We start from the raw sequence: 144179 nt of genomic DNA on the forward strand, positions 1-144179 counted from the left end.
AGGGCACCCTTGGCTTCTTCGACAAGCTGCTCGAGGGACCGTGCCCGAACCACGAGTTCCCCGCGAAGCACGCCTACAAGGACTGCAACCTCATGACGAGGTACTTTGTAGGCAACCCAGTGAAGGCGACCGGAGACCGAAGCTCGAAGAGGAGAAGAAGGACGGCGAAGAGAAGGAAGACGGCTTCCCCAAGGTGGACGACTGCTTGATGATCTTTGGCGGACCGGCGGCTTACGACTGCAAGTGCTGCCAAAAGCTGGAGCATCGCGAGGTCTACGCGGCCGAGCCTGCTACACCGGCCTTCCTCGACTGGTCGGGATCCGCCATCACTTTTGACTGGTCCGACCACCTGGGACACGTCCTGCAGCCAGGACGCTACCCGCTTGTCGTCAACCCCGTCGTCGGCACGACGCGTCTCACCAAGGTGCTCATGGACGGAGGTAGCGGCCTCAACATGCTCTACGCTGAAACTCTCGACGCCATGGGGGCTAAACTTATCTGCCCACGCAGGCATTCCAGACCATCCCCATCACGTGGCCCTTTGCGGTCTGGGGGCTGGACCTCATCGGGCCCTTCAAGAAAGCGCCCGGGGGCTTCACCCACCTGCTTGTCGCCGTCGACAAGTTCTCCAAGTGGATCAAGGCACGACCAGTCATGCAAATCAAGTCCGAACAGGTGGTGTAGTTCTTCACCGACATCATCCATCGCTTCGGAATCTCCAACTCGATCATCGCGGACAACGGTACACAGTTCACTGGGAAGAAATTCCTCCAGTTCTGCGACGACCATCACATCCGAGTGGACTGGTCGGCCGTGGCACATCCTCGCACGAACGGGCAGGTTGAACGAGCCAATGGCATGATATTCTAGGGTCTCAAGCCGCGGATCTTCGACCGCCTCAAAAAGTTCGGCGGCCGATGGGTCGCGGAGCTCCCCGCAGTCCTGTGGAGTTTGAGGACGACCCCCAGTCGGGCGACTGGCTTCACCCCGTTCTTCATGGTCTACGGGTCCGAGGCAATCCTCCCCACCGTCCTGGAGTATGGATCGCTGAGGGTCAAGGCGTATGACGAATAAGGGAACCAGGCATCGCTCGAAGACGCACAAGATCAGGTTGATGAAGCACGCGATGTGGCCCTGCTGTACTCAGCCAAGTACAAGCAGGCCTTACGAAGCTACCATAGCCGCAAGGTGCAAGGCCGAGCCTTCAACGTTGGCGACCTGGTGCTCTGCCTCGTCTAGGACAACAGGGGTCGGCACAAGCTGACCCCTCCGTGGGAAGGTCCCTTCATCGTCGCACAAGTACTACAGCCAGGCACGTACAAGCTGGCGACCCCTGATAGACAGATCTTTAGCAAGGCTTGGAACATAGAACAGCTAAGATGCTTCTACCCTTAGTTTTTTTGTTTCCAAGTTCTGTACATAAACTCCTCTGTAAATTGTCAATTTAACGGAAAAGGAATTTTGAGTCGATTTCATTCAAGTTTCGTATCGAACTCAGGGATATCCGACCCTGGCTCTACCTCAGGGCCGCATATCCCTCGGGGGCTGCTAGGGGCTCCGGCACAAGTCACTTGACATCTTCTCAAAACACTTCTTCTTTCCGAGCCAACCCTCACCCTAAACTTTTGGGCATGAAAAGGAGAGAGTGCACGAACGGTGTTCAGGCAAGACTGATCGGACTGCGAAAGAGCCTACGCCCCAGCGGCTACAGTACCTTCGCCCATCAATGCTTACTAACATGCCCGACCCGCGCTCAAAACTTTCCAAATCCAAAAAACAAGGAAGAGGATCGAAACTTCTTTCGACAATTTATAGAAAAGGCCTCTATGGTCATCACAAAGACAAGTTCAAAATCAAATTAACGTATTTACATCTGGGACGCCTAAGCCCAATACAGCTAACTCGTCCTGGGGTCTTCGGGTGGGTCGGCTTCATCCTCCAGAAGCTTCGCCAAGGCCTCCGCTAGGTCGAGCACCAACGCGTCGATCTCGTCCAGCTCGGCCTCGGAGTAGCCGGCGGCGTGCTCATCCCAGCGAAGTTGATGCCGAAATAGTGGGAACCGAAGACACCGAAGGCCCACCTCACGCTGACATGGAGTGCCTCCAGGGCGATCTCGCGGGCCCACCGATACGTCCCAAGGACACGAGTCACCAGCGAACTCGTCCCCTCCCCCTGGACCACGCCGATGCTGTCACAGACGACCCGGACTGCGCCCCGCAGGTTGCTGTGCTCGGCGTGCTTCGCATCGAGGACCTCCCTCAGCTAGGCGATCTTGTTTGTGAAGTCCACAGAAGTCCAAGTCAGAGACCATCATGAAGCAGCAGAAAACCAAGGAACGAAAAGAGCCTTACCCTCGGACCGAGCCTTCAGCTCACGCTCCCGGTCGAGCCCCTGGGCCACGGCGGTCTGAAGCCCCTGCACCTGGGCATGGAGCTAGCTGACCTCCGCTCCAAGCTCGGCCGCCACCTTCTCGGCCTCATTCTTCTGGGCCGCCTCGAAGTCCCGCTCCTGCCAGGCCTTCTGCCACTCGCGTCGGATGCACTCGACAGTTTTCTGAAGGGCTTCATGCTCCCCCTTCAGACGTGCGAGCTCCTCGGCATCAAGGCGGGCCTTGTCAGCAGCGGCCTGGAACTCCTCGCGGTCGAGGCGAGCCTTCTCGACGACGGTCTGGAACTTGGCCTCCGCCCACCGTGCGTCCTCCCGCACTGCCTGCTTGCATTTTTGGAGGTCGTTGATGACTTGCTGGGCGGCGGCAACCTGCGCGGTCAGCTCCTCGGTCCGCTGCTTCTCCATAGAGAAGTGCTCCCAGAGCTCCCACTCATTCCGAAGGCAATCGGACTTCCCCCGGCTGCACTCCTGGAGGGCCTAAAGAATGATATATACTCAGTAACAGAGTGACGGGAGCAAAGTAACCGCCAGGGAGAACATCATACCTGGTCACCGGTAACGACGACGCTGTCCAGCTCCCCCATCGCCGAGGACAGGGCAGTGCGGACGTTCGTAAGTCCGCCCTACACCGCCCGCCACTTGCCCCACTCCTCGGCGTCATCCAGTGTGAAGAGGGGCCTATGCGGGTCGTCGCGGCACATCAAGCGCAGGGTAGCCCCACTCCACGCCTTGGGAATGGGACTGACCGAGGCAAGGGTAGAGGCTGCTCCGGCCGCCCCCGACGCCGCCGTCCCCGACGCCGCTACCGGGGCAGGCGCCGTCGCCCCGGATGCCGCCGGCCTCGACGACGGTCCTGGCACGCGCGCCGCCATCCTTGTTGAGGTCGCCGCGGACATCGTCGACGCCAACGCACGTCCCGATCCGTCCACCGCCGCCACTGTCTCCGTCACGGCTGCGCGAGCAGGCGTCCCCGCCCCCGTCGTGGCTTCCGAAGCAGGCACCTCTGCCTCCGCTGCTGCCGTTGCCTTCGCCGTGGCTCTCTGGGCGGATGTCCCCGCCTCCGCCGTCGCCGCTGCCTCCGTCGTGGCTGCGGGGGCGGACCCTCTCTCCTCCATCACCACCGCCATCCCCGTCACGGCCGCTGGGGCAACCGCCCCCGTCTCCGCCACCGCCACTAGAGCCGAACGCTCCTCCTCCGCCTCATCATCAAGGTCTATCACCACCCCGGTCGGAGGGCCCCCAGGGGTGATGCCCTGCCCCACGAGGTCGGCCAAGGAGGCAGAGGGCGGAGCAGGGGTCAGACCTTGCCCCGTGTCCGGCTGTGACAGCACTCCACCGGGTGCCGCCGCAAAAGCCACCTCCGTGGTTGGCTCCGCGGTCTCCCCGGTGACACCGCCGCCCGCTGCCGGCGGGGTCGCGGTCCATCCTGCGGAGGAGGACGACACCCATAGCGCCTTCTTCGATGCCAGCGGTGGAACGAGGCCTCGAGGGGCGGCGCTGCGAAACAACAAACAACATCAGCAAAAATGACTCGATGCTAGGAAAGGAATGAGACGTGTGAGGAATTTCTACTTACACTCCCCCAGCGCAAGGACGGCGCGTGCGTTTCGCCTCCGAGCCTGACGCCGACCCCGGGGCATCTGGCAACAGCTGCTTGCTGCTACTCCTCTGCTTCTGGGCCGCAGGCAGAGGGATAGGGCTCGGCTCTGTCGACTCCTGAGGCGCGCTTCGCGCCGACCCCTAGGGCGTGGCCCCAGAGCTTTGCGGGGCCGAGTCTCGGGAAGGCGGCGCGCTCGTTTCCTCCCCCGTGGCCGTTTGGGAGCACGCCTCCCAGATAACGAGCGCGCCCGACCAAGGGGATAGAATGAACTCCTCCTCTTCCCCCTCCTCGTCGTCCTCCTTCTCTTCCTCGTCATCGTCGTCTGACACGACCTGGCCCCGCTGCCGCCGTTGGAACTCCCTGGCAGCCTTCTTTTTCTTCTTCGCCGTCTGCTTGTCCTTGCGCTGCTTCTACTTCTCGGCAAGGAGACGGTTCTACTACCGCCGCTCGGCGTCCTCTGGCACCAGCGGACGCGAGTCGACAACGCTAGTCATGTTGCCCTACAGACACGAAAGCTCCACGTCAAAACAACGAACCAAGAAATGCAGGAAAAAGAAACAGGCGCGCGAAGTCCTCACCAGATCGACGAAATTCTCGTCCGAGCGCATCGTAGGGTGGCCGGGCATCGAGTAATCGGCGTCCTTGTCGTCCACCGCATCCCGGACTCGCTGCCGGATCTCGGAGGCGGCGAGCACACCGGTCGAAAGGATGGTGCCCTCGATCGGCGCGCTGGGGGTCATCTCGGTGAGCGAGCGGACCCGGAGCATCAACGGCACCACCCTCCGAGCATGGTACGCCTCGATAACTCTAGCCTCGGTCAACCCCTTTTCCTTCAGGTACTCGATGGCCTGAAGCAAACCGGCGATCCGCTTCTTCTCCTTCTCCACCGGGCCGTACGACCACACCTCCGGCGCCACTTCAATGACGCGGCCGGTGAACTCCGGCAAGGGGGAGTTGGAGTAGTTCTTCATGTACAACCACTGCTGATGCCACCCCTTGTGGGACGCCGCGGTCTTCATCACCATGTACTCCTTGGCACGAGTATGGCGGAGGTGGATTCCGGCGCACCCTATCGGCACCGGGGTTGCCCGCTGCTGGCTTCCTCTCTTCTCGGCCTTCTGGTGCAGGCTGATCGCAAAGAAATACTTCCATAGTGAGAAGTTGGGCTCAATGCCCAGGAACCCCTCGCACAGCATGATGAACACCGCGATATGCTAGATCCCGTTAGGATTGAGGTGCTGCAGGTTGAGCCCATAGTAGTGCAGCAGCCCGCGGAAGAAAAGGCTCAGCGGGGTCACGAACCCCCTCTCGTGGAAGTGGGCGAACGACATGACGTAGCCGGCGGGCGGATTCGGCGCCTCCTCCATCTCCAGGAACTGCCATTCGCCCCTCTCGGTCCTCTCACAGAGGAGGCCCTTCCTCGTGAGGCCGTCGGCGCGCGAGGTGCCAAAGCTTGTGCGCGCCCAGGATCCCATCGCCAAGGGGAGAAAAGCTCGACAGCGGAAGGAGAGGAAGGTTGTGGCGCTGGGCGGAGAAAGACAAATGGCGCGCAAGAAAGCTAAGGGCGCGTGAAGAGGCAAAAAGACTTGGGGGAAGATTGCGGGCAGAACAGGCGAGGCGGACTCCCCGTCTTATGGGAAGGCACGTGGGAAGCAGAACAGACGCCCCCGTTGCAATAAATGCGGCGCCAGGTACGCCCCGTCACACCCGCCCCTTTTTCGGAAATCGTGCGCATGACCTGCTGCAGGAAACATCCTCTCCTCCCTCGATTCGTGGGTCGACATCTTCCGCCATTTCGTCTCCCAGAGAGTACGCGCACAACATCCTCCACGTCCGACCCAAGGCACAACCTCCTCCACGTCCGGCCCAAGGCCCACCAAAAGGTAAAAAAAAGGATACGGGGCTGAAAACGCCCATACGGCCCATTACGGTCTAGGGTTCGAAGGCTGGCCCACTACAGGTTCGACAGCCGCCCCAGGACACCCCCGAGCGAGGGGTGAGAGGAGACGGGTCCGCTAGCGGCCATCACCCGAGCACGCGACAGCCTATTGTGTCCCAATCTCACATTCGAGTCCGGGACGGCACCAGAGTTCATGGTTTTTCCTCGAGGAAAGGCAATGAGCCCCCGGATCCGACCGAACGGATTCGGCAACTATATGAACTGGCCGGCCGGAACTTGGGGTATGCCACCGGCTTGGCCCGAGCCGGACCCCCCCGAATGGGGACCGGGCCCCCGCTCGAATCAACCCATCAGCAGCTCAACGAGCACCACGGTTCGTCCGGTGAGTATAACATGGCACGGCTCACCCCCTTCGTCTCAGCAAACGGACGCTTGAGGGGTAACATACAAAAGTTGATCTAGCCTCCCGACCGGTCCCCTGCAACGCGCGGGGGCTCGGGGGCTAGCCTCGCAACCAATGACCACGCGGATGGTCAGGACTTGAGGTTTTCAGACGGGAGGTGCCCTGGGGAACAACAAGAAATCCTCCCACGCCGAGTCGCCCACGGGATGCATCACCTGATCAACATCCTCGGCCAAGCTGAACAAACAACACTTCCCATCCCTGATTAACTGCAGCTTGCACGATGAACAAGGATCCCCTATGAACGACGATAGCAGCCTCTGGAGGAGCGTCCCCACTCCACCACAGGCTCGAGGGCTACTGTTGAGGGAAAATATTAACGACCTTCTAAAGCCCGTGAAAACAACAATCATAAAGGCTCAGGCCCACCTAAGGTAATAAAGACTGCCGTCAGCCCAACACGGGAGGGGAGAGCCCCGCTCCACCTCGCCCGACCCAATGCCTCGGGGTCGGACATTCCCGACCCCTTGATAACCAAACTCCGCCTCGCCCGACCCACGGTCCTAGGGTCGGAAGCGCCCGACCCCTCGCTGCAAGACTCTGCCTCGCCCGACCAAGGGCGCAGGGGGTCAGCCTCATCTGGGCCCACAAGACAAGTATCTGCCTCGGGCGCAGACTAGAAGGGAGCGCGGATCTCGTGGGCCCTCCTATCGAGCTCGCCATAAATGCGCCACGGCCCTGGCGCGCAGAAAGGAACCCATGCCCCCAACGCGACCTGTCACAAGTACCCACGCATGACCGCACAGCACGGGCTACAGTGGTTGCGGCTCTCCCCGATTCGCTGCAGGGTACTCATGGCCTGTGCCGCCTGGCACAGGAGGAAGCCCCGCCCGTTCTCGCGCCCCGCGCATCCGGCAACAGGGATGCGATGTCCGTGTCCCACGTGCCATCAGCAAGATAACAGGACCAGCCGCCTTCCCCGACAGGCACAGATGCCACGACCAAACATCATCATCATGCCTGGCGGTAACGGCCACCAGGGAGATCGTCGACAGGATCCGAAGGTAGCCGCCCTCTTCCGGCGGATACGCTGACAGGAGCTGAAGGCCAGAGCGGGGGGCGGCGGCCCTGGAACTTGGTCCTTTCCCCTGTATTGTATTTTACCTGAATTAGCTTATCTCTTTTACTTCTCCTCACATCTGGCTCATCTGTAACCCCGAGCTCCCCTTGTGCTATAAAAGGAGGACCGGGGACGCTCTGAAGCCATCAGAACACACATACACACACACACTCTCCTTTAGAGCATCAGTGCACACCCAAGAGACTTAGGACCAGCTCCCTCTCTCACCCTCCTATAACCCCTACTACAGACCTCGCGTGGGCAACACGAGCAGGACCTCATACTGGACGTAGGGCTTTCCCTTGCCCAAACTAGTCTAAACCCCGTGTCTCCCATGCCACCATCCGAAGCCTTATGCGCATAAAAGAAATTCACTAGTCTTAGTCTTGATTCGCTAATCTTGACAACGACAGGATACAAGAAAAATGGAAAGCTGCGCGTGTGCATTGACTTCAGAAATCTTAATCAGGCTACACCGATGGACGGGTATCCAATGCCAACAGCCGATATTTTGATAGACGCCGCCGCAGGACACAAAGTCATCAGTTTCATGGACGGTAGTGCTGGGTACAGTTAGATATTAATGGCCGAAGAAGACATTTTAAAGACGGCTTTCAGGTGTCCAGGCCACCTCGGTTTGTTCGAGTGGGTAGTGATGACCTTCGGTTTGAAAAACACCGGAGCTACATATCAACGGGCTATGAATTATATTTTCCACAAGCTTATTGGTGTCCTAGTGTAGATTTACATCGACGATGTCGTGGTCAAGTCAAGAGGACATCAGGAGCATCTGGCTGATTTGCGAGAAGTATTGGAGTGCACAAGAAAGCATGGATTGAAAATGAACCCAAACAAATGTGCCTTTGGTGTTTCGGCTGGACAATTTCTAGGATTCATGGTCCAGAGAGCGGGATAGAAGTCAACTGGAAGATTATAGCCACCATCAATAAAGTTGTAGCCCCGCAGAACAAAACCGAGCTACAGTCCCTAATCGGCAAAGTTAACTTTATTACAAGGTTCATATCCAACTTGTCCGGACGTATTCAAGCCTTCACCCCTTTGTTGAAATTGAAACCCAACCAGGAATTCATGTGGGGAAAAGAACAACAAAAAGTGTTGGAAGATATCAAGCAGTACCTGATCTCACCACCGGTGTTGGTTCCGCCACAGGCTGACAAGCCGTTCAGACTATACTTGTCGGCTGAAGAACAAGGTATCGGATCGGTGCTGGTACAAGAATTCGAGGGAAGAGAAAGGGTAATCTATTACGTCAACAGAATACTCCTGGACGCTGAAACTAGATATTCCCCAGTAGAACAGTTGTGCCTTTGTCTGTATTTCTCATGTACCAAACTCAGGCACTACCTGTTATCGGCGGAGTGCATAGTCATGTGCAAAGACGACGTGATAAAGTACATGCTGTCATTGCCGATTTTGAAAGGAAGGATTGGAAAATGGATTCTAGCTCTATCAGAGTTTGACCTGAGGTACGAATCGGCCAAAGCTGTCAAGGGCCAAGTAATGGCCGATTTCGTAACCCAGCATTGTGGAACAGGAATAGCTGTCGTCCTCATGTGGGGCCGGATCAGGAATCGGCATCGTCCTCGTATCGCCTCGGGGGGCAAGCTATGATTTCTCTCTGCCGATAGAGGCATCCGCCACCAATAATCAGGCGGAATTCCGGGCCATCCTAAAAGGTATCCAATTATTGAGAGAGATCAAAGCTGATGCAGTGGAGATCTTTGGAGATTCCATGCTCATTGTCGATCAATTAACGGGGAAATCTGAATGCAAAGATGATGTCTTAAGGATTTACTACGAAGATTGCCTCCGGTTGTTAAAACAATTCAAGTCTGCGGTTATTGAGCATATTCCCAGAAGTTACAATGAAGAAGCCAACAGGCTTGCCCAACATGCTTCCGGGTATTGGCCAATTCAAGGTGCCATGACTCTGGAGCTTGCAGTCGACGATTGGCGAAAGGGGATCACCGATTACTTAAAAGATCTTTCCAAGAAAGTGGATCGACGAATACGTTTTCAGGCCACGAAATATGTGTTACTTGAGGATGATTTGTTTTACCGGACGATTGATGGGGTTCTGCTCAAGTGCCTTGGAACGGAAGAGGTGAAGGTTCTAATGGGAGAAATTCACGAAGGCATATGCGGGGCTCATCAATCAGCTCACAAAATGAAGTGGATGATCAGGAACAATGGTTATTATTGGCCGACAATACTCGAGGATTGCTTTAAATATTATAAAGAGTGTCAGGATTGCCAGAAGTTTGGCAACGCGCAGCGTGCACCAGCCTCGGCTATGAACCCAATAACTAAGCCATGGCCGTTTAGGGGTTGGGGAATAGACCTCATCGGACAGATTTATCCTCCATCAAGCAAGGGACATAAGTTCATATTAGTAGCCACTGATTACTTTACCAAGTGGGTGGAGGCAGTTCCCCTGAAAATCGTGACATCGGCCGCTATGATCAATTTTGTGAGATCCACATTGTTTATCGGTTCGGTATCCCTCAAACCATCACAACCGATCAAGGGACAATGTTCACTTCGGGAGAGTTTGAAGAGTTCACCACCGATATGGGAATTAAATTGTTGAATTCTTCTCTGTATTATGCTCAAGCTAACGGTCAGGCTGAGTCATCCAATAAGGGGATAATCAAGTTGATCAAGAGGAAGATAGAGGAGCAGCCCAAGAGGTGGCACGCATCCTTGACTAAATCTTTATGGGTCTACAGGATGGCCTGCCATGGAGCTACTAAAATATCTCCTTATCAATTGGTGTACGGTCACAAGGCAGTATTGCCTTGGGAATTAAGGATGGGGTCTAACGCACGTCACTTCAAGATCAGTTGATAGCCGATGATTATTCCCTCCTCATGAAGGGGGAGCTCGACGATTTGGTGGGTCAGCGATTGAGAGCCTTGATCAGCATCGAAGAAAATAAGAAAAGGATGGCCAGGTGGTACAACAAGAAGGTCAAGGTCAAGCAATTCTCCCAAGGAGACTTGGTATGGAAGCTGGTGCTGCCGATAGGGTCTAAAGATCCCAAATTCGGTAAATGGTCGCCTACTTAGGAAGGGTCGTATAGGATCAGCTGATGCGCTCCGGGAAATGCGTACATATTAGAGACTATCGAAGGAGAGGAATTCACAAGAGCTTTAAATGGAAGGTATCTGAAGAGATATTATCCTAGCATATGGGTGGACGCGTAGCAAACGATATGGCATGTCGAGACGTTGTGGCCGACTCCTATTGACTCGTGTTCATATAGCCGATGCAAGGAGACATCGCCTTGAGGACGGAACCTTTGACCAGTCTGGCCGATTTATTATTCGGTACAGCAATAGGATACATGGCCGATACGGTACAAGTCGCCCTTAGACCAAAAGTACCAATACATTCATTAACCATGCTTCAGCTGAGCTTTGCTCTTATTAATCTCTCTTTCGATCCGGCCTAGTTCTATTAAGAGACGGGTGCTCTTTTCCTCCAAATCCTCCATGGCGGCTTCAATGGCAACTTGACGAGAAAGTTGGTGGCTTCTTTCAAGAGGCGGTTGGGATGTTCCTCCCATGGCATCCTCAAGAACGATCTGACGAGGTAGCTGGTGGCTTTTCTCGGTCAGTGGTCGCCTGGTAAAGTTAGCTTCAATATGATCCAAGATCTTCTGGAGATAGGCAGGGATGGGATCTTTGAGTTCTTCACGATGGGCCTCAATTAGATCTTTGTCCGCTTGTGTCAACAGCTCCTCAGAGTGCATAATCTCAATAGCCCGTTCCAGGCCAGGGCTAAGGCGTCTCGGCTGGGAAGATAACAAACAATCACCCGTCATCAGATTGATGAGCATCGGGCAGAGGAACGAAGGGGGATTTCATACCTGATTGACGGAGGAAGAGGAAGACATCTCGACGCCTGGCTTAAGAGTATGGAAATAAGACAACTTAAGGATGGAAGGCTGGGCAAAGTACGAATGCCCCTAGAAGCAGTACGGGGGTCTCATACTTATAGAGGAAAGAGATGAAGGGTAACGGTTGGTAAAACGCGTCCCGTCGGAGTAAAAGGACTATTAAATGAAAAGCTGAACAAAAGATCGTCCAAGTTTGAATTCGCACGACGACGGCAAAAGAGCATTAAATGTTTGTACAAAAGCATTCAGTATTTTCTATGATTCACCCGAGGAGAGCATTAATGGCCGCGATCGCTCGCTCCCGGATCTGATCGGCCGAATCTAAGGTTCTTTGGTCATCGTTGGCTAATCCAGGGACTTCTGGCATGTTGCGATGAAGTCTGATGGGTTCATGGGCAAGGTTTTGCCTTTGCTGCTTCAGATTGGCGATAACAGATGGGAGATCATGGAGTTTCTTCTCTTCGACGGCTATAGCTTTGGTCACCTGCTCCATTTCCTTGGCGAGCTCTGCCCTTCACCGTTTGAGGCGGTCTATGGTGCCAACGATGTCCGGGCGAGAGTTTTCGAGAACGCTGATTTGCTGGTGTACTTTTTGAGCTCGGTGTTTGTAGGAATCCTCCTCTTCATGTGCTTTTGCTAGTTTGGCATGATTGGTCATGTGTCGTAAAGCTCTGAACACTGGGATTCGCATTGATTCGATATATGCTGCGGGTGCTAGGGCTTCTTTTGCTTCTTCTAGAACTCGGCCTCTGATTTCACTGAAGAGCTGCCGAATCGGCGAGGCATCTTCCACTAGTCGGCCAATATCATCCTGGAGAAGGATCCGTATGCTCTGGAGCTTGGTGCGAACTTCATCAGGAATTGAACTCAGAGCAACCTGGCGCGAGGCGACCTCCTCGTCATCAGAGATTGCGACCGCAAAAGAAAAGACGTTGTTATTAGGAGTATCCTGCTCCTGATAAAATAAAGAGATGGATTAGCCGACGGCAGCAGAAAATCGGCCAATTTGGACTTCAAGTTTCTTACCTCTTTAAAACGGATTTATTCTATTTGTGTTGGTGGGAGTGCTACCCTCATTTTGGAAATCAGCACATTTGGTTCATCAGAAGAAGAGGATTCGACAATTATCGGCGCCGTACTCGGACCAGCCTTCTGGAAGAATACAAGAGATGGATCTCCGTAAGTATGAAGCAATGGTTACATCTGATGATAAATAATAGCGGCTCTACCTCTGCGAGTCGTTCGACCGGTGATTGTTGGAAGGGTACGATTGACAAACTCAAAGTGGCCTGCATCAGAAATCGGTCAGGTTTCGATTAAGGATTTAAATATTTGAGTAAATAAAATACTCTCTACCTCAGTCGAAGGGACTGTTGGCGTTTCGATCTCTGATTGGAGTGTGGCCAATTGCTGCGGAGGTTGCTCTGGGATGTTTTGTGCAGCCTAACTCTCGTTGTCAAGATTTGCGGATCGAGACTTAGACTAGTAAATTTCTTTTATGCACGTAAGGCTTCGGATGGTGGCGCTGGAGACAAGGGGTTAGACTGGTTCGGGCAAGGGAAGCCCTATGTCCAGTATCGAGGCTGCTCGTGTTGCCCATGCGGTGTTCCGTAGTAGGGGTTACAGATCGGCGAGAGAGGGACTGATCCCAGGTCTCTTGAAGGTGCTCGTGCCCTAAGGGAATGTGAGAGTGTACTCTTGTTTGGCAGCAGAAGAGGCCCACCCCTGTCTCTGGCCCCCGATGCCCCTTTTATATCGTAAGGGGACTGCCAGGGTTACAGGTGAGACCGAGTGATGAGAGCAGTAAAGAGTTTAAACATAGTATGGTAAAAATATAACACGAAGGGAGGAATCAAGTTCCTAGGTGCCCGACGTCCTCGCCAGCCTTCGGCATCTACCAGCACGTATGCTGGAGGAGGAGGGCGGCCGTGCGCCAACTGTCGTCACGCCCTGCAGATAGCCTCTTTGGTGTCCGTAGCCGCCGGGTCATGATGAGGGCGTTTCGTCGCCACTCTGGTGTCCGTTGGGAGGGACGGCGGCTGATGATGGCTCACGAAGAGCGGGCGTCACATCCCTGCTGCCGGGCGCACGGGGCCTGAGAACGGGCGAGTCTTCCCTCTGCTCCGGACAGCGCAGGCCATGAGTACCCTGCGGCGAATTGAAGGAAGCCACCGGTACTGTAGCTTGTACAGTGTGGTCGTGCATGGGTACTTTGCGGCGGGTTGCGTGAGGAGCGCGGTCATCCTTCCTCCTGCCAGACCTGCGGCGCATTTATGATGAGGTCGAAAGGGGGACCCATGGGATCGTTACCCTGATCATCCGGTCCGCGCCCGAGGGGGATATCCGTCTTGTGGACCCCAGTGAGTCTGAGCCCTGTGCCTAGGTTCGGGCGAGGCGGAACCTTGTGGCGAGGGGTCGGGCGCTCCCGACCCCGGGGTCGCGGTCGGACGAGGCAGAGCCTTGCGGCGAGTGGTCCGACGCTCTTGACCCCAAGACCGCGGTCGGGCGAGGCAGAGTCCCACTATGAGTTCGGCTTGACGGCGATTTCGTTATCCCGGATGGGACTGGGCCTTCATGATTGTTTCTTTAAGCGGTATTTAGGAGATCGTTAATATTTCCCCCCAACAGTAGCCCCCGAGCCTGTGGTGCAGCAAGAGTGCTCCTCCGGAGGCTTCTTTCGCCGTTTCACCGGAGATCTTCTGCTCGTCCTGCAAGCTGGCACCGCATTTTATGGCGACAGGGGCGTCGGTTTGATTGGGGGTAGGGCGCGTTGTTTAGCCCAGCTTGGCTGGGGAGCCTGCGAATCGCGACCACACGCGTGGTCATTGGTTGTGACGCTAGCCCCCGCGCGTTGCAGGAGACCGATCGGGAGGCCAGGTCGACTTTTGATCGTTGCCCCTCAAGCGTCCGTTCGCTAGGACGAAGGGGTTGAGCCGTGCCACGTTATCCACGTTGGACGAACCGTGGTGCTTGTTGAGCTGCGAACGGGTAGGTTCGAGTGGAGTCCCAGTCCCCGTTCGGGGGGGTCCGGCTCGGGCCAAGCTGGTGGCGTACTCCAATCTCCAGCCGGCCAGTTCATATAGTTCCCAGGTCCGTTCGGCCAGATCCGAGGGCTCGTTGCCTTTCCTCGTGGAAAAACCATGAACTTTGATGCCGGTCAGGACTCGAATGTGAGGTCGGGACGCCCTTGGCTTTTGTTCTCCTGGGTGTTGGCTGCTAACGGACCCATCCCTTCTCACCCCTCACTCGGGGGATGTCCTGAGGCAGCTGTCGAACCTGTGGCGGGCCAGCCTTCGAACCTCTGGATCGTAATGGGCCGTAGGGACGTTTTTAGCCCTGTATCCCTTTCTTACCTTTCGGTGGGCCTTGGGCCGAATCGGGGCGGACGTTGCGTTTGGGCCAAACGTGGGGGACGTCGGGGGCGTGCCTTCCGGGAGACGAAGTTATGGAGAGCGCCGACCCGCGAATCGAGGAGGACAGGATGTTTTTGCGGCCGATCGTTCGCGCGGTTTCCGAAAAGAAAGTGGGCGTGACGGGGGCGTACCTGGCGCCGCATTTATGGCGACAGGGGTGTCGGTTCTGCTTCCCGCGCCTTTCCTATAAAAACGGAAGCCCCGCCTCGCTGGTTCCGCCCGCCTTCTGCTTTCAAGCCTTTTCACCCTCCGGACTCGCCCTTAGCTCATCTGCGCCCGTTTCGTCTTCCTCCGCTCCTAGCTACGCCCTTTCTCCCCACCCCTGTCAGGTTTCCTCCTTCTCCGGCGATAGGATCTTGGGGGATCTCTCACTTCAACTCCTGATGTGCCGAAGGCCTGGTGAGGAAAGGCCTCCTCTGCGAGAGGACGGAGGCGGGCGAGTGGGAGCTGCCGGGGTCGGAGCAGGTGCCGTCGCCTCCCCCGGGCTATGTCGTCTCCTTCGCTCATTTCCATGAACGGGGGTTCGCAACTCCATCGAGCCGCTTCTTCCGGGGGCTCCGCCACTACTATGGGCTCGAGCTTCAGCACCTCAACCCCAACGGGATCCAGCACATCGCGGCATTCATCGCACTGTGTGAGGGGTTCCTGGGCATTGAGCCCAACTTCTCGCTGTGGAAGTACTTCTTCGCGGTGAGCCTGTACCAGAAGACGGAGAAGAGGGGGAGGCAGCAGCGGTCGCCCCCGGTGCCAATTGGGTGCACCGGAATCCACCTCCGCCATACTTGCTCCAAGGAGTATATGGCGATGAAGACCTCGGCGTCCCACAAGGGGTGGCATAAACAGTGGTTCTATGTGAAGAACTACTTGAACTCCCCCCTGCCGGAGTTCACCGGCCGTACCATCGACGTGGCGCCAGAGGTGTGGGCGTACGGTCCGGTGGAGAAGGAGAAGAAGCGGATCCTCGACCTGCTGCAAGCTATCGAGCAGCTGAAGAGGAGGGGGCTTAGCGGCGCCAGGGTCATTGGGGTGTACCATGCCCGGCGAGTGGCGCCGCGAATGCTCCGGGTCCGTTCGCTTGCCGCCATGACTCCAGACGCGCCGACCGAGGGCACTGCCCTGGTGGTGGGCGCGCTTGCCGCCTCCGAGATCCGGCAACGGATTCGGGAGGCGTTGGAGGACAAGGATGCCGAGTACCCGGTGCCTGGGCACCCACCGATGTGCCCGGACGCGGGCTTCGTCGACCTGGTAAGGGATTGGGGTGCCGACCTTCTTTTTTCACGTCTCGTAGTTGTCGTCGTGATGCGGGGCCATTTTGCGTTCACAGGGCACGCTGACCCGGGTCGTGGACTCACACCCGCCGGTGCCGGAGGACGCCGATCGGCGGACACAAAACCGTCTCCTTGCCGAAGCGCAGAAGCGCCGTAAGGACAAGGAGACGGCGAAAAGAAAGAAGAAGGCCGCCAAGGAGTTCCAACAGCGGCGGAGAGGGTGAGTCATGTCAGATGACGACGATGACGACGATGATGATGATGAGGATGAAGATGGGGAAGATGATGAAGAGGAGGAAGAGCTGATTTCCTACCTTCGATTGGGCGCGCTCGTAATTCGGGAGGTGCGCCCGCAAACGGCCGCGAGGGATGAGGCGGAGGGGACGTTCGCCCGAACCTTGGTTCCGCAAGGCCCTGGGGCTGCGCCCCAGGGGTCGGCACGGAGCGCCCCCTAGGAGATGACGCGGGACGCCCCCCAGGGGTCGGCGCGGGGTGCCTCCCAGGAGCCGGCGCGGGACGCCCCCCAGGGGTTGGCGCGGGGCGCCTCCCAGGAGCCGACACGGGGCACCTCCCTGGAGCCGATGCGGAGCGCCCCCTGGGGGTCTTCGAAGCCTACCCCCGCCGTTGCCCAGGAGCCGGCGCAGGGCGCCCTCCAGGAGTCCGCTCGGGGCACTCCCCGGAGGTCCGCGGAGACTGCCCCCGCCGTCGCGCCCGAGACTGAAGGGCAGCGAAGCGGCGACAAGCGGCCGCTGCCGGATGCCCCGGAGTCGGCGTCGGGCTCCGAGGCGAAGCGCGCGCGCCGTCCTTGTTCTGCAGGAACGTAAGTTGGACTTCCTCGTGCGTCTTGTTCCTTTCCCCTTCTTGCGTTTGTTTTCGCTGACGTTTGTTTGTTGATTCGCAGTGCCACCTCCCGTGGTCTTGTCCTGCAACTAGCGCCCAAGAAGGCATTGCGGGTGTCGTCCTCCTTCGTGGGGCAGACCGCGGTCCTGCCCGCGGCGATCGGCGGGGTCCCTGGTGAGGTCGCGGATCCCTCCGCGGAGGCGGCCCCTGTGACGGCGGCCGGCGGAGCAACGGCGGCGTCAGTCGCAGGAGGGGGAGTGGACCCCGTTCCGCCTTCTGCTTCCCCGGTCGTCCCTACGGCGTAGAGCATCGTTCCACAAGGTCCTCAGGCCGGGGAGGTGATTGACCTTGACGCCGACGAGACGGAGGGGACGACGGCGACGGGAGGCGGGACGGATGTCCCCGCAGCCGCGGCGGGATCGGCAGCGGCGGCGACAGAGGAGGGAGCGTCTGCGTCCACGGTCGCAGCTGAGGAGGCAGCGGTGACACAGATGGGGACCTCCGCCCCGGAGGTCCCAGTGCAGGTGACACCGGCGGTGGAGGCGGAGGAGCCCGCTCGAGGGACTCCGGCAGGAACGGGGGAGCCTCCCTCGGCGGTTGCGGCGGAGGGCGAGGTGACCGCGGGGGTACTTGTCCTACGGCCCGCGTCGGAGGCGGCGGGACCGTCGGGTGAGTCCGCGGCGACCCCGACAGCGATGGGCGTGCAGGCGCCGAGGCCATCGGCGGCCTCGCCGGCTGCCGGGTCGACTCCCTCTTCAGCGTTGGCCACTCCCGTTCCTAGGGCGTGGAGGGGGTCTGTCTTACGCTGGGCATCCCGTGAGGACCCGCCGAGGCACCTCTTCACCCTGGATGACGCCGCGAAGTGGCACAAGTGGCAGGCGGTGCAGGGTGGCCTCGCCAACGCCCGCGCGGCTCTGTCCTCGGCGATGGGGGCTTTAGACAACGTCGTCCTCCCTGATAGCCAGGTACGTTGCCCCTCCTGTTGGCGATTATCATTTTCCCGTTGCCTTGCCCCTGATGGCATGTTGCTTTGCAGGCTCTCCAAGAGTGCAGTCGGGGGAAATCTGATTTCCTCCGGCTAGAGCGAGGGCTCTAGGAGCGCTTCAACATGGAGAGGGAGCGAATCAGGGAGCTGTCCATGCAGGTCGCTACCATCCAGGGGGTCATCGGTGACCTGCAAAGGCGTGAGGAAGCAGCGCAGGAGGAGGCACGGCGGTCGGAAGCCAAACTCCAAGCCGTCGTTGACAAGGCCCGCCTTAACCGCGAGGAGTTCTAGGCTGCCGCCGAAAAGGCCCGCCGCGACGCCGAGGAGCTCGCACGGCTGAAGAGGGAGCATGAAGCCCTCCAGAAGACCGTCGAGCGCATCCGGCGCGAGCGGCTGAAGGCTTGGCAGGACCGGGACGCCGAGAAGGTCCGGAAGGAGAAGGCCGAGAAGGTGGCGGCTGACCTTGGCACGGAGGTCGGTCAACTCCGATCACAAGTGCAGGGACTCCAGGCCGCCGTGTCTCAGGGAGCCGACCGGGAGCGTGAGCTGAAGGCTTGGTCCGACGGTGAGACTTCTTTCCGTTTCTGCGTCTCCGTGGTGTTGCGGTGGTTTCTGACTTGGTGGGTTTTCCGGGTGGTTCTTGCAGACGAAATCGCCAAGCTGAGGGACCTGCTCGATACGGAGCGTGGCGAGCACGGCGCCCTGCGGGATGCGGTCGGCGTCATCTGCGACGGCCTCGGCGTGGTTCCGGAGGAGGGGTCGAGCTCTCTGCCGGCTCGTGTCCTCGGGATGCGCCGCCGGAGCCGCGAGATCGCCGTGGATGTGCTTCACACCGGCGTGCGGCGAGCCTTCGGGGTCTTCGGCTCCCATTATTCCGGCATCAACTTTGCCGGGATGAGTGGAGGGTACGCCGCCGATTACTCCGAGGCCGAGCTGGACGAGATTGACGTGGCGGTGTTCACCCCGGTGGAGGCCCTTGCAGAGCTCTTAGAGGATGAGGCCGTCCCTATTGGAGGTATGCCCTAGAGGTAATCATAGAGATGATGATATTCCATTTGTATCCATGATTTGTATGTTGTGTTCATTGAATATCCATTAAAGGCTACTTGAATTGATTTGCAATTACGTGAATTGTATGTGAAACTCTTTACTTGTATGGTTATTCTAAAGTTGTCCCTAGTCGAAGTTCATGTGAGGACACACATGAATATTAGACTAGCACATGTATTAGTTGATGACTATGTTTCACAAGTCATGGACATGGAGATGTTGAACTAATAATGTGGACACATGTGGAGACATGTGCTAGGACTGACCCAACACGAGAAGTAGTTCTCTCTTTAAGCAACATATACGCTTTGTCCTTAGACCTGAGATTGTCGCATGTATTCTAGATGTGGATCGACCTACTTAGGGGCTATCAAACGCTACGCCGTAAATGGGTAGTTATAAAGGTAGCTTTCGGATTTGTCAAGAAGCATGCTATGAGACATGGTCAATCAAGATGGGATTTGCCCCTCTCTGATTGAGAGTGATATCTCTAGGCCCCTCGAGTGATCAGATCCGAAAATGCATGGCCATGCTACGTACAGTTAAGAGTTAACCTACAAAGGGATTCCGAATCACAGGATCAAGAAAGAGCGCTCGGCTTGAAGCTAGACCAAATATCGTGAGGCAAAGGGAATAGCATGTATATTATGTTGTGATGGTTCGTCTGATATGATCTTCGTGTGCGTATAGGAGTTGGCACGTCTTGCTAGGGGCCGCTACCGACTATTGGGCCGAGTAGGAGTACTCGGGCCATGTCTACACGTATCCGAACCCATAGGGTCACACACTTAAGGGGCTGGAAGCCCAATTCGGATCTGATCCGAGTTGGATTAGGTTTAGAAGTACTAATGGGCCTCGGATCCAGAGGCCCATCAGGAACCTCTATAAATAGAGGGGTGGGGGCGCCCTAGGGTTTACACCTTTTTGGCGAAACACACCTGCCGCGCCTCCCACGCCCTCGCCTGTTGCAACTCGTGCATCTAGCAGTCCGGCTTGCGACGCTTCCTCCCTGCACGTGTGGATACCTTGGAGGTGTTGCGCCTGCAGCACTTGGACGAGCCGCCGACGAGCCACGACGAGCCGTGGTACCGGAGGCGATCTTGCTGCACGTGGACGAGCTGTTGAGGAGCTGCTGGACGTGATCGACTACGTACGACTACGTTGATCGACTACGTACGACTACGTGATCGTCTTCACTGCATCGACGCATATCTACAACTTCCGCACCAGTAGTGCGTCGAGTGGTAATCCCGTGATCCTTATACGGCAGTTCTTCCTGGTTATACGCGGTAGAATTTTTGAATTGCGCTAGTGTAGCCTACCTCGTATCTCAGCAGTGGTATCAGAGCCGTAGCTGCTTAGTTTTGGATTCGGGATGTGTGCATATGGAGATATGCGAGTTTTCCATTTTGATCTATGTCCTGGTTTCGTGCCCTTGCTGCAATGGTAGTGTAGCGACATACTCCTACCGGTCGGTTTCCGCCATCGGAGTTAAGTGATACACGTAAATCCAGTTGCAGTGAGCGAAGATCAATATGATTGGTCGAATCGAGATCCAGAGTCATACGCCAGGCGCATTAGATGTGCAATAGTAGATGAGATCTACTACCGGGGTCGGGATTTTTGCCGTATGCGTTTGCTTCGGTAAATCAGCCGTAACTTTTCGGTACGATCTCGGATCGGGGCGAATTTTATATGAAAATTGATCTACAGAAAAAGTTACACATGAAATTCAACCGCTTTGCCGTTTTTGGCGAAATTAGATTTCCCAAATTCGGCTTGGAAGATGGAGTTTCGAGCCTCCCAAGTTTGGAACATTAGGGCGCCTAACTCTGTTTTGCAGGATGTATGTGTTGGGATACGAGGTAGGCTACGCTAGCGCAAATCAAAATTTTCTACCGCGTATAACCAGGAAGAACTGCCGTATAAGGATCACGGGATTACCACTCGACGCACTACTGGTGCGGAAGATGTAGATATGCGTCGGTGCAGTAAAGACGATCACGCAGTCGTACGTAGTCGATCAACGTAGTCGTACGTAGTCGATCACGTCCAGCAGCTCCTCAGCAGCTCGTCCACGTGCACAGCAAGATCGCCTCCGGTGCCGCGGCTCGTCGTCGGCTCGTCGGCGGCTCGTCGGCGGCTCGTCCAAGTGCTGCAGGCGCAACACCTCCAAGGTATCCACATGTGCAGGGAGGAAGCGTCGCAAGCCGGATTGCTAGATCCGCGAGTTGCAACAGGCGAGGGTGTGGGAGGCGCGGCAAGTGTGTTCAGCCAAAAGGTGTAAACTCTAGGGCGCCCCCACCCCTCTATTTATAGAGGTTCCTAATGGGCCTCTGGATCCGAGGCCCATTAGTACTCCTAAACCTAATCCAACTCGGATCATATCCGAATTGGGCTTCCAGCCCCTTAAGTGTGTGACCCTATGGGTTCGGATACGTATAGACATGGCCCGAGTACTCCTACTCGGCCCAATAGTCGGTAGCGGCCTCTAGCAAGACGTGCCAACTCCTATACGCACACGAAGATCATATCAGACGAACCATCACAACATAATATACATGCTATTCCCTTTGCCTCACGATATTTGGTCTAGCTTCAAGCCGACCGCTCTTTCTCGATCCTGTGATTCGGAATCCCTTTGTAGGTTAACTCTTAACCGTACGTAGCATGGCCATGCATTTTCGGATCCGATCACTCGAGGGGCCCAGAGATATCACTCTCAATCAGAGAGGGGCAAATCCCATCTTGATTGACCATGTCTCATAGCATGCTTCTTGACAAACCCGAAAGCTACCTTTATAACTACCCTGTTACGGCGTAGCGTTTGATAGCCCCTAAGTAGGTCGATCCACATCTAGAATACATGCGACAATCTCAGGTCTAAGGACAAAGCGTATATGTTGTTTAAAGAGAGAACTACTTCTCGTGTTGGGTCAGTCCTAACACATGTCTCCACATGTGTCCACATTATTAGTTCAACATCTCCATGTCCATGACTTGTGAAACATAGTCATCAACTAATACATGTGCTAGTCTAATATTCATGTGTGTCCTCACATGAACTCCGACTAGGGACAACTTTAGAATAACCATACAAGTAAAGAGTTTCACATACAATTCACATAATTGCAAATCAATTCAAGTAGCCTGTAATGGATATTCAATGAACACAATATACAAATCATGGATACAAATGGAATATCATCATCTCTATGATTGCCTCTAGGGCATACCTCCAACAGTATGTATGTATCTTGTGATCAGTATGGCCCCCTTGTGTATGTGATGCATTTGTGTAACTCATTCGTGACCTGCGTGTCGCGCGTACGGCAACACGGCAGGAGCCATATGTGTTGTCACTTAATTGTATTTAATGGTCTGCGTACCAATCTGTGATGATCCAAGCAACTATGTAATCTTCATTACTAGATTCTTTACTAGCTATTAGGCGTAATAGCATGCTCTAGTTCTTGGAGGACTCATCACCAGGAGGATGGCGCACATGGAACATGGAGATGGAGATCACCATGGTGAACAGGTTCTATGGAGATGGAGATCACCATATGAAAACGGGCCATACTGTGTCACATCTGTGTGAATGCTATTCTGTTTATGTTTTACTTTCTGCATGCTGTGATGTTAGAAGTAGAACGATCCCTCACAAAGTTTAAGTTAGTATGCCCTCCCAACTAAAACTTGCACCGTCCCATGTCTTGTACAATTAGTGGTGGGTCTATGAAATTAGGGTGCCACTAGTTTTCCTTGACTAGACGTGTTTGTGTCGGACACTTACACGCATAAGGGTTGGTTTGCTTAACAAGGTTATCTTAACGGTTAAGGACCTTGGGGCATAAAGGTTGGGCACCGAGACATAGAGATGTCACCCAACAACAGGAGTCATATGTGATATGATTAGCAAAAGTTGCTTACCGATCTACCTCGTTTGCTAGCGGTGATGCTAAAGCTCACTAGTGGACTTGTTAGTTGTGGATCCTGAATCACTAAGTTTCAATAGAGGGATACTGATTTTAGTGGGAGTAGATTCTGTTAAAATAGTTTAATGTAATCTGCTCTATCATGGATACGTTTGTCTTAGTGTATTTTGCATTACTTTTGTTGTAGATTAAATGGCACCTAGCAACACCACCACATCGTTTGCTTTGTGTTCGGTCCTTGAGAAGGACAAGTTGAATGGAACAAACTACTTGGATTGGATCCGTAACCTGAGAATTATTCTCAGGGCCGATAAAAAGGAAGATGTTCTAGACACCCCACTACCACCAGTACCTGCTGATGATGCATCTGCTGTTGTCAAGGCTGCTTACAAGAAGGCATTTGATGCTAATCTTGAGGTAAGCTGCCTTATGCTTGCTTGCATGGAACCCGAGCTGCAGATGCAGTTCGAAACAAATCATGAGGCACACGATATGATCGTGGCGCTCAAGGACATGTTCCAGACACAGGCTAGGACCAAAAGGTTCAATGTGTCCAAAGCCTTTCTGGAGTGCAAGTTAGCAGAAGGCGCAGCAGTAGGACCACATGTAATCAAGATGGTTGGTTACACTCAGTGATTGGAGAAGCTGGGCTTCCCAATGGGCAAAGAGTTGGCCACTAACTTCATTCTTTCATCTCTTCCGCCTAGCTATGGGAACTTCATCTCGAACTACCATATGCATGGGACGGAGAAGGGTTTGAATGAACTGTGTGGTATGCTCAAGACAGCAGAGGTAGACATCAAGAAAAGCGCTAGTACCAGCCATGTGATGGCTATACAGAACAAGCCTAGCTTTAAGAAGAAGGGCAATTCTTGGAAGAAGAAGGGCAAGGCTGGAACGTCCAAGCCAAACCCAGCGCCCAAGGTTAAAGCGGGACCTGGACCTGATCCAGACAAAGAGTGCTTTTACTGTCATGAACTTGGTCACTGGAAGAGAAACTGCAAGCAGTACCTAGCTTCGTTGAAGAATGGCGGAAGTAAGAGTACTTCTACCTCAGGTACGCTTGTTGTTAATGTTATAGACAACATATTTCTCGCTGATACAATTATTAATTCTTGGGTATTTGTGTTGGGATACGAGGTAGGCTACACTAGCGCAATTCAAAAAATCTACCGCGTATAACCAGGAAGAACTGCCGTATAAGGATCACGGGATTACCACTCGACGCACTACTGGTGCGGAAGATGTAGATATGCGTCGATGCAGTGAAGACGATCACGTAGTCGTACGTAGTCGATCAACATAGTCGTACGTAGTCGATCACGTCCAGCAGCTCCTCAGCAGCTCGTCCACGTGCAGCAAGATCGCCTCCGGTACCGCGGCTCGTCGTTGGCTCGTCGTGGCTCGTCGGCGGCTCGTCGGCGGCTCGTCCAAGTGCTGCAGGCGCAACACCTCCAAGGTATCCACACGTGCAGGGAGGAAGCGTCGCAAGCCAGACTGCTAGATCCGCGAGTTGCAACAGGCGAGGGCGTGGGAGGCGCGGCAGGTGTGTTTCGCCAAAAGGTGTAAACCCTAGGGCGCCCCCACCCCTCTATTTATAGAGGTTCCTGACGGGCCTCTGGATCCGAGGCCCATTAGTACTTCTAAACCTAATCCAACTCGGATCTGATCCGAATTGGGCTTCCAGGCCCTTAAGTGTGTGACCCTATGGGTTCGGATACGTATAGACATGGCTTGAGTACTCCTACTCGGCCCAATAGTCGGTAGCAGCCTCTAGCAAGACGTGCCAACTCCTATACGCACACGAAGATCATATCAGACGAACCATCACAACATAATATACATGCTATTCCCTTTGCCTCATGATATTTGGTCTAGCTTCAAGCCGACCGCTCTTTCTCGATCCTGTGATTCGGAATCCCTTTGTAGGTTAACTCTTAACCGTACGTAGCATGGCCATGCATTTTCGGATCCGATCACTCGAGGGGCCCAGAGATATCACTCTCAATCAGAGAGGGGCAAATCCCATCTTGATTGACCATGTCTCATAGCATGCTTCTTGACAAACCCGAAAGCTACCTTTATAACTACCCTGTTACGGCGTAGCGTTTGATAGCCCCTAAGTAGGTCGATCCACATCTAGAACACATGCGACAATCTCAGGTCTAAGGACAAAGCGTATATGTTGTTTAAAGAGAGAACTACTTCTCGTGTTGGGTCAGTCCTAGCACATGTCTCCACATGTGTCCACATTATTAGTTCAACATCTCCATGTCCATGACTTGTGAAACATAGTCATCAACTAATACATGTGCTAGTCTAATATTCATGTGTGTCCTCACATGAACTCCGACTAGGGACAACTTTAGAATAACCATACAAGTAAAGAGTTTCACATACAATTCACATAATTGCAAATCAATTCAAGTAGCCTTCAATGGATATTCAATGAACACAACATACAAATCATGGATACAAATGGAATATCATCATCTCTATGATTGCCTCTAGGGCATACCTCCAACAGTCTCCCACTTGCACTAGAGTCAATCTAGAAGGTACCTAATACCCATAGCTCTTACATGCGCATCATGCTTAGCCTGCGGGTGTGGTTTTGTCAACGGATCAGAAATGTTCAGATCTGTGTGTATTTTGCATATCTTGATCTCACCCCGGTTAACGAAGTCTCGAATGAGATGAAATCACCGCATTACGTGTTTGTTCTTCTGGTGGTTCCTTGGCTCCTTTGCTTGCGCAATTGCCCCATTGTTATCACAGTAGAGATTCAAGGGGCTGGATGCATTAGGGAACACACCAAGCTCAATGAGGAAATTCCTTATCCAAACACCTTCCTTCGCGGCTTCCGAAGCCGCGATGTACTCGGCTTCTGTCGTAGAATCGGCCACCGTCTCCTGCTTGGAACTCTTCCAACTAACAGCACCACCATTTAGCGTGAACACAAATCCTGATTGTGACTTTGAATCATCTCTGTCGGTTTGGAAACTAGCATCGGTGTAACCTGTTACAACGAGCTCCTCCTGACCTCCATAGACGAGGAACATATCTTTAGTCCTTCTCAAGTACTTAAGAATGTTTTTCACCGCTGTCCAGTGACTCTCACCTAGATCAGATTGGTGTCTGCTTGTCATACTTAGCGCATATGAAACATCTGGGCGAGTACTTATCATTGCATACATGATAGATCCAATAGCCGAGGCATATGGCACTCTACTCATGGGATCCCGCTCATCAGCAGCCGAAGGACACTGAGTCTTGCTGTGATGTATGCCATGTGACATAGGCAAGAACCCTTTCTTTGCCTCTTCCATGCTGAACCGCTTCAACACTTTGTCGATGTAAGTATCTTGGCTTAAACCTATAAGCCTTCTCGATCTATCTCTATAGATCTTAATGCCCAGAATATATGCCGCTTCCCCTAAGTCCTTCATCGAAAAACTATTTTTCAGTGAAGTCTTTACAGACTCAAGCATAGGAATGTTATTTCCAATCAGTAATATGTCATCCACATATAAGATTAGAAATACTACAGAGCTCCCACTAACCTTCTTGTAAACACAAGACTCTTCTTCGTTCTTGGTGAAGTCAAACCCTTTGACCACTTCATCAAAACGAATGTTCCAACTCCTAGATGCTTGCTTCAATCCATAAATGGATCTCTGAAGCTTGCATACCTTTCCAGCATTTTTCGGATCGACAAAACCCTCGGGTTGTATCAGATACACGTCCTCAGCTAGGTTTCCATTCAGGAAAGCTGTCTTGACATCCATCTGCCATATCTCATAATCGAAATATGCAGCTATAGCTAGAATAATCCGAATGGACTTAAGCATCACTACGGGCGAGAAGGTCTCGTCGTAGTCAACTCCTTGAACTTGTCGAAAACCTTTTGCGACAAGTCATGCTTTATAGATGTGAACATTTCCATCCACGTCCTTTTTCTTCTTATAGATCCACTTGCACTCTATGGCTTTAACACCATCAGGCGGGTCAACCAAGTTCCAAACTTGATTGTCTCCCATGGACTCTATTTCGGATTGCATGGCACTCTGCCATTTTTTGGAGTCTGGGTCCATCATTGCTTCTGCATATGTCGCAGGCTCATCATTGTCCAACAATAATATTTCCCGCATTTCGCGAAGCCTTGCTGACCTTCGTGGTTGTGGTGGTGCTTCTCTTGCCATGGGTATCTCAACTTGTTCTGCTATGTTAGCATCACTCATTGAGTCTTGCCCGATCGGCTCATCTTGAACTTCTTCAAGATGCACTGTCTTTCCATTCTTTTCTCCTTTGAGAAACTCTTTCTCTAGGAAAACCCCGTTCCGAGTGACAAACACTTTGCCTTCTGATTGGTTGTAGAAATAATATCCCAAAGTTTCGTTTGCATATCCCATGAAAATGCACTTATCCGACTTGGGTGTGATCTTGTCCGACTGAAGTCGCTTGACAAACACTTCACATCCCCAAATATTTAGAAAAGACAAACTAGGAACCTTTCCAGTCCATATCTCATATGGTGTCTTAACTACGGATTTAGATGGTACCCTATTAAGTGTGAAAGCTGCTGTTTCTAGAGCGTATCCCCAAAATGACAACGGTAGGTCCGACTGGCTCATCATTGATCGAACCATGTCTAACAAAGTTCGATTACGTCGCTCGGACACACCGTTTCTCTGAGGTGTTCCAGGCGGTGTAAGTTGTGGAACAATTCCGCAACTCTTTAGATGATTGCTAAACTCGTGGCTCAAATACTCGCCTCCACGATCAGATCGTAAGGCCTTAATTTTCTTGTCACGCTGATTTTCAACTTCATTCTGAAATTCCTTGAACTTTTCAAAGGTTTCAGACTTGTGCCTCATCAAGTAGACATAGCCATATCTACTAAAATCATCAGTGAAAGTTATGAAGTATTGGAATCCTCCTCTAGCCGTCGTGCTCATTGGTCCGCATACATCACTATGTACAAGTTCCAACAAGTCTACTGCTCTCTCAGGAAATCCTGTGAAAGGCGTCTTGGTCATCTTGCCTAGCAAGCAAGCCTCGCATGTCTCGTATGATTCAAAATCAAACGAAGTTAGAAGTCCATCAGAATGGAGCTTCTTCATGCGTTTTTCACTTATATTACCCAAACGACAATGCCACAAGTAGGTAGGACTCAAATCATTAGGCCGAGGCCTTTTAGCACTTACATTATAGACAGGTGAACCATCAAGATTTAAAACAAATAATCCATTCACAATGGGTGCAAAAGCTATAAACATATTATTCTTAGAGATCACACAACCATTGTTTTCACTCGCAAATGAATAACCATCCTTCATCAAACATGAAGGAGACAAAATGTTTCGACTTAAACTAGGAACAAAATAACAATTATTCAACTCCATAATAAATCCTGACGGGAGGTGGAGTTGCATCGTCCCGACGGTCAACGCAGCAACTCTTGCATTATTGCCCACGCGGAAATCAACTTCTCCTCTTTCCACGCTTCTACTTCTTATCATTCCCTGCATCGAATTGCAAATATGAGCAACCGATCCGGTATCAAATACCCAAGAATTAATAACTGTATCAGCGAGAAATATGTTGTCTATAACATTAACAACAAGCATACCTGAGGTAGAAGTACTCTTACTTGCGCCATTCTTCAACGAAGCTAGTGTTGGCGCTAGAAATCGGTCAACCGAATCCCAGCGACCGACACACGACCCGGGAGAATCTGCTTAACTCCTGTTCGGGTGAATGCCCTGTTGCAGTTCGCGCGGCGTGCCAGCCAATCTGACCTGTTGATTGGCAAGGAAGAATATGTGTCGGGTTCAGAAATCACGATCGGCTAAGTTTCCGATCTCGAGAGAGCTTATCAGCGAATCGGCCGATTTGCTATAATAAAGGAATCGGCTATAGGGCAGCCGATCACTGTAGCCTTGTTGACAAAGAATTACTAGAGTAATCGATACAAAGCTTATGATAACAACACTAGGAATAGACCTAATCGGCAGTAGATGAATTTAACAACAGAAAGTAAAGAAAGCCGACACTACCGATTCCTAGCTGGATAACTGGTGATAAAGACTAGAAAAACAGGTAAAACCTATGAATCTAGCAAATATCGATAACTAGTGAATAAATCTGAACGAAACAACAGTGATACGCCCGAAGTTAAAGCTTAGATATTACTCGATAAACGGAACTTACAGAATCGGCCGGAGATCAAGATGATGCAGCCCTGCCAACCCGCACGAACTCGTGAAAAAGAGAAAAGTAGTAGCGAAGTCGCCTGCTTGAAAGTAAGTACGAGGAAAAAGTAGCTTGTTGTATTGATTGGTTGATGATTACAGATTTACCAAGGTAGCTATTTATAGTCCCGTACAGATATCTTCTTAACCGACTAGAATTCTATCCCTAATTCAAACAGAAAACGAATATCTACAAGCACGATTCGTGCTAGGTTAGTTACTCCACGCTTCGTGGGCTGACTTCCAGCTCATCCTTCTATTCCAAGCCCATACAGGACCAATTAGCCCATCCTCCTAATCGGCCGATTCCTCATCGGCAAAAGATTACTGATTGGGACTCTGGTATATTCGACCCGAAGTGAGACAAGAGTCACCAGCCGATCTCACACTGTAGCACCATTTGGCCAATTCCCAATTGTGCTTCTCCGATTCCTCCTCTTCTTAGCACCGATTCTACTAGTGACGAAATCTGGCGTCAACACATGCCCCCCAGTTTCGGAGTAAAACATAGTCTTTTACTTCGAAATTCTTTATAACTTCCCTTCCGAAACGGCCGCAGTGAAAATATCCTTCCGTTTCGCGGTCTTCCAGCTGATCATTGCAATTTTTCGAAACGGGCGCCCACGACAGCCACTACTCCCGAAAAACTCGAAGCGCCGGCGCGGTGAAAATTCCATTTTTACCCCCCTTCAGGCATCCTTTAAATAGCGCTTCACCCGCACCTCATCTTCAAGCTCACGTCTCTTTTCCCAGCGCGCGCGCCTTCTTCCTCCTTCAGCATCTTTCCCTTGCCGCCGAAGCTTCCTAGCTCCACTTCCTGCTACTTTTTCCTCTTCCCCTCCAATGGCGGCTCCATCCGGCAGCTCTCCCGCGCGCGATGTCCCGGAAGTAGCACCTCCGGCGGTTGTAGCGATAGCGGTTGCTCCTTCCTCAGAAGAAGGAGCTTCATCGGAGATCCCAATGGCGATCCCCATCGCGGCCCCATCGTCCGCATCTGCACCGACGACGACGCCGATCACCCAGAACTTCATCCCAGAGGTAAATACCGAATCATTCTTCTATCAGCAACATATTTACCTTAGATCTATTTCTTACTTTTCTACACTCCCTTTTCCTTTTTTAGGTAGTTAGGCATCGAATTACCATTCACCTTACGGGAAATCCTGGCCTTGTTTGTCTCGGACCCATGGGAAACCCAGACCCAATGAAACCGACCGGATACCCTTCAAACTGTCTGATATGAATTTAGATCACTGGCTGGGCACTTTTAGATCCTGGCCGAATGAAACCCCAGGTTGGAGGGAGTGGTACCGACGGGTGGCCGCATCAAAGAGCGTCTCATGGGAAGAGCTCAAAATCGGCCAGTGCATCAACCTTTCCTTATCCCAGATGGAGAAAAATGAGCCGTTAGTAATAGCGGCTTCTTATTTTTTGTCTGATGCACTTAATGCCTTCTTATTTGGGCACGGTCCTATGACCCCAACACTGGCCGATGTGGTCCTGTTGACCGGCCTCGACATATCCTCCCCGAACACACCCTATCACCTTTTAACCACAACGTCACATCGGCTGGACACAAGGGGAATCGGCGGGTGGAAGGGTTTCATCAGAAGTAATAAGAGGACCGGGACTTGTTGAGAATAGGGAGCACACAGCTTTCCTGATGATGTGGCTAGAAAAGCACTTCTTTTGCGGAAGAGCCGTCGGCCCGACAACCAATACCCAGGCCTTAGCTGAAGCACTGTCCAGGGGAAACCATGTCCCTCTTGGGAAACATCTGCTAGGGGTCGCGTACCACATGCTATATCAAATCGGCATAAGACTATCCAAGGGAGAGCTGATCGGCAATCAAGGCGGGCCCTGGTGGTTCATCAACTTGTGGCTGAACCTTTATATGAGCAGAATTACTCAGCAGCCGGTGGATCGCATGACGTTCCCCAACATCGAATCGGCAGAAGACCCTACCGAACGTCGCCGATGTATGTCCTTTGGTGAAGCGGCATCGGCTTTTCCAGGTTGCATGTATTCTGCTACAAAGGTAGCCGAGTACTTCCGATGCTTCTATAATGGCTTCAGTGAAGATGCAACCATTTGGTTTCCGTATCAGCAAGACGACCCGGTCTTTGAACTCCCCACTTGCTTCGATTCGGCTTCCGGCCGATTTGATGAAGAGCTCTATGATGAGTTGATCAAGCCAGGGCTCCTACCAGCCAATTTCTTCTCGGGGAAGGATGCCCCTACGTACGAATTCTACAACCCCTCCGCTGCAGCACGTCAATTCGGCATGGGTCAGCTGCTGATTCAAGTGTACTTTGCTGGCCGAATCAAGTTTAGGGATGAGCTCACATCTGGTCTGGATTACAGTCGGTTACGAGACCGAATCCCGGACTCCAGTACAATTGACTTGAACGACTGGCTAGTATCTCCCTTTGCTGTCCAGCCGTTCAAACTCTGGTGGGCCGATTGGAAGCAATTCCTTTTTTGCAACTCGGCATCGGCATACTGCAACCTTCTGGACCCGGCCAACATCGACCCGAACGCCGAGGTACTTCACTTAACCGATTTTTATTCCTTTTAACCTGACTGAGTACTAATGATTTTATTATTTTTTCAGGCCGAGAATCGGACCCCTCCAACACACAGCCGCAGCGGACGGCTAATAGAGAGTCACCCATATACCACTTATCCCCTTATCGGCTATGATGCTCCATCCGTAGACATGATTGCTGGCCGATCGAAACAAGTCCAGAAGAGGACCACCAAGAAGACCAGTCGCCGAGTCCGAGCTCGCATAGAATCGGCGGATCCTCCTGTGCTCGTATCGGCAGAGACCCCGGCCGCACCACCTTCTCAGGTCACCCAAGGTGCCGATACTCAAGCCATCGTGCAAGCTGGGGCGGCCGCCGCGTCGTTGTTTTTGGAGGCCATACAGGTAAACCTGAGTTTTACTGCCTCCGATTGTTATTCTGATATTAACCCTTCTTAACCTTAGACTGCACAGAGTACCCCTATGGAAATGCAACAATCGGCAGCAACTCAACCAGCCATCGGCGCACCCCTGCTCCCATCTATTGAGGTATAGTGCTATTTTACCGATTTCCTTTGGTATTTGTATAATGCTCTTATTCGATCCTCTGACACAGGCCATCGGCACACCAAGCGCTCCTCAACCATCAGTCTTTTCTCATGGAGCTGGTCCAAGCACTGCACCGATCATCGTGGAATCCTCTTCATCTGATGAACCCATGGCGCAGGCCCCTGAGCAAGGCGTGACGGCTTCACAAGTGCAGCATGAAGAAATTCGCTTCAAAGCGGTAAGTTTTGTTTCGGCTCATATTCAGCCGATTTACTTTTACTCCCCATCGATTTATCCTTCCTCTTTATTATCTCCAGGAACAGGACACCCCCGACAACAGCCTCTTTTCTTTTGCGGTGGCCCTTTCCGACGATGAAGAAGTTGCCTCTCGCCAAGTTGCCCTGGGCTCCGTTCCTGATGACGTCCGAGCCAAACTTGCTAGTATCCGATCCCTCCTTCAAGGGGACATCGGCCGACTAGTAGAAGACGCTTCACCGATTCGGCAGCTCTTCAGTGACGTCAGCGGAAGAGTACCAGAAGAGGCGGAGGAAGCCCTGGCACCGGCGGCCTTCATCGAGTCTATGAGGATCCCGGTCTTCAGGGCCCTTCGTCATATGGCCGATCGCGCCAAGCTGGTCAAGACCCGTGAAGAAGAAGACGCGTTCAAGCGTCAAGCCCAAGAGGCCCATCGGCGCATCCATGTTCTGGAAGATTCCCGCCCGGCGATCATCGGTGAGATAGACCGCCTTAAGCGTCGGAGGGCGGAGCTTGCCAAGGAGATGGAGCAAGTGACCAAGGCAATCAGTGCCGAAGAGAAAAAACTTCAAGAGCTACCTACTGTTATTGCCGATTTGACACGGGAGAGGCAGCGCTTTGCTCACGAGGCCCTAAGACTCCACCGCAGCGCATCGGAGGTCCCTGGATCGGCGGATGAAGACCAGCGGGTCCTTGACTCTGCCGATCAGATCCGGCGTCGGGAAATCACGGCTATCGATACCCTTCTGGGTAATCTGTAAAACACTGACCGTTTTGTACGGACATTTACTATCTTCTTTGACCGTCCTTCGCGACGCCCTTTCTATTTACTGCCTTCCTTATTTCCGATGGGACGTAGCCTTACCAAATTTCCACGCATCTCTTTCCCATAAATACCGGCCTAGGCATTTCCTCCCGATAGTATTGTTTTGGCTTTCGGTTTTACTCTTTCTTTCCTCCCATCGGTGCGACTTCCTGTCATGGCTTCGTCGGCGTCTTCTTCTTCTGTTAACCAGGTGAAATCTTGACCTCGACTTCCCTTTCTTTTTAGATCCTAGGAAGAAAACGCCCCTTCTTATTCCTTTTTCGTTTTAGCCTCAACGTCTTAGTCCCGAGCTCGTGCGCGCCATTGAGCTTATTCATTCTGAGGACCCACTGACGCCGGAGGACAAGAAGCTGATTATGGCTCATCGTGAGGAGCTTCGAGATCACGTCACTGCGGAGGCACGTGTAGTCTTGGATCTCATGGAGAGTGATAGTAGCCGACGATCTCCAACTGTCAGGAGCCTTCATTGTGGCGACCTTAAAGACGATGTTGCCACGGCGGCCCGTACGATTTTGGACTTTATGGAGAGTAATGGCAGCCGGCGACCTCCCACCGACAGGAGCCATCCGCTTCCTCGGCCAGTCGTTCTTGAAGACGCAGCGGCAGGAACTTCGCGCCCTCCCATGGATCGGAGCCATTTTCTCCCTCGTCAAGTTGAAGCGGAGATTTCAATGAAGGCAATAGAAGAAGAGTACCTCCGCGTCATGAGCGAGTTGGAGCGGAACGGGAAGGCGCCCAAGAAGAAGAATAATTAGTTTTTTGTATTTTTTGTTCTAAGGGCGACTAATGTTTTGTCGGCCATGTAACCCGTCGTCCGTACCGAATGAATGTAATCGGCCGATCCGGTCGACTATGTGTTTGAACCGATTTGTATTGGCTATGCGTTTGAACCAATTTGTATCGGCTAAGTGTTTGAACCGATTTGTACCGGTTATGTGTGGTCGTGTTATGGTCAGTTTCCTACGCTCCGACCCATATACTGGGGTAGTATCTTTTTAAGTACCTTCCGTTCAGAGCTCTAGTAAATTCCTCTCCTTCTATTGTTTCCAAAATGTAAGCATTTCCTGGGGCGCATCTGCCGATTTTGTACGGCCCTTCCCATGTAGGGGACCATTTTCCGAATTTAGGATCCTTCGACCCAATCGGCATTACTAACTTCCATACTAAGTCCCCAGGGGAGAATTGTTTGGCTTTGACCTTTTTATCGTACCACCTGGCTACCCTCTTTTTATTTTCTTCAATGCTTATCAGGGCCCTCAATCGTTGGCCAGCCAAATCGTCAAGTTCCCTTTTCATAAGTGACGAGTAATCATCGGCCGTTAACTGGTCCTGGAGCGAAATACGCCTCGATCCCGCCCTTGACTCCCATGGCAGTACCGCATCGTGACCGTACACCAATTGGTAGGGAGATAACTTGGTAGCCCCATGACAAGCCATCCGGTACGCCCATAAGGCCTCTGTCAAACATAGATGCCACTTCTTCGGTTGTTCCTCGACTTTTCTTTTGATCAATTTGATTACCCCTTTATTGGAGGATTCCGCCTGACCATTGGCTTGGGCGTAGTATGGAGAAGCATTTAACAATTTGATTCCCATATCGGTCGTAAATTCCTCAAATTCCCCCGATGTGAACATTGTTCCTTGATCGGTTGTTATAGTCTGAGGGATACCGAATCGGTAAACGATGTGGTCCCTTACGAAGTCAGCCATGATAGCCGATGTCACGGTTCTCAACGGGATAGCCTCTACCCATTTGGTAAAGTAATCAGTAGCCACCAGAATAAATTTGTGCCCTTTGCTTGATGGTGGGTAAATTTGGCCAATAAGGTCTATTCCCCATCCCCTGAACGGCCATGGCTTAATGATGGGATTCATGGTCGATGCGGGTGCACGCTGGACATTGCCAAACTTTTGGCACTCCTGACAGCCCTTATAATATTTGAAACAGTCTTCGAGGATCGTTGGCCAGTAGACCCATTATTCCTGATCATCCACTTCATCTTATGCGCCGATTGGTGTGCTCCACATACCCCCTCATGGATTTCTCCCATCAGCGTCTTGGCCTCCTCTGTCCCAAGGCATTTGAGAAGAACTCCGTCGATCGTTCGGTAGAATAGGTCATCTTCGAGCAGCACGTATTTGGTAGCATGAAAACGTACTCGTCGCTCCACCTTTTTAGACGGATCCTTCAGGTAGTCGGCAATTTCTTTACGCCAGTCATCGGCCGTGAGCTCTAGAGCCATAGTGCCTAGAATTGGCCGATACCCAGACGCATGCTGGGCGAGTTTGTTGGCGTCTTCGTTGCGGTCTCTTGGGATGTGCTCGATTACTGCCGATCGGAATTCTTTTAAAAGCTGTAAGCAATCTTCGTAATAAATTCTTAATACGTCATCTTTGCATTCGGACCTTCCGGTCAGTTGATCCACAATAAGCATAGAATCTCCGAAGACTTCGACGGAATCGGCCTTGACTTCTCTCAATAGTTGTAAGCCTTTTAATACAACTCGGTACTCCGCTTGATTGTTAGTAGCGGCGGTTTCTATCGGCAGAGAAAAATCATAGCTTGCCCCCCGAGGCGATATGAGAACGATGCCGATTCCTGATCCGACCCCACATGATGACCCGTCGAAATATAATGTCCAAGGTGCCAGCTCTACGAGGGCAATCTCCGGTCCACAGTGCTGGGCGACGAAATCAGCCATGACTTGACCCTTGACGGCTTTTGCCGATTCATACCGCAGGTCAAACTCTGATAAAGCTAAGATCCATTTGTCGATTCGACCTTTCAATATCGGCAGTGATAGCATGTATTTTACTACGTCGTCTTTGCATACGACTACACATTCTGCCGACAGTAGATAGTGCCTGAGTTTGGTGCATGAGAAGTAAAGACATAGGCACAAACGCTCCACCGGAGGATATCTTGTTTCAGCATCCAGAAGTCTTCTACTGACATAATAAATTACCCGCTCCTTGCCTTCAAACTCCTGGACTAGAGCCGATCCAATAGCTTTTTCATCGGCTGATAAGTATAGTTTAAACGGCTTACCAGTTTGAGGGGGAACCAACACTGGTGGTGAGACCAAGTATTGCTTGATATCTTCCAATGCTTTGCGCTGCTCTTCTCCCCATATAAATTCCTGGTCCGGCTTTAGCTTCAGAAGTGGCGTGAACGCCTGAATCCGTCCAGATAGATTAGATATAAATCTTCTGATGAAATTCACCTTGCCGATTAGAGACTGCAGTTCGGTTTTGTTCTGTGGGGCCACAACTTTGTTGATGGCCGCTATGGTCTTCCGATTGATCTCTATGCCTCGTTCGTGTACCATGAATCCTAAGAACTGTCCGGCGGATACGCCGAAAGCACATTTGTTGGGATTCATCTTAAGACCGTGTTTTTTGGTACACTCTAGCACTTTTCGCAAATCGGCCAGATGTTCTTCGTGACCTTTAGACTTGACCACGACATCATCGATGTAGATTTCTACCAGAAGGCCAATAAGTTTGTGAAATATGTAATTCATAGCTCTCAGATATGTAGCGCCAGCGTTCTTCAAGCCGAAAGTCATCACCACCCACTCGAACAAACCAAGGTGGCCTGGACATCTGAAGGCCGTTTTGGGTATATCCTCTTCGGCCATAAGTATTTGATTGTATCCGGCGTTTCCGTCCATGAAGCTAATGATTTTATGCCCCGCGGCAGCGTCGATTAGTACATCGACCGTTGGCATGGGGTAACCATCCATCGGTGTGGCCTGATTAAGATTCCTGAAATCAACGCAAACGCATAGCTTCCCATTTTTCTTGTATACTGGTACGATGTTAGAAATCCACTCGGCATAACGCGAATAAATTTTGCTTCGATTAGCCGAGTTATTTCAGCTTTTATGTCTGGTAGAATTTTAGGATTGCAGCGCCGTGCGGGTTGTTGGTACGGCCGATACCCTGGTTTTATGGGTAGCCGATGTTCAACAATGGATCGGTCTAAACCGGGCATCTCGTGATACTCCCAAGCAAAACAATCCTTAAATTCCTTTAATAAATTTGTCAATTTACACTTGTACTCTGGATCTAAATTTGCACTAATATAAGTCGGCCTTGGTTTGGTACCATCGCCTAAATCTATCATTTCCAATGAATCGGCCGACATGAACCTGTGCCCTAGCTTCCCATCTTCTCGGGCGAACTGATCCATCTATTCTGAATCTTCGGAGCCGACTGCTCGGATCGGCTGTAGGCCAAAATTGGTGACCTTCAGGAAATCGGTCTCCCATACTCTACCTGATATGCACCTGACGGTTTTGCAGCTCCACTGCTGCGTGTCGGCTGCCGCAATGCTGTATGCGGAGTCGGCTTTGACCACCTCGATGTTATCGCCGACCCATTGTACGAGGCACTGATGCATTGTTGACGGGATGCAGCAGTTTGCGTGTATCCAGTCTCGGCCAAGTAGCATATTGTAGGATCCCTTGCCATTAATAATAAAGAAGGTGGTAGGAAGGGTCTTACTGCCGATGGTGAGGTCGACGCAGAGAGCACCGCGAGCGTTTGATACCTTGCCCTCGAAGTCCTTGAGCATCATGTCTGTCTTGGTCAAGTCGTCGTCCCTTTTCCCAAGTTTCCGGAGTACGGCGTACGGCATGATGTTGACTGCAGCTCCTCCGTCTACCATCAATCTAGTGAGGGGACGGCCATCAACATGCCCCTTAAGGAACAGCGCCTTCATATGTTGTCGTTCGTCATCTTCGGGCTTTTCGAACGTGGCCATCATTGGCTCCAGGGCCAACTGCGCTGTCTGTTCTTCTATCGCCGATATATCCTGTTGATCGGCGGGAGTCATGAATTCCATCGGCAAAATGAAAACCATGCCGATCTCGGCCGCCGATTCGTCACCCGCCGACTCGCCGTTCCCTTTATCGTTTCTTTTGGGGCGCCACACCCGAGGCCTTCCTTCCTTCTTGTCCGTCGCGCTTTCTTCTTCTTGCTGTTCCCATTGGCGGAGACGTTGGATTCTTCGTTTTTGAGACTTGGTCAATCCGTCGGGACACCACCTGGGGTTTATTGGTCTTCCCCCTGACCTGGCGCATTCCCATTCCGGTTTGCGTCCTAACGGGTTTTCATCTGTCACCCGAGCATCGGCCATCTCTTTGAGCCGGCTGTGAACGCTGGCTTTGTTGTCCGACTGGTATGCCGATCAGTCCTGCCCCCCTGCCTATCATGGCGTCTATCTTCCGACCGATCATATCGATCACTTCTGCCCCCCAGCCGATCACGCACGGGAGGGCGCTGGTCATCTTGGTTGCGCCAGTTCCTGCTGATCGGTTCTGGCCTTCCTTCCCTGGAGCGAGATCTGTTGAATGGCCGATTGCCTCGATATGGACCGTTGCATTCTGGGCAAGTATCGGCTGAAGGTAGTCTGAGGTTGTTTTCCCAACAATGAATGAAGAACGGGCATCTCCAGTGCTCCTCGTGCCGACGCATTGCTTCTTCCCGGGACCTTGAGCGTTCATGCTGACGTTGGTACTTCTGGAGCAGGAACTGGGAAGTAATGCGTGGCCCTTCTGATTCGCCATCGTCGTCTTCCATCCGCCGCTTCCCCTTGACATCTTCAGGCGTAGCTTGATTTCTGGGATCGACGGCGCCACTCTTTTTGGCCGATTCGGACGTCAGCACTTTTGTTTGGAGTGAATTCTTCCCCGTATCAACCATGTTGGTAGGAAAGGGGTGTTGGTCAATCTTCATTGGCTTGGCCGATTTTGCCGGCACTTCAAATTTAAGTCTGCCTTGCTCAATGGCCGACTGTATCTGTTGCCTGAAGATCTTGCACTCGTTGGTATCATGGGATGTGGCATTGTGCCACTTGCAATACTTCATCTTTTTTAATTGTTCGGCAGAAGGTATTGTATGGTACGGCGAGAGTTTAATCTGCCCTTCCTGGAGGAGAAGGTCGAAGATTTTATCGGCCTTAGTTGTGTCAAAACCGAACACTTCCGGATCCTTTTTGCCGAATGGGCATGATATCGGCTTCTTCCCCTTGATCCACTCCGCAAGTCCGACTTCAACATCTTCCTCATCCTCTAACTCTTCCAGGAACGCCACTTTCTTTTGGAAATTCCTCCGCGGATCGAAAGGACGTACCTCCTGTCCAGACAATCGGTGAACAATCTGGCTCAGACTCTCGAACTCTTGTGAAGCGTATCTTTCTTTGATGTGGGGCAGAAGGCCTTGAAAAGCTATATCGGCCAACTGCGCATCGGTTAGAGCCAGGGACTAGCACTTGTTTCTGATTTCCCGAAACCTCTGTATATACGAGGATATCGGCTCATCACTCCTTTGCCTGAGGCTGGTCAAATCGGACAGCTTCATCTCATGCACCCCGGCATAGAAGTATTTGTGGAACTGTCTTTCTAAATCGGCCCATGTGATAATTGAGTTTGGCGGCAATGTCGTGAACCATTGAAAGGCCGAACCAGACAGAGATGATGAGAACAACCGTACCCGTAGGGCGTCTTGCGTAGCTGCTTCTCCGCATTGGATGATGAATCTATTCACATGCTCTACGGTCGAAGTATCATCCATCCCCGAAAATTTAGTGAAATCAGGAACTTTATACCGATGGGGGAACGGCAATAGGTCATATGTAGACGGGTATGGTGTTCTGTAGGTATAAGTTTGCACTTTCGGCTTCAAGCCGAATTGTTCTTGCATCACCTCTGCAATACGTGCCGACCAATCTGGCTGTTGCTGGTGAACTGTTGGTTGAGGTACCGGCACGTGCTGGTAAATCGGAGGCTGAATAAACGGAGGCTGATTGAAGGGTGGTATCTGAGTGTAAGCCGGCTGTGTAGCAAAGGCTGGCTGTTTGAATGAGCCACTCGTTTCATCATACAGCATGATCTCTGCTGTCTTGTTGACCTCCGGAGCGATAGGCTGGTATGGCGGCATGGTTGGCCGGATAGCAGCCTGGAAGGATGTCTAGAATGGAGGGTTCAATTGACTGGCCGATTGATTCTGACCGGCCATGACTGAAGGTGCCCCCCAGGGTGATGGGTTAATTGGGCTGACTGGAGGGAATGGCGCAGAGGACAGTTGGATGGAGCCATATCCCATAGGAGCTGATGATGAGGAAGCACCTGATCCCCCGACAGAAAATTGGATCGGCTGCGAAGCCGAATTTGAATAAGTCTGATTTGATGGAATCGGCTGAAAATATGCCGGTCCCCTGTACCCTTGAGGTATCCCGCCAGCAAAGGAGTTAACAACAGCGTTGTGCACCATGTTGGAAAGTACCGGGGACTGATCAATGAAGGCGTGATGAATAGACTGTTGAATCATATCGGACATTTTATCCGAATCCTCAGAAATCGTGATCTGGCGGGGAGCAGGGAATGGAGTCTTCTTGATGGTCTCCCCGCTTCTGGAGCGACTGAAAGACTTCAGGCAAGCTTTCCGAAACTGTGCCGTATACTTGTCCAGCTCTTCCTTCTGGTCGTCCTTCAGATCTGCTTCTGTCACCTCGATGACGTTATCTTCGGAGACTTCAGCAGCTTTTGACATGATGGCGGTTGTATTGGTCCCACCGGGCGTGTCAAAGTGTGTTGGCGCTAGAAATCGGTCAACCAAATCCCAGCGACCGACACACGACCTGGGAGAATCTGCTTAACTCCTGTTCGGGTGAATGCCCTGGTGCCGTTCGCGCGGCGTGCCAGCCAATCTGACCTGTTGATTGGCAAGGAAGAATACGTGTCAGGTTCAGAAATCACGATCGGCTAAGTTTCCGATCTCGAGAGAGCTTATCAGCGAATCGGCCGATTTGCTATAATAAAGGAATCGGCTATAGGGCAGCCGATCACTGTAGCCTTGTTGACAAAGAATTACTAGAGTAATCGATACAAAGCTTATGATAACAACACTAGGAATAGACCTAATCAGCAGTAGATGAATTTAACAACAGAAAGTAAAGAAAGCCGACACTACCGATTCCTAGCTGGATAACTGGTGATAAAGACTAGAAAAACAGGTAAAACCTATGAATCTAGCAAATATCGATAACTAGTGAATAAATCTAAACGAAACAACAGCGATACGCCCGAAGTTAAAGCTTAGATATTACTCGATAAACAGAACTTACAGAATCGGCCGGAGATCAAGATGATGCAGCCCTGCCAACCCGCACGAACTCGTGAAAAAGAGAAAAGTAGTAGCGAAGTCGCCTGCTTGAAAGTAAGTACGAGGAAAAAGTAGCTTGTTGTATTGATTGGTTGATGATTACAGATTTACCAAGGTAGCTATTTATAGCCCCGTACAGATATCTTCTTAACCGACTAGAATTCTATCCCTAATTCAAACAGAAAACGAATATCTACAAGCATGATTCGTGCTAGGTTAGTTACTCCACGCTTTGTGGGCTGACTTCCAGCTCATCCTTCTATTCCAAGCCCATACAGGCCCAATTAGCCCATCCTCCTAATCGGCCGATTCCTCATCGGCAAAAGATTACCGATTGGGACTCTGATATATTCGACCCGAAGCGAGACAGAAGTCACCAGCCGATCTCACACTGTAGCACCATTTGGCCGATTCCCAACTGTGCTTCTCCGATTCCTCCTCTTCTTAGCACCGATTCTACTAGTGACGAAATCTGGCGTCAACAGCTAGGTACTGCTTGCAGTTTCTCTTCCAGTGACCAAGTTCATGACAGTAAAAGCACTCTTTGTCTGGAGCAGGTCTAGGTCCAGCTTTAACCTTGGGCGCTGGGTTTGGCTTGGACGTTCCAGCCTTGCCCTTCTTCTTCCAAGAATTGCCCTTCTTCTTAAAGCTAGGCTTGTTCTGTATAGCCATCACATGGCTGGTACTAGTGCTTTTCTTGATGTCTACCTCTGCTATCTTGAGCATACCACACAGTTCATTCAAACCCTTCTCCGTCCCATGCATATGGTAGTTCGAGATGAAGTTCCCATAGCTAGGTGGAAGAGATGAAAGAATGAAGTCAGTGGCCAACTCTTTGCCCATTGGGAAGCCCAGCTTCTCCAATCGCTGAGTGTAACCAACCATCTTGATTACATGTGGTCCTACTGCTGCACCTTCTGCTAACTTGCACTCCAGAAAGGCTTTGGACACATTGAACCTTTCGGTCCTAGCCTGTGTTTGGAACATGTCCTTGAGCGCCACGATCATATCGTGTGCCTCATGGATTGTTTCGAACTGCATCTGCAGCTCGGGTTCCATGCAAGCAAGCATAAGGCAGCTTACCTCAAGATTAGCATCAAATGCCTTCTTGTAAGCAGCCTTAACGGCAGCAGATGCATCATCAGCAGGTACTGGTGGTAGTGGGGTGTCTAGAACATCTTCCTTTTTATCAGCCCTGAGAACAATTCTCAGGTTACGGATCCAATCCGAGTAGTTTGTTCCATTCAACTTGTCCTTCTCAAGGACCGAACGCAAAGCAAACGATGTGGTGGTGTTGCTAGGTGCTATTTAATCTACAACAAAACTAATGCAAAATACACTAAGACAAACGTATCCATGATAGAGCAAATTACATTAAACTATTTTAACAGAATCTACTCCCACTAAAATCAATATCCCTCTATTGAAACTTAGTGATTCAGGATCCACAACTAACAAGTCCACTAGTGAGCTTTAGCATCACCGCTAGCAAACAAGGTAGATCGGTAAGCAACTTTTGCTAATCATATCACATATGACTCCTGTTGTTGGGTGACATCTCTATGTCTCGGCGCCCAACCTTTATGCCCCAAGGTCCTTAACCGTTAAGATAACCTCGTTAAGCAAACCAACCCTTATGCGTGTAAGTGTCCGACACAAACCCGTCTAGTCAAGGAAAACTAGTGGCACCCTAATTTCATAGACCCACCACTAATTGTACAAGACATGGGACAGTGCAAGTTTTAGTTGGGAGGGCATACTAACTTAAACTTTGTGAGGGATCGTTCTACTTCTAACATCACAGCATGCAGAAAGTAAAACATAAACATAATAGCATTCACACAGTTCTGACACAGTATGGCCCGTTTTCATATGGTGATCTCCATCTCCATAGAACCTGTTCACCATGGTGATCTCCATCTCCATGTTCCATGTGTGCCATCCTCCTGGTGATGAGTCCTCCAAGAACTAGAGCATGCTATTACGCCTAATAGCTAGTAAAGAATCTAGTAATGAAGATTACATAGTTGCTTGGGTCATCACAGATTGGTACGCAGACCATTAAATACAATAAAGTGACAACACATATGGCTCCTGCCGTGTTGCCGTACGCGCGACACTCAGGTCACAAATGAGTTACACACATGCATCACATACACAAGGGGGCCATACTGATCACAAGATACAAACATACATCCTGCAAAACAGAGTTAGGCGTCCTAACGTTCCAAACTTTGGATGCCCGAAACTCCATCTTCCAAGCCGAATTTGGGAAATCTAATTTCGCCGAAAATGGCGAAGCGATTGAATTTCATGTGTAACTTTTTCTGTAGATCAATTTTCATATAAAATTCACCCCGAGCCGAGATCGTACCGAAAAGTTACGGCTGATTTACCGAAGCATACGCAAACGGAAAAAATCCCGACCCCGGCAGTAGATCTCATCTACTATTGCACATCTAATGCGCCTGGCGTATGACCCTGGATCTCGATTCGACCAATCATATTGATCTTCACTCACTGCAACTGGATTTACGTGTATCACTTAACTCCGATGGCGGAAACCGACCGGTAGGAGTATGTCGTTACACTACCATTGCAGCAAGGGCACGAAACCAGGACATAGATCAAACGGAAAACTCGCATATCTCCATATGCACACATCCCGAATCCAAAACTAAGCAGCTACGGCTCTGATACCACTGTTGGGATAAGAGGTAGGCTACACTAGCGCAATTCAAAAAATCTACCGCGTATAACCAGGAAGAACTGCCGTATAAGGATCACGGGATTATCACTCAACGCACTACTGGTGCAGAAGATGTAGATATGCGTCGATGCAGTGAAGACGATCATGTAGTCGTATGTAGTCGATCAACGTAGTCGTACGTAGTCGATCACGTCCAGCAGCTCGTCCACGTGCAGCAAGATCGCCTCCGGTACCGCGGCTCGTCGTTAGCTCGTCGTGGCTCGTCGGCGGCTCGTCGGCGGCTCGTCCAAGTGCTGCAGGCGCAACACCTCCAAGGTATCCACACGTGCAGGGAGGAAGCGTCGCAAGCCGGACTGCTAGATCCGCGAGTTGCAACAGGCGAGGGCGTGGGAGGCGCGGCAGGTGTGTTTCGTCAAAAGCTGTAAACCCTAGGGCGCCCCCACCCCTCTATTTATAGAGGTTCCTGACGGGCCTCTGGATTTGAGGCCCATTAGTACTTCTAAACCTAATCCAACTCGGATCTGATCCGAATTGGGCTTCCAGCCCCTTAAGTGTGTGACCCTATGGGTTCGGATACGTATAGACATGGCTCGAGTACTCCTACTCGGCCCAATAGTTGGTAGCGGCCTCTAGCAAGATGTGCCAACTCCTATACGCACACGAAGATCATATCGGACGAACCATCACAACATAATATACATGCTATTCCCTTTGCCTCACGATATTTGGTCTAGCTTCAAGCCGACCGCTCTTTCTCGATCCTGTGATTCGGAATCCCTTTGTAGGTTAACTCTTAACCGTACGTAGCATGGCCATGCATTTTCGGATCCGATCACTCGAGGGGCCCAGAGATATCACTCTCAATCAGAGAGGGGCAAATCCCATCTTGATTGACCATGTCTCATAGCATGCTTCTTGACAAACCCGAAAGCTACCTTTATAACTACCCTGTTACGGCGTAGCGTTTGATAGCCCCTAAGTAGGTCGATCCACATCTAGAACACATGCGACAATCTCAGGTCTAAGGACAAAGCGTATATGTTGTTTAAAGAAAGAACTACTTCTCGTGTTGGGTCAGTCCTAGCACATGTCTCCACATGTGTCCACATTATTAGTTCAACATCTCCATGTCCATGACTTGTGAAACATAGACATCAACTAATACATGTGCTAGTCTAATATTCATGTGTGTCCTCACATGAACTCCGACTAAGGACAACTTTAGAATAACCATACAAGTAAAGAGTTTCACATACAATTCACGTAATTGCAAATCAATTCAAGTAGCCTTCAATGGATATTCATTGAACACAACATACAAATCATGGATACAAATGGAATATCATCATCTCTATGATTGCCTCTAGGGCATACCTCCAACAGTTTGATACCGGATCGGTTGCTCATATTTGCAATTCGATGCAGGGAATGATAAGAAGTAGAAGCGTGGAAAGAGGAGAAGTTGATTTCCGCGTGGGCAATAATGCAAGAGTTGCTGCGTTGACCGTCGGAACGATGCAACTCCACCTCCCGTCAGGATTTATTATGGAGTTGAATAATTGTTATTTTGTTCCTAGTTTAAGTCGAAACATTTTGTCTCCTTCATGCTTGATGGAGGATGGTTATTCATTTGCGAGTGAAAACAATGGTTGTGTGATCTCTAAGAATAATATGTTTATGGCTTTTGCACCCATTGTGAATGGATTATTTGTTTTAAATCTTGATGGTTCACCTGTCTGTAATGTAAGTGCTAAAAGGCCTCGGCCTAATGATTTGAGTCCTACCTACTTGTGGCATTGTCGTTTGGGTCATATAAGTGAAAACCGCATGAAGAAGCTCCATTCTGATGGACTTCTAACTTCGTTTGATTTTGAATCATACGAGACATGCGAAGCTTGCTTGCTAGGCAAGATGACCAAGACCCCTTTCACAGGATTTCCTGAGAGAGCAGTAGACTTGTTGGAACTCGTATATAGTGATGTATGCGGACCAATGAGCACGACGGCTAGAGGAGGATTCCAATACTTCATAACTTTCACTGATGATTTTAGTAGATATGGCTATGTCTACTTGATGAGGCACAAGTCTGAAACCTTTGAAAAGTTCAAGGAATTTCAGAATGAAGTTGAAAATCAGCGTGGCAAGAAAATTAAGGCCTTGCGATCTGATCGTGGAGGCGAGTATTTGAGCCACGAGTTTAGCAATCATCTAAAGAGTTGCGGAATTGTTCCACAACTTACGCCGCCTGGAACACCTCAGAGAAACGGTGTGTCCGAGCGACGTAATCGAACTTTGTTAGACATGGTTCGATCAATGATGAGCCAGTCGGACCTACCGTTGTCATTTTGGGGATACGCTCTAGAAACAGCAGCTTTCACACTAAATAGGGTACCATCTAAATCCGTAGTTAAGACACCATATGAGATATGGACTGGAAAGGTTCCTAGTTTGTCTTTTCTAAAGATTTGGGGATGTGAAGTGTTTGTCAAGCGACTTCAGTCGGACAAGATCACACCCAAGTCGGATAAGTGCATTTTCGTGGGATATCCAAAGGAAACTTTGGGATATTATTTCTACAACCGATCAGAAGGGAAAGTGTTTGTCGCTCGGAACGGGGTTTTTCTAGAGAAAGAGTTTCTCAAAGGAGAAAAGAGTGGAAAGACAGTGCATCTTGAAGAAGTTCAAGATGAGCCGATCGGGCAAGAATCAATGAGTGATGCTAACGTAGCAGAACAAGTTGAGATACCCATGGCAAGAGAAGCACCGCCACAACCACGAAGGTCGGCAAGGCTCCGCGAAATGCGAGAAATATTATTGTTGGACAATGATGAGCCTGCGACATATGCAGAAGCAATGATGGACCCAGACTCCGAAAAATGGCAGAGTGCCATGCAATCCGAAATAGAGTCCATGGGAGACAATCAAGTTTGGAACTTGGTTGACCCGCCTGATGGTGTTAAAGCCATAGAGTGCAAGTGGATCTATAAAAAGAAAAAGGACATGGATGGAAACGTTCACATCTACAAAGCACGACTTGTCGCAAAAGGTTTTCGACAAGTTCAAGAAGTTGACTACGACGAGACCTTCTCGCCCGTAGTGATGCTTAAGTCCATTCGGATTATTCTACCTATAGCTGCATATTTCGATTATGAGATATGACAGATGCATGTCAAGACAGCTTTCCTGAATGGAAACCTAGCTGAGGACGTGTATATGATACAACCCGAGGGTTTTGTCGATCCGAAAAATGCTGGAAAGGTATGCAAGCTTCAGAGATCCATTTATGGATTGAAGCAAGCATCTAGGAGTTGGAACATTCGTTTTGATGAAGTGGTCAAAGGGTTTGACTTCACCAAGAACGAAGAAGAGTCTTGTGTTTACAAGAAGGTCAGTGGGAGCTCTGTAGTATTTCTAATCTTATATGTGGATGACATATTACTGATTGGAAATAACATTCCTATGCTTGAGTCCGTAAAGACTTCACTGAAAAATAGTTTTTCGATGAAGGACTTAGGGGAAGCAGCATATATTCTGGGTATTAAGATCTATAGAGATAGATCGAGAAGGCTTATAGGTTTAAGCCAAGATACTTACATTGACAAAGTGTTGAAGCGGTTCAGCATGGAAGAGGCAAAGAAAGGGTTCTTGCCTATGTCACATGGCATACATCTCAGCAAGACTCAGTGTCCTTCGACTGCTGATGAGCGGGATCGCATGAGTAGAGTGCCATATGCCTCGGCTATTGGATCTATCATGTATGCAATGATAAGTACTCACCCAGATGTTTCATATGCGCTAAGTATGACAAGCAGACACCAATCTGATCCAGGTGAGAGTCACTGGACAACGGTGAAAAACATTCTTAAGTACTTGAGAAGGACTAAAGATATGTTCCTCGTCTATGGAGGTCAGGAGGAGCTCGTTGTAACAGGTTACACCGATGCTAGTTTCCAAACCGACAGAGATGATTCAAAGTCACAATCAGGATTTGTGTTCACGCTAAATGGTGGTGCTGTTAGTTGGAAGAGTTCCAAGCAGGAGACGGTGGCCGATTCTACGACAGAAGCCGAGTACATCGCGGCTTCGGAAGCCGCGAAGGAAGGTGTTTGGATAAGGAATTTCCTCATTGAGCTTGGTGTGTTCCCGAATGCGTCCAGCCCATTGAATCTCTACTGTGATAACAATGGGGCAATTGCGCAAGCAAAGGAGCCAAGGAACCACCAGAAGAACAAACACGTAATGCGGCGATTTCATCTCATTCGAGACTTCGTTAACCGGGGTGAGATCAAGATATGCAAAATACACACGGATTTGAACATTTCTAATCCGTTGACAAAACCACTCCCGCAGGCTAAGAATGATGTGCATGTAAGAGCTATGGGCATTAGGTACCTTCTAGATTGACTCTAGTGCAAGTGGGAGACTGTTGGAGGTATGCCCTAGAGGCAATCATAGAGATGATGATATTCCATTTGTATCCATGATTTGTATATTGTGTTCATTGAATATCCATTACAGGCTACTTGAATTGATTTGCAATTATGTGAATTGTATGTGAAACTCTTTACTTGTATGGTTATTCTAAAGTTGTCCCTAGTCGGAGTTCATGTGAGGACACACATGAATATTAGACTAGCACATGTATTAGTTGATGACTATGTTTCACAAGTCATGGACATGGAGATGTTGAACTAATAATGTGGACACATGTGGAGACATGTGTTAGGACTGACCCAACACGAGAAGTAGTTCTCTCTTTAAACAACATATACGCTTTGTCCTTAGACCTGAGATTGTCGCATGTATTCTAGATGTGGATCGACCTACTTAGGGGCTATCAAACGCTACGCCGTAACAGGGTAGTTATAAAGGTAGCTTTCGGGTTTGTCAAGAAGCATGCTATGAGACATGGTCAATCAAGATGGGATTTGCCCCTCTCTGATTGAGAGTGATATCTCTGGGCCCCTCGAGTGATCGGATCCGAAAATGCATGGCCATGCTACGTACGGTTAAGAGTTAACCTACAAAGGGATTCCGAATCACAGGATCGAGAAAGAGCGGTCGGCTTGAAGCTAGACCAAATATCGTGAGGCAAAGGGAATAGCATGTATATTATGTTGTGATGGTTCGTCTGATATGATCTTCGTGTGCGTATAGGAGTTGGCACGTCTTGCTAGAGGCCGCTACCGACTATTGGGCCGAGTAGGAGTACTCGGGCCATGTCTATACGTATCCGAACCCATAGGGTCACACACTTAAGGGGCTGGAAGCCCAATTCGGATCTGATCCGAGTTGGATTAGGTTTAGAAGTACTAATGGGCCTCGGATCCAGAGGCCCATCAGGAACCTCTATAAATAGAGGGGTGGGGGCGCCCTAGGGTTGACACCTTTTGGCGAAACACACCTGCCGCGCCTCCCACGCCCTCACCTGTTGCAACTCGCGGATCTAGCAATCCGGCTTGCGACGCTTCCTCCCTGCACGTGTGGATACCTTGGAGGTGTTGCGCCTGCAGCACTTGGACGAGCCGCTGACGAGCCACGACGAGCCAACGATGAGCCGCGGTACCGGAGGCGATCTTGCTGCACGTGGACGAGCTGCTGAGGAGCTGCTGGACGTGATCGACTACGTACGACTACGTTGATCGACTACGTACGACTACGTGATTGTCTTCACTGCATCGATGCATATCTACATCTTCCGCACCAGTAGTGCGTCGAGTGGTAATCCCGTGATCCTTATACGGCAGTTCTTCCTGGTTATACGCGGTAGAATTTTTGAATTGCGCTAGTGTAGCCTACCTCGTATCTCAACAGTCCCTCCCGAAGATTCCCCGTCGAGCTAACTGTACCGGGCTGGCGCCCAAATTGTAAATACATCAGTTTCGGATTTATCTTGTGATGGCCATAGAGGCCTTTTCTATAACTTTGCCGTGCGAAAGTTTCCGATCCCCTTTATTGTCCCTTTGGACTTAAAAGTTTAGAGTGCGTTGTCGGGCGTGTCAGTAAGCTTTGATGAGCGAAGGCACCGTAGCCGATGGGGCGTAGTTTTCTTTGCAGTCCGATCAATCTTTCCTGAACACCGTTCGCGCACTCTTTCCTTTTTGTGTCCAAAAGTTTAGAAAGAGGGGCTCGGCTCGAAAGAAAAAACATTTCTTTTAGATGGTGCCAAGTGGCTTGGGCCGGAGCCCCTGATAGCCCCCGAGGGGTATGCGACCCTGGAGCGAGGCCAGGGTGGGATACCTCTGAGCTCGACGGGAGAAGCCTGAACAGAGACGGCTTGGAATTTCTTTTTTCTGCAAAAAGAAAACTATCAAAATTGCAGACAAATCTGTGCAGAACTTGGAAATAAAAGCTATGGGTAAAAGCGCCTTAGTTGTTCTATGTTCCAGGCGTTGGTGAAGATCTGCCCGTCGGGAGTCGCCAGCTTGTAGGTGCCTGGCCGTAGTACTTGCGCGACGATGAAAGGGCCTTCCCACGGGGGAGTTAGCTTGTGCCGACCCTTGTTGTCCTGGACGAGGCGGAGCACCAAGTCGCCGACGTTGAAGGCTCGGCCTTGTACCTTACGGCTGTGGTAACGCCGTAGGGCCTGCTGGTACTTAGCCGAGTGCAGCAGGGCTACGTCTCGTGCCTCGTCGAGTTGATCTTGTGCGTCTTCGAGTGATGCCTGGTTCCCTTGTTCGTCGTATGCCTTGACCCTCGGCGATCCGTATTCCAGATCGGTGGGCAGAATGGCCTCAGACCCGTAAATCATGAAGAACGGGGTGAAGCCAGTCGCCCGGCTGGGGGTCGTCCTCAGGCTCCAAAGGACTGCGGGGAGCTCGACGACCCATCGTCCGCCAAACTTTTTGAGGCGGTCGAAGATTCGTGGCTTGAGACCCTGGAGTATCATGACGTTGGCTCGCTCGACTTGCCCGTTCGTGCGGGGGTGTGCCACAGCCGACCAGTCCACTCAGATGTGGTGGTCGTCGCAGAACTGGAGGAACTTCTTCCCGGTGAACTACGTGCCGTTGTCGGTGATGATGGAATTGGGGATCCCGAAGCGGTGGATGATGTCAGTGAAGAACTGTACCGCCTGCTCGGACCCGATTTGCGCCACTGGTCTTGCCTCGATCCACTTAGAGAACTTGTCAACAGCGACCAGTAGGTGGGTGAAGCCCCCGGGTGCTTTCTTGATGGGCCTGACGAGATCCAGTCCCCAGACCGCGAACGGCCACGTGATAGGGATGGTTTGTAGCGCCTGCGCGGGCAGGTGAGTTTGGCGTGCAAAGAATTGGCACCCCTCACAGGTGCGGACTACCTGGGTGGCGTCGGCGACCGCCGTCGGCCAGTAGAAACCTTGCCGGAAGGCGTTGCCGACGAGGGTCCTTGGCACAGCATGGTGGCCGCAGGCTCCGGTGTGGATGTCCCGGATTAGTGCCTTTCCCTGCTCGACCAGGATGCAGCGCTGGAGGATGCCGGTGTGGCTTCTCTTGTAGAGCTCCTGATCGATGATGGCAAAGGATTTGGCGCGGCGTGCGATCCTACGGGCTTCCGTCTTGTTCGCCGGGAGCGCGTCATGGGCGAGGTAATCGAGGTACGGGGCTCTCCAGTCGGCTGGGGGTCAGGCCCCGCCGCGGGGTCTGTCGCGATTTCCATGACCATGGGGCCGGAGGGGTCAGCTTCCGGGGTCGGGTCGGGGGAGGCGGAGCCGACCCCGTTGGTGCTGGCGTCAAGGCCTGGGACGGGTGGCGTGTTGCCGACCTTCCTCGGGTCGGGGTCCGACCCCGGGGTGGGGGGTGCTTCGCGACCCTCACCGGCTCTGGATGGCGGATTGAGGGCTTGAACTGGTTGCTGACGAAGACGCCGTCGAGGGCGGGCATTCGGCCAGATGCTACCTTCGCCAGCTCGTCAGCGGCTTCGTTGAAGCGCCTTGCGACGTGGTTGAGCTCCAGCCCGTCGAACTTGTCTTCGAGCTTGCGAACCTCGTTGCAGTAGGCTGCCATCTTGGGATCGTGGAAGCTCCACTCCTTCATGACTTGCTCGACGACTAGCTGGGAGTCGCCCCGAATGTCTAGCCGACGAATGCCTAGCTCGACAGCGATGCGCAGCCCATTGAGGAGGGCCTCGTACTCGACGACATTGTTGGACGCAGGGAAGTGGAGGCGGATCATGTACCTGATGCGCACGCCTAGAGGAGAGATAAAGATGAGACCCGCTCCAGCACGGGCCCTCATCAGCGACCCATCGAAGTACATTGTCCAGTACTCCTGCTTCTCCGGCGCTGAAAGCGTTTGGATCTCTGTCCACTCGGCTATGAAATCGGCGAGTACCTGGGACTTGATGGCGGTTCGGGGGGCGTATGTGATACCTTGGTCCATGAGCTCGAGCACCCACTTCGCGATCCGTCTCGCAGCGTCCTGGTTCCGGATTACCTCGCCTAGTGGGAACGACAAAACAACCGTCACCGGGTGGGAGGTGAAGTAGTGGCGCAGCTTCCTCTTCGTGATGAGGACGGCGTAGATGAGCTTCTGGATCTGCGGGTAACGCGTCTTGGACTCGGACAAGACCTCGCTGATGAAATACACCAGGCGTTGCACCTTGAGAGCGTGTCCCTCCTCTTCTCGTTCCACCACCAGGGTCGCGCTAACCACCTGGGTGGTCGCCGCGATGTAAAGCAGGAGGGGCTCGTCGTCGACCGGCGGGACCAAGATCGGGGCCTTCGTCAGGAGGTCCTTGAGCCGATCAAGTGCCTCCTGGGCCTCGCCGGTCCATTTGAAGCGGTCAGTCTTCTTCAGGAGTCCATAGAGAGGAAGCCCCCGCTCACCAAGGCGTGAGATGAAGCGGCTCAGGGCTGCTAAGCATCCCGTGACGTGCTGGACTCCCTTTATGTTCCGGATTGGCCTCATGTCGCTGATGGCCGCTATCTTCTCTGGATTGGCTTCGATGCCACGCACGGAGATGATGAAGCCTAACAGCATGCCCCTTGGGACTCCGAACACACATTTTTCGGGATTGAGCTTAATACGCTTATCCCTCAGCCTTTCGAAGACTAGTTCAAGGTCGGGGACGAGCTGATCACCCTTCTTGGATTTGACCACGATGTCATCGACGTAAGCCTCAACGGTCCGCCCGATGAGGTCCCCGAAGCACTTTAGCATGCATCGCTGGAAAGTAGCCCTCGCGTTTTTGAGGCCGAATGGCATCTTAACGTAGCAGTAGGGGCCAAAGGGGGTGATGAAAGAGGTGGCGAGCTGGTCGGACTCTTTCATCGCGATCTGATGGTAGCCGAAATACACGTCGAGGAAGCTGAGGGTTTCGTACCCGGCGGTTGAGTCGACTATTTGATCTATGCGTGGCAAAGGAAACGGATCCTTTGGACACGCCTTGTTTAGACCGGTATAATCTACACACATCCTCCATTTCCCGTTCTTTTTCGGTACAAGAACAGGATTAGCTAGCCACTCGGGGTGGTACACTTCCTTGATGAATCCGGCCGTCAAAAGCTTCTAGAGCTCCTCGCCGATGGCCTTGCGCCTTTCCTCGTCGAAGCGGCGCAGTCCTTGCTTCACTGGCTTGGAGCCGGCCTTGATGTTCAAGGAGTGCTCGGCGACTTCTCTCGGAATGCCGAGCATGTCCGAGGGCTTCCATGCGAAGACGTCGCTATTCGCGTGGAGGAAGTCGACGAGCGCGCTTTCCTATTTGGGGGATAAGGTAGCGCTGATCCGCATGACCCTGCCGTCGGAACTGCTGGGATCGAGGGGGACCTCCTTGATGCCTTCGGTGGGCTCAAAGGAGGTGGCCGGCTGCTTGGAGTCGAGCCGACCCTCGGTGGCTTCCGCGAGCTGGACCGCCAGATCGCTCGTGATGGTGATGGCTGCGGCGTACTCGCAGCATTCCACGTCGCACTCATACGCCTTCTGAAAGGACGTGCCGACGGTAATGACCCCGTTGGGCCCCGGCAGCTTGAGCTTGAGGTAGATGTAGTTGGGGATGGCCATGAACTTCACGTAGCATGGCCGTCCCAAGATGGCGTGGTAGGTTCCGCGCAACCCCACCACCTCGAAGGTAAGGACCTCCTTCCTGTAGTTGGAGGGGGTCCCAAAAGTAACAGGCAAGTCGATTTGCCGAGAGGCATTGCCTGTTTCCCCGGCACGACGCCGTGGAACGGCGGCTTGCTGGGATGGAGGCGGGAACGGTCGATCCCCATAGCGTCAAGGGTCTCGGCGTAGAGGATGTTGAGGCCGCTGCCCCCATCCATGAGCACCTTGGTGAGGCGCGTCATGCCGACGATGGGGTCGACGATGAGGGGGTAGCGTCCTGGATGCCGGACGCGTCCAGGGTGGTCGGACCGATCGAAGGTGATGGCCGGTCCCGACCAGTCGAGGAAGGCCGGCGTTGCCAGCTCGGCCGCGTAGACCTCCCGGCGCTCCAGCTTCTGCTGGCGCTTGGAATCGTACGCCGCCGAGTCGCCGAAGATCATGAAGCAGCCGTCCAGCTTGGGAAAGCCATCTTCCTTCTCTTCGTCGCCCTTCTTCTCCTCGTCGGGCTTTCGCTTCCGGTCGCCCTTCACCGGATTGCCCACAAAGTACCTCTTCATGAGGTTGCAGTCTTTGTAGGCATGCTTCGCGGGGAACTCGTGGTTCGGGCACGGTCCCTCAAGCAGCTTGTCGAAGAAGCCAGGAGTGCCCTCGAGGGGCGGCTGCCCTCGCTTGCGCTCGACAGCGGCCACGAGGGGAGCCTCGCACCGCTGTTTGCCCTTCTTCTTCTGCTGGCAGTTGGAGGTGCCTTTGTCAACATCCTCCTCCCACTTTGCCTTGCCTTTGGAGCGGTCGAAGATCGCTCCAATAGCCTCTTCGCCCGAGGCGTAGCTGGTGGCGATGTTGAGGAGCTCCTCCGTGGTTCGCGGGCCTCGGCGCCCCAGCTCGTGGATGAGGGGCCGGCAGGAGGTTCCTGCTAGGAAAGCCCCTATGACGTCGGCGTCCGCGACGTTGGAGAGCTCAGTGCGCTTCCTGGAGAAGCGCCGGATGTAATCCCAGAGGGACTCGTCCGCTCCCTAGCGACAGCTCCGGAGATCCCAGGAGTTGTCGGGGCGCGTGTACGTGCCTTGGAAGTTTCCTATGAAGACCTCCTTCAGGTCGTTCCAGCAGCGGATCCGTCCCGAAGGGATATGTTCCAGCCAAGCTCGCGTTGAGTCAGCCAGGAAAAGGGGTAGGTTACGGATGATGAACAGGTCATCGTCCGCCCCACCGGCTTGACATGCAAGCCGGTAGTCACTGAGCCAAACCCCAGGGTTCGTCTCCCCTGAGTATTTGGCTACATTTGTCGGTTGCCTGAAGCGCGGCGGAAAAGGCGCGTTCAAGATGCGCGCAGAGAAGGCCTAGGGCCCAGCCGGGCCGGGGCTCGAGCTGCGGTCTTCCCCGCTGTCGTAGCGCCCGCCGCGGTGAACGTGGTAGCCACGATCTACCCCGTCCTCCCTGTCCGCGCGGGAGCGCCTCCGCGCGTTCAGGGTGTCGCGGGCGTCGCGGATGGGGCCGACGCGCTGGTGAACGGATCGAGCCCCACCTCCCGCGGGTGGTGGTGTCCGCCGGGCGGACGCGGCCTGATTTGCCCTAGGAGGGGGCTGGTGGACAGACTCCCCCCATCTCTCCGGAGGCGCGTCGGGCGTCGCCCTGCTGGCGTTCTGCCCGCGTCGTCGGGACTCGAAACTTTCCGCCTGCTGGACGGCGGCACATTCGAGCAAGTTGCGCATCTCTTGGCGTGCCCATCGCTCCTCGGGCGTCGCCGGCTCGGGGAGTTGCCGGAGCAAGGCCGCCGCAGCTACGACGTTTTGGCTGGCGCGGGCGAAGAGCTGTGGACGCTCTTCGTCCGTGCAAATGCGTTGCTGGACATCACGCGCCCGTTGTCGTGCTCCGCCCTCGTGGCGGGGACGCTCGACCTCCTGGCGGGAGGCTGCGCGCGCCTCCGACTGCTGAGAGCACTCCGGGGCCCTTGGTAAGGCTCCGGTCGTAGCCGCGGCGCGCGAGGGGGGAGTCCTTTGTCTCCCCTCGGCGCCGTTGTTGTTGGACCCCTCGGAGTGTGCGTCGGCCATGAAGCACTCACGTGAGGGGTGGGGGCTCCCGTTGCTGGAGCCGGAGTCGGAGATCGTCCTCGTCACGCCTGCGAGCTCGTTGCTCGCGGGCGACACGGTCATGGACCGTGTTAGGAGGCGGCCGTAAGTCTCCGCGGCGTTGTGTAGCCCGAAAAGCCGACCTCCTGGGGAGGACCCTCTGGCGTGCGCCCGGCCGCTCGCTGCTGTCCCGGTGGCGGGGCCAAGGATGGCGGGACGAGCGGGCAAGACGAGGATAGGGATCAGCTCGATCCCTTCCCCAGTGGCGAGAAAGTCCAGACTCCCGAAACGGATCAGGGAGCCCGGGGCGAAGCTGATATTGTTTGGCCATCTGAAGCCGAAGATCTACGCGCAAGGGTCCCCTACCTGGCGCGCCAACTGTCGTTGTCAAGATTTGTGGATCGAGACTTAGACTAGTAAATTTCTTTTATGTGCGTAAGGCTTCGGATGGTGGCGCGGGAGACACGGGGTTAGGCTGGTTCGGGCAAGGGAAGCCCTACGTCCAGTATCAAGGCTGCTCGTGTTGCCCACGCGGGGTTCCGTAGTAGGGGTTACAGATCGGCGAGAGAGGGACTGATCCCAGGTCTCTTGAAGGTGCTCGTGCCCTAAGGGAATGTCAGAGTGTACTCTTGTTTGGAGGCAGAAGAGGCCCACCCCTGTCTCTGGCCCCCGATGCCCCTTTTATATCGTAAGGGGACTGTCGGGGTTACAAGTCAGACCGGGTGATGAGAGCAGTAAAGATTTTAAACGTAGTATGGTAAAAATATAACACGAAGGGAGGAATCAAGTTCCTAGGTGCCCGGCGTCCTCGCCGGCCTTCGGCATCTGCCGGCGCGTATGCTGGAGGAGGAGGGCGGCCATGCGCCAACTGTCGTCGCGCCCTGCAGATAGCCTCTTTGGTGTCCGTAGCCGCCGGGTCATGATGAGGGCGTTTCGTCGCCACTCTGGTGTCCGTTAGGAGGGACAGCGGATGCCACCGTCCTGATGATGGCTCGCGGAGAGCGGGCATCACATCCCTGCTGCCGGGCATGCGGGGCCCGAGAACAGGCGAGTCTTCCCTCTGCTCCGGACGGCGCAGGCCATGAGTACCCTGCGGCGAATGGAAGGAAGCCGCCAGTACTGTAGCTTGTACAGTGTGGTCGTGCATGGGTACTTGCAGCGGGTTGCGTGAGGAGCGCGGTCATCCTTCCTCCTGCCAGACGTGCGGCGCATTTATGACGAGGTCGACAAGGGGGACCCACGGGATCGTTACCCTGATCATCCAGTCCGCGCCCGAGGGGGATATCCGTCTTGTGGACCCTAGTGAGTCCGACCCCCGTGCCTAGGGTCGAGCGAGGCGGAACCTTGTGATGAGGGGTCGGGCGCTCCCGACCCCGGGGTCGCGGTCGGACGAGGCGGAGCCTTGCGGCGAGTGGTCGGACGCTCCTGACCCCGGGACCGCGGTCGGGCGAGGTGGAGTCCCACTCATGTTGGGCTTGACGGCGATTTCGTTATCCCGGATGGGACTGGGCCTTCATGATTGTTTCTTTAAGCGGTATTAAGGAGATCGTTAATATTTCCCCCCAACACTAACAGAAAGAAGAAATTAATACTGACAGTATACTTGGAAAAATACGAGGCGTATAAAGTTACCTGAACAGCTTCTAACAATAGTGATGCAGCTGCTGCTCCAGCTTCTATAGCAGCCTGGGGGTCGATTTCTTCGGCAATCGGCGGAGTCGGTGTGACTAAAGACCCCGTCGATGCCACCGCCGATTGGTCGGCCGATTCTATACGGGCATGCACCCGGTGGCTTGTCTTCTTTGAAGAGGATATCTTCAGCTTCTGCTTCAATCGGCCGGTAGTGATGCCTTCGATGGACGGGGCCTGAAAGCCGATGAGTGGAAATGATGTATACGGATGGTGATTTTCTATCGGCCTGCCGCTTCGGCTGCGCGTTGGAGGGAGTTGGCTTCCAGACTACAAGGGGAAAAATAAAAGTCAGTGGTAATCTTGTGGTACAAAAGGAACGACATTAAAAGCGGCTAAAAAGGGGGAAGTACCGCTGCATTTGGATCGATGTTGGCGGGATCTAGGTCGTTGCAGTATGTTGCGGGGGATACACAGAAGAGATGTTGCTTCCATTCTCCCCACCATAATTTGAATTGCTGAACAGCAAAAGGAGCCACTACCCAGTTGGTTAAGTCAATGGTACTGGAGTCTGGTACCAGACTGCATAGCTGATTATAGTCAAGTCCTTTGGTAAGCTCATCCCGAAACTTTGCGCGGCCAGCAAAGTAAATCTGAATCGGCAACTACCCGAGGCCAAATTGCCGTGCTGCTACTGATGGGTTATAAAATTCGTAAGTTGGAGAATCCTTCCGTGCGAAGAAGTTCACTAGTAAGATCCCTGGTTTGATCAGGACATCTGTGAGCTCATTGTCAAAAGAATTGGTCGTCGAGTTGAAGCAGATGGGATGTTCAAAGAGTGGTTCAGCTCTTTGGTACGGATACTAGCTTGTGGTTTCTTCACTGAAGCTGTTATAAAAGCATCTGAAATACTCGGCTATTTTGGTAGGAGTAAATTTGCTGCCAAGAAAAGCTGATGCCGCCTCACCAAAAGAAGTGCACCATCGTAGTACTGTTGGGTTTTCCTCTGACTCAATATTGGGAAATGTTTTGGTCTCCACTTGCTGCTGGAAAACCTTACTCATGTATAAATTGAGCCAGAGGGTGATAAACCACCAGGGACCACTAGGGTTACCAATCGGCTCTCCGGTTGACAGCTTGACGGTGATCTGATTCATCATATGGTCAGCCGATCCTAGCAAGTGTTTTCCTAGAGGGACAGTGGATCCTCTTGCCAGGGCTTCGGCCAAAGCTTGTGTATTAGAAGAAGGGCCGACTGCTTTGCCGCAAAAGAAGTGCTTCTCTAACCACATCGTCAGGAAGGCCGTATATTCTCTGTCGCCGATTGGCCCAATCTTCATGTTTTTATCAATGTATCCTTTCCACCTGTCGATTCCTTTTGTCTCCAGCCGATGGGTCGGCTTGACCAGAAAATCAAAAGGTGAATCGGGAGAAGAGATGTCGAGGCCGGTCAACATCAGGATGTCTGCCAAAGTGGGGGTGATGGGTCCATGTCCAAAAAGAAACGCATTGAGTGCGTCGGACCAGAAGTAAGAGGCCGCCATCACCAGGGTTCATTCTTCTCCATTTGGGACAAAGACAGATTTATACATTGGTCAATTTTCAGTTCGTCCCAAAGAACTCTTTTGGAGTTGGACATTCTTTGGAACCATTCTTTCCAGCCAACAATTTCGTTCGGCCAAAATCTGAATGCGCCCATCCACTAGTTCAAATCCATGGGTGACTGCTTAAAGGGAATCCTATGGGTTTCTAGGTTGATCAAATCGGTGGGATCTGGATTCCCCATAGGACCTAGGCCGATAAGACCAGGTGCATCTAAATGCGGATAGTGATTGCTGCCTGACCGCCTAAGGAAGGTAAAAAAGGGAAATTGAGAATAGATCTAAAAAGCGCATGAGCGGTGAAAGGTAAAAGGGTAAAGCTTCATATATTTACCTCCGGAATAAAGCTCATGGTCGCTGATGGAGCCGTCATCAGAAAGGATGAAGCGGGGTGAAGATGAGAAAAGGACCGCCGGAAGGTTACGACCAGGAGGTGAAAGGGCGTCGGAATGTGATGGAAGATGATTCGCCGAATAAATGAGAATTTCTGAGCTCGTGGAGAAGAAGCGGCGGAGAATGCTTGTATTTAAGGACGGTTCGAGAGAAGGGGTAAGGGTGGGATTTTTACCACGCCGTCTACACGAATTTCGGAGGAGCGGTTGCCTTAGGCGCTCAGTTCGAAAAGATTGCAATTATCTGGAAAAAGGTTGCAAAATAGAAAGGAGTCTTTGCCACGCTTGTCTCGGAGAGAAAGTTAAGATTAAAAAGAATTTCGAAGCAAAAGTAATGTTTTATTTCAAAACTGGGGGGCATGTGTTGACGCCAAATTTCGACACGTGTTTGGAATCGGCGTCAAGGGAGAAAAGGATTGGCCGATGCGGCAAGCTAAAAGCTACGGTTGGGAATCGGCCGATTGAAGGTACAGTATTTTGGCCGATTGACAAAAGGGGTTAGCAAGGATTGGCCGATTGCGAGCTGGAGCGGCTTAGCCAGTGTGGGCCTTAAAGTGGGCCGGAGAAAAGATTAGCTAAAGAAGAAGGTTGGCCCGTGGATATGATAACCAACTCCGATACGAGTTGTGTTTGTAAATATTTTTATCATTTAAAATTAGAGATAGATCCTAGTCGGTTAGGAAATCAGTTGTAATAGGGTATAAATAGTCATCTCTAGAGGTTTGTAAAGACAACACATCAATCAATACAACCAATCTACTTTTTCCTCGTACTTTTACTTTCAAGTCGGCGACTTCGCCAAAATACTTTTCTTTTTACGAGTTCGTACGGGTTGGTAGGGCTGCATCGACACGATCTCCGGCCGATTCTGTAAGTTCCGTTTACCGAGTAATATCTAAGCTTTAACTTCGGGCGCGTCGCTGTTGTTTCATTTAGATTTATTCATCAGTTATCGATAATAACTAGAATCGTAGGTTCTGCCTGTTATTTTAGTTTTTATCACCAATTATCCAGCTTGAGATACGAATTGTCGACTTTTATTGCTTTCCTTCTTTATTATCATACAACCGATTAGATCTATCCCAAGTGTTGTTTCTCTAGCGTTGTTTAGTTTGCTCTAGTAGCTTTCCTTTACGATCGCTACGCGGTATCGGTTGTTTTATAGCTGGTTACTGCTACAGTAAATCGCCAGATTCGCCGATATACTTCTGAAGACAGATCCGAACTCTAGCTGATCGGAATCCCTGGAATGTAACACTTTTATTTCCTTATCAATTAACAGGTTAGATTGACTGGCACGCCGTGCGGACCGCACCAGGGCGATAACCCGAACAGTAGTTAAGCAAATTCTCCCGGGTCGTATGTCCGACGCTGAGGATCATCGGCCGATTTTTAGCGCAAACACATAGACATGGTAGTTTCATTATGCAGTCTATGTACCAATATCTTATATATATTCCTTTGGTACTTCCAACGAGGTGTTATTTTAACGAAGGATAATTTTACTAAAAGGTGTTATTTTAACAAAGGATAATTTTACTAAAAGAATATGGTCCAGGAGCAAAAAAATGTTGCTTCTGTGATAGTAATGAAACAATTAAGCATCTCTTCTTTAAGTGTCAACAAGCTAACATCATTTGGAGAGTTATTAATATAGCTACTGAGTTAACCCTACCAAAGTGTATAAGGTTAATAGGCATAAGCAAGAAAGAACGACATTTGATTTTTTTGGGTGTGGCAGCTCTTATGTGGGCAATTTAGCGTACGCGTAATTATTTGGTTTTTGAGAAAAAACGGTTTACCTCTTTTATGCAGGCTATCTTCAGGGAGCATATTGATTACGATTTTGGTCCCTATTACAACGTGAGGATGCAAGAGAGACTGACCTCTTAGCAAGCAAGGCACTGGATATGGTCGATTTGGATATATTTGCTAAGAATGGATGCAGAAGTAATAATAGATTTTGCTTTTGATTTCTTCCTTCACTTGGGTACTATTTACCATTTTATTCGTGATCAGGTTGTAAGCTGAAGATATTGTAAACTTAGTTGTGTGCGGTCGTATAGGCCGGAACCTCATCCATTTTCTAAAAAAACTCACAAAATTTAAACTTTAAATTTAATTTGTCTAAGGAGAAAAAAGTGAATGTATTTAGAGTCGTATTTTTATTTAGATAGAAATATGGGAAAATGCTATACGAATTTTGTCCAACCATATTCTATCTGATTTCACCAAGATCAAGCAGTCCATGTTAAAAACGCGCTGATGGGTCCCCTTGCAAATCTGTAGCTCCGTCTGTTACTGTCAGTGATACACGCCCCGTGAACTGGATGGAGGCGGATAAGCCCATGCGGCGATGCCCATGTGCATCGCCTTGCGTGGCACCAGCGCTCTCCAGTCCCCCACTCCACCTCCACAGTCCAGTAATCCAGTCTCGGATCGCCAGGCGGGCAGCGCCGCCGTAGGATGAGCTTGGCTTCAGCCGTTCCTTCCGCGTGGGCATCCCCGGCATTGACGAGGGACACCGCGGGCTCCTGTCGTCGGGCCTGCATACGCCACCATCCGCTCGGTGGCGCGCAGGTGCGCTCCGCGTGCGGATTAGCCTGCCGCTACACGCGTGGCGGCGCACGGCGGCTGCCGGTCGCTCTTGCGGCTGGGGGCAGTTCAGGTGAGGTTTCCTGTTAATTGTCTCGTTGTTTTCGCCCCAAGTTTTGCTGCCTAATTTTTCCTGCAATGTGCAGTCTGAACTAGTTGCGAAATTCAGTTTGGTCTCTTATGTTTCAAAATTGCGTTAATGTAGTTTCTTTTGTTGGATAACGGAATGTTTGAGAGAGAGTACAAGCTTATGTTTGAATAAATTGTTGTGGAATTTGGAAGGAATTGACTGAATTGCAGCTCTATTCGTTGTGATTTTGTGTTGTACAACGGCCCTCCAATAATTGGGGCTCTCTTAGGCGTCATCGGATCTCAAGATAATTATATGAAGTTATTAGGAGGCAATCGGCAAAAATGGCTGGTATATGGACTGACAGTTTGCTTAGAAAATAAAGGTTCAGTGGGGGTCACAAAACCTGCACACTAATCTGACCACAATGTTCGTTTTCCCTAAGGACAGCAGAATTAGTACTTGTGATGCATTGCCAACATGGATGAAATGGGCATCCAATTAATAGAGAAAAATAATATCAGGAGTTCAGAACATGGTATTTAGCTTATCATGATGATCAACATATCAGGAGACAGGAATTCCATGACAAAGAACTCTTTTGTATATGCAATGGTCATCATTAATGATTTGCTCTTGTGATATTAGGTTACCATGGTCAGTTATTACAATCATTCGTCTGTTTTGCATATACCATGATTGATAACCTAATACAACAAAGAACAATGTAATTTGAACCGTGTACATCATGTCTAAAATGAGGAATTCTGGGTGTCTTTCTCTCTGTTTAGGCCATCTTGCTTCAATGAGGTGTAGATGGTCTAGGCTTCTTCACCCTCTTGCTTGAGTCTGTATCCTGAACTTCTTGAATTTCTGTTGCATAATTGGAAATGGGGGTTGAGCCTCGTCTTGAAAAAAAATATCATGTCTAATGTGAAGACATGTGGACCAATTATTCCTGGGTATTTCTATTTGTGTATACTAGCGTGTCATCATACTTATTATGGTATTTAACATGGTATTTATGGTATACTAGCCAAAGCCAGTTCAGATACTTTATCATGATGATCTGCCTTTGGAGACCTTTTATTCAACTTATAAGCACTCAGGGAATCAGGAGTGCCAGCTCACCTGACATGTGGCACTCATTTGTGCCAACCATAGAACTTCTGGTGTGTACCATTTTCTTGTCAGTGTTCCAAACTGGCTTTGAGTAATGTGTTTGTAATTTCTTCCACATTTCAGCTCGTCTCTCTGATGAGCCAACGTTGGCGTAGTGTGGTGGTAAGGCACCACGGGTGGTAGCCTACCTGTCATGGATCGATTCCCAGCAGCCACAACTGGCGTCCAAAGAACGTTGGGGTTTGCCCCCCTTTTCTTTTTTAAAAAAGCTCGTCTCTCTGATGCTAGATAATTAATGCCAGCAACCTGTGTCCTAGGCAATGGATGCAAAAATCAAAATAATTTTAAGGTGGTGGAGGAGTGTTCAATTTGAGAATGATACCTCGTTACTGTTTCTTTCTTTTGTTTGCTTTCACATGTTAGCTAGCAATGCATGTAGTTCATATAATTTTTGTTCCTTGGTATCTGGGCTCACACCATTAAGTACTAATCATTATGGCCACATTCAGATCGCTGGAACACCTGCTTCTCCTGTTCCCCTAAAACATGCAGACCGCTGGACACCTGGACCTGAGCTTAGTGCCATGTAAATTGTAAAGTATACACTTATAGAAATATCCAAAATAGTTGGCCTATTTGTCTTCACATTAGACATGAATATACATGATTTAGATGACATATTGTTATTGATTAAATGCAGTCCTTGTAATGTCAATTGTTTTATGCACTATAATTTAAGTTTATCTGTAATGATTTATTCTATTCAAATGTTGTTTGATTTTTTTCTCTTCAATTATCTTTAGTATTATAATGGCTCAGTTTCTTTCTGTCTGTAGTTGGTGATGTTTTTGTTACAGAGGGCTCAACAAATGTGAAGTTTCCTCAGGAGTTAATAGTTCCAGGCTACACAGGCTCTTTGGTTATACTTGGCACAGGTACATTTTTCTGCCATATTGAAAGTAATATGGCTTGGGAATAGTAGATGTATTGATGCAAAGCACCGAGGTTACATATATAGGCTAGGGTCTCCAAGGTTTATAGGAACATCACCAATCAGGAGATCCTAGCCTAATAGGACACCTACCTAAACCCTAGGGGCGGCGCATGGCAATGGGCCTGTGCGCCCAGCGCCAAGGCCCATAGGGTTGGCCTATACAATCAAGCTGTCTAACACCCCCCGCAGTCTGATCGTCGAGTCGTTGGACATTCAGACTAGACCTGAATTCTGAAAACACCGAGGAAGGAAGGCCTTTGGTGAAGATGTCAGCATATTGCGAAGATGTTGGCACATGCATGACACGAACAACACCAGTGGCGACACGCTCCCAAACAAAATGAAGATCAATCTCAATGTGTTTGGTGCGCTAGTGTTGAACCGGATTGGAGGACATGTAGACAGCACTGATGTTGTCGTAGTAGACCAAGGAGGCGCGCTGAGGGGGAGCATGAAGCTCAACCAGAAGTTGGCGCAGCCATGCAGCTTCAGCAACACCATTAGCAACGACGCGGTACTCAGCTTCAGCACTAGAACGGGACACCGTGTTCTGGCGTTTCGAAGACCAGGACACCAGGTTGTCACCGAGGAAAACCGCATAGCCAGAAGTGGATTTCCGGGTCTCTGGGCAACCGGCCCAGTCATTGTCGGAATACACAAGCAACTCAGCACTAGGAGACAAGCGCAATAGTAAGCCAAGATCCAAAGTGCCTTGAATGTACCGAAGAATCCGCTTCAAAGCAGCCAAGTGTGGTTCACGTGGATCGTGCATGAACAAGCAAACCTGCTGAACAGCATAGGCGATGTCAAGCCTGGTGAAAGTCAGATACTGCAGGGCACCAGCGATACTGCGAAAACCAGACGCATCCTTAACAGGTGGACCATCAACCACTAGCTTAGGATTAGTATCCATCGGAGTTGAGCAAGGCTTGCAATCTGTCATACCAGCACGGTCGAGGATGTCGATCATATACGCTGGGAGAGAAGACCAGTGCCACTTTGCTGAACCTGCATCCCCAAGAAGCGATGTAGCTCCCCAAGACCCTTCATGGAAAACTCCTGCTGCAGAGCCAGAATGGTGTGCCGAAGAAGGTCGGGGGAGGAGGCTGTAAGCACAATATCATCAACGTAGAGAAACAGATAAATCAGATCAGAGCCATGGCTGTAGACAAACAGCGAAGTATCTGACTTGGCCTCCACGAAGCCAAGGGTCACCAGGTAAGCTGCAAAATGACTGTACCATGCCCAAGGTGCCTGCTTGAGGCCATATAGGGACCTGTTCAACTGACAGACAAAGTCAGGATGGGCGGATCCTCGAAACCTGCAGGTTGAGCACAGTAGACGGTCTCCGACAAGGTGCCATGAAGAAATGCATTCTTCACATCGAGCTGATGAATGAGCTAGCCGTGAGAGAGAGCCAGTGACAGAACGGTATGGACTGTGGCAGGCTTCACAACAGGGCTGAAAGTCTCCTCAAAATCAACGCCTGGCCGCTGAGTAAAACCACGAAGAACCCACCGAGCCTTGTATCGTTCGAGTGAACCATCAGATAGGAACTTGTGCTTAAAGATCCATTTACCAGTGACGATGTTGGCGCGAGGGGGATGGGGAACCAAATCCCATGTGTGGTTCTGTAAGAGGGCGGCATGCTCTTCCTCCATAGCAGCCTGCCAATTGGGGTCGGCGAGGGTGCTGTGGAAGGACTTCAGCACAGGCCACAGCGGGGCGGCGTGGTACAGGGCCGGAAGACGGAAACCGCGCTTGGCATGCATCGTCATGGTGTGCTGGTTCCTCACTGGGGAAACCGGCACGGCCCCTCGAGGCAGCAGAGGCAGAGCAGCGGGCGCAGGGTGCGCCGGGGCAGGCGCAACAGGGAGCGCTGGGGCCACGGGCACAGGGTGTGCCGAGGCGGGCACAGGAGGGGGCGTCGGGGCCGCCGGAGGGCGGCGAATGTAGTGGTGGCGCAGGGGGGTCACCAGTGGGCCGGCAGGCGCCAGAGGGCTGGCGTTTGGTGACTTGGGCACCGGCTAGCCGGTAGCTGGGCTGGCAGGTGGTAGCGTGGTCACCTCCTGGTCGACTATGGCCGGCAGATGTCTAGAGAGTGCTGGCGCCAGCAGAGGGTCGGCGAGGGCCGGCTGATGACTGGTGGAGGCCACGTCAGCTGGTGAGGCACTGGCCGCACGTGGCTATGCGGTAGGGGCAGCGTCGGGAGGTCCTGCAGGCAGAAGAAATTGTGATGGTCCTTTGGGGGCCAGCATAGTGTTAGTAAACTCATCCAGGAAACCAAAGTCGTCAGCTGATGGAGAGGGCGATTGTCCCACAAAGGGAAAAGCTGTCTCGTCGAAAATGACATGACGAGAGATGATGACACGGTTGGACGTGCTGCCAAGGCAGCGGTATCCTTTGTGGTGGGGAGAGTAGCCAAGGAAAACGCAAAGAGTGGACCTGGGGGGGAGTTTGTGGCTGGCTGTGGCGGACAGGTTCGGGTAACAGGAGCACCCGAAGACGCGTGGCAGTTTCCCATGAAGTGCAAAGTGCGGTGTCGCAAACTGAAGCGTCTTTGTAGGGAGGATGTTGAGGAAGTATGTGGCAGTCGTGAGGGCCTCAGCCTAGTAGGATGGCGGCATGATAGCCTAGAACAGCAGGGAGCGGATAATATTGTTAGTGGATCTAATGATGCGCCCAGCTTTACCGTTCTGGGAGGATGTGTAGGGACATGACATGCGCAGGTGCATGCCATGGGTGAGGAAGAACGTGCGGGTGCTTGAGTTGTCAAACTCGCGCCCGTTGTCGCACTGGACTGCCTTTATCTTAGCACCGAACTGAGTGGCCACATGAGCAAAGAAATTAGCTAGAGTAGAAAACGTGTTAGTTTGTCAGAGTGGCCTTTATCAGATTTTTTGCATTAATTGCTCAATTAATTTTTAGTTTGTTGGAGTGAGTAAATTCAACAAAAGTTTTCAATTTCCAAAAACATGGTATGTTGAGAAAAATTTGGTAGTATATGCCAATTTAAAGAGTATTCAGAATGGAAACCTCAGGTATAAGTTGAACTTTAAGCCTCTAACTCATGGAATTATTGAATCTAATAAGGTGGGCTTTATGTTATTACTCAGTTTAAGTGTTGTTTTTGAGATATCGTAACCTCAACATATCAAAACAGGGTTCCAGGGTCATGGAATCTTTCAAATATGCTGCATCGGACACACCCTCGGAGTAGTAATTCCACAAGTAGCTTTAATTTTTATGAAATATGTCCATTATGTCCTTATTTTTTTAAAGAAAAAGTTATTTCACATACTACAATAAAAATTAAGAGTAAAAATTAGGACTTGGAAAATGTGAAAAGTTCTTATATTTTGGACCCAAAACAGTTGGAATGAACTTTAGAAGTGCTAAACAGTTTTTTTTTCTCGAAAAGAGAGTTGCATATCTTTATATTAAGACGAAGAGGTAAACATGTAGAAACCCTTGACAGACCCCACACAAACACATGCCAATAGAACTGTGAAATTGTGCATGTCAAGCTTATCCAAATCTTCACACTGTTTCAGAGAGAGAAATGACCTTTTTTTGCAGGATGATCTATAGAATAAAGTGCACCAGAACAAGTTTTTGCTTTACCTTTTTGATACATTACCCAAATGAGAAGTACGTGAGGGCTTGCAGTAGTGGGAATTTGTGTTTAATCCCACATGATTGGTTCTAGCTGTCAGAGCTAATCCTTTGGAGACAATCCATAGAAATCCGGTTTGCCATTTTAGGTGATGTGAGGGTGAAAGCCGAACGGTTACTGTGCCATGGAGTCATGAACTTTTCTAAACGTAATAAAAAAATTCATTTGGAAGAATTTCTAGGAGCTGACCAGGGACACTTGACTAGAGATGGAGCCTTGGCACCCACTTTTTGCCTTCAATAAAGGCTAGGAGGAGTTGAAACTACAGTACTATTTATAAAATGAAAATGGAAGTATTCTGGAAAGATTTTTTGTTCATATGTAATGTTATGTGGGGACAGCATTGTCAATGGTATCTCTATGCTTGTTTCGATTAGTTCGATTTGTTTTGTTAGATTGCTTACACAATTAAACCTCAGCAAGGCTATCTCTTTGCTTGTTTGCTAGGCTAGACTGGATCTTGCTAAAAAGACACTTAACAATCTGATTTTCTTAAGCAACAAACAAAGAAGTCAGAAGCCTCTTCATCTCTCGTATCTTCTTTGGCCAGCTCACTCATGCTACAGTTTTGGGTGTGTGTGGGTCGGAGGTGGGGACCCATTAGCAGCTGGCGACAATCAAAGTTATCGGTTCTGCTCTTAATATCATGGCCACACCATATATCTGTAGAAATATATTTTTTAATTTAATGTATGCGTGTATTATATTGTTTACAGTTCACAATTTGATTTTTAGTCACTTCTAGGTTACAGAGATAAGTTCTTTGTCAAAGTATATGCTGCAGCATTCTATGTGGATTACTCACTTGGCATTGACACTGCGCAGTGGAAAGAAAAGATTGGTATTGAGAGCTTTGATTCTAACTCTGTTTTCAATTCCATTTTCAAAGGTAAGATACAACTAACAGTGCCAAAACGATTTAAGAAAGCATAATTTGTGCTAATGTTAGTATTTTATTGTGCAGCACCGGTTGTGAAATCATTGAGTATTATCCTTGTTAGAGATGTTGATGGCAAGACCTTTGTGAATGCTCTGAATGATGTCATTGCTCGCCAAATAAAAAACCCAAATGCTGAGGAAGCATCTTCCCTATCAACGTTCCAGAATACCTTTCTTGGGCGCAATCTCAAACAGGGCACAAGCATATATTTAACTTGGCTTGAACCCTCAAGAATGCTGGTGAGTTACAGTCAATTCTGTGAATCTTATGAATTCTCCATGTCCATGATGTTAAATTTCTAGAAGTCTAAAATATAATATTTCATAAACTATTTAGAGCTACAAGGTCAAGAGGCAATTATCCCACGATGCCACAGTGAATACACTGTGATCATACAAGAGTTAGCAATTCTTCTTTAGGGCTTGATGTCCTTAGGTTAGAGCTCACATTTACCTATGTTGAACTACTGATAATCTGTCAGAACACTATCCAAGGTGCATCGTGGTAATGAGGCCAATTTCATCACCTCTGGCAATAGATGGTAGCACTAGCACAATTGGATATGGTGAAATGCAAATGACCAACTAACTTCTTTCGGTCAGATGTAAATTTGTTTAGTTTGCTGGATAAGTCTTGGCTTTCTTGTGGGGTTGCTGGACAGTGGGACTGCTGTCCTCCTTGTTGACTGGAGGAGGACAGTGGGGCTGCTGTAGATACTGCTAGTCCTTTGTTGACTGAAGGAGGACAGTGGGGCTGCAGCATATGCTTGCTGCAGCACCACTTTTGTTGACTACTTTTAGGGTAGGACAGTCCTAGGCATCTTAGACTAGATAGGACAGCATCAAAAAGGCATCTTAGACTAGCATATGCCTTGATGCTTGGCTGGTTGGCTGCTTGGCCAGCTATAAATATGTATCCCCAACCCTTGGTTGGACATGGTATTGTGGAAAGAAAACCCAGAAAATTGCCCCAACTCTTCCTAGTGCCATCCTCTCGATGAGAGTTACAGTTCAGATCCTAACAACTGGTATCAGAGCCGTATTATCCTGTAGCTTGAACATCTCCTGCTCACAACCCTCCCCAGCCACCTTTCGTCCCCAGCCGGTAGCAGAAGCACCGGCTGTCCCTGCTCACTCCTCTCCCTCCACGCAGACGAGCGGCAGCTCGTCGGAAGCAGCCTCTTCCCCACGCAGCCCCCCGGTAGCGCGCTATGTCCGCAGGACAGTCTCAGCACTCGGTCGCCTCGAGCGCACGACGTCGGCAGGAGGCCGAGCTCGCTGCGGCAGAGGAGCGTACCCGAGTGGCGGCGGAGACCGCTGCGGCGGCGGCAAGGGCGTCGAGGCTGGCGGCGGCGGAGCTGGCTGCAGCAAGGACGGAAGCGGAAGCGGCGGCGGCGGCAGATGCCGCACGTGCGGCGGCAGCGGAGCTCGAGACTCTACGTGGCGGTAGCATCAGCAGCGCTACCTCTGCCGATGGCGGTACCGACGTAGAGCTCGTGCAAGCAAGGGAGGCGGCACAGGAGCGGGCGGCGCAGTGGGCAGCCGAGCACCCCCGCGGGCGCGGCGGCGGCAGCCTCGAGGGCGTGCACGCGCGACGACCGTGTTCCTGGCGGACATGGTGACCGCGACTTCCAGGGCGACCCGCACATCGACGTCGCACTGGAGGTCCAGCGATTGCGGGAGAGGGCTGCCCAGCTGGAGGCGGAGATGGAGTTCGATCGACGGCACGGCGGCCGGGTCGACGGAGAGCGCGGCCCTTACAGGCAGCGTGGCTCTCCCTCCCCGGACCGTCGTCATGGCTGCCACGGGGCCCATGCTGTTGTCAGGGAAGTTGGCCCCGGTGGTGGGTGGCCTACCCTCACCAAGACCAACTACGTCGAGTGGGCCGCGGTGATGAGGGTGAGGCTCCAGGTGCGGCACATGTGGGAGGCAGTCCGGTACGGCGACGTCGACTACGATGAGGATCGACGGGCGCTGGACGCCCTTATCGCTGCAGTCCCGCCCGAGATGCAGTTCTCGCTTTCCCAGAAGCGAACTGCCAAGGAGGCTTGGGACGCCGTCGCTGCGGCACGCATCGGTAGCGATCGCGCCCGCAAGTCCACACTGCAAGCACTTCGCAAGGAGTGGGAGAACCTGGCCTTCAAGCCAGGTGAGGACGTTGATGACTTTGCTCTCCGTCTCAACACTCTGTTGCAGAAGATGGTGCAGTACGGCGACGACACCTACGGCGAGGAGAGAGCTGTCGAGAAGCTCCTCCGCTGCGTACCCGAGAAGTACAAGCAGATCGCTCGCTCGATCGAGTCTCTACTGGACCTCTCCAGGATGTCGATCGAGGAGGCGATAGGTCGCCTCAAGGTCGTCGACAGCGACGAGCCACAGCCTCCCTCAGGGCCCGTCATCATCGGCGGGAAGCTCCATTTCACTCGGGAGCAATGGGAGGCCCGCCAGGGTGATCGGAAGAAGGGGGAGCCTTCTTCCTCGACAGGCGGCCGCAGGCGCGGCAAGCCACGCAAGGCGCCCAAGGCTCGACGAGGTGCCGAGGGCGGTGCGCGAGGAGGCGCCCAGGGTGGTGCTGGCGGTGCACGAGGAGGCGCCCAGGGTGGTGCCGCCGGCGAGCACAGGCCGCCACGAGACGACACGTGCCGCAACTGTGGCAGGCTTGGCCATTGGGCCAAGGACTGTCGACAGCCAAGACGCGGCCAGGCTCACGTCGCACTAGCGGAGGAGGAGGAGCCAGCTCTGCTCCTGGCACATGCAAGCATCGAGCTAACTCCAGCGGCATCGGCCGCAGCGGTTCTCCTCCACCTTGACGAGCCGAGGGCACACGCCTTCCTCGGCGACGGCTCCAGCAACGATAGGACTGAGGGGTGGTGCCTCGACACCGGCGCTACCCAGCACATGACCGGTCGGCGAGAGTTCTTCACCGAGCTTGACTCTAGCATCCGAGGCACCGTCAAGTTTGGGGATGCCTCCGGCGTAGAGATCAAGGGCGTCGGCTCCGTCATCTTCACCGCCGAGTTTGGAGAGCACAGGCTGCTCACCGGAGTGTACTACATCCCCGCGCTGAGGAACTCTATCATCAGCTTGGGACAGCTGGAAGAGAACGGCTCGCGCGTGGTGATCGACGACGGAGTCATGAGGATTTGGGACCGCCGTCGTCGCCTCCTTGCCAAGGTAACCAGAGGCGCAAATCGCCTCTACATCCTTAATGTGCAGGTGGCACAACCCTTCTGCCTTGCTGCTCGTCGGGACGACAGGGCGTGGCAGTGGCACGAGCGCTTCGGGCACCTTCATTTCGAGGCCCTGAAGCAACTCAGTGCCAAGGAGATGGTGCGAGGCCTACCATGTCTTGATCACGTGGAGCAGTTCTACGATGTCTGTGTGTTGACAAAGCAGAGGCGGCTCCCATTTCCCCAGCAGGCGAGCTTCCGAGCCAAGGAGCGGCTCGAGCTCGTGCACGGGGACTTGTGTGGCCCGGTGACACCGGCCACACCCGGAGGACGACGCTACTTCTTGCTGCTCGTCGACGACCTCTCCCGCTACATGTGGGTGATGATCCTCGGCAGCAAGGGGGAGGCTGCGACCGCCATCAGGCGCACGCAGGCTGCTGCGGAGGCGGAGTGTGGCCGCAAGCTGCGCGTTCTGCGCACCGACAACGGCGGCGAATTCACGGCGGCTGAGTTCGCGTCGTACTGCGCTGATGAGGGCATTCAGCGCCACTACTCCGCGCCGTACAGCCCGCAGCAGAACGGCGTCGTTGAGCGGCGCAACCAGACGGTTGTGGGGATGACTCGGGCCCTCCTCAAGCAGAGGGGGATGCCGGCTATTCTCTGGGGAGAGGCGGTAGTGACGGCCGTCTATATCCTCAACCGCTCGCCCACCAAGGCGCTCGACGGCAGGACGCCATACGAGGCTTGGCATGGGCGCAAGCCGGCGGTGTCCCACCTGCGGGTCTTCGGCTGCCTCGCGTTTGCCAAGGAGCTTGGCCACATCGGCAAGCTTGACAACAGGAGTACTCCAGGAGTGTTCATCGGTTACGCAGAGGGCTCGAAGGCCTACCGCATTCTCGACCCGGAGACGCAGCGTGTGCGCACAGCGCGCGATGTTGTGTTCGACGAAGGGCGAGGATGGGCATGGGACAAGGCGGTGGATGACGGTTCGACTCCGACGTACGACGACTTCACCGTCGAGTACGTCCACTTCGAGGGAGCTGGGGGAGTAGGCAACTCTTCTTCGTCGAGCGTGCCTACCTCGGTGCCCGAACCTCCACCGACTCCGACGCCTGCTACTCCGGCAGTGCCACGCTCTCCAGCCGCGACTTCAGCTGCGACGAGCTTCTCGCCGGCACCACCACAGCCGGCGACGCCACGTACTCCAGCACCGACGGCCACTCCTCCGGGCACGTCTACTCCAGCACCAGCTCATGTCGAGCACAGCCCGGTGGAGTTCGCCACTCCGCTCTCTCATGACGAGGAGCGCATCGACGCGTACCACGACGGCGAGCAGTTGCGGTACCGTACGATGGAAGACCTCCTCGACGACCAGCCGGTGCTGGGACTGGTGCCTCGCGACCTGGAGGCACAGTTGCACCTTGCATGCGACGATGGTGAACCTCGGTCTTTCGCGGAGGCCGAGAGACACGCGGCATGGCGCGCTGCGATGCAGTCGGAGATGGACGCGGTTGAGAAGAACCGCACCTGGGAGCTTGCTGACCTCCCTCGTGGTCACCGCGCGATCACCCTTAAGTGGGTGTTCAAGCTGAAGAGGGATGAAGCCGGTGCCATCGTCAAGCACAAGGCTCGCTTGGTGGCACGCGGGTTCGTGCAGCAAGAGGGGATCGACTTCGACGATGCTTTCGCCCCCGTGGCACGGATGGAGTCCGTGCGACTCCTCCTTGCGCTGGCCGCCCAGGAAGGCTGGCGCGTTCATCACATGGACGTTAAGTCGGCGTTTCTTAACGACGACTTGAAGGAGGAGGTCTACGTACACCAGCCGCCGAGTTTTGCGACCCCCGGCAAGGAGGGCAAGGTGCTGCGCTTGCGCAAGGCCCTCTATGGCCTGCGGCAGGCTCCGAGGGCGTGGAATGCCAAGTTGGATTCCACGCTCAAAGGGATGGGCTTCGAGCAAAGCCCGCACGAGGCGGCCATCTACCGGCGGGGCAATGGAGCAAATGCCCTGCTGGTGGGTGTCTACGTCGACGACTTGGTGATCACCGGCACCAAGGATGCGGAGGTGGCGGCGTTCAAGGAAGAAATGAAGGCCACCTTCCAGATGAGTGACCTGGGGCCTCTCTCCTTCTACCTGGGGATCGAGGTGCACCAGGATGATTCCGGGATCATGCTTCGACAGACCGCCTACGCCAAGCGCGTCGTGGAGCTAGCCGGGCTCACCGACTGCAACCCAGCTCTCACTCCGATGGAGGAGAGGCTGAAGCTGAGCCGCGACAGCACGACGGAGGAGGTAGACGCTACGCAGTACCGGCGTCTTGTGGGGAGCCTTCGCTATCTCGCCCACACACGGCCGGACTTGGCATTCTCCGTCGGCTACGTCAGTCGGTTCATGCAGCGACCGACGATGGAGCACCAGCAGGCCGTGAAGAGGATCGTCCGCTACGTGGCGGGGACCCTCGACCACGGTCTCTTCTACCCGAGGTGTCTCGGGGCGGCACACTTCGTCGGGTACAGCGACAGCGACCACGCCGGCGACATCGACACCAGCAAGAGCACGAGCGGGATTCTCTTCTTCCTCGGCAAGTGCCTCGTTAGCTGGCAGTCGGTCAAGCAGCAGGTGGTGGCGCTGTCCAGCTGCGAGGCCGAGTACATAGCGGCCTCCACTGCTTCGACTCAGGCGCTTTGGCTTGCTCGACTGCTCGGTGATCTCCTTGGCAGAGACACTACAGCAGTGGAGCTCAGGGTGGACAGCAAGTCCGCTCTGGCCCTGGCAAAGAATCCCGTTTTCCATGAGCGGAGCAAGCACATCCGGGTGAGGTACCACTTCATCCGAGGCTGCTTGGAGGAAGGAAGTATCAAGGCGAGCTACATCAACACCAAGGATCAGCTTGCGGACCTACTCACCAAGCCCCTTGGGAGGATCAAGTTCCTTGAGCTCTGTTCCCGGACCGGGATGGTCCAACGTTCCCACAAGACGACGCACAAGGCTTAGGGGGAGAATGCTGGATAAGTCTTGGCTTTCTTGTGGGGTTGCTGGACAGTGGGATTGCTGTCCTCCTTGTTGACTGGAGGAGGACAGTGGGGCTGCTGTAGATACTGCTAGTCCTTTGTTGACTGAAGGAGGACAGTGGGGCTGCAGCATATGCTTGCTGCAGCACCACTTTTGTTGACTACTTTTAGGGTAGGACAGTCCTAGGCATCTTAGACTAGATAGGACAGCATCAAAAAGGCATCTTAGACTAGCATATGCCTTGATGCTTGGCTGGTTGGCTGCTTGGCCAGCTATAAATATGTATCCCCAACCCTTGGTTGGATATGGTATTGTGGAAAGAAAACCCAGAAAATTGCCCTAACTCTTCCTAGTGCCATCCTCTCGATGAGAGTTACAGTTCAGATCCTAACATAGTTCACTACTGGTACAAGAACTGATAAATTGCATTAATCAAAAATGGCAGACACAGTGTCACCAATTTTATGTGCACAATAATCTATATTTCAATCTACCAGGATGTAAATTTTATTGGTTTGACTATATTTTAACCTACCAGGATGTATATCTTATTGGTTTCACTAGAGCCAAACTTTCAAAATGGTAGAGCTCGATGTTTACTTGAGCTTGACAAATAGCTCGAATTTAATCCAAGCTTAACTAGAGATCTGCAGTTCTTTTCATGATGATGCTGTTTGCTACTTGATTTTTTTAGTTTAGTAGATTTATTTAGTTTTGTAAGTTATTACTTATTAGCCAGACATTGATTTAACCATTGCATTTAAGAAGACTTATAAAAGTCCAAAAAAATGACCTGTAGAGATTTTATGTAGACAGAGAACACGAGTTTGATACCTTTTAACTTCTGTTGTTGTAGATCTCCATTTCAGAAAATCAAGATCTAAGTCAAGTCGATGCAGAGATAAAATCTGCTACTGTTAATTATGCTCTATACGATGGCTTCTTTGGTAATTCTCCCGTGTCGCCTTCTCTGAGATCATCTACTGCTCAGTTGCTGGAAGCTCTTCTTACAAAGTGACAGTAAAGTCATGGTCTGCCTATACGTGGTTGATGGGTACGGATAGGGATGCAAGTACCCAATAGTTTGTTGTCAGCTGATAAAATTACGATGGCATGTCACTCTATTTTATTTTCCCTCCCAAGTTATTTACACAGAATGCCATTCTAGTGCATTTTATCAATATTTTTTATCGACCCAATGATCCAAAATATGTATAACTTGTATCCCTAGGTGCGGATGAGTAGTCCCTCTTATTCCCGAGAAACGCGTCCGGGTACCCATGATTAATAGCCTCTTTGATACAGGAAACTAATTTAATTCTGAGACAGTTCGTATGTATATTTTTGCCATTGCGTTGACAACAGTCTGCTTACCGGTCCTCCTTACATTTTCATCATTCAATTTGCCCACCCCAATCTACTTGAGACTAGGCTTTGTTGGCAACTTGGAACATTCCCCAATCTACTTGGGACTAGGCTTTGTTGACAACTTGGAACGTTGTCACATGAGTTTTATGAGTTGTCATGTGAGTTTTTTAAGTCCTGACTATAAAGAAGAAATCTGCAACCTATGGCGAGTTTGGATGTTATGACTTATGACTGACAAGTTTCTAGCAGATCTGAACAAAGAAAAATTACGGTCTTTGGCCCGGCCCATCAGCCGGCTTTAAATTCAGTCCTTCTAGGCTTCGATCATGTGACATTCAGTCCTTGTGTGCGTGTGTTCTTAGTAAATTCTTCCCTTGTATGATTTCTGTCGGCGCAAGAGTTCTTGATTGTGGTTTGGCTGAAAGAGTTGGATATGGATAATCTCATTTCTCCGCGCAACAAGTACTTTGAGATTGCTCGTTGCAGTTGCCCGCGACAACGAGACGTATAGTTTGTCCACGTGAGCACCAGATTCCAATACGTTGGAGATTGTTTGCCCCAGTGCTTATGGACGGTCATTGCAAACCTAGATCTTATTAGACCTAGACCCTGCTTCCTCTTAAACAAAAAGGGGGACATTTTATCATTAGATGGCAAAAATGTTACTCATGGAAGAGTGACTCTTCCCAATATTTCTTCCCATTTTAAAATCGTTGGTAATTCCTTTTTCTTGTCATAAAAGGTAGTAACTGGCCTCAGCCCACCAAGAAAATACTTTGGGAAAGAAATACTACCCATCTGACGTCCCATGCAAGGAAGGCACATGGATCGAACCAGGCGGCTGTGGAGCCCTCCATGTAAACACGTATGGCCTCGCACAGGCGGCAACCTACGCCGCAATTCCAAGAAATGGTAGGGAAGCAATTCGTTCCGCCCCCAAATTTACTTATTCTTTAGCAAGGCTTGGGATACATACTCCAATGCACGGAAGGAAAAGAAAGCCCAAATAGCTGAATCTACCTTCCTTTACTTCCCCAGCTAGCTCACTCTCATTAGTCATCTTGCTCTGCTTCCTTGCTCCATGAAACAAAAACCAATACAAAGGACCTGCGAACAAGACAGTTTCTTCTGAATTCCCACTCCAAACTCCCAACGCGTGCCTTCTGCATAATTGTCTTCTCCATATTACCATATTCCTGAATCTACAGCGCCCATGGGACTCTGCGCATCCATGTTGCCATGGAAGGCCAAGAGGGAACAGCCCGAGCCCAGGCGTGGCACGCCCAAGGCGCTCTTCGTCATCAGGAACGATGGCAGGCTGTCCAAGCCAGAGGCACTGGTGTTCCACCCACACAGCTATGGCCGCTCGGGGTTACAGAAACCTGGCGGAGCGGACAGCAGGAAGCATGAGAAGTGCAGGTACGATTGCAAAGACGTGCTGACTATGAGGCTTCGTGCGCCTAAGCCCCCCAGGATCCCATGCGGAAGCACCAGAAGCGTCGCAGTGGAGCCGATGGCAGCTGACGAGGTAAGACCACCGGTGTCCAGGGGCATGACGGCTGATGGTAGGGGAGCGGCAGCATCAGCAGAGGGGTGCAGGACTCCAATGACGCCGAGGAGGACGCCATTGTGGCAGCGGAGGATACTCATGGGGACACGGTGCGAGTTGCCACGGTTCAGTGGGCTCATACTGTATGATGAGCATGGCCGGCCCCTGCAGAGCAGCTCCCAGAAAAGAGCAGACCACCTGATAAGCAGAGCAAGCAAATATGAGTCCAAGGTAACGAATTGTATTACTTTGAGATCTCAGTGTTGAATAGCATTCATTTCTAGATGTCTCAAAAATAAAAGTTGATTATTATCAGGGCAAAAAGACGACTGCCAGGACAACCACAACTCTAAGGGACCTCCTGTAGTCAGTAAATTGTTATTGCCTTATTACTGGTAGCGGCTTGCACCTTTGCAAGTGCTTAGAGATGACTATTGTATTGATATTTCTCGTGTAAAGTGGCCAGCCATTATAGACATGGAGATTCACATACTGGTACAGTAATATTATCCATGTCAGGGTCATCTTTGCACCATAGTTTCAAGTTATTTTGTTATAACCATCAGATTGTTCAGCTTGACAGTACCATCAAGCAAGCACCTAAGAACAGAGCATTTGGCCTCTGAAAAAGGAAAAAGAAAAAGAATACATGATTCATCTCACCCAAAAAAGATCATGCATATTTCTCATTAAGGTAATATAGTAGACGGACATAACAACTCAAGGGAACCATGAAATAATGTTACTCAAATTTACTTGGGCAATATTATGACAAGTAAAAAGCACACTGTTGGTCCCTTAATGCTTATCCTGTACAATTCAAAATATATTGTCTGAAAAGAAGAGTTAAAGATTACTATACATTGAACATTTTGGCGAAAATAGCAAGGCTAATAAGCATAAACGATGCCAGAAAAATGATGTGAACAACACCAAGCTTTCCTAGAAAACTTAACCCTATTGTGCAACAAATATGGTGTATCATTGTTCCTTATGATACATAAAAAAGTCAACAACATGCTCCTGCAATCGAAATGTATGTATGACAAAGTGCATAAAATAGACACTATTTAAAAGAATGGCAGTAAACAAAACCAAAGAAGCAAGTTTATTAAGTGGCAAATTTCAGCAGTGTAAAGAACTATTGAATTGTCATAGAAGTAAACATAAGACCATGTCACCATGATGGCCCAAGGGTAAACTAAGACCCAAAAATCTTTGGCGCTATTGTGATTCTTTTCCAAAAAGAGCTAATTAGTACAGCTAACCCATCATGTCATGAACAACATGTGAACTGGTTTGAGCAGTATTATCAAGTGGATAAAACATCAATTGATGTACATGAAGATCTTTGGAACACATCAATCATGGTAAGTAACCACTGCCTTGAATCTGACAAAAAAAAGATCCCAAATAGTTTCTACATATGGAGTTAGGGTTTAGGGTTTTTGCCTCATATAGTTTCTACTTTGGCCTTTCTTCTATCTTAATGCAATGATACGCAGTTCTCCTGCATATTCGAGAAAAATGAACTTTCATACAAGCGGCTCACATGAAGCATGCCACTTATATGGAAACATACAAAGAACATGGAAATGGAATGTAACAGCACAATCTCATTATATTACCACTCACAATTGTGTACATCCATATAAGCATTAAGTCACATGGATGTTATTAAATCTAATATATCACATAACCCACAATTGGAAAAACTTTGACCAATTTGCTTCTCTTCAACAAAACACAGGACATAGACTTCATACTAAAATTTGTGACAAGTATGACCAGGCACATGGTATCCTTTCAATTTTCTTGTGCTAATACAATTAGATTTGTTACAGGAAAATAGGTAAGTGGTGGATTGAAGCTTATCCATGGTTTAGTATTAGTCTAGTTGTTTTCTATAGCTGCTGCTAACCTCATGAGGAAGTTTTCAGGTTAGTAGGATACCATGTACTTCATACTGAATGTACATGGTTGTCTACATAACTACATTGGTATATTTCTTCACTATATATTATAAACATAGTTAGCTGTGTAACATGTGCTTCGCTAAAAGTGGGGTGGAGCTCAAATTATTATTTTCTGCATGCCTACATTAATGAATATAGGGTATTACTATATGTAGAGGCTCGTCCAATTGGTTTAGTATGCCTTAGATCTTGTAGATGCACAATTCTTTTTGGCCTCAAAAATTCCTGTGCTTGTAGAGACCCTTGCTGCATTTGAAACAGTGACGACTTTCCCAATCACATCTGGACAGATAAACATAAGACATTTAAGAATATGAGTACAAATGATTATGTGCCATTCAAGTGATTAGCATGCATAACTACTTTTTTATATGAAATTTCATAATTTAGACAATTACCAGAATCCAATCTGTTTTGCCTGTGTATTCATGTAGGTTAGGAAAGTGAATAAATGAGTGTTTATTTTGGAGAGTCTAACGGTTCATCTCTGGCTTTGGCAATCTTTGATCTCCTGTTCAATCTGATCATATAAGGGTTTTTGACAGCTCTATCTCCTGGTTTATGCGATTTTTCCCTCTTCTAGATTCCCTCTTCTAGATGTGGCTCTAGCAATGGTATTGCGTCAAGTGGTATCTCAGCAAGCCCGCATACATAGAATCACCCTGCAGGTAAGGGAATTGAGATCATAGCATGCTAAATTCAGAACCAGAAATTTTGAGTTTCGGATTAAAAGTTTAAAGGAAAAAGAGATTGGTGAGGGGAGTAAAGTTTTAAAAGAAAAAAATTCATTTTACTCCCCTCACCAATTTACTTTGTCCTCTTAACCCTCTGAACAAAATTTAGGCTCGATTTACTCCCCCAAACCATTTTGGTTGGTCCAATCTACCCCCTACTGACTTTTTTCCTTTTTTGTTTCTCCATGCGCGAATTGAGTTTTAAGTTCAAATTTTTTGAGTGGATAGAGAACATGATGCCTTAGGTTAAAAAAAATACTAAGAATTTTTCATGGTTATTCTCATGGTTAGGAATATTTAATATGAAATTGATATTAGAGATACAAATTACATGAAAAGTAATCATAAAAAAATTCTAATGTGTTTTCTAACTTAGAGCATCATGTTATAGGTCACCTAAAAAATTTGAAATTCAAATTCAACTTGTACGTGAAGAAATAAAAAAGAGAGATCTCATTGAAATAGTTCGAGGGAGTAAATTGAACCTAAATTTTGTTCAGGGGTTAAGTGGACAAAGTGGATTGATGAGGGGAGTAAATGGACTTTTTCCAATGTTAAAAACTGAAAATGAAAAATGCAAAACAGCAAAAGCTGTATTGGACTTAATATTACATTTAAAACAGAAGTTCTAGAGTATATATCATGTTAAATTGCAGAAATAGAAGTTTAGCATTTCAGATTATGGCTTGTCAAATTTCAGATACACAAGTTCAGCCTGTTACATAAAAGTAATATACACGATTTCCTCTGAAAAAGTGAAAATATAGAGATATGTGGTTCGTCTCTAATCCTTTATCATTTGTATAATGTGCAGATTATTACTCCTTCCCTTCTTAAATACATGACGTTAAGGACAAGCAAATTAGTTCACATTTAAGGGCGGAGGTAGCATCTTATAAAACCATGTCTATAAATGAGAAGGAAAACTACCAGTATCCTCTGAACAATGAAATGTTAACTGAACCATCATAGGAAAGAAATTTCCGATGATCTAGTAACTTATCCGGGGTAGGGGCAACTTCAGCCTATTGCTTCATTTTAGTAGTTGGTCAATATCATGTTAACATTGACCATTCAAACTGCGTTTATGTTCAGTAATAGCTGAATATTAGATGAATTATTGTTTACCTTTCGATCAATAAGAACAAGATCAAGGTGTTTGATCTCATTTTTGTCCTTTTTCTCTGAATTCCCACACTCTGCATACCGACACAAATGATATAACTGCATATTCCTGGCAGTACCTCGCGAAGTGAACTGACGTTCATCTGCAATTGTAAGCAAGAATAGTTAGCATTTAAATGGAGCTAATAAATTTCCAAATTAAGTACATTGAAGAATTTCTTTATATACAGAATTTTATGTTGGACAAAAAGTTGAACCACTTTAAGGGCAAATCATGACCACTCCACTGGTCACTATTCCACTCTAATAGTCTTACTTTAAGACTTGTCTTCAATTTTTCAAAGTTCACAGAAATGTCTCTCAAACAGAACTGTACTTCAGTGTAGGACAAATAAATGTTGAATCCATCTGGAAGCGCTTAGCACTAGTCAGATACTGAGATGTATTTGACAACAAATTTGAAAGAGGTATTTACCGGTTTCCATCTTGCCTATGATCATTTATGTCTTTCCTCGACCACTATGGGCTGGGTATACTTCCTTGCCAGGCCCAAAAATTCCATCCAGAAGAAATTGCAGATCAAAAATATTTGTGTGCTGACGAAAACCAACCCTACAGAATGATCTAATTGTATCGGAAAATATCATGTAATCACGGACAAAACCTTGTCTTTCAATTTCTTCGAATGCAACAAGGATGTTCCCAATTCTATTACTGCGAGCAAGCCTGTTTATAAGGGCAGTAAGAAGATCCTTTGACAATCTATTCTTGAGAGATTCTTTAAAACAATCAGTAGCCTGATCAAATTTTCCTTGTCTGCATAATCCATCAACCATTATGGTATAAGTGACTTCATCTGGAGCAATATTCGCTACTTTTGTCATGTATGCAAACAAGTACTCTGCCTCACTAACTATTCTACTGTAGTAAAACCAATGGATGAGTGTATTGTAGGTCACAACATTTGCATGAAACCTTTGATTATAGACCAGATTCTTGGCTACAGAAAGCTTCCCGTCCATGCAAAGACTTTGAATCAAAATGTTATACGTACGTGTGTTTGGTATGATACCTTTCTTGATCATGTCTACCAAGAGCTCCAGAACAGCTGAGCATCTGTCCGTGTCACATAGTCTGCTCATCACAGTGTTGTATGCAGCAACAGCAGCACACCAATTTAACTCTGTGCTCCTCTCCAGTAAGGAAATGGCTTGTGAAAACCTCGAGTTACAGCAAAGGCAATTTAAAATAATACTCAAAGTAAAAGCTGTAGGATACAACCCTTCACCTTGCATGTCCTCGAACTGCTGAAGTGCTTCCTTAGCCATACCTTTCTTGCTAAGAGCATCCATATATATATTATAGGTAACTGTATTGGGCTTCTGGCCCTTCATTTTAATCTCTGCTAACACCTGCTTGACTTCATCAAATCTGGCATCATCACACAGTGCCCTGATCAGAACATTGTAAGTGACTGCATTGGGAGGACAACCAGAATCCTCCATAAAGTCAATCAGCTTCCTAGCCTCCTCGATACGGCCCTCACGACAATAACCCTGAACAATGGGCGTATACGTGTGCACCATCGGGCAGCACCCCTCCTGTAACATCCAATCAAGCACGCCCCACGCCTCGTCAAGCTTCCCCACCTGGCACAGCCCCGTGACGAGCGTGGAGTAGGTGCTAACGTCAGGCTCCAGCTTGTGCACCCGCATCCCATGGATCTCCTTGTACGCGAGATGGAACTCCACAGTCCGCCACGCATACAGCTTGACGAGTATGTTGAAGGATGACACGTTGGGCGCCACGCCCGTTGCGAGCATTTCGTCGAACACTTTGCGGGTCTCTGCCGCGCGGCCATCCTCCACGAGCGCGTTGAGGAGCGTGTTGTAGCAGAGCACGCTAGGCACAACGCCGGCGCTTGAAGCGGAGAGCATGAGCTCGGCGAAGAGGTTGACCACCTGATCGACGTCTCCTACGCACGCCAGCGCCTTCATTGCCATGTTGCAGTCGCGCTCCAGCTCCAGCCACTGCCGCAGCTGCTGCTGCTGCGGGGGCGGGGAGGCAACCTCCGGCTCCAGCACGGGCTGGGACCGGAGGGTCTTGGCGTCGTCGGATTCGTCGGAGGAAGATGGGGGCGGGAAGGGCAGGAGGGCGGCGGCGGCAGAAGCGGAGGAAAGCATGCGCCCGCGCAGGAGGAGCCGAGCGGTGGGAAGGAGTGCGACTGCGCGCGCGATGGTCACCAACGAAGGGGGACGGCGGCGGCCGCTGTGGCGGTGGGAGTGGAGGTGGCGGCGGCGCCGTGGTAGGATTTGCGTTTGGGTGAGGTACTGGGGAACGAAACGGCAGCGCTGAACCGCTCGCGCCAGCGCCTTCATTGCCAAGCTGCAGTCGTTCTCCCGTTTTACTGCCACAACTGCTGCTGCGGCTGTGGGATCCGGGAAGCTTCCTCCGGGACCAGCACGGGCGTGGGCGGGAGGGGAATGGCCTCGTCGGATTCGTCGCGAGATGATGAGGACGACGGCGAGGGAAGGACGAGGAGGGTGGAGGCGGAGGAGGCCATGCGCCCGCACAGGAGGAGCTGAGCAGTAGGGAGCGGAATAGCGGCGTGTAATTGTGTCCAACTTGAGGGGGACGGCGGCTGCCGCCGTGGCGGAGGTGGCGGCGGCCGCACGGACGGCGGCGCTGGATGAGGGCGGAGGACGCGACGTTGGAGCCGCGTGATTTGCGTGGAGATCCGTGCAGACCCGAGCAGTCGGTGTCCGCTCCGTCGATCCCACGGGCCCTCGCACGGTCGCACCCGCGACAGTTTCTGCACCGTACAACGTCCAACCGCACATTGCAGGTCCAATAATCGTTTCGTTGTAACTTTTCTAAATTCATATCTATAAATCTATTATAATTTGAAATGAGGAGCGTAGTTATTTTATATTTTCTCAATTTGACTTTTCGAAATATGTAAATTTTCTATATACTTAAATATAGGTCATATCTAAACACATAACAAAAATTTATGTATTTAGAAAAGGTAAAACGACCTATAATTTGAAATGAAGGGAAGGGAGTAGTATGGTTCAACTTGATTCTCCGATAATTAATAAAACTTTAAATATCTTTTTATTTTTATTGTTGACGCTAGATTTCGTCACTAGTAAAATCGGCGCCAAGAAGCACAGTTGGGAATCGGTCGAATGGTGCTACAGTGCGAGATCGGCCGGTGACTTCTGTCTCGCTTCGGGTCGGACATGCCGGAGTCCTAATCGGTTGCCTTGAGCCGATAAGGAATCGGCCGATTAGGAGGATGGGTTAGTTGGGCCTGTATGGGCTTGGAAAGGAGTAAAAGGATGAGGGGGAGATCGGCCCATGAAGCGTGGAATAACCAACTTAGCACGAATCGTGCTTGTAGATATTTATTTTCTGTTTGAATAAGGATAGAATTTTAGTTCGGTTAAGAAGTCATCTGTACGGGGCTATAAATAGCTACCTTTGTAAATCTGTAATCATCAACCAATCAATACAACAAGCTACTTTTTCCTTGTACTTACTTTCAAGCAGGCGACTTCGCTATTACTTTTCTCTTTTTCACGAGTTCGTGCGGGTTGGCAGGGCTGCATCATCCTGATCTCCGGCCGATTCTGTAAGTTCCGTTTATCAAGTAATATCTAAGCTTTAACTTCGGGCGTATCGCTAACTGATCATGAGGATAAAGCTAAACTCTTGTGGACTGCTTTCAAAGATAGAATGGGTACAACAGACTATACACACATGTACTTTGCTTTACAAGAGCTATTGCAAGCAGATGATAGCCTACAATGGCTGGAGGAGCCCTTCACTAAGGAAGAAATGGACAAAGTTATATCAGAGCTACCTAACGACAAATCGCCAAGGCTTGATGGGTTCAATGGTGAATTTCTCAAGAAAAGTTGGCCTCTCATCTCACATGACTTCTATAAACTGGTGGAGGACTTCTATGAGGGTAACCTTTGCCTTCAAAGTATAAATGCATCGCACATTTCTCTAATACCAAAGATAGACAACCCTTCTTCGATTGGGGATTTCATACCCATTTCCCTTCTGAACTCAACGATTAAACTTCTCACAAAGCTGCTGGCCCAAAGACTACAACATGTCATCATCAGGCTCATCCGCAAAAATCAGTATGGGTTCATCAAAACTAGGACAATCCAAGACTGTTTAGCCTGGGCCTTTGAGTACCTTCACATATGCAAGTCATCCAAGCATCAACTGGTCATCTTAAAGGTAGATTTTGAAAAGGCCTTTGACAAAATTGAACATGAGACCATTCTGCAAATCATGAAGCACAAAGGCTTTGGAAACAAATGGCTCCAATGGATCAAACAAATCCTAGGGTCAGCTACCTCCTCGGTTCTTCACAATGGGGTACCAGGGAAGGTCTTCCACTGTAGAAGAGGGGTAAGGCAAGGAGATCCACTGTCCCCACTGTTATTTGTCCTTGCAGCAGATCTCTTGCAGTCAATTACCAATAGAGAAAAGGATCAAGGCAATATTAACCTCCCTATACCAAAGAGGGCAAGGACATACTTCCCAATCATCCAGTATGCTGATGATACTCTACTCATCTTGGAAGCCTGTCCCAGGCAATTGTTAATTCTTAAAGATCTCCTAAATGTATTTGCTGCTTCAACAGGTCTCAAAGTTAATTACTCTAAATCAGTCATGGTGCCGCTAAATATCTCAGAAGAACGGCTGGAGCACTTAGCAGCAGTATTTGACTGTCAAAAAGGATCATTTCCCTTCACTTATTTGGGGATACCACTGGGATTAGTCAAACCCAAACTCGAGAGCTTCCTCCCTCTCATCCACAAAATTGAAAAGAGGCTAGGAGCCACATTCTTAATGCTGAGCCAAGGAGGGAAATTGGAAATGGTAAATTCGGTTCTATCATCCTAGGCTGTCTTTCATACCTCCACCGGTAAGTTACATAAGGGTGTCATAGCGCAGTTGGATAAATATAGGAAGCATTGCCTTTGGAGGGGATCAGACCTAACATCCCGTAAACCATCGAAAGCAGCATGGCCAATGGTGTGTATCCCCAAAAAACAGGGGGGGGGGGTTAGGAGTTCTCAACATAAACACCCACAACGAGGCACCGCTACTTAAGTTCTTGCACAAATTTTACACAAAGGCTGACGTACCATGGGTTAAGCTTTTTTTGGATAATTATTATAGAAACCGGGACAACAAAGTAAAGGTTCCTTCTGGTGGAAGGATATTGTTAAACTGTTGGACAAATACAAAAGAATTGCATCGGCCAATATAGCTGATGGTTCCACTATTCTATTCTGGCACAACGTTTGGAATGGAATCATCCCGTCTCAAGAATATCCGGAACTTCTCTCGTTTGCCAAGAACCCAAACGAAACATGCAAAGCTGTCCTTCTTGAACCCCAATTAATCCAGAACTTCTTCTTGCCACTTTCATCGCAGGCCTTTGACCAGTTTGAACTCCTACAACAACGCCTAACCTCCATGAACCTTGAAACAAACGGCGATAGATGGTCATACATCTGGGGATCTGGCCTTTTCTCAATAGGAAAAGCTTACAAAACCATTATTGGGCAAACAACAGTTCATCCAGTTTACCGTTGGCTATGGAAGCATAAGGTTTTCTTTTGACTACTAATAAAGGACAGGATTAGTACAAGAGACCTTCTAAGAACAAGACAAATGGAACTTGACTCTTACACGTGCGAATTATGCATTCTCCGACGAAGGGAAACCATCAATCATTTATTCTTTAGATGTAACTTTGCTAAAGCCTGCTGGAATATCATTGGGCCAATTACATTCCTTCGAGATCACAAAGCAATATCATCACACAAATCAAAAGCTGGGAGTCCTTTCTACATGGAAATAATTATAATGATGACATGAAGCATTTGGACCACAAGAAACAATTGGATTTTTAATGCAGTTGATCCAACTCCTCAAAGCTGCAAAGAGACGTTTATCTCTGAATTCACCTTGCTCCTCCACAGGGCGCGACCCAGGATGATACAATTAATGGAGATGTGGATCCTCTTGATGTTGCAACTTTTAGTGTTCCCTTAAGATCTTTCGTTTGTAACCTTAAATATTTGTACCTTTTTTTTCATAATATATAATCAGTAGGCCTTTTTTTTTCATAATATATAATCGATCTTTCGTTTGTAACCTTAAATATTTGTACCTTTTTTTTCATAATATATAATCAGTAGGCCTTTTTTTTCATAATATATAATCAGTAGGGGTCTTGTACCCCTCCTGTTCTCTCTCAAAAAAAAGGAGTCTCCTGTCTCACCTTGCGAGACCCTTCAGGGTGAAGATCTAGTCCGTGCTGGACAGGCGACAGTTGCACCGGTGCGTCTTATCTCCCGGCATGGCCTTTAAAGTTTTCTCTCGTACTGTCAATGTTGCTCGGTGCCCTGGATGGCCTATTTTGATGGCCCCTTGTTGCGAGTCAAAGCTGCTTGCACGAGGCGGCAAGCTCGACAGACGACAGTAATGACCAAGTTATGCTGTCTCTCTGCTTCTCATTGAGTTGTCAACTGTGCTCTACGTGCCATTCCACAACCAGTTGTCGTGCAGTCTGAATGTCTGATAGTAGGGTTAGTCGTGCTGTGTTTATGTTCAGAGCAAGTGGTGATGCATAGCTGCTTATTGTGTCATGACCCATGAGTTGCTAGGAGCAGCTAGTTGTTCCGACATAATTGTACTCAAGCCGTGGTGTTGCCAGCTTTTAGTGGCAGAAAGCTGTGTACATGTGTAGTTTTGCCGGTTCTCTCCCGCCAAAAAACATTGTAGTTATGTGATTTTTGGGCCCGGTTTCTCATATTAACCGTGTCAATTGTCTTTTTCTAACAATATTACAGCAAAGCAACCTTTCACCATCCTTTCGGATAAGCAATTAGCTCGATGAATTCAAGAGCAATCAAAGTGGTCACACCATCTATTCAAGGTTTAACCCTCTTCCCAGACAATACCATCTTCACCATCACCAGATTCTTGGACATCCACACTAAAATCTGCCGACTTGTATGTCTCTGCTGCATTTCCTACACGAGTTTACACAGATTAGACACAGTAGCGGATGCACAATCTTCAATGGTACATACAGGTCATGCAACTGGAGATTTAGGCCTGGTTTGGTTCGGTTGCTTATTTTTAAGCACCCATCACATCGAATGTTTAGATACTAATTAGAAGTATTAAACGTAGACTATTTACAAAATTCATTACATAAGCGGAGGCTAAACGGCGAGACGAATCTATTAAACCTAATTAGTCCATGATTTGACAATGTATTGCTACAGTAAACATTTGCTAATGATGGATTAATTAGGCTTAATAGGTTCGTCTCGCCGTTTAACCTCCACTTATGTAATGGGTTTTGTAAATAGCCTACGTTTAATACTCCTAATTAATATCTAAACATTTGACGTGACGCTAAAAATAAGCAAAGGGAACCAAACGCCCCCTTAGACATGAGGGATATACTGTATATAATATCCTTGCCTTTCGAATGTCTATGTAAATACATGCCAAGATGAGAACCAATACTGCTACCTCCCCCCTATCAGGTTGAATGTTATTCTGAATTTCACATGTGTCTGGAAAAGTTTAGAAATTGTTTTCTTTAGTCCCAGGATCTTCTACATGCATTTATACATTATTAAATCTATAATAAAACAAACGATGAATATAAAAAGACAACTTCTAGAGCAAGGCCAAGAACTATTCTCACACGTGGTAATGACATTTCTAAAGCCAAGCCATGGAATTAGCCAACGTCTAAACGATGTTGTCTCAAAGACATAAAAAAAAACTTGGATTTCAAAGATTAATTCTTTTCAAAACACGTAGCTGATGAAATGACATTGGTAGCCTTCAATAGTTACTATATTGAAGTCAAATGATGTTTGATGCCATAGAGACACATGGTCAGGAGAAGAGATCAAAAGCAACGAGAAAATACGGCTCATATTTTTATATTGGCATTTAGCAAAGAGGCAGTTGAACTTATCTTTTGAATTGGTGGGTGTGCCATATTTCCCAACTCTGTTTAATACTTGGATTTCCCAATGCATACTATAACCAAATTGGTGGGTGTGCCATGTTCTAACTCAGGTATAGTTTGAAGATTAGTTGGAAAATATAGAGGATTCAATTTACCAGCCATACAAGGCTTCATCTATAATAATTGTACTTTCGCAAAAAAATATATAATAATAAATAAATAAATAAATAAGCAAAAGAAAACCTGCAGGTTGCTCCTCTTCCCATTCAGTACCCTCTTCCGCATCCTGCCATTTGTATTTCTTGCCCAACTGTCGTTCAGATTGAGAATCAGAAACAACTTTCTCATCTTCCTCCTGCATTATCCCTTTTGCATCTTCCACTTCCTGCTTTTTCATCAAGGCCTCATAATAAGCCTTTACATATTCTTCCTGCAGGATAGAAAAGAAAAAACAAAAAAAAAATCATGATAGTAAAAACATTACTTTTACTTCTGAATCAAGTTTATGTTGATTCCCAAGCTGACCTGTATACTCTTATCTTTTGGGTCCTGATTTTGGTCATTTTTATCTTCTGTTGTTTCAACCAGTTCCAATATGCAGGTCTCTCCCATTTGTTTTTTTTCAAGATTCAGCCATGGAGGTAAGACTTTCAACTCTGTGCCATTTTTACCAGATTCAGCACCTTCTTTTACACCATCAATAATTTCAAATTCAACCTGAAAAATGAAACAGATACTTGACAGATCAGGCAAAAGTATGTTTAAAAAGTAATTGACTATATCAACTGGTTGGGATGGGAGGTGTGATTGCGCACCAAGTCCCAACCACCCAGGTTCAAGTGCTCTTAAACTCAAATTTGGTCAACCATTTCTTCTTCTTAAAGCAAACCCCCTAATTCCTCCTAAGTTGGATCTTGTTTTTTTAACAAGTTACAAATTTATGTTAAACATATAGATGCGTAGTATTACTATTTTTAATATCACTAATAGCAGGTTTTTTATACCTTGTCATCACTGTTAAACTGATTGTAATCAGTTACCATCGGCAGTTCCAACTCACTTGGCATACATTGCAACTACAAGTTTTTTTTTTTTCAAAAACTTCGTCAAAACTCAAAAGGTAGCCTTCATGGGTCTCACTTTGTTCGGCACATATTTTCCAACAATAAGCTTCAAGAGGTTTGAATCGGACTTAGTTCAAGAGACATTGCATTTTGAAATTTGAATCATGAAATGATTTCGTACTCCATGAGGTGGCAGGTGGGAGGGTGAGAATTTATATATAAAAAAGTTGCATCTGTGTTATACAACAAGTTTGGTGAGGCAAGCTGTCAGGTGGGTAAAGATATGCCCTATATTTACACACACACATCAACTGAGAAGTTTATCAGAATGTTGACAAGGGTCTGAGATAAATCATAATTATGTATGTGCATATGACTCAACTAAGATCCAGTGCTATGAGTCTTACCTCTGTCTTTCTGATTAGCATACCATACGGCCCCTGTGAGTTCCTAGATGAATCAGATGCACCAATGTCACAATTTGTAAAAGCACCAAGAATTGCTCTTTCCAATGATTTTAGACTTCCAAATTCAGGTGCTGGCAAATTCTTCACTCTATCAAGTTGCGTAATCAATGGCTTCAATTGCTCCTAAAGTGGAACGGATCTGAATAATTAGAAAAACAGTATACAGTACAAATCCCAGATTTCTAATTCCTAAGATCACCAAGATTCTGAGACACTTACTGATATATCAGTATACAAAACCACCTCTAAAGAGTTGCACATCGAACATGACATTTTTTTCCCGCTAAAAGGACAGAATAAAGTGTTATTACCAAATAGACTAATTTACGAATTTCTCATACAAGCACATCTACTCATACCAGTCAAAATATTTCGTGACCATATTGGAATTGCAAGAGATGAATGGAATTCCATTGGAATGTAAGCACAGCCAAGGACATAATATGATGGATTTCATAAGCAAAGCAACAAAGCAAATATTCTTAGAACAACGGTCAGATATATATTATGCTTACTGTTAATGTCGACTTTGAAGAATGTATATAACCTCTAGAGATTATAGCAAAGTTGGTGACATTCACAACACTGACAGGGCATGCCTTCGTGTATTTAGTGTTGCATTTGTCTTACAAGTGGCCAAGTGGGTATTTTAGTTGCACTGGTGCAACTATATGTGTGCTGGTGTGCAAATAATGCATTTGTGTAAACAATATTCTGGTTCCGGAAGGCAATAGGCATATGTAGTGGAAAAACTAAGAGTAAAATCTCATGCAGCACTGATAAATTCAACCAATAGTTTCAAAAGAAAATATTTTAATTCTATGCAGCTACCTCTTCATAGCAGTTAAGTTAGCATCTCAAAAACTCTACATTTCCCCCTTTCATGATATTTGGACTATGAATATAAATTTCGGGTGTTAAGAGTTCTACAAAGAATAGAATACTAACATCAACTCTTTGGAGCATGCCCTTCAACTTCTCATGCCTACACTTTCTTACATTGTCAATGCCATCTCCCATTTCCTCAGAAGCTAGCTTGGCACTCTCTGCAACCAGTTCACCATTGCAACTTTCACAATGGAAGTACTCATCGATGTAGCTTACCAGTTGTAATGCATCAAAGGATGAGTATCTGATCAAAGATAATGTTAGCTGAGCATCCCAGTTTTCTATCATGAATAAACTAGATGAATACCTACTACCTTTTATTACAGCTAGGACATATATAGTGTTGAATTGTATTTCTGCTGTCCAATTCATCCTTCAATTTTTTCTTCATTCGGTGTATGCGGTACCTTACGACATCACAGAGCTGTGTTTTCAGAAGACATACACCCATCAAATATAATTTACATTGGATTATGGAACAGAAAAATGTAGAAGAATGATGAATGGGACAAGTTGTTATAAATAATCATAAAGCTTCATACACAGTAAATATCGACCAATGAATGAATATGTAAATCATGACTACCCTGCGGCAATCACAAACAGAAGTTTCGGTATTGACCAAAAACAAAAGGAATTTCAGGTTAGAGAGGAACAGAAACAAGAGAAATATAAACAATATCACCAGCATACATGTCCAAAAGAGTATTATATAAAGTCATCAATTGTATGTAGTCACAAGAAAAAGAACATTTACATACCATTTTGCGCACTCTAGTTCTCTAATAAGTGTACAACAAGAAAAATGAAGGACGCAGACTTGAGTTCAGCTATCCAATATTCACAACAATCACATGCGGCAATGTAGGTTCCAGGTAAGAATAGGCTACTGCGTACTTTCTAAAATTTTAAATATATGAAGTCGTCAAATAAATAAATATATATATGAAAGCAAGTAGTAAAAATGCAAAGAAAAAGAAAATGGTGGCCCATACTTGGATAATTATTAACTGAACATTATAGATGCATGAACTAAAACAGGATGAAATATGTCAAAGCACACTAGCTTTTTTTATGCATGACTCTGATATATCTTTTCACACTCACCCCCTAGCACCCAGCATAAGGCTAGTAAATTAAGCCTTCTTTTAAAAGGAAGACTTTTACGAAATAATAGAGGTGAAACATTTTCCTACAAGACTATAATATATCACTCTCATGATAACATAATACTATAAACTTCACCCTCTTTGCAATCATGGCCAATCAAAAAGTCATTTTGCTAAGGCATGAAAGAGAAGAAACATGATGCATTATCAAAGTATATAAACTGAATGTATTTAGGCAGTTTATCTACAGATTATAAAAGAAGATACTTTCTATATGTACGGCACCATAGAAACATTGCCTTTTTTAAAAAAAAAATACTGGCTCTTGTATTTATACAAGAAATCATGTCTTAGGTTTCCATGCCTTACCAAGGAGTTGTTGGAAGTTTTTTGGTCATGTGTCAGGCCCCAGGACAAACATGTCATAAGAGTTACCCATGGTGATCATATCTGAGTTGCTAACATGTGAGGTAACTGGTAAAGGAAATACATGGGTCTTCCACACACAATCCGCAAGCCCACTAAGGTCGAGTTACTACCTTTGTTCGACAAGGAAGCTGATAACCTCCCATGATGGAAAGCCTCCCTCATGAAAAGGGCTGGTCATTTGATTGTAGTCTTGTTGTTTTAACTGCCATTCCCCTTTACACCATGATTGCAATAGGTTTACCCAAGTGGGTGATCAAAGCTATTGATAAACGGCGTAGAAGCTTTCTACTAAAGGGTCCAGAAGAGGAAAACGGTGGCAATTGCCTTGTCTCTTGGGAACAAGTTCGTCAGCCTCTTCAGTACAGGGGGTTGGGCCGCTGGGCATACCGCATACACAACCTTGAAACTTTGGGATGGGCATTGCGTATTCGATGGTTATGGCTGGAAAAAACAGATGCTTCCCGTCCCTGGGCTGGGCTACCTGTTCAAGTCCCACACAATCCTCATGCTCTATTTGGAGCGGCAGTGGAATCTAATGTTGGCAATGGAGAAACAACTAAGATAGTGTTTGGTTGGGTCAAATGTAACGTAACCTGATTACACACGGTATCCGATTGCGTTGTTACGTGTTTGTTTCAGCGCTTCCGCAATCACATCCCGCATAATCAGATACCGGCTAGTAGAGAGACCAATACCGCTCCTAATCGAGCGTAATTGATTCCCAGCATCGTTTCTTCTGCCCAACTGCCCCCCTTGGCCCCTTGTCCATTTCATATCCTGCGTCATCAGCATCCATGCATGCATGTCCAACACATCCGTCCTTCCCCAATGGTCTCATGCATGATTAGATCAGGCTGAAATCCGCCTAGCACGCAACGCAAGAGCTATCTGATTCCATTACAGACCAGAACCAAACAAAGACTGCAATCCGATACATCGTTTACAGTCCCGGTGTAATTCGATTTCATTACCGTTTGCGTTTACATTCTCGAACCAAATACTATCTAAGTTTTGGTCAGATTGGTGGCTGCAGGGCATAATTAACAATCACTGAGATGGCTCCAACTTAATCAAGTTCGTCTCCAAAAGAATATCAGACAGCAAACTGTAGACCAAGCTCTGAATATGAGTGGCAGATATCAAAGGAGCTCTGACTGTACAAGGTTGTTGAGTATCCTGCACATACGGGAATTGGTTGATAACCTTGTCTTATGGCAACATGTCCCAGATCAGCACTAATGGCGACTTACATGGTCAGGTATCTACATTAGCAATGATATGCAGCTCTCCTGCATATTCAAGAAAAAACAGAAGTGTTCCCAAGGAACTACGGAAAGGTCTCAACTCTCTAATTATTCTAGTAGCCTGGGATCTTTGGAAGCACCGAAATGCATGTGTGTTTGAATGGGCAGGCCCAAATGTTCAAGTGGTGTTGCAAATAGTGGCAAATGGGAGCAGATTGTGGTGCATGGCTTGTGCCTCTGCACTTCATGAGCTCCTCATTCGGTCGCTTACCCCGGACTCTCTGTGAGTAAAGAGATGGGCTGGTCATGGTGGCTTAAATACTAGAGCGTGGTGTGAATGTAATTTTATTTTCTATCTGGATGTGTGTTGGGTGAGTTAGGGAGAGGCTTTCCAATCTCTCCTTTGTACATTTTTTTCCCTCTTCTTAATGAAATGACAGTATGACACGCAGTTCTCCTGCGCTGTTCGAGAAAAAAGAGATGACTAACCTGAGCATAATCCAAGCAACAGTACGAATGTGTGTGGATCTTTACTTTCTCTTGTCTCTCCTTAGTTACTGGTTGATCATCACTGGCAGCTGAAGCAGCAGCATTACATCCTTTCGCTCCTTTTGTGGACTGCAGCAACAAAGAAAAACACAAAATCAAACAGAAGAAAAGGAAACGCAGCAACTGGCAACATGCGCCAGCATGCACGCTTTCAGATATCAACAAACATAACTATTGATACATGTTGGCATGCAATTGGGATAGCCTTCAGTTAATAATCAACTTCATGACAGACAATTTAGGTCAATAAACTTATGGCCACCTAAATTCAGTAGTTATCTGTTCAGCCTCATATGAAAATGGAAAATATGTTTATGTAGCACTGAAAGATAGTCACATTTGGAAAATGCCATAAAAAAATCGTCGTAAAATACCACTAAAATATCAAACATTACGGGAAATAGCACTCTGTTAGAATTTGCCATCAGGACTGTTAACTTGGACCAAAATGCCCTTGGTTATCTCACCACATGCACTCTGGTGCTATTTTCCAGAATGGATTGCCACTTCTGGTGGTGATCTTTCAATGATAATTTCCAGAAGTGGCAATCTTTCTGTGCTACAAAACAAATTTTCCCTATGAAAATTTCTCCAGCGAGTCAGCTTAGCAACATTTAATAAGTAAATGAACAACAAGCATATTTTAATCCCGCTGGTGTGCAAAGTTGTCTCTATCTATTGCAGGAATTCAGAACATTAGCAATGCAACTGCACCAACAGATCAATAAAAGAAAAATCTAACCTCCTTTCGATGATATCTTGTGATTAGTTTCTCTTCTTCAAAGAAACGGAGAATGCGCCGCAGCTGTTTTGAGTGGAGCTTCAATGCTTTAGCCAAATCTTCCTCACGGAACCATTGCTTTCTGATGGAGTAGGCAGAAATTTTTTATTTGCATAAATTAACAGGTCCAACAAACTCTAAACCAGGGTTGCTACAGTGGACGCATAGACCAAGTGTGTTGGGAGGGAGACGAAAGCAGGGTGGAGATGCAAACGTGGCGTTTTGATTGTATAGACCAACTTGTGCTACCGTTTTTTTTCTTTTTCGTGGTCAAATACTCAAATTATAGGCATATGAGTTATGACAATTAAATTTTGCAATATTTGGTAGCCAACTTTCTCAGGAATTACACGAATTTGGTCCTGTCGGCTTTGGCTAGCAACCAAATTACAAACCCTAGAAGAATACAAGTAACAAATAAACAAGCCAGACACACATGCTAGAGTTTTCATGGACACCAAATTCACTCAAAAGATAGAAGGAGCAAAGTCTGATACTTGGTGAGGGCGTCGAGGATGACGACGGCAACGCCGCGGTTGTCACCCCGGGAGGACTTGGGCTGGTTGTCTCCCTTCATGGAGATGTCGTCGTAGAAGGCGCGCGCCGTCAGCCTCACCACCCTGCCTCGGCACAAACCAATCAAAAGCCCGCGGAGGTCAGCGACACAACGAATCAAACCAGCGGGCGGCGGGCGCCGTGCGGCAATGGCTAGGGTTCCGTGGGAGGGAGGGGCCGGGGTCGAGGCTTACCGATTGAAGGGCTCGAGGGACGCCATGGCGAGGGCTTCGCCGACGCGTCGGCGTGCTGGTTGTAGGGGCCGGGGCAATCAGGGAATTTTGTGTTGCCACCTGGATCTGCCGACCGTGCCCTCGCCCCTCCTGGCTCCTGCTTTGTGCGCCTGCCGCCTGGCTCCGCCGCCTTACGTTGGCTGTGATCCTCCGGCAAAGCAAGCGGTTCCGTTCCTGATCTAGTTCTCTCTCTATGAGGAGCACGAGGCCGTTTTGTTGGCGGAATTTAGAGATCAGTTTCTATTCGAATTTTTACTAACTAGCATATATGTTAAATATATTTGTACTTTACAAACTGCAGAAAAAGAATCATCGCACACCAATTGATCACTTTTGTCGACCTATAGATATCTTCTGGGACGTAGGCTAATAGATGTTTTTAATCTATATTAAAACTAGTGGACGTGCACGTACGTGATATAAAAAGGATGGTATACAAGACCATGTATATATATTATTATCGAAATTAAAACTGAAATAACATATAACTAATAACAATCCAAATTCAGATATTTATTAAAGAAAACAAACTACATTGATTAATTGACACTCCCACATGTACGAGCAGTTGGACGCGTAGATTGTTCTTCACTGTTTTACAAAAGTTTAGATACGGGAATTGAAACTTTGAAAAAATGAAACATTTGGACAATTATCAGATCGGGCTACAAAACGGGGGATGCATTTGTGGTCTTCTTCACTTGACCTAAACATATAGTCATACAGTCATACAGATACGTTAAAGATCTGTCATATTTTATATCAAACTGCAAGGGCGGTGTATCAAAGTATGTACTACGAGTTCTAGAGGAGCAATTTAACCGCAAATTACAAATAGATTTCATGGCTCGAAGAGTTAAAAAACATTGAATTCTCATATTTGTGCACAAATTGACATCCTAAAAAATAATTTTAATTAGGATCTAATGAACTTAGCTCAATGGTTAGGTTGTAGGTCTCTAATTCAGAGATCACGGCTTGATCTTGTGAGGTACCATTTTTTATTTCACTTTTTAATATTTTTTATTCCGTTACACAGCTAATGTTAATATATTTTTTGAGCCTCCAATACCAATTAAACTATAGTGTCATCCTGCCAATATTACAAATATTAGATTATATAAAAGTATAAAGGTTATATAGTACTTGCGTGTTTTACTAATTCAAATATATTGTTCCTCGATCCTTCAATAATTACAAATATTAGGTCCTCTTATTCCGAATGAATGTGTCATTTTGGGATGTTTTCCGTTTCGCATCAAAATTCATCTTTACATGCCTATTGACGGTTGTTTGATACGCTTTATAACATGTCTACATGCTATTCACGGTTGAAAGCATGTCTAACTTGTATCAATTTGGTATGTTTTTATAATCATGTCAAAAAAACATATTTATGTGGCTACAGATGTCTAGAGGCTAATGATGCTTTAAAGCGTGTCTAACTTCGTGTCATTTTAAGACGATTTAAATAGCGTGCTAAATTTTGTGTTTATAAAACTAATGATGCTGTAAGCAGCGTGTCTAATATCATGATAATTTGACATGACCTTGAATTATTGTCAAAAAGCATCTTCATGGGTTGACGTAGAGATGTTTTTAGACTACGTTACTACTACAGCGTATCAAAACGGGCAGCCGGGGGCGGCGGGAGGAGGCGAACAGGTGCGCTGGTGCGGGAGTTAGAGAAATAGAACGGGGAAACAAACCGGTATCTTCATAATCAGTGACAGGCGGGTAATTTTTTGCCCCAAAGTAAGCTGAAAGCAAGGGGAAGGTGCTTTTGGTTTTGTACTAGAGCAAAAGCAGCTTTTGGCCTAAAGCAGCTGTGGCTTTTAGACTCTTTGGTTGGCTTTTGCCTTTTGCAAAAATAAAAGCAGGTTGGAAAGCCCAACCAAACACACCCTAATATAGTTAGATCGAGTGGCCACTGCCTCTTTAACGCATTTTGAACCTCGAAGTCCATGCGTAAGAATTTCTAACATCTGCAGTTTCAAAAAAGTGATTGTAGTGAATCCAATTCCCGCCAGGCACCCTATAATTGGAGATCATGATAACATCAAAACACATGACAAGTTAAAATAAACATAATCCACAACAAAATAGATGGAACGTTGGTACTTACGCATATTCTAGTCTACAACAACCTTAGCAACCATTGCAATGTGGTTGTGGACATCTACTACAAGAAATTGTTTATGCCCGTCGACATCATTTTGATGGACCACCAAATGGTAATGCTAGTGTACTTTAACAAAGATGGTTTATAATGTAGATGGGTTATACAAAATTATAGAATAAGACATGCTCTTATTTAGATAATTGTGTAACTAAATAAAACTAACTTTGTGTCCGTCAAACTGATCTCCCTTGCTACATATGGATAAAGTAATTTATAGTCCGTTGGACCAACAAATGCTACCACCGCTACTACATCCACCTCAATCCCATGAGGTAGAGCCATCGCAGTCACCAGATTCATGAAATCACCAGAATTATTTTGAATAAATATATAACAGATGTTGATGTAGTGGATGTGCACGTGTGTGAGTAATCAGGTTTACAATAGTCAAAGAAGAAAGATCAATTAAATATCAGATGAAATACATCATGAGTGTTCAGGCACTACCATGATTTGGAAGATAATAAGAAAATTCTATGGGAAGATAGGGCATCCAGAGCAACAGGAAAACAACATAACTGAAATAACATGTTAAACTAATTTGAAAAAATCAGGTCCTTAAAATAGCTTCTACCTCTATAATCTATGTCTATGAGTATATATATAAACATATAAAAACTAAACTAGACAATTGAATTGACGCGCGGAGTACTTTTCACCATCCTGGATTCTCGCGCGAGAGCATCAATGAATGGACGGCACAACTTTCAGTGCTTTGGCACTCAGAAAACCAAACGGGCATGAGTGGGCTAGCAAGTGCCTCGATAGCATAGGACTCACATATATATAATCGGGTATAAGGTTTATGGTAATAAAACAATTGTCCATTGCTGCTCGGATTTTTGCCTGCTGACCAGCACGCCTTCTTTCTTTTCCATGTTTGCACTTGCCAAGTTTACTAGCACGCCATATTTCTCACACCTAATTGTCGCAAAATATTATATTCTTTCCTTCTTTGCATGCATGCGGATCCATCTCTAATTGCTGCGTATGATTTTGTGTTGGCCGCAACATGTTAGTTAATTTCCTTTATTTAATTGATTCACTTGATCTGTCTCGTGCATGCTTTCCTTCTTAACACATGTGGCTGCTAAAAAGACATCAGATTCTTGGATATAATACTAACTTATATATGATTATTAATCTCAAAAAGGAAACATCATTTTTAGTCTAAAAAAGGAAACATCATTTTTAGGGGCAAAATAAAGTAAATTGTCCATTCCAATTATCCAAATCATGACACGGCACATAGAATTAGCCAAAATCGATGAAATAGTAGTTAAAAATGAAATTCAACAAAACACGCAGAGTATAGCCATTCATGATTACATGTTCCATAAACAACGGTTAATACATGTAAGTAATTATGCTCGACGTTCATAAACATTCCAACTACAGATAGACAACCTATTTACAAAGAAGATTGTAATTAATACAATATATCACAACCTTTGGAAGGTCGGCTAGGAGATTACGCGGTGTCGTCGTAGCCGGGACCTCCACCATTCTCACTCGAGCCGTCCACACGACGGTGTTTGCTAGGTGGTCCGCTGTCATCGCTATCATCATCTTCGCCATCATCGCTGTCATCGTCTTCACCATCGTCTCTGTCATCGTCTTCGCCATCGTTGTTGCTGTCGTCGCTATCATTGTCGACACCTTCGCTGATGTCTTCATCACTTTTGACACCATAGAATTCGTCGGCTGAGGACCCACGCTCACTATCAGATGACACTATGATAGTGTTCTTCTCCTCATCATCCGAGACAATCTGCGAAAGCTTGGGAGGCCACAGCCCTGAAGGATCAATCGGGGAATCTGGCGGGGTTGACATTGTTGTTGTACGTGTGAGGCTCTACATCTCCTACACTGCAAAGAATGGTGCAGTTCAGGAATGGAACAATCAAGAAGGAAATGTTGTGGTTATGAATCGGCGCAGTAGTACGATGGCATATTTATCAATGGTGAAACGGCATGACCAGAAGCTGCGTTGTTTCGTTCCAATGATTCACGTGGCCCTTTCGTGGCTTCTGGCAACTGCACAATACGGTTCTTTCTGAACACGTGGGACTGCTAAAAACACATCAGATCTTGGATATAATATTGACTTATATATGGTTATTAATCTCAAAAAGAAAACATCATTTTTAGGGGCAAAATAAAGCAAATTATCCATTCCAATTATCCAAATCATGACACGACACATAGAATTAGCCAAAATCGACGAACTAGTTAAAAATGAAATTCAACAAAACGTGCAGAGTATAGCCAAACTAATGGAAATTCAAGAATTAATATATTATCCAACAATCCCTAATCAACTATATCTTCCGTGCCTTGAGTTTTGCTACTCTCATCATGGCTCTCTTCATCAAAGCTCTGTCGGTTTGGAAACTAGCATCGGTGTAACCTGTTACAACGAGCTCCTCCTCACCTCCATAGATGAGGAACATATCTTTAGTCCTTCTCAAGTACTTAAGAATGTTTTTCACCGCTGTTTTGTCCATGTTGTCCTTGCTATTGGAACCTTGGTTCTCGCTGCGAGGCTGCTCATGCACCGCTCCAGCCATCTCTTGAACACCATCTTGATCTAGACATCTTCTCTTCTTACGTGGCTTGTCCTCGTCTTCCTCTTCATTGTCTTCTTTTTCATGGTCGTCCTCATCCTCTTCGACCTGATCTTTTGCTTGATGGTCCTCATCTTCTTCAGCCTTATCACTATCCCAGTCATCGTCCTGCCCATCCTCCTCCTCCTCTTCTACTTGGTAGTCCTCATCCTCTTCTGCCTCATCATTGTCCCAATCATCATCGTGCTCATCCTCCTCCTCCTCTTCTGATGCGGTCATGTGTCCTCTTCTTCATCCTCTTCTGGAACCCATTCACCATCCTCTTCATTTGTTGGCTCTGCCTCGGTGCTTTCTTCTTCATGATACTCTACATTAGTCGGCATGTTGCTGCCGTCCGTGGGAGACTCAAGCGGCTCTTCGATGCTCCTCTTAGGGGGAGAAGGCGGTTTGTCAGCCGGCTCCATTGTAAGTTTGTGTCTGGTGGGAAAAATAAACTGGTCGTCATTAGGATGTATACAAATCTTAAATATAGTTTGCCCCATAACCATTTTTAGCTGACTATCGAAATTGATTGATTAATTTCCTTTGCGTTGTAATATGATTGATTGATTAGTTTCCTACCATACAATTGATTGATTGATTAGGAAACATATCAATGAATTGGTGATTTACTTTCAATCAATGAAGTAATATGCCGAATATTGGTTTCCATACAACATATAATTGGTGATTTACTTTCACTTACCTTGTTTATTACTTGACTAACACAGACTTGTGTGAATAAAATTACATGATCTCTGAGCGTAAAGTTCCTTTTAAGTAGTACTTAAAATTGTATGCAGCGAGATAAGAGGTATAGACTGATTGCTGCCACGATTATTGATCAACTACATGCGATCCTGCTTAATTCGTGAAGTTTCCTAGCATGTAGGATCAGGTAATGGTGGATAAGTATTTGAACTTGTGAGCAGCGAAATATGAGATATAGACTGATTGCTGCCATGACTATTGGTCTATCCTGTTTATAATTATCAAAGTTTCATTGCATGCAAGATCAGGTAGGCATTATGTATGTGTCAGAGTTACACATGCAATACCATGTCCAGTTATTCATAGATGGATCAACAATTATTTGAATCTGTTTCGTCAATGATCGTAGTACAAAAGCTCAATTCTGAGCGAGAAAAATAATTGTATTATTGATAGATGGATCAACAAATATCCAAGTTCATCGACTGACGTTCATCTAGGAGTAATTGGCCATGCTAGGAAAATAAACAGTTATAGTTGTGCATGGCTATGCTTCCAGGCAATAGAAACAAATAATATTACATCTAGATGTATTTCTCGACATCTGTGGCCCTTATGGAGCAAACAGCGACTCTTACATCTTCAGGTATGTTATCTGCGCTCTCATTAAAGTTGCATTTTACGACTTCAATAAGAAGCCACTTCCTGAGGAGTCTTGAATCCTTTCAATGAGGAAAAAACAAAATTAGCTATCAGCACTTAGGAAATTAAGTAGAGATGGAGATTGATGGATAAGGAAATGTCAGTACTAACCACATTGATCAAACCGTGAATCCGTTCACCATCCCACATGTTCATGAGCTCAATTACTAAAAATCCAGTCAAGCACCTAGGCAAGCTAAGAGAAACATTTAAATTTAAACTTCTCTAAAAAATGATTTATTCATCTTATGAGGTAAAGTTGTATTGTTACCTATCAAATGTCTTGGGAACAAGGCACGGATATATATGGTTCCAACCGTAAATGTCGTCATTCCAAGAGGGATCTATTTCATCCATGGCACGATCATACGTTCTAGAAATCTTCTGTATTCTAAGAAGATAGTAGTAGGATGGATGATTATACGCAGGATTGTGATGAACTGGAGAAGGGTCAATTATAGATATCATTCTTAGCATGTTTGTCAAATGCAACCATGCCGAAACTTCCGCATGCATAGTAAGGCACCACAACCTACATTGGTAGATGTTAACATAAAATGTGTTCCATTCAACGTTAGCTGATAATAGGTTGAATTCAACTTACTAGCCGACATTCAGAAAACGAAACCCCACTGCGAGACCAATCATCAAAGAACTTTGCAAGCAACTTAGGATCATTCTTGACACGATTACAAGGATGGCGTATGTAACCGCAAATGTACTGTAGAGAGGCAAAATTATAAAATAAAACAATATCAAATAAATAATATGAGCATGCAAATTAATATTATTATTAGAAGATAACTTACGTAAAACGCAAGTCCATAAAGTGACTCTTTGGTTCCCTCAGCATCGTAGCCATATCACATGCAAGCATGCGCACTGCTAGGTTGAACACATCAACGTCCATAGATCTATGGACATCAAGTATGTCTTAGAGGTTTTTCAAACTTAAAGTTATAGGATAAGGATCTGAACTCCAAGCCTATTCTTTCCTGTTAAAAGACAATGTTTGCATGACAAGACATAGATCTATTATGGATATGGATATTGTAGATATAGATATAATTAATTGACACTTGTACAAATTAGTGATGAAGTCATTTATATACGTGTGACTTACACTAAAGCATTTGCATCTTTAATGGACAGGACATAGTCGCAAACTGCTGCAGCTGTACCTTTGTACCTAATGCACGTCAGCTGGGACAACTGTGTTAGATTTTCAATGACAAATTTAGTGGTGTCAAATGTATAGTCATCTGTGATGCCATCATCTAGTAATTCCTTTGTAGTGTTAAATGTTGAATCACAGTGAGGGATATGGGTACCCCATGGGTCCCCACCGACAAGGATACTGACCGGTCCTGACAAGTGGGCCCACCCGACCAGAACGTGCGGGCTAAGGACATGAAGATACTTGGAGCACAAGTCAAGGAGGCCGGGCGATTCAAATCAGCCTGGATATTGCGGGATACTTGTTGTAATCCGACTTAGATTGCTTTCCATGTAACAACCGACTAGATTAGATTCAAACTGACTTGTAACCCTAGGTCGTCAGCCTATATAAGGCGGCCAAGGGCGCCTCCTGAGCGCATCTCATCAAACTATTCCACGCACCAGCGCAAAGCAATACAATCCACCAAAATACAGGACATAGGGTATTACTCTCTAGAGGCTCGAACCTATCTAAACCCTCATGTTCTCATGATCACCTTCGAGTTCTTTGTCTCACAATCCTCCCTGCCTACAAATCAACCACTTGGGTAACCCCCTGGTGGACTGTCGGGCTACTAAATCCGACAGTTGGCGCGCTAGGTAGGGGTGATTGTGAGATCCTCCCCATTGAGCTCGATGGCATCTCGCCCTGGCGTCATCTTCCCCGAGAGCATGAAGGACATCCTCACCAACCCGATCTAGCTTCGTTTCGGGACCATGCCGGTGAATTCCGATTCCGCCGCTTCTTTCGTTAACTCAGCGTCCGTTAACAGCTCGGCGTCCATCGCTAGCTCAGTGGTCACTGCTCAAACACACTAATAGTGTGAACAAGCGTTGGATCTGTGCCAGCAGAACAAGACCTCGACCTGAGGATCATCATGCCGCTCACCCAGCAGATCGGAGACCTCTCCCTCTCCGAGAGGATTCCCAACATCCTTGCTGTGACCTTCCAACCCACGCCCTCTGACCTGATCACAGGGCTAGATCGCATCAGCAACACTATTGCTGAGTGCATCGACATCTCCGAGGTGGTGCTACGCCCAACAAGGTCGGTGCAGGTTCCTTCCCGCGTCCCATTTGGTCTGAGGAACTCGGTACCATGTTTTTCGTGAAACTCACACAGTCTTTTTAGATCTAATATGGAGACCCACCCGTACCCGCCCAGTTTCTGGACTGTGGCAAGTTCCAGATCCCCCGCATTGTCCTGACTCCGAACCCTTGTGGAGACGACGTCGAGAGCAACTCCACCACGCCGAATCATGAAGCCTTCGTGGTCTCCTCCGACGATCCACCCAGGGATGGCGAAACCTCTTCTCAGGAAGTAGGTCGTAACATCAAGAATCGGGACCGTGCAGTATGGTGCCAACGAGAGCAAGCCGACGCCCAGCAACGCCAACAACCTACTGCTGATGCGGGAGCGGAGGCGGTAGGTGACCAGCGCCGACCATGACCCGCCGCTAACACCGACCCACCGTGCGCCAACGATGGTGACAACGCCAACCAGGATAGTGCCCGGGGCAGACGCAGATGCCCTATGCGCGCCCGTAATCTACAAGCCGACCTTGAGGAAGCCGGCTACAACATCTTCATTACACCCTAGGCGAACCTGGGGGCTGCCTTAGCCAACTTCAAAAACCTTCCAGACTCGGAGCCACTCCAGCGGATCCGGGCACGTATCCGCATCACCAATGCCCAGATTGAAGAGCGGGCCCACAGCTGGTCAGCATACTCCCGGTCCATATCTACTCGGCACTCCTAAAGCCGATCCGCTCATAGCAGATCAGGTCACCACCAAGGCGATCACGGTAACCGCGTGGGAGGTCGGCTGGAGCCCGTCCGTGAAGATGAGATGGAGCAGCCCGCAAACCCACCCACCAACAACGCTCACCAACTCGACAACCACGATAACTGCCACCATGGTAGGAGAGGTGATGGCGAGGACCGTGGCAGACAAGGTCGTCAACATGACCTTTGTGAAGAGTTACGCGACCTCTGCGCCAACCTCAACAACTACCACCAAGAGTGAGAAGAAGCCGAGCTCCGCCGCTACGCTGAGTACAGCCGCGACTACGGGGCTCCTGGTAGGCTAGATCGTGACACAGAACGGGAGAACCGTCGACGCTAAGAAGATGAGATGCACTGTCGTGCCAACTACGATCGTATGTGCGATGCCCCTAAAGATGCCTACGTCCCACCCAAGCGGAACAACAGTGGATGACCCAGGGCACCACCCGTCGTATACAACCTCGAGGACGACGACGACATAGCGATTGATGGCTTCACCACCTTCACTCCCCGCGTCAGGGCTATTGAGTGGCCTACCTCATTCAAGCTGGCCATCAACAAAAAGTACGACATCCGCTCTGACCCCACCATATGGCTCGAAACATACAACACCGCAGTGAAAGCGGCCAACAGCACCTATGACCAGATGGCCGCCTACTTCGTGGTGGTGATGGGTCCCACCCCTTTCCTATGGCTAGAGAACCTCCTACCGAGCAGCATCGACTCCTATGGTCAGCTTGCTTGGGCTTTCACCCAGAACTACTAGGCTACCTACAACTGACCTAGAAACACGGAAAATCTTGGGCAAGTTCACCAGCGGAAGAACGAAACTCTCTGAGAGTACGTGAACCGCTTCTTTGAGAATCGCAACAGGCTAGCCGGCGTCAAGGACCGCGACGTCATCTGGTACTTCTGCTCCGGCCTAATGAACCGCAACATGTTCTGTAAGTTGTATGAGGCTGCCCCCAAGATGGTCGAGCAGATGATGCAGCTCCTCAATGTTTAGGCCGACATAGAGGAGGTGGCGCAAGTACAGTTCCAAGGTGGCAAGCATCGCTAGAATGACAACCATGATCCGCCAACCCATGAGGAATACCAAGCACGACCGGAGTCTTCCCGACTTCGAAAAAGGGCCCCCAAGGTCCTCATTGTTGAAGCCGACCCTGCCAGACCAACCACCTTCCTCTGGGAAGAGTTTGATGACATCTTGAACGCTCCGTGCCTCTTCCATAAGGATGCACATCACAATCTTTGGGACTGCATAGTCCTCAAGAAAGAGCTTGTCCCCCCCGGTGGAGTACAAGTGACCTCGCCGCAACGACTACCGCAGGGATGACAATCTTCGCGGCAACCACCGCTGTGATGACCTTGACGACCATGGCGACCGTCACTGCAACGACCACTACTGCGAGGACCACGACCACCGCCGTGATGATTGTGACCGCCGCCGTGATGACCGCGATGACCGCGACAACTGACAAAACGATGACTGCAATGATCAGCACAGAGAAGAGCATCGTGACCAGCCAAACCCAGACGCCCACGGGGCCGGCGCCGACCAGAGCAGGGAGTTCTAGCGACCGAACCGTCAAGTCAACATCATTGTGGGTGGCTCTAGGGCGTTCTGTAGCAACCGCAAACACAGGCTGCACCAGAGAGAGGTGCACTTCATCTCCATACGGCCAGTCCAGTATCTGCGCTGGTCAGAGATGCCCATAACCTTCTCTAGGGAAGATCACTGGGTACACATTCTAGATCCCAGGTCCTACCTGTTGGTGATCTGCCTAACCATAGACCGAGCTCTCCTCCCCAAAGTGCTGATTGACGGCGGCAGTGGGCTCAACATCATCTTCACTGAAACCCTGAAGTGCATGGACTTTAATTTCGACCGGCTCCAGCCTTGTGAAGACTCCTTCTATGGCATTGTGCCCAGCAAAGGATCCTATCCTATTAGCCGAGTTGTTTTTGTAGTCACCTTTGGCATGCCTGACAACTACCGTACGGAGCACCTTACCTTCGAGGTGGCCGACTTCAAGACTTCCTACCATGCCATCTTTGGTAGGCCCATGCTCGCGAGGTTCATGGCGATTCCGCACACCTACCTCGTCCACAAGATGCTAGCTCCAAACAGTGTCCTCTCTATCTACGGTGACATCAAGACTGTGGCAGAACCACCCAGATTAACCTGGCTAAAGTGTACTCAACTTCGCCTCACATGCGAACTGACACTTTAATTAAGTTAAAATGGTAGTATGTCAGGTTATACCCGATAAACCACTTGTCTCGGATCGAAACAAATGCATCTCACATGAAGGTGAGTCCAGAGATTACAACATTCCAGTACTTAATACATAGAATCCATTTCAGTTATTACACAACCATTGTCCAAAAGTGCACAAAGTAAAAATTGTTTCAGAGTTTAAGCAGCGGAAAAAGACATGATGCATCTAACATCGATACATAGTACCATGGCGAAGCCGACTATGATATCAATCACCACGATCCTCGCCGTCTGAGGATGGTTTCCACTCGACCGTCCAACCCGGAGGGAGTTGGGTTGGCCAAGTCAAACTGGCAACCATTTCCTCAAAATCAGCACTACCTGAAAATATAGCCACAAGCAAGGCTGAATATACTAATACTCAGCAAGACTTAACTGTCAGGTGCTAACTACTCCACCAACTTTTAGACATGTAAGGCTTTTTGGCTAAGGGGTTTGTTTTGCTAAAAGCATCTAGGTGGGTCCTTACTTTCAAGTTTTAGCATCAGGTTCTAGTTGATTATCCATTCTAGGTAAGCACCTATTCTAAGCAATCATGTGATTAAGCAATTTAATTCAAGCATTAGTATTATTCATCAACATTTGTTCCTCTTCTTACTCAGTGCAGAAGTGCAGTCAAGTAGTTTCAAACTGTGAGCAGTAGATGATTCGAATCAAGTTTCTTAACCTTGCAATGTGAACCTAAACTCACAACAGATGCGTACCATGATGGGTCCACACATGTCAATCGTCCCCATCAATCCCCAGCACGTGGTTAGGTCTCACTTCTCTTGGATACAATGCCCCAATGGTCTCGGAACGACGCCGTACCGTGGCTGCACTTATACCCACATGCTGCAGCAGGGGAACCCAGTTCCAGAGAGAGTGGGTAGGTATGCCCACGTCCTAGACCAATCAGGTCCAAGGCTTCCCCATCCCATACTGTGTATGAGCTTAGTACTTTCAAGCACTTGACCATTGTTCTAACACATCTTGACCTTAGCAGTTTCTTCTAGATAGATGGGGCAATCAACCATCCACCAAAACAAAACATATAGCCCAGCCCTACCCATCAATCCTTATGGTTGCAACATAAGTAAATAGACAACTCCTATAGCTCGCGAGTGATAGGAAATCACTCAACTTTTACCGTATCCCTATTTAGCATTGCAACTACTCGCCTTAACATACTAGTATTCTGCACATAGGTACCTAGGATCATGCAACTAGGGTTTCAAGCAACTCATATGAACGTAAATGCACAAACATAATTAACATAGATATTGCATGAATTTAGAAAACTGGGTTATGCTCCGGGGCTTGCCTTCCTGGACTAGGTTAGTAAGCGGGTTGTTGGAAGCTTCGGGAATCTCTTGCTCGGCCTCGGTATGGTGCAGCTCGGTAGATCCTTCCTCCTCGGCAGGCGTCAGCTCGTACGTTTCGTCTGCGAGGTTCACGTCTACACGAGATGCATATGCAATGTTCAAGTTTCATGAGTTGCAAGCAATATGCATTTCAAGTTAAACAGACGCATTAAGTGCAACGACCACTACACTTAGATAAACATTAAACATTATATACTAGATGAGTAATTTCGTGTTTTAATCTTCGGGTGTATTTGATGGTGATTGTGTACACATATATTATGTTTGTTATTACTAACTGCCAAAGAGAAAAAGTACCATCCTAGGCTTGGTCAAGCTTAGATCGGAAAGTTATCCTATCTCTAAATGTTTTTCCGTACCTCTTCCAATATTTCCCATTTTGCGCTTTCTATTACTTAATTATCTTTATTCATTTCCCCTTGGTTTAACTTCCTTAACTTGTTTCAGTTGCATATGATCAGCTTTGGTGATGAAAATTTTACAGAGACTTCTTACCAACATGACTGAGCTACTGTAAAAGTTTGGGGTTCATTGGATTACTACAAAAATTATTAAAATTAAAACATTAACCTAAGGTTGAGGGAACAAACTATTTTTATCTCAAGTTCTACAGAGAGTTTGGCCTTGAGATTTTCACAGTGGGTTATACTAGTGTGACAGAGACTTCTGTGATGTTTCCATGATTTTTGGTGAAGGACATCTATTTTTCATATTTTTCTATGATTTAACTTTGCATAAAAAGAATAGCATGTGTTGACGCCAGATTTTGACACGTGTAAAATCGGCGTTAGGAGAAGAAAAGATCGGAAGATGCGACGAGATACAAGGGCGACGATTGGAAATCGGCCGATTGCTGCTACAGTCAAGGATCGGCCATTTGATGCTACAGTCGAGGATCGGCCGATTGATCCTTGGATTTCCGCCTCGCCCGACCCCTAAGGCTTGGGATCGGACGCGCCCGACCCTCCAAGGGAGGATCTCCACCTCGCCCGACCCCTAAGGCTTGGGATCGGACGCGCCCGACCCTCCAAGGGAGGATCTCCGCCTCGCCCGACCCCTGGGGTTTGGGATCGGACGCGTCCGACCCTCCAAGAGAGGATCTCCGCCTCGCCTGACCCCTAAGGCTTGGGATCGAACGCGTCCGACCCTCCAAGGGAGGATCTCCGCCTCGCCCGACCCCTGGGGTTTGGGATTGGACGCGTCCGACCCTCCAAGAGAGGATCTCCGCCTCGCCCGACCCCTGAGGCTTAGGATCGGACGCGCCCGACCCCTACAAAGGAGGATCTCCGCCTCGTCCGACCTTAGTGCCCAGGGTCGGGATGAGTCTGAGCCCTTGACGTGTGGGTCCTGATCGGTTACCCCCTTGCTAAAGAGGTGATCAACCGATTAGGAGGTTGGAATGGTTGGGCCGATGTGGGATTAAACAGGATTATGAAGATGAAGAGGTGGTCAGGCCATGAAGCGCGTGAAGATAGTACGAATCGTACTTGTAAATATTCGTTTTCTGTTTAGATTTGGGGATAGAGTTCTAGTCGGATAAGAAGTTTTTCTGTTTAAATTTAGAGATAGAGTTCTAGTTGGATAAGAAGTCGTTTGTACGGGGCTATAAATAGCCACCCTTATGGATCTGTAACAAGACAATCAACTCAATACAACAAACTACTTTTTCCTCGTACTTACTTTCAAGCAGGCGACTTCGCCAATACTTTTTCTCCTTTTTCACGAGTTCGTACGGATTGGCGGGGCTGCATCAACTTGACCTCCGGCTGATCTTGTAAGTTCCATTTATCGAGTAATTTCTAAGCTTTAACTTCAGGCGCATTGCTGTCGTTTCATTTAGATTTATTCACCAGTTATCGATATTTACTAGAATTCTAGGTTTTACCTGTTGTTATAGTTTTATCACCAGTTATCCAGCTTGGAATTAGAACTTTCAGCTTTCTTATATTTTGTTACTCCATTTACCATTTTCCCCATAGCCGATTCAGATCTATTCCTAGTGTTGCTACTGTAGCGTTGTTTAGATTACTCTAGTAGTTTTCTTTGCAAACGTTGCCTGGTAATCGGTTGCCCCATAGCCGATCCTGTTATTACTGCAAATCGGCCGATTCGCTGATAAGCTTTTCTCAAGATCGGAACTTTAGCCGATCGCAACCCCTGGGAACTGATACGTTTATTTCCCTGCCAATCAATAGGTCAGATTGGCTGGCACGCCGCGCGAACCGCACCAGGGCGATCACCCGAACAGGAGCGAAGCAGATTCTCCCGGGTCGTGTGTCCGACGCTGGGAATATGATCAGTGATTTCTAGCGCCAACACACTTTTGGCACGCCCGGTGGGACCAATACAACCGCCACCATGTCGAAAGCTGCTGAAGTCTCCAAAGATAACGTCATCGAAGTGACAGAGGCAGATCTCAGGGAGGACCAGAAGGAAGAACTAGAGAGGCAGACAGCATACTACCGGAAGGCATGCCTGCAGTCCTTCAGTCGCACCAGGAGCGGGGAGACTATCAAAAAGACTCCGTTTCCAACTCCTCGCCAGATCACAATCACCGAGGACTCGGACAAGATGTCCGAGATGGTTCAGTAGTCCGTTTATCAAGCTTTCATCGATCAATCCCCGGTGCTTGCGAATACGGTGTACAATGCCGTCATCAGCTCCTTGGCTAGCGGAGTATCTCAAGGGTACAAGGGACCGGCATATGCTCCGCCGATTACACCAAACAAGAGTTATCCGAATTCGGCTTCTCAGCCGATCCAATTTCCAGTTGGGGGTTCAGGCACTTCCTCATCATCGATCCCTATGGGGTTTACTGGCACGCAACACCTCCAACCACATCCCGTTCAGCTGTCCTCTGTGCAGTTTCCTCCGTTTAATCCGGCGCCTTGGGGGGGCACCATCAGCAACGGCCGTTCAGGATCAATCGGCTAATCAGGGAAGCCCCCAATTCCAGGTGTCTTTCCAGGCAGCCACTCGACCAACCATGCCACCGTACCAGCCTGTCGCACCAGAGATGAGCAAAGCAGCATAGCTCGTACTATATGATGAAACGAGCGGTTCATTCAAACAGCCGACCCTGAATGCGCAGCCGGCTATAACACATCAAATGCCACATGCTTTCACTCAGCATCAAGTCATCCCGCCGCCGATATACCAGCACGTACCAGTCCCTCAACCGATGGTTTACTAGCAACAGCCGGACTGGTCAGCACGTATAGCAGAAGTGATTCAGGAACAATTCGGCTTGAAGCCGAAGGCGCAGACCTACACCTATAGGACGCCGTACCCATCTACATACGACTTACTGCCGTTTCCCCATCGGTATAAAGTTCCTGACTTCACCAAGTTTTCGGGGATGGATGACACCTCAACCGTAGAACATGTGAACAGATTCATCATCCAATGCGGAGAGGCAGCGGCGCAAGATGCTCTACGGGTGCGGCTTTTCTCGTCGTCCTTGTCTGGGTTGGCCTTCCAGTGGTTCACAACCTTACCGCCCAACTCGATAATTACATGGGCCGATCTGGAGAGGCAGTTTCATAAATACTTCTACGCCGGGGTACATGAGATGAAGCTGTCCGATTTGACCAGCCTCAGGCAGAGAAGCGACGAGCCATATCCTCATATGTGCAGAGGTTTCGGGAAATCAGGAACAAATGCTATTCTCTAGCTCTTACTGATGCACAGCTGGCTGATATAGCCTTTCAAGGTCTCCTGCCTCACATCAAAGAAAAGTACACCTCACAGGAGTTTGAGAGCTTGAGCCAAATCGTCCACCGATTGTCTGGTCAAGAGGTACGTTCTTTCGATCCACGAAGGAACTTCCAGAAGAAGGTGGCATACTTAGAAGAGGTTGAGGCCGAAGAAGATGCAGAAGTCGGTCTTGCAGAATGGGTTAAAGGAAAGAAGCCAATATCATGTCCGTTCGGCAAGAAGGAGCCAGAAACGTTCGGATTTGACACATCAAAGGCCGATAAAATCTTCGACCTCCTACTCCAGGAAGGACAGATCAAGCTCTCGTCGTACCATACTATTCCTTTTGCCGAACAGCTGAAGAAGATAAAATATTGCAAGTGGCACAATACTACCTCCCATGACACTAATGAGTGCAAAATCTTCCGGCAGCAGATACAGACGGCCATTGAGCAGGGCAGACTCAAATTTGAAGTGCCAACAAAATCAGCCAAGCCGATGAAGATCGATCAGCACCCCTTCCCCACCAACATGGTTGACACGGGAAAGAACTCGCTCCAAACCAAGGTACTGACATCCGAATCGGCTAAAAAGAGTGGCGCCGTAGATCCCAGAAATCAAGCAGTGCCTGAAGATGTCAAGGGGAAGCGGCGGATGGAGGACGATGACGGCGAATCAGGAGAACCACGCATTACTTCCCAATTCCTGCTCAACAAATATCAGCGGCAACATGAACACTCAAGATCCCGGGAAGAAGCAATGCGGTGACATGAAGATGCAACTTATCAGCGGCAACATGAACGCTCAAGATCCCGGGAAGAAGCAATGCGGTGACATGAACGTCATCACTCCGTTTAGGGCATTCTGCTACAAAACAATGTCATTTGGGTTAAAAAATGCAGATGCAACTTATCAGCGCGCTATACAGATGTGCTTCGAGAAGCAATTACACCATAACATAGAAGTTTACGTGGACGACGTAGTCATCAAAACAAGAAACCAGGAAGATCTAATCATCGATTTGGAGGAAACCTTCTCAAGCCTGCGAGCTTTCCGCTAGAAACTTAACCCTACCAAATGCATTTTTGGTGTACCTTCTAGCAAATTACTCGGGTTCATCATTAGCCATTGCGATATTGAGGCCAACTAGGAGAAATGTCTACCATCACAAATATGCAAGCACCAGCTGGCATCAAGGATGTGCAGAAACTCACAGGCTGCATGGCAGCCCTCAATCGATTCACCTCGAGACTTGGAGAACGCGGACTACCCTTCTTCAAACTTCTCAAACGTCAGGACAAGTTTCAATGGACAAAAGAGGTAGACAAAGCATTGACACAACTCAAGGACTTTCTGTCAAAACCACCAATCCTCACCGCTCCATCCCCAAATGAAGACTTGCTCCTGTACATAGTTGCTACCACTCACGTTGTCAGCATCGTAGTAGTAGTCGAACGGACTGAACCAGGTCACGTTTATAAAGTCCAGAGACCCGTTTACTTCGTCAGCGAAGTACTCTCACACTCCAAAATGCTGTACCCACCAATACAAAAGTTGTTGTACGCAATTCTGCTCACCTCACGGAAGCTGCGACATTACTTTCAAGAACACAGCATATCAGTCATCACCGACTTCCCACTTGGCAAAATTATTCACAATAGGGATGCCACGGGTAGAATTTCCAAATGGGTAGTAGAGCTCGGAGCTCTATCTTTAGACTTCAAACCAAGAACAGCTATCAAATCTCAAGCTTTAGTTGACTTCATGGCTGAATGGATAGAAACCTAGTACCAACACCAGTCGAGAGGCCAGAGCACTGGGTTATGTACTTCGATGGTTCCCTCAAGCTCGAAGGAGCCGACGCAGGAGTACTCTTAATTTCCCCAAAAGGAGACCAACTCAAATACGTCCTTCAAATCTTTTGGGAAGTCACAAACAACGAAGCCGAGTACGAAGCGCTGCTACACGGTCTTCGTCTCGCAATCTCCCTTGGAATCAAATGACTACTAGTATACAGCGAGTCGCTAGTCGTCATTAACCAAGTCAATGACGAGTGGGATCGAAACAAGGAAAACATGGACGTTTACTGCAAAGAAGTTCGCAAGTTAAAAAACAAGTTCTCAGGCTTGGAATTTCATCATGTTGTCTGCGACAACAACGTAGCTGCTGACGTATTATCAAAAATGGGCTCAACTCGTGCAGAAGTTCCAGCAGGAATTTTTGTACACGAGCTCCACAAACCATCCATACTAGAACAAGCCACTCCAGCAACAATCAAACCTTTAGAACCCGACTGAGAGATCATGATGATTGAAGTTGACTGGAGATTGCCGTTCATCCACTACATCAAAGAACAAAAGCTACCCTTTGACAAAAATCAAGCTGAACAAGTTTCACGATGAGGGAAAAGTTACGTTATAGTCGGTGACAAGCTCTATAGAAAGAGCGCATCCTCCAGGGTACTCATGAAGTGTGTCTCCCAAGAAGAAGGCCAAGCAATCTTGGAAGAAATACACAAAGGAATTTGTGGTAATCACGCTTCATCACGAACGATTGTGGGCAAAGCTTTCAGAGCAGGTTTTTACAGGCTCATGGCACTTGTCGACGCAAAGCAACTAGTCTGCAGATGCCAAAGCTTTCAGTTCTTCGCTAAACAACAGCATGTCCCCGCCTACAAGCTCATTTTAATACCTCCACATGGCCATTGGCATGCTGGGGGCTTGACATGATCAGACCACTCGCAACCGCGCCAGGAGGATTCAACCGAGTACTCATAGCCATTGACAAATTTACCAAGTGGATTGAAGTCAAACCTGTCACTTAGCCCAAGGCTGACCGAGTCCTCGACTTCCTAGACGAGATCGTACACCGTTATGGTTTTCCCAACAGGATCATCACTGATTTGGGGTCCAATTTCAACAATCATGACTTTTGAGAATACTGCGAGAATAGCGGTATCAACGTACGATACGTCTCCGTCGCTCACCCAAGGGCCAATGGCCAAGTCGAACGCACCAATGAAATATTACTCGAAGCTCTCAAGAAAAGGTTCAATGATGTCGGCAACACAAAAGGAGGCAAATGGCTCAAGGAACTACCCAATGTTCTCTGGGGATTACGCACCCAACCATGCAAACCTACTGGGCACTCCCCCTACTTCCTTGTATATGGTTCAGAAGCCATCCTCCCCGCAGACGTCATGTGGCAGTCTCCCACAGTGGAACAATATGATGAAAGAATATCAGAAGAAACGAGACGCCTAGACCTCGACAGTCTAGAAGAAGCTAGGTGCGCAGCACTGGTTCAATCAGCTAGATACCTTGACGGACTACGACGCTATCATGACCGTAATGTTAAAGAGCGTTCCTTCAACATAGGCGACATGGTCCTTAAACGTATCCAAGATACATCGGACTGCACAAGCTCAACTCACCATGGGAAGGTCCCTACGTCGTATCCAAGGTTACAGGACCAGGATCGTACCGACTACAGGAACTCTCAGGCGAAGAAATACCAAATTCTTGGAATATACAACATCTGTGCTGCTACTACCCATAGCAGACTATAGGACATGTGCTCGGGTCTTCATCCCCAATCTAGTTCAAATGAGTCCTCTCGACACTGCCTCTATCCAACTACTCATAGCCACTCGAGCTCTCCAGCTCTGCGAGCCCTAGTGCTCTGCTCTCAAGTCGACTTGGTTGCATCAAGTCTTTTCGAGTTATTACAACTCGACGGCTAGTCATGGCCACTCGAGCTCTTCAGCTCTGCGAAGCCCTAGTGCTCCGCTCAGTTCGACCTGATTTCATCAAGTCTCTCTGAGTTACCACAACTCATCAGCTGCCCATAGCTACTCCAGATCGAGTTCTCAACTCGTCTTCACAAAACTAAAGCGGCTTCACAAAGCCATGACTACATCGTCGTATTCCAAGCATAAAACTTGCAGTTGTCGAACAATCACTCAAGATTGCATTTTTTGTATTATCTTCAGTCACATCCGAACACAGGATTGACCCTGAGCCTGATTCTTCAATTCAAACTAAGGCTCAGGGGCTACTCCATATGGAGTGCGATTGTCATCGCGCTACCATATAATATCTCCAAGGCAAAAGTAACTCGAAGCAAAGGCAGACGAAGAGTACCTTCCAGCCACGTGACAATACTTGAATACTCGAAGACATCACAACCTAGTAAGCACCAAGATTTACTCGGGTAACGACTTCTGAGTACTCGAAACTATTCGACTCGACTACAAAGTACTCGGGGGCTTGTCGGGCATGCATCCCAGGCCCACGATTAGGCCCTGTACGGCCCACCAAGGGGCGTACTGGGACATGATCAAGGCTCGGGAGCTACGCGGTAGAGGAGTGTGGCCCACTCGGACTCCTGAAGACTAGTCGATGTACATAAGGAAACTACTCTATAAACTGAGTAGGACTTTGTAAACCGAACCCGACTAGGTTTCTACCCTGTAACCCTGCTCGCCCACTCATATAAGGGCAGGCAGGGACCCCCTCCAAGACAACTCATCAAGTTCAAGACAAACAACATACAGGACATAGGGTATTACGCGATCTAGTGGCCCGAACCTGTCTAAATCGTGTTCCTTGCATCACCATCGACTCCTTGATTCTCGACGACACCCACCGCACAAAAGACCACCTAGGGTACCCCCTAGGCGGGTTGCCGTTCTAAAACACTGACAGCAGGGGGTCCCTAGATCGGGAGGCCAAGATCTCATAGAACTACAACAGAGGACCAGATCCTCAACACCAAACAACACCCAAGCGCAGGGTGCAATATAAAACACCCCAAACAGGACGTAGGGTATTATGCTACTTTGGCGGTCCGAACCTGTATAAATCCATGTCTTGTGTCCTCACTTTTACTACAAGTTCCAGGTCCGACGATTCCCCACCAACCAATCTACTACCTCGGGATACCCCTCGGTAGGTTGCCGGGTATAAAATAAAACACGAATATCTGGCGCGCCAGGTAGGAGTGATCGTCGAGATCATTGGGTGAGCTTGAAGGACCTATCATCAACTTATTTAGCATGCACATGGATATTGTTTTGCGACCAATCAACCGGTGGCTTAGAGTTCTCTTGCATCGAGTTCAAACAATACAAGATCCTTGCCAGTCCCTGCCAAGAGTCCAAAGCAAACAAGAGTTATCCATCTACTAAGCCAACAACAATTTGAATTAGTGGAGGAGGTGGATAATCCAATGCATGTGAAAAAAAGAAAATCAAGTCTGTTCCCTGCCAATTGTAATTGTCTCTGGTCAAATCTATAGCCATGCGCTAGATCAAATTTGAGAAAGAAAGCAAAATCAAGATTGAGGATAGTTGCCTCCGTCTCCATGCGCTAGATCAAATTTGAGAAAGAAAGCAAAATCAAGATTGAGGATAGTTGCCTCCGTCTCTATGCCGCTAAAAGGAAATTCACATTTATCTTTGCTATGCACAAACAAAGGAGTACAAGAAGACTTCAAGTGCTTCATGGCAACACTGACAATCGGTAATTCAGACACACCGACAACAACCTTGACTACTCATCTCGACTGGAAACTAGTAAGAAACGTGGTCCATATGAGCAATAACTAGTTGGAATCAACTCCGACTAGTCGGTCGCATGAAGTCGCCAATGACTACTTCGACTACTCATCTCGACTAGAAAACTAGTCGAGGGCAGGTTCGATGTGATCAACAACTAGTTGGAATCGACTCCGACTAGTTGGCTTCATCAACAATCGACACGACTTCGTCGACAATTGTCCATGAATCAAGCTAAATCACTTTTTTAATTATTGTACATAAATTTTCCAGCTTGTTTTCCGCATGTAGGGCAAAGCTAAGCCATGGGCTTGGTACACTGAATTACAGAGGCTATCACCATGGGTTTGGTGCACTGAGTTCCGTAAGCTCCGCCACAGGCTCGGTACACCGAATTAGGAGGCTTTGCCACAAAGTTTGGTGCACTGAGTGCTAGAGGCTCGTAGCGGCTACACCCTAAGGAGGCACAAATTCTATGCACGGTAATGCGCGCTCTTCTCGTCAAAAGGATGAAAAGTCTCAATGAATACTTTAAGCACAATCGTGCTTTATTTTTTCGCAATGCCAACTACTTATTTTAAATGTCTTCTCTTAGTGGTCGCTAATAGCCTTGAGCAGAACATGCCTTAGTTTGTGATAGCCTTGGATCTTCTATGATGCCTAAATGCTAGGACGCGAGACAAAGATCTTCATAGCAGCAGTGTCAGTACGCGTACACGAGACAAAGATCTCACATACAATGGCAATGGCTAAATAGGGACTGAGAGCCTAAACGTAATAGGCTAACCACTCGAGAAAAATATAGCCAAAACAAGAGCATTACACACAACATTTACATTATATTCATCACTAAATAAATTTCAATAGTTCCACACAACAAATATTCTACATAATGTATGCATTTTTTTCAGGTCAAGTTTCGATGATGACTCTTTAGGACGCTCAGCGTACCTATAATGGCTCCGCTAGCTCCCAGGCTTGGGGGCTAAGCGCCAATTACTACTCGGAATGTCTCCAATGGCTCAGCTAGCTTTGAAGCTCGAGGGCTAAAGTGCCAATACTACTCGGAATACCTTCGGTAGCTTCGCTAGCACTCAAACTCCGGGAGTAAGCACCAATAACTACTCGACGTAGCTCCTACGGCTCACCTGGCGCATAAGTTTGGGGGCTAGACGTTGCAAACCTACTCGGATAATGACTTGTGTGAAGACTAAAGACCCTCAGATTGATTAATTAAAGGCTCGGGGGCTGATAAGCTACACCAAATAGTTGATTTTTTCAAGATGAAAGAAGAAGATTCCAGATTTTATTAACCCTCAGCCTAATTCATCGATTCAACCTAAGGCTTGGGGGCTACTTCATATGGAGTGCGACTTCCACCACCCTCCATATCACATTCGAAAGATGAAGATTACAAAATCAAGATGATCAAGGGCTTGAGCACACCATAGCCTATTGGCAGGTTTGAGGACTTGAAGATTCGACCAGACACAGTACTCGAAGAGCACCAAGACTACTCGGCAAGGATCTGAAAAGTACTCAAGGCTGCTGCATTTGTTGGGATACGAGGTAGGCTACACTAGCGCAATTCAAAATTCTACCGCGTATAACCAGGAAGAACTGCCGTATAAGGATCACGGGATTACCACTCGACGCACTACTGGTGCGGAAGATGTAGATATGCGTCGGTGCAGTGAAGACGATCACGTAGTCGTACGTAGTCGATCACGTCCAGCAGCTCCTCAGCAGCTCATCCACGTGCAGCAAGATCGCCTCCGGTACCGCGGCTCGTCGTCGGCTCGTCGTGGCTCGTCGGCGGCTCGTCGGTGGCTCGTCCAAGTGCTGCAGGCGCAACACCTCCAAGGTATCCACACGTGCAGGGAGGAAGCGTCGCAAGCCGGACTGCTAGATCCGCGAGTTGCAACAGGCGAGGGCGTGGGAGGCGCAGCAGGTGTGTTTCGCCAAAAGGTGTAAACCCTAGGGCGCCCCCACCCCTCTATTTATAGAGGTTCCTGATGGGCCTCTGGATCCGAGGCCCATTAGTACTCCTAAACCTAATCCAACTCGGATCAGATCCGAATTGGGCTTCCAGCCCCTTAAGTGTGTGACCCTATGGGTTCGGATACGTATAGACATGGCCCGAGTACTCCTACTCGGCCCAATAGTCGGTAGCGGCCTCTAGCAAGACGTGCCAACTCCTATACGCACACGAAGATCATATCAGATGAACCATCACAACATAATATACATGATATTCCCTTTGCCTCACGATATTTGGTCTAGCTTCAAGCCGACTGCTCTTTCTCGATCCTGTGATTCGGAATCCCTTTGTAGGTTAACTCTTAACCGTACGTAGCATGGCCATGCATTTTTGGATCCGATCACTCGAGGGGCCCAGAGATATCACTCTCAATCAGAGAGGGGCAAATCCCATCTTGACTGACCATGTCTCATAGCATGCTTCTTGACAAACCCGAAAGCTACCTTTATAACTACCATGTTACGGCGTAGCGTTTGATAGCCCCTAAGTAGGTCGATCCACATCTAGAATACATGCGACAGTCTCAGGTCTAAGGACAAAGCGTATATGTTGTTTAAAGAGAGAACTACTTCTCGTGTTGGGTCAGTCCTAGCACATGTCTCCACATGTGTCCACATTATTAGTTCAACATCTCCATGTCCATGACTTGTGAAACATAGTCATCAACTAATACATGTGCTAGTCTAATATTCATGTGTGTCCTCACATGAACTCCGACTAGGGACAACTTTAGAATAACCATACAAGTAAAGAGTTTCACATACAATTCACCAAATCAATTCAAGTAGCCTTTAATGGATATTCAATGAACACAATATACAAATCATGGATACAAATGGAATATCATCATCTCTATGATTGCCTCTAGGGCATACCTCCAACAGTCTCCCACTTGAACTAGAGTCAATCTAGAAGGTAACTAATACCCATAGCTCTTACATGCGCATCATGCTTAGCCTGCGGGAGTGGTTTTGTCAACGGATCAAAAATGTTCAGATCCGTGCGTATTTTGCATATCTTGATCTCACCCCGGTTAACGAAGTCTAGAATGAGATGAAATCGCCGCATTACGTGTTTGTTCTTCTGGTGATTCCTTGGCTCCTTTGCTTGCGCAATTGCCCCATTATTATCACAGTAGAGATTCAATGGGCTGGACGCATTCGGGAACACACCAAGCTCAATGAGGAAATTCCTTATCCAAACACCTTCCTTCGCGGCTTCCGAAGCCGCGATGTACTCGGCTTCTGTCGTAGAATCGGGCACCGTCTCCTGCTTGGAACTCTTCCAACTAACAGCGCCACCATTCAGCGTGAACACAAATCCTGATTGTGACTTTGAATCATCTCTGTCAGTTTGGAAACTAGCATCGGTGTAACCTGTTACAACGAGCTCCTCCTCACCTCCATAGACGAGGAACATATCTTTAGTCCTTCTCAAGTACTTAAGAATGTTTTTCACCGCTGTCTAGTGACTCTCACCTGGATCAGATTGGTGTCTGCTTGTCATACTTAGCGCATATGAAACATCTGGGCGAGTACTTATCATTGCATACATGATAGATCCAATAGCCGAGGCATATGGCACTCTACTCATGCGATCCCGCTCATCAGCAGTCGAAGGACACTGAGTCTTGCTGAGATGTATGCCATGTGACATAGGCAAGAACCCTTTCTTTGCCTCTTCTATGCTGAACCGCTTCAACACTTTGTCAATGTAAGTATCTTGGCTTAAACCTATAAGCCTTCTCGATCTATCTCTATAGATCTTAATGCCCAGAATATATGCCGCTTCCCCTAAGTCCTCCATCGAAAAACTATTTTTCAGTGAAGTCTTTACGGACTCAAGCATAGGAATGTTATTTCCAATCAGTAATATGTCATCCACATATAAGATTAGAAATACTACAGAGCTCCCACTAACCTTCTTGTAAACACAAGACTCTTCTTCGTTCTTGGTGAAGTCAAACCTTTTGACCACTTCATCAAAATGAATGTTCCAACTCCTAGATGCTTGCTTCAATCCATAAATGGATCTCTGAAGCTTGCATACCTTTCCAGCATTTTTCGGATCGACAAAACCCTCGGGCTGTATCATATACACGTCCTCAGCTAGGTTTCCATTCAGGAAAGCTGTCTTGACATCCATCTGCCATATCTCATAATCGAAATATGCAGCTATAGCTAGAATAATCCGAATAGACTTAAGCATCACTACGGGCGAGAAGGTCTCGTCGTAGTCAACTCCTTGAACTTGTCGAAAACCTTTTGCGACAAGTCGTGCTTTATAGATGTGAACATTTCCATCCATGTCCTTTTTCTTCTTATAGATCCACTTGCACTCTATGGCATTAACACCATCAGGCGGGTCAACCAAGTTCCAAACTTGATTGTCTCCCATGGACTCTATTTCGGATTGCATGGCACTCTGCCATTTTTCGGAGTCTGGGTCCATCATTGCTTCTGCATATGTCGCAGGCTCATCATTGTCCAATAATAATATTTCTCGCATTTCGCGGAGCCTTACTGATCTTCGTGGTTGTGGCGGTGCTTCTCTTGCCATGGGTATCTCAACTTGTTCTGCTACGTTAGCATCACTCATTGATTCTTGCCCGATTGGCTCATCTTGAACTTCTTCAAGATGCACTGTCTTTCCACTCTTTTCTCCTTTGAGAAACTCTTTCTCTAGGAAAACCCCGTTCCGAGCGACAAACACTTTGCCTTCTGATCGGTTGTAGAAATAATATCCCAAAGTTTTCTTTGGATATCCCACGAAAATGCACTTATCCGACTTGGGTGTGATCTTGTCCGACTGAAGTTGCTTGACAAACACTTCACATCCCCAAATCTTTAGAAAAGACAAACTAGGAACCTTTCCAGTCCATATCTCATATGGTGTCTTAACTACGGATTTAGATGGTACCCTATTAAGTGTGAAAGCTGCTGTTTCTAGAGCGTATCCCCAAAATGACAACGGTAGGTCCGACTGGCTCATCATTGATCGAACCATGTCTAACAAAGTTCGATTACGTCGCTCGGACACACCGTTTCTCTGAGGTGTTCCAGGCGGCGTAAGTTGTGGAACAATTCCGCAACTCTTTAGATGATTGCTAAACTCGTGGCTCAAATACTCGCCTCCACGATCAGATCGTAAGGCCTTAATTTTCTTGCCACGCTGATTTTCAACTTCATTCTGAAATTCCTTGAACTTTTCAAAGATTTCAGACTTGTGCCTCATCAAGTAGACATAGCCATATCTACTAAAATCGTCAGTGAAAGTTATGAAGTATTGGAATCCTCCTCTAGCCGTCGTGCTCATTGGTCCGCATACATCACTATGTAAGAGTTCCAACAAGTCTACTGCTCTCTCAGGAAATCCTGTGAAAGGCGTCTTGGTCATCTTGCCTAGCAAGCAAGCCTCGCATGTCTCGTATGATTCAAAATCAAACGAAGTTAGAAGTCCATCAGAATGGAGCTTCTTCATGCGTTTTTCACTTATATGACCCAAACGACAATGCCACAAGTAGGTAGGACTCAAATCATTAGGCCGAGGCCTTTTAGCACTTACATTACAGACAGGTGAACCATCAGGATTTAAAACAAATAATCCATTCACAATGGGTGCAAAAGCCATAAACATATTATTCTTAGAGATCACACAACCATTGTTTTCACTCGCAAATGAATAGCCATCCTTCATCAAGCATGAAGGAGACAAAATGTTTCGACTTAAACTAGGAACAAAATAACAATTATTCAACTCCATAATAAATCCTGACGGGAGGTGGAGTTGCATCGTCCCGACGGTCAACGCAGCAACTCTTGCATTATTGCCCACGCGGAAATCAACTTCTCCTCTTTCCACGCTTCTACTTCTTATCATTCCCTGCATCGAATTGCAAATATGAGCAACCGATCCGGTATCAAATACCCAAGAATTAATAATTGTATCAGCGAGAAATATGTTGTCTATAACATTAACAACAAGCGTACCTGAGGTAGAAGTACTCTTACTTTCGCCGTTCTTCAACGAAGCTAGGTACTGCTTGCAGTTTCTCTTCCAGTGACCAAGTTCATGACAGTAAAAGCACTCTTTATCTGGAGCAGGTCCAGCTTTATTCTTGGGCGCTGGGTTTGGCTTGGACACTCCAGCCTTACCCTTCTTCTTCCAAGAATTGCCCTTCTTCTTGAATGTAGGCTTGTTCTGTACAGCCATCACATGGCTAGTACTAGCGCTTTTCTTAATGTCTACCTCTGCTGTCTTGAGCATACCACACAGTTCATTCAGACCCTTCTCCGTCCCATGCATATGGTAGTTCGAGATGAAGTTCCCATAGCTAGGCGGAAGAGATGAAAGAATGAAGTCAGTGGCCAACTCTTTGCCCATTGGGAAGCCCAGCTCCTCCAATCGCTGAGTGTAACCAACCATCTTGATTACATGTGGTCCTACTGCTGCGCCTTCTGCTAACTTGCACTCCAGAAAGGCTTTGGACACATTGAACCTTTCGGTCCTAGCCTGTGTCTGGAACATGTCCTTGAGCGCCACGATCATATCATGTGCCTCATGATTTGTTTCGAACTGCATCTGCAGCTCGGGTTCCATGCAAGCAAGCATAAGGCAGCTTACCTCAAGATTAGCATCAAATGCCTTCTTGTAAGCAGCCTTAACGGCAGCAGATGCATCATCAGCAGGTACTGGTGGTAGTGGGGTGTCTAGAACATCTTCCTTTTTCTCAGCCCTGAGAACAATTCTCAGGTTACGGATCCAATCCGAGTAGTTTGTTCCATTCAATTTGTCCTTCTCAAGGACCGAACGCAAAGCAAACGATGCGGTGGTGTTGCTAGGTGCCATTTAATCTACAACAAAAGTAATGCAAAATACACTAAGACAAACGTATCCATGATAGAGCAAATTAATATCCCTCTATTGAAACTTAGTGATTCAGGATCCACAACTAACAAGTCTACTAGTGAGCTTCAGCATCACCGCTAGCAAACGAGGTAGATCGGTAAGCAACTTTTGCTAATCATATCACATATGACTCCTGTTGTTGGGTGACATCTCTATGTCTCGGCGCCCAACCTTTATACCCCAAGGTCCTTAACCGTTAAGATAACCTTGTTAAGAAAACCAACCCTTATGTGTGTAAGTGTCCGACACAAACCCGTCTAGTCAAGGAAAACTCGTGGCACCCTAATTTCATAGACCCACCACTAATTGTACAAGACATGGGACGGTGCAAGTTTTAGTTGGGAGGGCATACTAACTTAAAATTTGCGGGGGATCGTTCTACTTCTAACATCACAGCATGCAGAAAGTAAAACATAAACAGAATAGCATTCACACAGCTTGTGACACAGTATAGCCCGTTTTCATATGGTGATCTCCATCTCCATAGAACCTGTTCACCATGGTGATCTCCATCTCCATGTTCCATGTGCGCCATCCTCCTGGTGATGAGTCCTCCAAGAACTAGAGCATGCTATTACGCCTAATAGCTAGTAAAGAATCTAGTAATGAAGATTACATAGTTGCTTGGATCATCACAGATTGGTACGCAGACCATTAAATACAATAAAGTGACAACACATATGGCTCCTGTCGTGTTGCCGTACGCGTGACACGCATGTCACGAATGAGTTAAACACATGCATCACATACACAAGGGGGCCATACTGATCACAAGATACAAACATACATCCTGCAAAACAGAGTTAGGCGTCCTAACGTTCCAAACTTCGGAGGCCCGAAACTCCATCTTCCAAGCCGAATTTGGGAAACCTAATTTCGCCGAAAACGGCAAAGCGGTTGAAATTCATGTGTAACTTTTTCTGTAGATCAATTTTTGTATAAAAATCGCCCCGATCCGAGATCGTACCGAAAAGTTACGGCTGATTTACCGAAGCATACGCATACGGCAAAATCCCGACCCCGGCAGTAGATCCCATCTACTATTGCACATCTAATGCGCCTGGCGTATGACCCTGGATCTCGATTTGACCAATCATATTGATCTTCCCTCACTGCAACTGGATTTACGTGTATCACTTAACTCCGATGGCGGAAACCGACCGGTAGGAGTATGTCGTTACACTACCATTGCAGCAAGGGCACGAAACCAGGACATAGATCAAACAGAAAACTCGCATATCTCCATATGCACACATCCCGAATCCAAAACTAAGCAGCTACGGCTCTGATACCACTGTTGGGATACGAGGTAGGCTACACTAGCGCAATTCAAAATTCTACCGCGTATAACTAGGAAGAACTGCCGTATAAGGATCACGGGATTACCACTCGACGCACTACTGGTGCGGAAGATGTAGATATGCGTCGGTGCAGTGAAGACGATCACGTAGTCGTATGTAGTCGATCACGTCCAGCAGCTCCTCAGCAGCTCGTCCAAGTGCAGCAAGATCGCCTCCGGTACTGCGGCTCGTCGTCGGCTCGTCGTGGCTCGTCGGCGGCTCGTCGGTGGCTCGTCCAAGTGCTGCAGGCGCAACACCTCCAAGGTATCCACACGTGCAGGGAGGAAGCGTCGCAAGTCGGACTGCTAGATCCACGAGTTGCAACAGGCGAGGGCGTGGGAGGCGCGGCAGGTGTGTTTTGCCAAAAGGTGTAAACCCTAGGGCGCCCCCACCCCTCTATTTATAGAGGTTCCTGATGGGCCTCTGGATCCGAGGCCCATTAGTACTCCTAAACCTAATCCAACTCGGATCAGATCCGAATTGGGCTTCCAGCCCCTTAAGTGTGTGACCCTATGGGTTCGGATACATATAGACATGGCCCGAGTACTCCTACTCGGCCCAATAGTCGGTAGCGGCCTCTAGCAAGACGTGCCAACTCCTATACGCACACGAAGATCATATCAGACGAACCATCACAACATAATATACATGCTATTCCCTTTGCCTCACGATATTTGGTCTAGCTTCAAGCCGACCGCTCTTTCTCGATCCTGTGATTCGGAATCCCTTTGTAGGTTAACTCTTAACCGTACGTAGCATGGCCATGCATTTTCGGATCCGATCACTCGAGGGGCCCAGAGATATCACTCTCAATCAGAGAGGGGCAAATCCCATCTTGACTGACCATGTCTCATAGCATGCTTCTTGACAAACCCGAAAGCTACCTTTATAACTACCCTGTTACGGCGTAGCGTTTGATAGCCCCTAAGTAGGTCGATCCACATCTAGAATACATGCGACAGTCTCAGGTCTAAGGACAAAGCGTATATGTTGTTTAAAGAGAGAACTACTTCTCGTGTTGGGTCAGTCCTAGCACATGTCTCCAGATGTGTCCACATTATTAGTTCAACATCTCCATGTCCATGACTTGTGAAACATAGTCATCAACTAATACATGTGGTAGTCTAATATTCATGTGTGTCCTCACATGAACTCCGACTAGGGACAACTTTAGAATAACCATACAAGTAAAGAGTTTCACATACAATTCACATAATTGCAAATCAATTCAAGTAGCCTTTAATGGATATTCAATGAACACAATATACAAATCATGGATACAAATGGAATATCATCATCTCTATGATTGCCTCTAGGGCATACCTCCAACAGCATTCGACTATGAAGCACTCAGGGGCTTGTTGGGGATAGAACCCCAGTACCCGCAAGGAAGGAGGAAGACGGATTCCTACTAGGATTGCTCTGTAATCCTATTAGGACTCGTACCATGTAATCCTACTAGGACTCCTACCTTGTAACCAACTAGTAATCCTACCCCCTAAGTATATAAAGGAGGGCAGGGGTCCCTAGATAGGGAGGCCAAGACCTCATAGAATTACAACAGACGACCAAATCCTCAACACCAAACAACACTCAAGCGCAGGCTGCAATATACAACACCCCAAACAGAACGTAGGGTATTACACTACTTTGGCGGCCCGAACCTGTATAAATCCATGTCTTGTATCCTCGCTTTTACCTTCAAGTTCCAGGTCCAACGATTCCCTACCAACCAATCTACTACCTTGGGATACCCCTCGGTAGGTTGCTAGGTATAAAACACCGACCCGCACCTAGAAAAAAAAGGAAACATGAGGCTGATTTGTCGGGTGGGAGATTCAATCATGCTTTCCTAATTCGAGGTGAGCGTCCTTTATATATGGCAAAGAATGTGGCAGCCAGTCCTGATATGTGGCAAAATTTAAGTAATAAGTATCGGCGATTATTCTCTTCTACCCCCATGATTTTTTCCGCTAATAGGTATCGGCTAAAGGATCTGCTAAAGGACACCACGGTGGAGTGCGTCAAGAATGTCTTGGTAGTGTTGAAGACACACTTCCTGTGAATTCCTTTGGAGCATGCTGGTGCAGGGGTCGCATCTGACTTCGACGTAGAGAAGCTCCCGAAACTAGCCGAGAAGTTTAATGGTGTAGCAGAAAACGTCGTTAGGGAGTTGGACCTATAAAATAAAACTTGCGGTGTATCAAACTGTATGATAAGACAAGTGATCTAATTGATTTAACTTATGTCGAAAGAAATGCTCCATCCCTTCGTTGGTGTATACGATGGGACATCGTGTAGCTGAGGCCTGTAGCCGCTAAGTGCCTAGCCTTGCCTGACTAGCATTCTGCTGAGAGCGATTCTCGAGCTTGTAGAAGGCATGAACACAAGGTTGTCTAGGTTTTGCGAGCTAGGACGCTGACCACACTAGTTAGTCGTATTGCCTTGAGAGGGGGAGGAGGAGGATGCAAGACCCAGAGGTCGGCGTCTGGGGGAAGCCCCCGAGCTTTAAAGCGAGTGGTCTGTCGAACAGGTTTGATAGCCCCCGAGCATTAGGAACAGCTCGGGCAAGGTAAACAAAAGGAAGTAGGTACGCAAAGAACCTTGAAGTTTTATTCATTCAATAAAAAGGGAAAAAAGAATACATAGCTTTTAAGTCCTAAGGGTAGAAGCGCCGCAGTTGCTCGATGTTCCATAGATTGGGGATGCCTGAGCCGTCCATCCATTGGAGTCGATAAGTGCCTGGCTGGATGACTTCTTTGATGATGAAGGGGCCCTCCTAGGGGGCGGTCAGCTTGTGCATGTCCTTGGTGGACTGGATCCGGCAAAGCACCAAATCGTCAATGTTGAAAGAGCATTGTTTAATGTTCCGATCATGGTAGCGCCGTATTTGCTGCTCGTGGTGTGCATGCTAGATGAGAGCCACCACTCGGTGCTCCTCGAAGCTGTCGATGTTGACCCACTGGCTTTTTTCCGCTTCACCTTCCTTGTAGAACTGGATGTGTGGGGCGCCAAAGGCTACGTACACCATAAAGACAGCCTCTAAGCCGTACACCATGAAGAAAGGAGTGTAGCCAGTAGCCTGGCTTTTTTGGGTCAGTAGGCCCCAGATGAGATGGGGTAGCTCGTGTAGCCACTTGGTGGCGTACTTGTACGCGTCGTCGAAGATGCGAGACTTGAGGAACTAGAGGACCATCCCATTCACATGTTCGACCTGTCCATTGCAACACGGGTATGCTACTGATGAGTAGTATACGTCGATGAGGTTGTCCTGGCAAAAGTCCTAGGACTCGGAGCTTGTGAACTACTTTCCAAGGTCGGTGATGATCATGTTTGGAACTCCAAAGTAGTGTGTGATCTCTTCCATGAACTTGGCAGCTTTAGCCAACTTGATGCTGGTGACAGCCTTGACCTCAATCCATTTGGTGAATTTGTCAACAGCCACAAAGATGTGAGTGTAGCTGTCCGGGGTGATCTTGAAGGTCCGACCATATTCAGCCCCCAGCATGCGAAGGGCCAGATGGTCGGATGGTGCGCAGGGCTTGGGCTGGTAGGTGTTGTTGCTTGGAGAAGAAGTGACACCCTTTGCACCTTTGGACGAGCTCCTTTGCATCGGCTACCGCTAATGGCCAATAGAAGCCAGAGCAAAACGCCTTGACGACAAAGTTGTTGAAGCAACGTGGTTTCCGCATGTGCCCGAGTGGATCTCGTGAAGGAGGTCAATACCCTCACTGCGCAGAATGCACCTCATTAAGATGCCTGGGGATGCGGCCTTTCTGTAGAGCTCTTTCCTGATGACGACGTAGTTTGCACTGCACCGAGCTAGTTTCTCATGTTCTATCTTGTCCTCTGGTGCCAGCTAGTCAGTGATCAAGGCTATGAACGAAGCGCACCAATCTTCTTCTGAATCAATCATCATGATGTCAGTGGGAGATGGGTCAGCAGGAGCCTCAATACTATTGTTGACCTGGTTCGAGTCTAGAATCTTGATGGAAAGTTTCTAGAGATCTTGTACAAAGACACCGACCGGAACTTGTGCACACTTGGAGCCGAGCTTGGATAGGACGTCAGCGGCGATGTTATGTTCCCTAGGGACATAGTGGAACTCGAGACCATCGAAGTAGGCCTCAAGTTTGCGAATTTCCACGCAGTAAGCATCCATGGTTTCCTTGGTGTAGTCCTAGTTCTTGTTGACCTGCTTGATGGCGACCTTGGAGTCGCCGTATGCAAGGATGCACTTGATCCCGAGGGAAACGGCAATGCGGAGGCCATGGATGAGAGCCACATACTCGGCACCGCTGTTGGTGGCCTTGTAGTGGATTTGGAGAACATACTTGAGTTGCTCGCCTTTGGGGATATGAAGAGGACCCCCGCATTGACGTAGTACACCGGTCTCTGCACCATGTGTGCACAGCTGGGCTCTTCGCATTCCGCAACTAGCACGGTGTTGACAACGTGCGTCAGTGTAGAGATGTAGAGTTGTAGCATTTCTTGGTCGACCGGGGCCATCATGATGGGTGGAGTGGTCAGGAAGGCTTTGAGTTCTTTGAGTGCCTTGCTGGCTTCGTCATCACACTCGAACTTGTCTGCGTTTTTTAGCAGCTTGAAGAAGGGCAGTCCCTTTTCGCCGAGCTTGCTGATGAAGTGGCTGAGAGCTGCCATCATGCCGGTAAGCTTCATGACATCTTTCTTGCTAGCTGGCTTTGCCATGTTTCTGATTGCATCAACCTTGGTAGGATTGGCTTCGATGCCGTGCTAGTTGACCATAAAGCCTAGAAGATTTCTAGATGGGACACCAAAGACACATTTGCCCGGATCGAGTTTCTAGCGATAGGCCCAGAGGCTGTAAAAGTTCTTCTCATCTTTAGTCTTGATAACCACATCATCGATGTAGGCCTCAACGTCTTGTGTAGCTGCTTGGTGAGGCAACCCTGGATTCCCTTCTAGTAGGTGGCACCAGCATTTTTTAGCCCAAAGGTCATGGTGTTGTAGCAGTAGATGCTGAAGAGCATTCTAAATGTCATTTTGTCTTGGTCGGCAGGATTCAGGCGATCTGGTGATAGCCTAAGTAACAGTCGAGGAAGCATAGCAAGGTGCTCCAAGCCATAGAGTCTACGACCTGGTCGATGCGCGGAAGAGGAAAGGGGTCCTTAGCGCAATGCCTGTTGAGGTCGATGTAATTGATACACATTCTCCATTCACCACTTTTCTTTTTTACAAGGACTGGATTTGCTAACTAGTCGGGATGCTTACATTCACGGATGAATCCGGCAGCTAAGAGCTTATTGAGTTCTACCGTAATGGCCTCCTTGCGATCTTGGGCGAAGCGGCAAAGCTTTTGCTTGACCAGTCTTGCTATCTTGCTCAAGTCCAAGGAGTGCTCAGCCAGCTCCCGTGGGACACAGGGCATATCGGATGGCTTCCACGTGAATATGTCCAAGTTGTCCCAGAGGAAACTGGTGAGCGCGAGTTCCTATTTGACGGAGAGGTCAAACCCTATAAGGGCCGTCTTGGAGGGGTCTTCCAGGCCGAGGCAGATCTTCTTGATCTTCGGATCGGGCTGCAATGCTGTGGGCGTCGACTCCATCTCTGGGATCGTGAGCTGGTCCTTGTCCACCTTTTGGGCCTCGGTGAGCAGGGCGGTGGCTTTGGCCAAGTACTCCAGGGCTTCAGTGGGCTGTACTTCCTCCATGTCACATTTGTATGACATCTTTGTAACAACCCTAGCTAACTTAACCTTGCTTTTGTTTGAATCAAGAGATTAGAAGCCTAATCTAGCATTTGAAAGGTCAGAAAAGCCCTTTAGAAACTCAAATTAGAGGTAATTCATAACCTGAAATGTTATATAGCAACTTGAATTTTTGTCAATCTAAGAGTTGTACAACTTGGCAAGACAAATAACTTTTATTATTTGCACTTCTGTTGATTTGGAGAGGAAGAGATTCAAAAACTAGATTTAAATTCAGTAGCAATTCAACTCACACTCAAAATCATTGTCCTGAAAATACAGCTGATAAGAGTAGTTTAACTTCTGTTATTTCAAAATTGTAGAATATGCTTTGAAAAACAAGTTAGTCAATTAGAGCCTAGACTAAATCACCCAATAACCTGTTCAAACTCTAGGCTAAACTCAGCATAAAATCCTAATTTGGCACTTAAGTCTAAAATAGTGAAAGTCTTCAACTTGGCCTGCAAATTTCTCACAAATTCTAAACTGAACTCGAGCTAAACCTTTTACAATAGCTTGAGTCCTAAATGTGTACTACAACTTCACCCATTTGACCTAGGCCCAAATCTCAGCAAAACCATTTCAAAATTTGATCCGAAGTCAGCTAAACTGCTAAAAATCAGCCCAAGACGAAAATCAGCCAAGTCTGCAAAACCAGCATTCCCAAGAACTTTGGCATCAAATAACTTTCAATTCAGCATGAATTTGTACCTAAAGTATTTCTATAATTTGTAGAGTATAGTTTAAACTACAAGTTTTCTATTTGGAGTTGGCAATGTTTGAATTGAAAAATTGGCACAAAATTCACCCAAATCCAGCCCCTACAAGCTGCACATGCGCTTGGATCGTGCAGATTGCGCCTGGCGCGTCGCCGTGCTTCATGTGGTGCCGCCACACCGGCGAGCTGCCGCTGGCCAACCTGCGACCAGGACAAAACCGCACAAAGCCCTTCGCTGCCCAGTAGATGGCCGTGCACAAATTCCCCCGCTGCACACCATCTTCCATATCCGCACGCCACCCTTCGCCACTCCCGCACACTAGGCCGCGCCACACCACCGTCGCCCATCGGCTTCTGAAGGACCGAAAGGGCGACCAGAGGGGGGGTGAATGGGAGCCTCAAATATTTGTTTTGAAATCTTAGGCTTCTATCCCAAATTGAAACCCCAAAATCGAAGCCAACGGAAGACGAGAAATCCACGAACCAACTGGGTGGCTGGGTGTCTATGGTGATGACCGATAACACAGCAGGACTCTAAAGAAACAACTGGAAGCAAACTCCAAAGATCCGGAAAGCAAACTCCAAAGATCTGAGTCAAAACAGGACTCAAAATGCTCCTGTCGGAACTTTCCGACACCCTATCGGAAGTTCCGATACCTATCGGAAGTATTGGGAAACTCCCGATAGCAAGTCTCTGTCGTTTCAGCAAATTTCCCGTCGGAACTTCCAACAGCACAGAAATCAGCCTTCGTGAGGAGAGAAGAAAAATCCAAAACTCGATCAAACGACCTCCAGAAATCACGAAATTTAACCGTAGTTTTCCAACAACATAAAAAACATGTTCCCAAAAGATCTCCTCAAAAAGATCAGCCAATCAAAGGGAATTAAATATCTTGTGAGGAACGCCAGTTTTTCAACCCTAGAGCTTGAATCATCCCGATCTATGAACTCGTGAGGAGTTAAATGAATTCCTTTGGTGGAAAGGCTTCCCTCACATTCTAGTTCATTTCCCAATGATCGGTTTGAGCCAAGACTCTTCAGAAATCACGAATCAAACAAAAATGTGAGCAGGGAAAAATGGGAGAAACTAAGAACACAAAGAACTCGAGAGAGAGTTGCACAAATCATCATCCCCCAACACAAGGAGGACACGAGGAGGTTAGGGCCTCCATTCCCGCAACTAAAACTCAGTTCAAACAATGACTCGATGCTCAAAACATCCAAGGACCTCTAGAGAGATAAAATAGAGAGAGAGAGAGAGTAGACTAATGAACTTCTAAAACCCTCGATAGATCAAAGAGGTGCTGAAACAACCAACCCCCCATCTCTAACTAAACTACCCCTACAACTTAAAATTAAGATAACTATCCACACAGGGGCATTTTGGTCCATCTGTGTGTTTGGTCGATCGGACGGCCACGCTTCCTGCACAGTCTTGCTTCGCCTCGACGCAACCTCTGTGATTCCGCCACGTGCCTCCGTGTAACTCCTCGGAACCTCCGCCCGGGTTTTGCAGCCCAAACTCGGAAACCATCCGCCTGTGGTTTTTTCGGCCCAAACCACCAAACCTGCTCCTCGACACGTGTCACCACCGTCCTCGACCGCCCGGCCGCCAAGTCTTCTAGCGCCCTTGCTTGACTTGCATGTCCACAGTCTTGACTTGGTCAACACGGTCACTCCTCCATGTACACTTGCGCTTGTCGATGTCCCCAAGTGTCAGCCACTGCGGCTGATCCTCCGGCGCTCTAGTCCCTCAGTCCAAGCCTCACGTCCGTCCTTCATCGCTCCCAGTCCATCGGCATGACCCGTCTCTACTTGACCTTCACCTCGCCATTGATCACCGCCTCCGAGCTCCAGACCTGCGCATCACAAACCAAGAGCACATCAATCCAACACAACGTTGTCAATCACTTAGCATCCAAGGGTGACCATCCATTGGTCCTCAATCTCCCCCTTGATGAGTGCATTGACAACACCCAACACAAATTCATAGTTTGATAAGAAAAGGAAAAAGAAACTCGAACTGCAAAATCTCAGCCCCCTAAGATAAGGGCAACAGCTCAACACGACTGGGATAAAAACATGTGATCCCTCAAGAAGAGGCAGAAAAATGGGCTCAACACCAATCACATGAAAATCCAAAACCGGCTCCTCAAGAAGAGGTACAACAGCTCAACACGACCGGCAAAAGGGAAAATGAGCATAAGAACATAAAAACTCACAGAGCTCCCCCTGAAATCAGGACTCCCCCTGAACAAATGCATGAAAAACTCTCCCCCTCGACAAAAGAATGAGTTTGTGTGAAATCTCTCCCCCTTGTTGGCAATGCAAGCATCAAGATAAGCATGAAAGCCGAAAATCATGACATGGAAATGCAGAAACGAACAAGCTTCTCAGATATACCATGAAATACTCTCAAAGGCTACAAGAGAGATAAGCTTGGAGAATTACAGGAAGCAACTGCATCGCCAGCAAGATGAAATCATGTTAGAGCAAGTATGAGAAGCAGTTTTAGCAATGTTGAAAAAGATCACCACATGAGCAAATACCTTGTTAAGAAATACCCAAGCAAGAATAACTAGGCCATTAAAAACTCATACAAGGAACAACCATTCTTGACAAAAGATTAGTGCAGAAACCCACATACGCATCTCTTGTCATGTGAAGCTTTGTTGAAACCAAGTGCCTACTTCTTTTTGGTAGACATCTTATAACAACTAAGCAAGCCAAAATATAAACAATTAAGCATAAACACTTGGTGAATTTCTTGAATATTTCTTTTCATGATTCACACAAGGCAAAGTACATGAAGTGCCTTTGCGGCACAAAGAAGCCATGCTTCTCCAAGGGGTGCATCATGGGCTAAACATCCGCAATGATACCTAGATTTTTGACCCGATTGAAAAGAACATGCATTCCAAACATAAGCTAAAAATGGAACTAGCATTCAAACAGGGGCAAATCATAACTAAGCATCAACTCATGGGTGATATAAAATTAGATTTCAGAAAGCAGTTATCTCATTAAGTAAACAAGATCATCAAGAGCATAATTGCACATTGCCTCAAAGCAACCAACCAAAGCACTATCTCACAAGTAGCATAAGGTAGTATACAGGGCATATAAGAGAAGCTCATCTAATGCGATATGATACAAATGCAACATGATACGGATGCAATGAAATCCAAACAAGAAAAGAAAGAAAAAAATACATATATGATACAAGAAAAGCACCAAAACCCAACTCAGAAAGGAAAGCAAACACCCAACTCCCCCCGCAAATGAGCAAAAGAGGCTTGATCCAGGGGCTTGGTAAAGATGTCAGCGAGCTGGTTTTGGGTAGCAACATAGCTAAGGTCAATGTCTCCTCTCTCAACATGATCTCTCAGAAAATGGTATCTCACATCTATGTGTTTGGTTTTTGAATAGAGAACAGGGTTCTTGGCTACACTTATGGCACTCATGCTGTCACAAAGAAGAGGCACATGGGAAAAGCTCAAACCAAAGTCTCTCAGAGTGGAAATCATCCAAAGCAACTGGGAACAACAGCTAGCAGCAGCAACATACTCAGCTTCAAAGGTAGACTGAGCAACACTAGACTGTTTGCGAGAAGACCAAGAGACCCAAGACGAACTGAGAAACTGGCAAGTGACCGAGGTAGACTTGCGATCCAGTCGGCACCCAGCAAAGTCCGCATCGGAATATCCGTGGAGCGTGAGTGCCGAGGAGGCAGAATACCACAAACCGAATTCAGGGGTAAAGCATAAATACCTCATGATCCTCTTAAATGCTTGGCGGTGAGAGTGTAAAAACTCTACCTAAATAAAGTGCTTTTAAGTATAAACTAGTGGTTAATCCCTAATTAAAGAGGTGAAATGACCATTATAACCCTAAGAAGCTCTTTTTGGAGTTTGAAATAAAACTTGGAATTTTATATGCAAACTTAAATTTCTGCCCAAATAAGAATTGTAAAACTTTTAATTCCAAACAACTTTTGTTAAAGGCACTTTGACTAATTCGGAGTGGAAGGAAGTCAAAAACAACAATCAAAACTGGAGTACTAAAGAACCCTATAAACCTCTTAAGTCCTGGAATTCAAGTTTTCCTCCAACTTTGCAAGCTTTTATCTCACGAATTCCCTTAATGAAAGTTGTAGTCCCTCGAGTGTGTTCCAACTTTGTTACACTGACCCAGGTCCAAATCGGGCTAGAACCTGTTCAAAACCTTGGTCAAAGTGAGGTAAAACAGTCAACTCACCCAGATGCCCCAAAATGCTAAGTCCGAAAAACAGTGCAGAGTGCACCTCTTGGCGAGGGCATTCCTCCAAATTTCTGAACTAAGCTCAAAACATACCCTAAATAAAAGTTGAAGTCCTCAGTTTGGAGAGCAAATCCTTGAATAACACTTTGGCCTAATTCAACTCAGAAGCTACCCAAAAATCGACTCAAACATAGCTAAGTTCCTGAAATTCCACCTCTCCGGCCAAATTTGGCTAAGTCTGGATTTCCAAATTTTTAGCAAACTTTGGCACGAGATATCTCAAAATCCTTTCACAATCTAAACCAGCACCTTAAACCAAGTTTGAAATGCATCCAAAGTTGAACAAGTTTGTATAAAAGATTTTTGGAAGTTGTGTTGCAAAATCTGGAGTAGGATCTCCCCAAAGTTGGTCGGGCTTGCTGCCCGAAGGGGGCCTCGATGCCCGCGCGCCAGGGCACGTACGCCCGCGCGCCGCGCGCCGCGTGGCCGTCGGCCACCGGCAGCTCGCCAGTGCCCTATCACCGGCGCGACAGCGACAGGGTGAGGGCCACGGCACCCAACCCGCGCCTACGACAGGACGGGGCGAACGCCGGGCTGGACAACTGCCAGCCGCGCGCATGTCCTCTTCCTCCTGCCATGGCTCTGCTCCGCCAACCACGCTCCGCCCGTCCGCCGGAGAAGCCACCACGCCGACGACGTCCCGCGCCTCCGCCCTCTCGCCCAACCCCCACGGTAGCCCTCTGCTTCGCTCGCCCGACAGACTGGAAGCCGCAGACGCGCGTCGCCCAAGGCCAATCGCCACCGGAGACCACCCAGAGCTCCACCTCCTCTGCCCAATGGCACAACTGGCCAATGGCCACCTTGCCCGTGCACCCGCCGCTCCCGGCGTTATCCTTCCCCCACCGGAGCCCCGCCTCGACCCTCCGCTCCACTGCTGCCCTATAAAAAGGTCCCCCTCACCGGCAACGCCACCCCTTTGCCACCACCCACACACGCACCACCGCTTCCTCCTCTACGCCGCCGCTAAGCTCCCGTGGAGCTCACCCCTCCGCGCCACCCTGCACTCCGGCGACTTCGCTGCCCGCTTCGCCACCCCTCCACGCACGTCTCCGAGTAGTCCGTGGCCTCCCCGACGCCGCCGGTGCGTCGGAATGCCGCCTGCACCGCCGTTAACCAAGCTCTACCGCCGCCGCCGCGTTCCGATCCCCGCCGGCCATCTCCGTCACCCCAACCCCACCAAATCGAGCTCAGGTGAGCACCCGCACCCTCCCGGCCACTTCTTGCCCCGGGAACTACATTGCATCGTCCCCATTCTTTCCAGGGGCCTGGGCGCAAAACTAAGGGACCCCTGCGTAGTTTAACCTTAAACCCAGGGGCTAGCTTGCAAGTTTGCCACGGTTTTTCTTTTAATAATAGGCAGAAAATGGTTGAACTTTGGAAATGCCCAGTAAATCGTAGAAAAATCATAAAATGCCAAACCACTTTTGTTGGAATCCTTGATCTATCTAGTTCCTAAGAAAAATAAGTTTGCTCATGTTACTGTGGTAAATAATGTCCTATGCTTTTAATCATGGTCTAGGCCTTTTAAATCCTAATAAATAGAAGAAAAGTGGGAAAAATATGCAACCAACTCTGTGATGCTTGTTTCTCTGTGTAGAAGCTCAGAAAAATGGTTAGGGCTCTGGTCTAGCACCTTAAGTCACTGTTTTGACTTTAATTTGGTAATCTAAGTATAAATCTTCCTTTTTGCATAAGTTGTGTTCCAGAGCTCAGAAAAATGTGAAACTAGTTGGGTTAATTTTGTTTTGCTGTGAAGTTTGCAGAAAAAATATAAATTGTTGTGCAAATCAGAAAGAAAAACACTTTCCTTGCTAAGTATGTTTAATTAAAAAGGGAAATAAAGTAAATAGTTAACCTTCTCCAAAAATTATGAAAAATTCACCAAAGCCCCTGTAACCTACCCTTAATACACTGGTTAAGTTTCACCCCCTGTTGCATAGTAACTTTGAAGATAGAAAAAGTTATGTTCATTTTACCTTTAATAATAAAATGCATATAACTTCTTTTTAAGTCATCCGTTGGCCCACAAACTTTTACAGTAACCTAGTGATGGCTTAAGTGAGGTGCTGAAATTTTATCAATGCCTTTAACTAGTATTTGAATATGAAGTTATTTTGGTTAATTAATCAACCTAAAGGAATAAAAGGAAAGCACAACTCTAATACGATAAATGAGTGGAAATTGAAAGAGGTACATAAAAACATTCAGAAGTAAGTAATTATGCTAATGCACCCAAACCACCCAAACATGACCCTTCACTCTCTTTATGCAACTCTAAAATGCGAGAAACTATATATGTACACAATCGCCATTCAACGAGAACTCAAGTTTAAAACAACCACTTTCATTTGAAGCTAAAAGAAAGTAAACCTCGCCAAATTGTTGTCGCTGTTGTGACTCTTGTTTTAAGCCATGCCTTGTGTCATTGAATAAACGCGCGAGTCCAACTAAACGTTTGCATGTGCATGTCGTATAGAAACAAATCTCGCCGACGGAACCTACGAGCTCCACCTGGCACCGAAAGAAGACCCCGCTGCGGAGCTTCACCACTTGGAAGGTGAGCCCGAACCGGAGCAAGATCCTGAGGACCCGCTAACTTTTCCTGAAGGCAAGCCCCGGAGCATAAATTCCTATCTTTGATTACTTGCAATATTATTGATTACTTGATTGCGCATTAACGTTTCTACGAGTTGTAATGAAACCCTAGATGCATAAACCTAGTACCTTGTTTGAATACTAGTTACTAAAGTCGAGTAGTTGCAATGCTTAATAGGTTTTGGTAAAAGTTGAGTGATTTCCTGTCACTCGCGAGTTATAGGAGTTGAATGTTTTATTTATGTTGCAACTATAAGGACGACGGATGGGGTCGGGCTTATGTTCGATACTTGGTGGTTTCCCCATCTGTCTAAAGGAAATTGATCTAAGGTCGAAACGTGTCGGCATTCATGATCAAGTGTTTGAAAGTACTAATCTCATACCTAGTATGGGATGGGGAAGCCTAGTACCTGATTGAACTGGGTCGTGGTTTATACTCCTGCTGTCCTTGGAACTTCGTTCCCATGGTGCATCATGGGTGCAGTGGTGGCCACAGTACGGCAGAGGTCGGGATTGTGGAGCATTGCACGCCAAAGGCTGTTTGGCCCTGACACGTGCCTAAGGGATCGATGGGGACGGCTGACAAATGAAGCGACCCTTCGTCGTGCGCGGATGTCGTGAGATTAGGTTCGCCATGCATGGTTAATAAATTCAAATCGATTCATCTACCTCTCATAGTTTGGGACTACTTGATCGCTATTCTGCACTGAGTAACGATGAAACATGATTACGAGATTAAGTTGATGCTTGTTACTTAACTGCTTGGAAATTTTGTTTGTTTAGTATAAATGCTAATCTAGACTGGATAAAGAACGTAGAACATGAGCTAAAATATTGAAAGTAAGGACCAACTATAGACGCTTTTGGCAAAGAAATCCCCGAGCCAGAAAGCCTTGCCTGTCTAGGTCTTGGTCATGCCTTTTCACTCGACGGGTCAGTCTTGCTGAGTATTAGTTGCTCAGCCTTGTTGTGGCTTAATCTTTTCAAGTGATGTCAATAGTTTGGTTGCTAGTACCACTTGGCCTACCCAGCTCCCTCCGGGCTGGACAGTCGAGTGGGATCCCTCCTCGGACAGCGAGGGAAGAGATTTTTGATGTCATGATTGGCTCCATCTTGATGTCATGTATCGACGTTTAGCTTCCGCTTGTTTTATTTGACTTTTCGAACTTGCAACTTGTTTGAATTTCAGAAACTTTGATGTAATAAATCGTGAGACTAAGTTATGTGATGGAATGTTGTAATCTCTGTGCTACTCACCTTCGCGTGAGCGATGCTTCTCGATCCAATTTATGTGGTTAATCGGATGAAATCCGATGGTCGACCAGGTTGACTTGCTTAAAGTGCATAATCGCGTGTCAGGCGACTTCAATGCATTTTAGTCAGGTTAATTTGGGTGGTTCCGCCATAGCTGGCATCAGAGCTCGAAGCACGGTACGGAGAACAACAAACCTTAACACACTTTTTCTAACTAAAATTTGCAAGAAACGAGTCGAGAAATTTGTAAGTTCGTTAAGGATGAGTTTAGTACGAGGAGCCCTAGGGGAATTTTGGGTCTTTTAAGGTGGCTAATAATTATTGGTTATCTTCTAACTTCCAGCACTTGTTGCCACATCTATCATACGTGTGCCAAGATCCGCATCGCGAGTATGCGAAGGGTGATAGGAATTCGATTCCAACGAGCCTATCATCACGGTTGTTTTGCCCACATCTATTATATGTGCGCAGGTTCCGTATGTTAATGCATGCGAAGGATGGTATGGTTCGCCCATGTCTATTATACATGTGCATGATTCCGCATCACGAGAATGCGAAAAGTTATAAGGTTCTATTCAAAGGAACCTATTTCCACGGTTGTTGCGCTGTCCATGCAGTGTTAAACGCATGGGTGCCATTTCTACAGTAAACGGTCATGATTGTGGATGCTTCCGTGAGTGCTGGCACGGAAGTTTTAAGTTGTGATGTATTTTTGTGCAGGTACACTAACAACGTTGCGTATGAAACGATGCTTAGCAACTCGACTAGTTATTGTAGTGAGAGTCGTATTGTTGCCTTGCCACTAGCACTAACCACGTAAGTCCAAAAATTTTTGGCAGTTATTTTTGGTTGAGAGGACGACTAGGACGTGCATGCATTAAGAAATAAAAATCGCAACCTAAGGAAATAAAACCAAATTCGAGTGCGTCGTAAAAAGAAATGCACCGCGTTAAGGATTGTCTACCTGTCCTTTTTCCACCATGCGCGTTTAAATAAATCTTTCAGGTTGATCCGCATGATAATTCCAGAAACTTTATATAATAAATTTGTGTTAAATCTCCCAAGTAAACTGCTGAAAAATTTTCACAAAGTACTACCACTTGGGTTGAGAGTTGTGATCAGTTTTGTGACCCCCTGTTGACTATTAGCCCTGAGTGCACATCAGTTGAGATTCTGCTGTTTCGACCACCCTAAGGACTTTTTCTGCTAGGAGTCCCTTAAGACAAGTTTCTCAGAACTTAGTAAAGAACTTACTGGTAAAATTTCAGCTTTATTAGGTCTGTAGTTTTGAAGTTATGTTCAGTTTACTTTGACTCGGATCTGAAAATTCCAGCATGTACACTTAATAGGAATCTGAGATTTTCACCTTGTTAGTTCTGTTCTAGCCCTATCTTTGAATACCAAACTTGTTACACACTATCTAAAGAACATGCTGGTAAACTTTGAGAAATTTTGGATGAATACTTGCTGAGTTACGAGCTTTTCTCTAACTGTCAGAAATCTGTTTTGATTTCCAAGTGTTAACTCCGTTTCTCACTTGTCCTTTGGTTACAGATGGCTCAGCCCGTGCATGTTGCAGTCAGTACGGATGGCACCACCTACTCACGGTGCCTTCACTACGAGGGTTTCCCAGCTGTACTGTGGGACACCCTGCGCTCTTTTGG

General features: G+C 48.2%; 4 protein-coding genes and 1 pseudogene across 6 annotated transcripts; 2 read left to right on the plus strand and 3 right to left on the minus strand.

Annotated features, from left to right (window-relative positions):
• Nucleotides 1-17179: 17179 nt before the first annotated feature.
• LOC140221613 (uncharacterized) lies at nt 17180-52099 on the minus strand (annotated as a pseudogene).
• Nucleotides 52100-62173: 10074 nt separating this feature from the next.
• Nucleotides 62174-76739, plus strand: LOC117848012 (fatty-acid-binding protein 3, chloroplastic). Of its 2 annotated transcripts, XM_034729319.2 has the most exons (5): nt 62175-62492; nt 64448-64546; nt 69027-69170; nt 69246-69460; nt 76257-76739. In XM_034729319.2, exons 1-5 carry the CDS (start codon nt 62291-62293, stop codon nt 76416-76418), a joined length of 822 nt encoding a protein of 273 aa, XP_034585210.1. In that variant the 5' UTR covers nt 62175-62290; the 3' UTR covers nt 76419-76739. The 2 variants fall into 2 exon arrangements, with proteins under 2 accessions (XP_072148929.1, XP_034585210.1); XM_072292828.1 differs by lacking the exon at nt 64448-64546 and having other exon boundaries at nt 62174-62492.
• Nucleotides 76740-77581: 842 nt separating this feature from the next.
• Nucleotides 77582-78830, plus strand: LOC117848023 (uncharacterized). Its single transcript, XM_034729328.2, has 2 exons — nt 77582-78548; nt 78634-78830. Exons 1-2 carry the CDS (start codon nt 77982-77984, stop codon nt 78682-78684), a joined length of 618 nt encoding a protein of 205 aa, XP_034585219.1. The 5' UTR covers nt 77582-77981; the 3' UTR covers nt 78685-78830.
• Nucleotides 78831-79913: 1083 nt separating this feature from the next.
• On the minus strand, nt 79914-84847 carry LOC117847992 (uncharacterized). Its single transcript, XM_034729311.2, has 3 exons — nt 83225-84847; nt 82156-82295; nt 79914-80575 (listed from the first exon to the last, which is right to left on the minus strand). The coding sequence occupies exons 1-3, from the start codon at nt 84528-84530 to the stop codon at nt 80570-80572; spliced, it is 1452 nt and encodes a 483-aa protein (XP_034585202.1). The 5' UTR covers nt 84531-84847; the 3' UTR covers nt 79914-80569.
• A 4022-nt stretch (nt 84848-88869) lies between these two features.
• LOC117852767 (uncharacterized) lies at nt 88870-97689 on the minus strand. Of its 2 annotated transcripts, none has more exons than XM_034735022.2 (10): nt 97471-97689; nt 97219-97341; nt 96683-96803; nt 95881-96009; nt 92924-93033; nt 92670-92853; nt 91662-91844; nt 90716-90907; nt 90434-90620; nt 88870-89219 (listed from the first exon to the last, which is right to left on the minus strand). In XM_034735022.2, exons 1-10 carry the CDS (start codon nt 97494-97496, stop codon nt 89134-89136), a joined length of 1341 nt encoding a protein of 446 aa, XP_034590913.1. In that variant the 5' UTR covers nt 97497-97689; the 3' UTR covers nt 88870-89133. The 2 variants fall into 2 exon arrangements, with proteins under 2 accessions (XP_034590913.1, XP_034590905.1); XM_034735014.2 differs by having other exon boundaries at nt 88870-89228; nt 97471-97686.
• Between the last annotated feature and the right edge of the window lie 46490 nt (nt 97690-144179).

This window comes from Setaria viridis, chromosome 1, assembly GCF_005286985.2.
Source record: "Setaria viridis chromosome 1, Setaria_viridis_v4.0, whole genome shotgun sequence".
Taxonomy (NCBI): domain Eukaryota; kingdom Viridiplantae; phylum Streptophyta; class Magnoliopsida; order Poales; family Poaceae; genus Setaria; species Setaria viridis.

Excerpts from the sequence above, each read along its gene's own strand:
- LOC117848012 (XM_034729319.2), top strand. The coding sequence starts at position 62,291 with ATGAGCTTGGCTTCAGCCGTTCCTTCCGCGTGGGCATCCCCGGCATTG. Across the intron at positions 69,171-69,245 it reads TTTCAATTCCATTTTCAAAG|CACCGGTTGTGAAATCATTG; the intron begins GTAAGATACAAC and ends TTTATTGTGCAG. Across the intron at positions 69,461-76,256 it reads TTGAACCCTCAAGAATGCTG|ATCTCCATTTCAGAAAATCA; the intron begins GTGAGTTACAGT and ends CTGTTGTTGTAG.
- LOC117848023 (XM_034729328.2), top strand. The coding sequence starts at position 77,982 with ATGGGACTCTGCGCATCCATGTTGCCATGGAAGGCCAAGAGGGAACAG. Across the intron at positions 78,549-78,633 it reads CAAGCAAATATGAGTCCAAG|GGCAAAAAGACGACTGCCAG; the intron begins GTAACGAATTGT and ends GATTATTATCAG.
- LOC117847992 (XM_034729311.2), bottom strand. The coding sequence starts at position 84,530 with ATGAAGGCGCTGGCGCGAGCGGTTCAGCGCTGCCGTTTCGTTCCCCAG. Across the intron at positions 82,296-83,224 it reads GGTAGACATGATCAAGAAAG|ATGAACGTCAGTTCACTTCG; the intron begins GTATCATACCAA and ends TTACAATTGCAG.
- LOC117852767 (XM_034735014.2), bottom strand. The coding sequence starts at position 97,496 with ATGGCGTCCCTCGAGCCCTTCAATCG. Across the intron at positions 92,854-92,923 it reads TGTCCTAGCTGTAATAAAAG|ATACTCATCCTTTGATGCAT; the intron begins GTAGTAGGTATT and ends ATCTTTGATCAG. Across the intron at positions 90,908-91,661 it reads TGCTAATCAGAAAGACAGAG|GTTGAATTTGAAATTATTGA; the intron begins GTAAGACTCATA and ends TTCATTTTTCAG.